Below are 144179 nucleotides of genomic sequence, written 5' to 3'. Positions count from 1 at the left end.
GTTACAGGAGCCTCAAGACCCACAATCGATGCTATAAGAAGTTTCTTCCTCCCCACCATCAGATTTATGGATGGTCCACGAACACTATCTCAACTTTTCACTCTCTTTTCGCACTATTTATTGATTGATTGATTAATTGATTTATTTATTATAAATTCTTATTGCAATTTAGAACAAGTTTCATGTATTGCACTGTACGGTTGCTGCAAAACATCAAATTGCATGACATAGAGTATGTCAGTGATAATAAACCTGATTCTGATTCTCGGAGAACTGGGACATAAGGAGATAATGCCTCATCCATACACTCAGGCGTTTTCTGCTACGTTTTCAGGATTGGGCCTGTTTTGAAGTAACCCCTGGACAGTCCCAAGCATGGCTGCAAAATGAGAAGGTTGGGGACGAGCTAGCAACTCCATCCTGTAAATTCCCAGGGCTGCAGAAACACCAATGGAAGCTTCCTAGAACTCAGCCCCGGCAGAGGAAGGACCTTCGAAGGTGGGCTAATCTGAGGTCACCGTGAGAGACTGGCCCAGGACAGGGGGCTGCTGTCTGCGGTCTATGGCCCAGTAGGGGTGATGGGCTTAAGAAAGAGGAAAGACAAGTGATCCTATGTATGCTGAAAGTTCAGGGTAACGCACAGACAAAATGCACCTTATGATTTGTTAATAAATTTGTGGTAATATCACTTTATGTGTGAGTTATGTGTACTGTGTCATTGGTCATTTGGAAGTACATATGTGTACAGTTGAATGACAATGCACTTGAACTTGCTGGAAGAACTCAGGCAGGACCTGTGCAGTGGAAAATACTTTCAGGCTGAGACACTTCACTGAAGACCAAGGAGCAGACAGTGTGGAATTAGTCTCCAGGGTGTCAGGCACCCACTCTGAGCAGTGTGAGCATCTTTTTAAAATGGTAACGTGGGATACTGCATTTTGAGGTAGAATGGAAATGGTCAATAGCAGGGGTATTGGAGAAACGTATAGGGGGATGTTATAGGTACTGTAGTTGTTTTTACACAGGGAGTGGTGGGCGCATCACACACCCTGCCAAAGGTGGTGCTAGAAGCAGATACATTAGGGACATTTAAGACTCTCTCAGATAGGCACATGGACGATAGAACAATGGGGGTGTATGTGGGAGGGAAAGGTTAGATTGACCTTGGAGTAGGTTGAAATGCCAGCACAACACTGTGGGCCAAAGGGCCTGCCCTGTGCTGTAATGGTCTGTGTTCTGTGTTAACAGCGGAGCCAGAGTGTTTGGGCTGATGTCCAGCAGCACAACCTTTGCAAACTTGAACCATCGCCCCTCCGTCCCCCTCCCCCAAAGGCCAAAGGTCAGAACCACTACAGGGGCTGGAAAGATATATTCACGCTCTCCCACCCTCTTTGCCCCCTATGCCAACCCATTTCTATCTCTCGGGGGCCTGGGACCAGACCTGTAAATTGTTTCTCCTTCCACATTGCTATCTGACCTACTGCGTTTGTCCACCATTTTCTACAGCTCCTGGTCATCTCAGTCCTAAATCTACCCCCCAGAATCTCGAGGCGATGCCCCCCTAGTTCTAGTCTCACCTATCGATGGAATCAACTTTCCTGCCTCTATCTTATCTACCCCTTTCATAATTTTATACGTTTCGATAAGATCTCCTCTCATCCTTCTGAATTCCAGTGACTCGGTCCCAGGCGACTCAGCGGGTCAGGCGGCACCAATGGAGGGCAATGAGTAGTTGACGTTTCGGGCCGAGGCCCTTCATCGGGACCGGAAAGGAAGAGGGAAGATGATAGAGACATTTGTTCTATACATCCCTCACCCAGCTCCTCTCCGTCTGGACGGTAACCGGCACCACTCTCTCTCAATCCACTGGAAGGTCACCCCTCCACAGATGCCGTCCAGCCCGCTGGGACTTTCCCGAACTTTCTGTTTCTTCTTGTGCTTTTTCATCGAGCAGCCTCTCAATCCATTTTACCCCGGGAAGGTGAGCTGCCTCGCCTTCCTCCTGCCGGCCCACCCCGCTGATCTCCGCACGCCGGTCTGCTTTAATGTTTACGGGGAGCCAGCAGAAGTAGCGAGGCGGCGGTCCAGAGGCCCTCTGCCGGCTTCGGCATCTGAAGGTCGCGGCGCTCCGCAGCCACCTCCCCCGAGACGCCAGATTTAGAATCTGTGGCAGATCCAATTTTGCACGGATCCAGAAAGGTGTCACATTTCCCAGGATTTTGTTTTTAACGTAAGCTTCACTCTTGCTTCTCTCTCTCTCTCTTATAATTGCCGTGAGTCATGGGGGCTCGGCTGTGCCCCGGAAAGCCTGCAGTGTAACTGACACGCGCCTAATAAGCTCGCTAGGTATCGATGTGATAATGTGTCAGCTTCACTGGAATGGTCAGCAAGAATGAACATTAGGGATACGTCTTGTTAATTCGGAGGGAGTTGAATCAATGCCAAGTTAAAGTGCACTTACGCTGGAAATCAAATGTCTGCTGTGCTCTCAAAATCAATATATTTATAGGGCATTTTGATAATACACACTGTACAGATGCTGAAGTGAGTTTCTACATTATATCTGAGATGGAGGCAGAGATTTGCTTTTTGATACAGAGTGACACAGAGTCAGGTTTAACATCTCTGACACACGTCGTGAAACTTGCTGTTTTGCAGCAGTACAGAGTAATGTATTACTCTGTAATTAGAGTAATTTGCTGTTTTGCAGCAGTAGAGTAATGTATTACTCCGTAATTAGAGTAATTTGCTGTTTTGCAGCAGTAGAGTAATGTATTACTCTGTAATTAGAGTAATTTGCAGTTTTGCAGCAGTACAGAGTAATGTATTACTCCGTAATTAGAGTAATTTGCTGTTTTGCAGCAGTAGAGTAATGTATTACTCTGTAATTAGAGTAATTTGCAGTTTTGCAGCAGTACAGAGTAATGTATTACTCCGTAATTAGAGTAATTAGCTGTTTTGCTGCAGCATACAGAGTAATGTATTACTCCGTAGAGTAATTTGCTGTTTTGTTGCAGAATACAGAGTAATGTACACCCAGAAGTTGCTTTATTAGTACACCAGCTCGTTAATGCAAATAGCTCATCAGCCAATCATGTGGCAGCAACTCGGTGCATAAAAGCAAGCAGGCATGGTCAAAAGGTTCAGTTATTGTTCAGGCCAAACGTCAGAATGGGGAATAAATGTGATCTAAGTGACTTGGACTGTGGAATGGTTGTTGGTGCCAGATGGGGAGGTTTGAGTATCTTGGAATCTGCTGACCTCTGGGGAATTTTCACGCACAGCGTTACAGGGAATGGAGCAAGAAACAAAAAAAAACATCCAATGAGAGGCAGTTCTGTGGGTAAAAACAACCTGTTAGTGAGAGAGTTCAGAGGAGAATGGCCAGACTGGTTCAATCCGACAGGAGGGCAACAGAAACTGTAGAACCACGTGTTACAATACTGGTGTGAAGAAGAGCATCGCTGAACGCACAACATCTCAAACTGTGAAGTGGATGTGCTACGGCAGCAGGAGATCACACAGGTGCACTGTATTAAAAACCTGCCATGAGTCACAATGAGAAATATATTAAACAAAATAGACAGGTTGTGCAACAAAGAACCACAAGTGAGGCAGAGTTCAGGGGTTCATGGTCTGTTCAGGAATCTGATGGAAGAAGCTGTTCCTAAAACATTGAGTGTGGGTTGTCCCCTCTTGTACCTCCTACCTGATGGTAGAAAAAGACTCTCTCTACTCTATCTATGCCAGACAGAATTTCATATTCTATAATATCACCCCCCCCCAGCTTTCTACATTCCAGTGTGAATACATTGAAATTTAAAGCACATTCCAGGCCCTTCAGCCCATAATGCTGTGCTGACCATGTAACCTACTCTAAAAGTGTCCCAGCGCAGAGCCCTCTATATTTCTAAGCTCCATGTACCCATCTAAGAGGCTCTTAAAAAACCCTAGTGTATCTGCTTCTACCACCGTTGCCGGCAGTGCAGTCCACTCCGTGTGAAAAAATTACCCCTGACACACCCTTGGTACCTATTTCCAAGCACCTTAAAACTGTGCTTTCCAGCTTTTTTTTTTGTCTGTTTCAAACTTGTTTATTTGCTGCACTATGAAGATATTTCAGGAACAGCTTTTGTCCCTGACGATGTGCCTGGGATTGTGTCTGGTGCTGGTAAATCTGTCCAGACACACAGCGTGAACCGTGCAGACTGAAGCGGCATTTAACTCCCCGGACAAGGTGTACCTGCAGGCGCTAACAGTGAAACGCCCCATCTGGGGAATGCTAGACAGGAGGTCATTTCGCTGTCTTTCCTCTTTCTCTATTCCTCTCTCCATCTCTCTCTCTCTCTGACAAAATGTGAAGTACGAGTATTATCTTTGACGCTGAAACTTGAGAGTGTGCTTGTCCTGCCACCTAGTGGCAGCTACACAAATTACACATTTACAGACAGTGGGTTTCAGGCGCCACCCACTGGACACACCGGAGACTGCAGACGCTAGGATCTGGAGCGAGCTTCTGCCATGGTGAAGGAATTGTTGATGTCTCAGATCGATCCCTCATCAGGGGCTCCATCAGGTTATTTGACCACCCGCAGGAGCATAAGACATAGCAGCAGAATTAGGCCATTGGGCCCACTGAGTGTTGTCCGCCATTCAATTATGGTTGATTTTTCGCAACCCTATTCTCTGGCCATCTCCCGATAACCAGTAACCCCAGAACCAAACAAGACCCTACCAATCTCTGCTTTAAATACACCCAGCGGGGAGGTGGATGAAGTAAGGTGATAAGCGGAAGAGGTAAGATGCTGGTAATTTCTTCCCCACTCCCGCTTCTCTCTCTTTCCATTCTGGTTCCCCTCTCATCCCTTCTCTCCTCGCCCTGCCCATAACCTCCCTCTGGTTCCCCTCCTCCTTCCCTTTCTCCCATGGCCCACTATCCACTACCATCAGATTCCTTTTCCCTCAGCCCTTCTTCTCCTCCACCGATCATCTCTCAGCCTCTTACTTCATTCCTTTCCCACCCATCCACCTTCCCCTTCACCTGGCTTCACCTATCACCTTGTGCTCCTTCCCCTCTGGCTTCAGTCCTGCTGAAGGGTCTCAGCCTGAAACATCAACTTACTCCTCTCCATTAATACAGTCTGGCCTACTGAGTTCCCCCGGCATTTTGTGTGTGTTTGACTAATTTCTTTTATACTGTAATTTCTTGAGAGCCTCAGCCGGGCCTGTCTGTGCCTATCCATATTCACGTCTGCATCCTGTTATACGGGTGACAGTGGCCTGGATACCACAGGCTCAAGGTCTTCCTCTGTGAATTTCATCCCTGCAGGTTCCTCAGTCACTCTCTCAGGGGTTCACCTTGGAATCGGTGGACGAACTGTCCCCGCCACCTTCTCACCCTTGCAACAAACATGCAGAATCCTCCAAAGAAGCTGCCTGACCCGTTGAGTTCGGGTGTGCGTTGCTCCAGGTTTCCAGCATCTCTTCAACGATTCGAAGTGCGTTTATTATCAGAGAGCGTATAAATCCATACAACCTTGTAGCCACAAAGCAAGAAACCCGAAAGAATCCAATTAAAAAAAAAATTAGATTGCAAGACCACCACCCAATGTGCAAGAGAAAGAAAGAAAAAAAACAAATTGTGAAAACAATTGAAGTGAACAACAAAATTCCAAACCAGAATTGAGTCCTCAGATCTGAATTGAGACCCCAGAGCAGCCTGGACTAGGCCCAAAGCCTGGCCTTTCAGTTCGTCATATTAGCGGGCACGGAGCACCACAGCCCGGGTCATCTTCACAGCCTCAGTGCCACAGAGAGGGAGGAATGACTATCGTGGAGAATGAGCAAGATCACCTCCCATCCCGGAATTTCAGTCTGTCTGGGCCAGCGTTTAAATTGGCCAAACAACGGAACAGCGAAAGGCTCCGGCGACCTGGAGAGAGGAGTGAGGTCGTGGAGAGTGAATGAAATCGGCTCTTGTAGCGAAGGGCTTGAGGCCTAGATCACACCGCCCAGCCACTTGCTCCGGGCCGCCCAGATTTCGCCGCCCAGCCCGAAGCCGCTCTCAGGCTCTTGAAATCAGCTCGGCACTCAGAGCGATTCAACCTCACACCCGGGCCATTGTACGGACATCGAATCTCCCCTGACTTCTTGTCTTGGCGCTCAGAGCGATTCAACCTCACACCCGGGCCATTGTACAGACATTGAATCTCCCCTGACTTCTTCTCTCGGCGCTCAGAGCGATTCAACCTCACACCCGGGCCATTGTACAGACATCGAATCTCCCCTGACTTCTTCTCTCGGCGCTCAGAGCGATTCAACGTCGCACCTGGGCCATTGTACGGACATCGAATCTCCCCTGACTTCTTCTCTCGGCGCTCAGAGCGATTCAACGTCGCACCTGGGCCATTGTACGGACATCGAATCTCCCCTGACTTCTTCTCTCGGCGCTCAGAGCGATTCAACCTCACACCCGGGCCATTGTACGGACATCGAATCTCCCCTGACTTCTCTCGGCGCTCAGAGCGATTCAACCTCACACCCGGGCCATTGTACAGACATCGAATCTCCCCTGACTTCTTGTCTTGGCGCTCAGAGCGATTCAACCTCACACCCGGGCCATTGTACAGACATTGAATCTCCCCTGACTTCTTCTCTCGGCGCTCAGAGCGATTCAACCTCACACCCGGGCCATTGTACAGACATCGAATCTCCCCTGACTTCTTCTCTCGGCGCTCAGAGCGATTCAACGTCGCACCTGGGCCATTGTACGGACATCGAATCTCCCCTGACTTCTTCTCTCGGCGCTCAGAGCGATTCAACGTCGCACCTGGGCCATTGTACGGACATCGAATCTCCCCTGACTTCTTCTCTCGGCGCTCAGAGCGATTCAACCTCACACCCGGGCCATTGTACGGACATCGAATCTCCCCTGACTTCTCTCGGCGCTCAGAGCGATTCAACCTCACACCCGGGCCATTGTACAGACATCGAATCTCCCCTGACTTCTTCTCTCGGCACTCAGAGCGATTCAACCTCACACCCGGGCCATTGTACAGACATCGAATCTCCCCTGACTTCTTCTCTCGGCGCTCAGAGCGATTCAACGTCGCACCTGGGCCATTGTACGGACATCGAATCTCCCCTGACTTCTTCTCTCGGCACTCAGAGCGATTCAACCTCACACCCGGGCCATTGTACAGACATCGAATCTCCCCTGACTTCTTCTCTCGGCGCTCAGAGCGATTCAACGTCGCACCTGGGCCATTGTACAGACATCGAATCTCCCCTGACTTCTTCTCTCGGCGCTCAGAGCGATTCAACGTCGCACCTGGGCCATTGTACGGACATCGAATCTCCCCTGACTTCTTCTCTCGGCGCTCAGAGCGATTCAACCTCACACCCGGGCCATTGTACGGACATCGAATCTCCCCTGACTTCTCTCGGCGCTCAGAGCGATTCAACCTCACACCCGGGCCATTGTACAGACATCGAATCTCCCCTGACTTCTTCTCTCGGCACTCAGAGCGATTCAACCTCACACCCGGGCCATTGTACAGACATCGAATCTCCCCTGACTTCTTCTCTCGGCGCTCAGAGCGATTCAACGTCGCACCTGGGCCATTGTACGGACATCGAATCTCCCCTGACTTCTCTCGGCACTCAGAGTGATTCAACGTCGCACCCGGGCCATTGTACGGACATCGAATCTCCCCTGACTTCTTGTCTTGGCACTCAGAGCGATTCAACCTCACACCCGGGCCATTGTACGGACATCGAATCTCCCCTGACTTCTTCTCTCGGCACTCAGAGCGATTCAACCTCACACCCGGGCCATTGTACAGACATCGAATCTCCCCTGACTTCTTCTCTCGGCGCTCAGAGCGATTCAACCTCACACCCGGGCCATTGTACGGACATCGAATCTCCCCTGACTTCTCTCGGCACTCAGAGTGATTCAACGTCGCACCCGGGCCATTGTACGGACATCGAATCTCCCCTGACTTCTTGTCTTGGCACTCAGAGCGATTCAACCTCACACCCGGGCCATTGTACGGGCATCGAATCTCCCCTGACTTCTCTCGGCACTCAGAGTGATTCAACGTCGCACCCGGGCCATTGTACGGACATCGAATCTCCCCTGACTTCTTGTCTTGGCACTCAGAGCGATTCAACCTCACACCCGGGCCATTGTACGGACATTGAATCTCCCCTGACTTCTCTCGGCACTCAGAGTGATTCAACGTCGCACCTGGGCCAGCTGTACGGACATCGAATCTCCCCTGACTTCTTCTCTTGGCACTTAGAGCGATTCAACCTCACACCCGGGCCATTGTACGGGCATCGAATCTCCCCTGACTTCTTCTCTCGGCACTCAGAGCGATTCAACCTCACACCCGGGCCATTGTACGGACATCGAATCTCCCCTGACTTCTTCTCTCGGCACTCAGAGCGATTCAACCTCACACCCGGGCCATTGTACGGACATCGAATCTCCCCTGACTTCTCTCGGCGCTCAGAGCGATTCAACCTCACACCCGGGCCATTGTACAGACATCGAATCTCCCCTGACTTCTTGTCTTGGCGCTCAGAGCGATTCAACCTCACACCCGGGCCATTGTACAGACATTGAATCTCCCCTGACTTCTTCTCTCGGCGCTCAGAGCGATTCAACCTCACACCCGGGCCATTGTACAGACATCGAATCTCCCCTGACTTCTTCTCTCGGCGCTCAGAGCGATTCAACGTCGCACCTGGGCCATTGTACGGACATCGAATCTCCCCTGACTTCTTCTCTCGGCGCTCAGAGCGATTCAACGTCGCACCTGGGCCATTGTACGGACATCGAATCTCCCCTGACTTCTTCTCTCGGCGCTCAGAGCGATTCAACCTCACACCCGGGCCATTGTACGGACATCGAATCTCCCCTGACTTCTCTCGGCGCTCAGAGCGATTCAACCTCACACCCGGGCCATTGTACAGACATCGAATCTCCCCTGACTTCTTCTCTCGGCACTCAGAGCGATTCAACCTCACACCCGGGCCATTGTACAGACATCGAATCTCCCCTGACTTCTTCTCTCGGCGCTCAGAGCGATTCAACGTCGCACCTGGGCCATTGTACGGACATCGAATCTCCCCTGACTTCTTCTCTCGGCACTCAGAGCGATTCAACCTCACACCCGGGCCATTGTACAGACATCGAATCTCCCCTGACTTCTTCTCTCGGCGCTCAGAGCGATTCAACGTCGCACCTGGGCCATTGTACAGACATCGAATCTCCCCTGACTTCTTCTCTCGGCGCTCAGAGCGATTCAACGTCGCACCTGGGCCATTGTACGGACATCGAATCTCCCCTGACTTCTTCTCTCGGCGCTCAGAGCGATTCAACCTCACACCCGGGCCATTGTACGGACATCGAATCTCCCCTGACTTCTCTCGGCGCTCAGAGCGATTCAACCTCACACCCGGGCCATTGTACAGACATCGAATCTCCCCTGACTTCTTCTCTCGGCACTCAGAGCGATTCAACCTCACACCCGGGCCATTGTACAGACATCGAATCTCCCCTGACTTCTTCTCTCGGCGCTCAGAGCGATTCAACGTCGCACCTGGGCCATTGTACGGACATCGAATCTCCCCTGACTTCTCTCGGCACTCAGAGTGATTCAACGTCGCACCCGGGCCATTGTACGGACATCGAATCTCCCCTGACTTCTTGTCTTGGCACTCAGAGCGATTCAACCTCACACCCGGGCCATTGTACGGACATCGAATCTCCCCTGACTTCTTCTCTCGGCACTCAGAGCGATTCAACCTCACACCCGGGCCATTGTACAGACATCGAATCTCCCCTGACTTCTTCTCTCGGCGCTCAGAGCGATTCAACCTCACACCCGGGCCATTGTACGGACATCGAATCTCCCCTGACTTCTCTCGGCACTCAGAGTGATTCAACGTCGCACCCGGGCCATTGTACGGACATCGAATCTCCCCTGACTTCTTGTCTTGGCACTCAGAGCGATTCAACCTCACACCCGGGCCATTGTACGGGCATCGAATCTCCCCTGACTTCTCTCGGCACTCAGAGTGATTCAACGTCGCACCCGGGCCATTGTACGGACATCGAATCTCCCCTGACTTCTTGTCTTGGCACTCAGAGCGATTCAACCTCACACCCGGGCCATTGTACGGACATTGAATCTCCCCTGACTTCTCTCGGCACTCAGAGTGATTCAACGTCGCACCTGGGCCAGCTGTACGGACATCGAATCTCCCCTGACTTCTTCTCTTGGCACTTAGAGCGATTCAACCTCACACCCGGGCCATTGTACGGGCATCGAATCTCCCCTGACTTCTTCTCTCGGCACTCAGAGCGATTCAACCTCACACCCGGGCCATTGTACGGACATCGAATCTCCCCTGACTTCTTCTCTCGGCACTCAGAGCGATTCAACCTCACACCCGGGCCATTGTACGGACATCGAATCTCCCCTGACTTCTTCTCTCGGCACTCAGAGCGATTCAACCTCACACCCGGGCCATTGTACGGACATCGAATCTCCCCTGACTTCTTGTCTTGGTGCTCAGAGCGATTCAACCTCACACCCGGGACATTGTACGGGCATCGAATCTCCCCTGACTTCTCTCGGCACTCAGAGTGATTCAACGTCGCACCCGGGACATTGTACGGACATCGAATCTCCCCTGACTTCTTGTCTTGGCACTCAGAGCGATTCAACCTCACACCCGGGCCATTGTACGGGCATCGGAACCCTATCGGTGTTTATGATTTGCTGAGCCTGTGGTATCCAGGCCACTGTCACCCATATAAGAGGATGCAGATAACTCATCTCCCTGTATTATGTGAGTTTACGTTTCTTTTCCCCAAACGGCTGGGTGGCATTTCTAAAGCCTCTGAGACTAATATTTCTTTCTGAGGGCCCCTAAATTGTTAATGCTGGTGGAGTTACTGAAAAGATAATATTTCTCCATTTTCAGGGCCACGATCAGTCCTACTGTGAATAGAATTGAAAAGGTGTTAAAATTGAAGATGTTACTGTTTAATTTCTTATGCTCTGTGTTTGACTTTAAGACTGAGGAGCTACTGAACATTGCAATTTCTACTCTATGTGCCTGGCCAGGGCCTCTACGAACACTAAATTCAGTGAGATGCGAGGGACCAGATTGTACACTATAGCAGAGGTACTGTTCCCACTGGTAGGTGAGACTAGAACTCGGGGACATAGCCTCAAGATTTGGGGGAGTAGAGTTAGGACGGAGATGAGGAAGAACTGCTTTTCCCAGAGAGTGGGGAATCTGTGGAATTCTCTGCCCAATGAAGCAGTGGAGGCTGCCTCAGTGAATATTTTTAAGAGAAGGTTGGATAGATGTTTGCATAGTAGGGGGGATTAAGGGTTATGGGGAATAGGCAGGTAGGTGGAGATGTGTCCATGGCCAGATCTTACTGAATGGTGGGGCAGGGTCGATGGGCCAGATGGCCGACTCCTGCTCCCGTTTCTTATGCTATAGGAAAACAGGAAATGAAGCAACTTTTTATAAGATAAATAAAAGCAGGTACACACTCACAACCCTCTGAGTGAAGAAGCTTCCCCTCACGTTCCCCTCAAACCTTTCACCTATGACCTCTTGTTTTAGTCCCACCCAACCTCAGTGGAAAAAGCCTGTCTGAATTTACCCTATCTACGCCCCTCATAATTTTGTATACCCCTCAAATCTCCCTTCAATCTTCTATGTTCTAATGAATAAAGTCCCAACCGATTCAATATTTCCTCATAAGTCAGATTCTCCAGTCCCGGCAACATCCTTGTAAATCTTCTCTCTACTCTTTCAACCATCTTTCCTGAAACTGCACACAGTACTCCAAATTAGGCCTCAACGATGTCTTATACAACTTCAGCATAGAATTCCATCTCCAGTACTCAGTACTTGGACTTATGAAGGCCAATGTGCCAAAACCTTTCCTTCTCAACTTTATCCATCCATGCTGCCATGCTCAATGAATTATGGACCTGTATGCCGGTTCTACTGCGCTCCTCAGGGCCCTACCGTTCACCGTGCAAGACTTACCGTGCTTGGTCTTACCGAAGTGCTGCTCCTCGCACTTGTCTGCATTAAATTCCATCCGCCATTTTCAGCCCATTAATCGAGCTGGTCTAGATCCCGCTGCAAGCCATGATTGTCATCCTCACCGTCCACTGCACCCCCAATCTTGCTGTCACCCACAAACCTGCTAACATTATCATCCACGTCACTGATATAGATGACAACCAATGACCGACCCCTGCAGAACACCACCAGTCACAGGACTCCTGTTAGAGAGACAGCCCTCGAGTACCACTCTCTGGCTTCTCCCACAAAGCCAATGTCTAATCCAACTGACTACCTCATCCTGAATGCCAAACAACTGAACCTTCTTGACCAACCTCCCACATGGGACCTTGTCCAATGCCTTACTGAAGTCCATGTAGACAACATCCACTGCCTTGCCTTCATCAACTTTCTTGGTAACTTCCTCAAAAACTCTGTAAGATTGGTTAGACTTACCACACATAAGGCCATGCTTACTATTCATAATCAGTCCAAATACTTATATACCTGATCCCTTAGAATACCTTCCAATAATTTTCCCGCTACTGGTGTCAGGCTCCCTGGCCTATAATTTCCTGGTTAACTCAAAATATACTGCAGATGCTGGGGTCAATGCAAGACGTACAAACAAGCTGGAGGAACTCAGCAGGTCGGGCAGCATCCATGGAGACGAGCTGTCAATGTTTCGGGCCGGAACCCTTCGTCAGGACTGAAGAGGGAGGGGGCAGGGGCTCCATAAAGAAGGTGGGAAGGAGAAGGCTGGTTTATTTTTAGTGCCTTTCTTAAACAGTAGAACAACATAAGCTGTCCTCCAATCCTTTGGTACATCACATGTCACTAAGGATGATTTAAATATCTCTGTTGGTGCCCCTACAATGTTTGCACTTGCCTCCTCCAGGGTCCGAGGGAACACCTTGTCAGGCCCTGGGGATTTATCCACCCTAATTTGCCTCAGAACAGCAAACATCTCCTCCTCTGAAATCTATCTAGGGTCCATGACCTTTCTGCTGCTTTGCCTCACTTCTATAGACTCTATGTCCATCTTCTGAGCAAATATAGATGTAAAAAATCCATTTAAGATCTTCACCATCTCTTTTGGCCCCATCTTCCAAAGAACCAATTTTGTCCCTTGCAATCCTTTTGCTCTTAGCATATCTGTAGAATCCCTTCGGATTCTCCTACACCTTGCCTGCTTGGGCGACCTCATGCCTTCTTCTACCTCATGTCTGATTTCTTTCTTAAAGTGATCTCTTGAATTTCTCGTACCTTATAAGAGTAGTGCAGTTGGCCAAATCGCAAGTCAAGTCTCCCGTAGCTGGGGGTGGAGATTTCAAAGACTGGGTTCTCCCGTTTCTGCGGAGCGAGGGGAAGGAGCGGTCTGATTTGGACTATCTAAGGAGTGCATTGGGAGCGGCTTTTTACCTCCCTGGCGAATAAATGGAAAAATGCCCAGGTTCGAAGTCCCAGCTATGGTAGGCTCCACCTGTCCTCAGGAACGAAGCCCACCCTTAGAGGGGAAGAGGAGTATGAGACTTGGGCGGAGCAGAGCTCTCAGTCATTGGATGAGAGGCAGTGCTCTGTTGATAAAGACGACAGCGATTGGTTGAAAGTTTGAGGGGGCGGGCTGCTGATGTAGTGAGGGGCGTAAAGGCACAGAACCCGTTGCCACTTCTGCGGCCTACGTGCAAGCACTAGAAAAGGCCTTTGGTGCAACGGGAAGCCCAATGGAGCTCATGATGGGGTTTCAGAACACGTGTCAGGAGGAGGGGAGAAGCGTTCTGCCTATGTGTTTTGGCTGGAGAGGCAGTTAAATTGCTCGCGGCGTAGAGGGGCCATTCAGATGGCTGAGGTAGATCTAACTGATAACATACCAAATCGTGAAAGGTGCCCAGTCCCAGAACCTGATCGCCTGGGGCCCGACTGCCTCATAAGACACGCCCCCCCACTTGTTTGTTGAGCTGATCAGAGGAGCACGAGAGGAGGAGAATGCGCCGGAGGCGCAGGAGGACTCCGTCAGCACGGTACAGTCCCTGGTAGTGGTCCCCTGCGTGGATAGCCTGCCCCGGAGGATCGTGGCAGAATTGTGAACTGAAATATCCCGGCTGTTATCAGTGGGTGTGCCTCCCCCTCCCCGTACGATGGTGCTGGTAGGGAGGCGTATCCTCTAAAGGTCTGCTAGTGGCCAGTATTATCTGTTCTAACTGTGGTGAAGCGGGACAGTTCAGACAGTTCACTAACCCTGTAGTCAAATTAAGAATTATAAAGCTAAATCGTTTAATTGTATGTGGTGTACTGTCTGTTATTTCATGGTAGTGATTTGTAACAGGGTAACGAATCACGCAGCACCTACACAAACGGGGGGTTTCGGGGTGGTCTCGCATCTCAATCTCACCTGTTTGGCAGGGCCACAGGCGTCTCCCCGTACTTACGCAGCCGACAGAATCCAAGGGTTAAGTAAGTATCTAATTTGTTCCTACCTACCTCTATCTGCTATGCATCTCCTTTTTGTCCTTAACCAGGGTCTCAATATCTCTCGAAAACCCAGCTTCCCTAAACCTATTGTCTTTACCATTTCTTCTGACAGGCACATACAAGCTTTGGCCTCTCACTTTTGAAGGCCTCCCACTTTCCAAGTACCCCTTTGCCAGAAAACAGCCCGTCCCAACCCACACTTGCCGGATCCTTTCTGATACCATCAAACTTGGCCTTTCTCCAGTTTAGAATCTCAACCCGTGGACCAGACCTATCCTTTTCCATATTCACTTTGAAACTAATGGCATTGTGATCACTAGATGCAAAAGTGTTCCCCTACACAAGCTTCTGTCACCTGCCCCGTCTCAATCTCTAATAGCAGATCGATTTTGCACACTCTCTCGTTGGGACTTCTATGCACTGATTAAGAGAACTTCGCTGAACACATTTGACAAACACTATCCCAACTAGTCTACATTATGGGGGTCCCAGTCAATATGTGGCAAGTTAAAATCACCTACTATAACTACCTTATGTTCCTTGTAACATTCTGTGATTTCCCTACAAATATGCTCCTCTAAATCCCTTGGACTGTTGGGAGCTCTATGATATAGCCCTATTAATGTTGTCATCCCTTTCTTATTCCTCAGCTCCACCCATAAAGCCTCACCAGATGAGTTCTCCAGTCTGCCCTGACTGAGCACTGCTGTGACATTTTTCCTGACCAGTAACACCACCTCTCCCCCTTTAATCCCCCCTGCTCTGTCGCATTTAAAACACTGGAATCCAGGAATTCTGAGCTGCCTACCCCTCCTGCAACCAAATCTCGCTAATGGCTACAATATCGGAATTCCATGTGTTGATCCATGCCCTGAGCTTATCTGCCTTTCCTACGATACTTCTTGCATTGAACTATACGCAGCTCAGGACACTAGTCACACCGTGCTCAACCTTTTGATTCCTGATTTTGTCTGAGATCTTACCAACATCTGTCTCCACATCCTCACCACTATCTGTTCTGGCACTTTGGTTCCCATCTTCTTTTAACTCTAGTTTAAACCCACCTGTGCAGCACTAGTTGTAATTGTCAGGGACAGTGGAGGGTCTTCATGCCTTCCCACATCCCGCAAGAGAGCATTCAACTATTCTGCCTGGTATCTCTGCTGTTCTAACTGAGCAAATATAAAGAAGTAGAAACAATAAGTAAATTGGGGGAAAAGGCTCACTGAAGCCTTACTCACTCTCTCTCAGTCAGGCTTCTCACTGAAGCCTCAAAATATCCACTCTAATATTGTCCACTCCAACAATGGCTGCTCTGCTTGCCCCTGCCTTAATTTAATTTGTTCTTGCCAATTAATTCTAATCAATGTTTGGCCGCTGCTCAAAACACCAAACTGCTGTGAATTGATGCTTTATGTACTCAATCAATGTGTTGGAGTTTCTCATGGCCGGCCGTCAGGGTTCACCTTTTACCCCGTGGGAGGATTCAGTGGCTGAAGCATGTGAGCGCAAGAGGCTACGCTATGCAGATCTAGCGGCTGCAGTTCACCGACAAGGCTGGAGAATGAAAGTTTGTCCTGTGGAAAGGGCTGTAGGGGATTTATAGCCACATCCACCATCAAATTGCTGAAGGAACGAGGGATCCACGGTCAAGCTGTACGGCAAACCATCGGAGGCGGCGGAAAGAAGCGGTCACTGGCTTTGGATCAAGTGAAAAAGCCTCTCCTGGGCATCAAGAGAGTGGGGGGGGGGTGACTCTGGGATACTAGAAGTCATCGTCGAGCGCACCGGAAATGTAGTGGGCTAACTGATGAATTGTCCAGGAAGGAGGGTGCCCTCTTGAAAACCCCTGCACCCTGCGTGTCAATCCTGTGTCACTCCCAACATCAAGGCAGTCTCAAGCAAGAGCCCAGACCCATTGGCACTAGGAATATTAACATCTTATCTGCCTCCTGCAAAATATTCTAGACCAGCATTTTGTGTGTGTTGTTTTAACATCTTATCCTGTGTTTGCGGATTATTTTAATATACTCTGATTATGAACTAGGCTTTTCATTTATCAATGCATCTGTGGTGAAAAGCATTGAAATAAAATTCCGATGCAGCCTAACCTTCACTTGAGCTGCAGAATTTTTAACTCAATACGTCTGGGTGTAGATGACGCTTTGTACCACTGCTGGACTTTATTCCCACGAAGCCATGAACCACTACCTCACTATTTTCACACTCTTTTGTCATGGCGTGATTTATTTATATACATTGCATTTCTTATTGTAATTTATAGTTCTTCACTTAAATAACATGGAAGAACAGGTGGGCTTGAAAAGTTCAAAGTATTAACAAAGTATGTATACATTATACAACCTTGAGATTCATCTCCTTACTGGCAGCCAGTCAAGAAAGAAACCCAAAAGAATGCATAAAAAAGACCGTCAAACACCCAATGAGCAGAGAGAGAGAGAGACATGAAGCTCAGGTAGCCGCAACAGGCCACAGCCTCAGGTTCAGTTCAGCACAGCGCCAAGTAAACGTCGTGGAGTGAGCAGAACTGGCCCAACCCTCGTCTCTTGTCCCCACACTCTGCCATTCCAATTTATCTGGTCCAGTGTTTAAATCATCTAAACACCAGATCGTTGCTTGCTCTAGGACCTGGGCCCTGTTGTTTTGATACACTTTGGGCCTGGACCCCACCGCCATGTCGTGGTCCGTACCTAACCTTTCCAAATTGGCCTGGCGGTCAGATCGATCAAACCTCAGTTCAGATGGAAGGGCCTCGATTCTGCTTCACCTTCGCTTGCCTTGACCTCGTCTTGCACATGCTGGTTTCGACCTTCAACTCAGCCTCACCTCTCCATGGTTTGCGGTCATCATTTACCACGGATTTTACCAGAAAAGATGTTATTAATAAAGAATTAGGAGTAGTATTCTTGTTTTGTTGTCAGCCGACAAGTAGTCGCAGGGCATCAGCGGCATTTTAAACTAGATTGAAAAGCGTGACATCTCATCTTAAAGGCCCCACCCCTTGATCAGTATTCATCATCTTACTACTTATAACTACTGCAATAGTTATGGCGAACATGACTGGAAATCAAACCGACAGTAAGTGCTGGAAACACTCAGCAGGTCAGACAGCATCTGCAAAGAGATAAACAATCACAGTAGCATAACAGTTGGTGCAATCACATCACTGTGCCAGCGATCACCAATTGGGTTTCAATTCCTGGCGCTGCCTGTGAGGAGTTTGTACGTTCTCCCCGTGATTACAGGTTTCCTCTGGGTGTTGCAGTTTCCTCCCACAATACAAAGATGTCCAGGTTAGGGTCAGCAAGTTTTGGTCATGTTATATTGACGCCGGAAGCATGGCCCCCGGCACAATCCTTGATCTGACTTGACCAAAGGACACACTTCACTGTATGACTCAATGTATATGTGACAACTAGAGCTCAAGTTTATCTTTAACTTTTCAGGTCCTAGACCTGGGATCTGACCACAGGCCTGAAACGTTGACAGAGCCGTAGCCTCAGGCTCAGTTCAGCACAGCGCCAAGTAAACGTTGCGGAGTGAGCAGAACTGGCCCAACCCTCATCTCTTGTCCCCACACTCCACAGATGCTGCCTGACCTGCTGAGTATTTTCTGTTTTTATTTCTTAGCCAAGTTTGTTATAATTGATCATGCAGTAGGTTTTCAATTCACAAGCTTTTAACTGAAAGCCTCCCCATTGGAACTGAGGCTGATGCATAACCTAACAGAAAAGCATAATCAGCCTTTGATAAAAACACAGAAACAAGATCTGTAAGATCCCAATGAGGACAACACTTAGCTGAGTTTTCACTGTCTGCTGGAGCTGAAGCCTGTGTTGTGTATGTGTGTGGGTGGGAGGAAGGGGGCTTGTTTTTGCTGTTGTTGTGTTCTGTGTTGTTCTGCCAAGCATTACCCCGCATGCTATGCTGGCACTGCTATGCATGTGGATACTTGTCGGCTGCCCCGAGCACACCTTTGTGTGCTAACGCAAACGAGGTATTTCACTGTTTGATATACACATGACAAATAAACTTGAATCTTGAATGTTTAGATCAAGGTTACGGGGCTTGATTTGAGCCTGACCTGCTGAATTTCTGCAGCATCTGTGCGTTGCTCTAGATTCTGGCATCTGCGCGTTGCTCTAGATTCTGGCATCTGCAGTCCCTCTCGTCTCCACCAGTTTACATAACGCCTTTATTTAGAGACAGCAAGTCTCAAAGAAGGTTGGGTGAAAACAGGGTACTTTGACAAACTTGCTCAGACTTTTACTTGCCCATTAGATTGATTGACAAAACAAATTGGTTGAACGATAAACCATTCTTTAATTCTTCACCAGCTACTAGAAAAAAATGAATGCTATAAATAATATTTAAACTACAGATAGGCATCTAGCAGCTCTCACTGTACACTCAGTGACCACTTTATTAGTTACCGTCTGTGGTCTTCTGCTGCTGTAGCCCATCCACTTCAATGTGTTGTGCATTGAGAAATGCTCTTCTACACACCACTGTTGTAGCACGTGGTTGCTCGAATTACTGTTTCCTTCCTGTCAGCTTTAACCATTCTGTCATTCTCCTTTGGCATCTCTCACTAACACACAGAACTCTCTCTCACTGGATGTTTTTTGATTTTTCTCATTCTCTGTAAACACTAAAGGCTGTTGTGTGTAAGTCCCAGGAGATCAGCAGTTTCTGAGATACTCAAACTGGCACTAATAATCACTCCATGGTCAATGTCACTGAGATCACATTTTTCCCCCATTCTGCTGTTCGGTCTGAACAACAACTGAACCTCCTGACTGTGTCTACATGCTTTTATGCACTGAGTTATTGCCACATGACTGGCTGATTAGATATTTGCATTCATGAGCAGATGTACAGATATACCTAATAAAGTGGCTCTGATTGTATTTGAAAAGAAAAAGTTTTATATGCGATTTTTATCAAAATGTAGGACTCCAGTAAACAGGCCCAACTTAAAACCATGTCCTTGCCACAAAGGTAGATGTGTCCACTGTGCATTTGTACAATTAGCCAACATGCTGCCTCTGAATCACTTATTGTGATTGCAATAAGATTGTACTGAGCATAGCCAACCAGCCCTCTGCTGTGAAGTAGCCGAGCAGCTTTGACTGTTAATATCTTCTGTATACGTATGTAGTGGCAACCTGGCCACACACCAGCTGGTGGTCTGTGGTCGTAACTTGGGATAATGGTGAAATAAAGAGCAATAACTCAAATCGATCTGATCGAAACTAATTTGAAAACACAATTACTACATTGTGAAAATAGTAATGAATGGCATGTATTGTACAGAAAAGTGACACGTTCAAAGCGAACACTCAGGGATGGAAGGAAGTCCTAGTTGTCTGCTCTTCATTAGTCTCGTTGGTTCCTGGAAGCATTCAGTATTATGCTGACTGCACGGGCATCGTTATAGTCAGAACCTGCCAAGAATGGTAGAGAAATTAGAATATTTCCACTCTGCTGCTGCACACACTGCCTATGTTGTTAGTAGTCTCTTGAAACAAACCTCTTACATGATAAAGATGAAGTTAATAACGCTGTCTACCTCGTTGTGGCCCCTGCACTTTCTCTGTAACTGTAAAATCATATTCTACATTCCAGTACTGTTTTCATAAGACTATAAAATATAAGAGCAGAATTAGGCCATTCAGCCCATTGAGTCTGCTGATTTATTATCCCAATCAACTCCACTCTTTCCTTTTCCCTGTAACCTTTGATACCCTAATCAAGAAAGTACCATCCATAGCTGTATGTGGCAATGAATTCCACAGATCTACCACCCTCTTGCTAAAGAAATTCCTCCTCATTTCTGTTCCAAAGGGACATCCTTCTGTTCTGAATCTGTGCCCTCTGGTCCTAGACTCCCCCGCTATTGAACACATCCTCGCCGTATCCACTATATTTAGGCCTTTCATTTTGTAATAACCAATGTACTTGGTGCATGGAATGATCTGGATGGTTGGCACATAAAACAAAAGCTTTTCACAAGACAATAATAAACCAATTATCATCACTCCAGAGTGGACCTTTGTGCCTTTCTCTTCTTGTAAATTGTGCCATAAACTGTAAATCAGGAGGAACAGTTCACTTCTGCCCAGTAGTGTTTGCCTCTCTGCTAGCAGCTGTACTTTGGAAGCAGACACCCAGGAAAAGAGAATGAATCTCGCTTAACCATTGCCATCTCTTGCTCATGTCTGTGCTGTTTCTTGCTTCTGTAGTTTAAACCTAGGTTGTATTTTGATGGCTATCTCATGTCCTTTGTGTGTGTTACAATCAATTGACTGCCAGGGTGGCACACTGCCCAAGCAATAGACTTTACTTACCCTGGTATTTCTGTTGAACTGAGAGCAACTTTCCTCTGGGACTATGTTGTAGGGGATGTAAATGTCGAGGTGATAAAGCTCTGGCCTAGCCCACAATACGATCCGGTCCTCCCCCAGGTCAAGCAGCAATGATCCTGCTGAATCCTGTCGCACAGAGAGAGCTTAAAGTTACAGAATTGCACAACACTGAATCATTTTGCTTGTAGGGTCTGTGGTCATGCTTTGGGAAAGCAATCCAATTTGTCCCTATCTGATGAAGAACTGCTGAGAAGTTTACAGAACCAACCTTTCAGCACTGGGAACAGTTTGTGATTAAAACAAAACTTCATCATTACAGAGAAATTGGGGAAGAGAAAGGCCTGTGGGGAAGAGGGCAGAAAGCCCTGTGGGGCATCACAGTAACAGTGGTTAGCTTGGCATTATTACAGCTCAGGGCGTGGGGAACTCAGAGTTCAATTCTGGTGTCCTCTGTAAGCAAGTTTGTATGTTCCTTCCCGTGTGTGTGTGGGTGCTCCGTTTTCTCCCTGCACTCCAAAGATATACCGGATAGTGGGTTAATTGGTCATTGTAAATTGCCTCATGATTAGGCTTGGGTTAAATTGATGGGTTGCTGGGCGGCATGGCTCGAAAGGCCAGAGGGGCTATTCCACACTGTAGCACTAAGTAAACAAGGACAGAGAGACCTATGGGAGGAGGGTAGGGGAGACCCGCGGGGTGGGGGAGGAGGGAGACCCGTGGGGGGGTGATGGCAGGGAGACCCGCGGTATGGGGGTGGAGGGCAGGGAGATCAGCGGGGTGGGGGGGGTAGGGAGACCCGCGGGGTGGGGAACGCAGGGAGATCCAGGGGTGGTACAGACAGATCCTCCCACATTAAAGAAGGATTCAGTTGAGCACTTGAATCAGTGAACCATCCAGAGCCTATGGTCCATGTGATGGTGAATGTGGTTGGTACAGATAGTACTCAACAGTTGGCATGGATATGGTGGGCCTGAGGGCCCGACTCTCTGCTCCATTTATTTATTTTATTTAGAGATAGAGCACTTTAACAGACTCTTTTGGACCAAAAGGCTTACACCTCCCTTTACATCCATGTGACTAATTAAGCTGTATACCTTTGGACTGTGGGAGGAAACCGGAGCACTCAGAGAAAACTCATCCGGTCACGGAAAGAACGTACAAACTCCTTCCAGACAACGGATGGAAATGAACCCCGGTCGCTGGCGCTGTAATGTGTTACGGTAACCACTACGCAAAGTACTCTATAGCTCTGCAGAATGATGTGGAAGGGTGAAGATCAGGAGTCAGAGTCACACAGCACAGAAACAGGTCTTTCACCCACTCACGAACATGTCATCTCTCCGCACCCCACACACTGGAGAAAACCTACAGACTAACCAAACAAACAGCTTGGGAGAAAACCCATTCTTTAAACAGGGAGAACATGAAAACTCCACGGGAAGTCAGGATTGAACCCGGGTCGCAGAGCTGTGAGTCAATGACCCAGGAGAAACTGAATGACAAAATGGATAAAAGAGCGGTTCAGGCTGGATGAGGGGAACAGGCTTGTGGAAAAATAATGAAAGGGTAAATGCAAGCAGGATTTTTCCACTGAGGCTGGGCGAGACTAGAACTACGGGTCCTGAAGAAGGGTCTCGGCCCAAAACGTCAACTGTTTACTCTTTTCCATCGATGCTGCCTGACCTGCTGAGCCCCCCTAACATTTTGCGTGTGTTACTAGGGGTCATCCATTAAGGTTGAAAAGTGAAATATAAAGGAGAACCTAAGGGAGAACTTCTTCCCTCAGAGGATGGTGTGAGTGTGGAACGGGCAGCCAGAGGAACATTTAAGAGAAATCTGGAAACGTACATGGATGGGAGGGGTATGGAGGGCTATGGTTGAGGTGCTAGTTGATGGGATCAGGCAGTGTAGACTGGGCTGAAAAGCCTGTTTTTGTGCTGTAGTGTTCTATGTCTTTGAACCCCAGTATCTCTGATAATACAGCACTCCCTCAACACTGCAGTAGAGCATCTGCCCTGATCAGTTAAACTGTGGTGCAGACCTGAACTACAAGTTTCAGACTCAGAGATGTTCTTGGACTTAATAAAAACACATCATTAAACTAATGAATACACAAGCCGGCGTTTCGGGCCAAGACCCTTCATCAAGGGTCCTGACGAAGGGTTTAAACCCAAAATTTCAACTGTTTATTCCTCTGCATAGATGCTGCCTGACCTGCTGAGTTCCTCCAGCATTTTGTGTGTGTTGCTCTGGATTTCCAGCATCTGCAGAATGTCTTATTTATCACTAATCTGATACAGGAGTTTTATGTAGAGCAGACACGATGGGCCAAATGGCCTAATTCTGCTCCCATGTCTTATGATTTAATATTCTATGCAGAACTGGCCTTTTCACCATTAAATCTGGTTACAAATTGATTTAAATAATTATTATCCTTACTCTTAACTGCTTAATCTTGGCTGTGAAGTGTCAGAGAATTCCTTGCCATCTCAAAAACACAACAATCAGGAAATCTAATACTAACCACTTTTGGCAAGGAAACGTTTGCTACCAGAAAGCTGGGGTGCTGGTTTGCGGGCTCAGCCACTATTGTATATTCCGGTTCCACACAAGTGCTGCCAGAATAGAGAGAATTTAGTTAATAGTCATATAACAACACACATTCCTCACAGGAACATTGATTTTTCTTACTTCTGTAATTTCTCTCCCTCCTTCTCTTTTCCCTTTCCACATTCTGACTCCCCTCTCACACTTTCTCTTCTCCTCACCTGCCCACCTCCTCCCGCTAGTGCCCCTCCTCCTTCCCTCTCTTCTATGGTCCACTCTCCTCTCCTATCAGATTCCTTCTTCAGCAGCCTTTAGCGTTCCCACCTTTCATCTCTCAGCTTTTCACTTCATCACCCTTCCCTATGCATTTATCTCCTCCCCCCCCCCCCCCCCATCTTCTTATTCTGGCTTCTGCCTTCTTCCTTTCCAGTTCCGATGAAGGATCTCAGCTCGAAACACTTATTCCCACTCCACAGATGCTGCCTGACCTGCTGAGTTCCTTCAGCACTTTGTGTGTGTTCCTCACAAACATTCTAACTGCGTGTGCATGAAAGCAAATCCCCAGGCCTGGCTGAATTGAGAATCTGCTACCATGGGGTACTTCACATACACGGTTCTAGTGTAGAGACCCACAGCACCGAAACAGGCCCTTCAGCACCTCCTGTCTGTACTGAACATCAACCACCCTGGGGCATTTTGAGGGAAACTCATGCAGTCAGAGGGAGAACGTGCAAACTCCACACAGGCTTCACATGAGCTCAGGACTGAACCCAGGTTGCTGGAACTGTAGGTGGCTGTTCACCTGACTAGTAATCACCATCTCCTACTCAGAAGAAACATAAAGCACCCTTACCTTTCTACTTCTGATACAAGAGGCTTTGTGTCACTTTCTAGGGACTGGGTGCTGGTGAAGTAAAATAGGATGATTGGTGTTTAGTGATTACACAGTGTTGGATTTGATGCAACATTTTTAAAATAGCTTAATCTTCATATAAAAAACAGAATGTGCAGCAGTTGTACAACCTCACCTCCAGCTATTCCTTTTCTCTGTATGCTATCAGGTCATGGGGAAAGGGGGAGGTAGGAAAGAACCAATGACAAGAGGTTTCTCCTATACTTTTATCATTTGCACAGAATGGTAAAACTCCAATAATCTGCTAAGTGATCGTTTGGAAATCTTGGTAATTTGGCATCTAGTGCTGATTCCCAAATTCCCTTTAAAATAAAAGGCCCCCGTTCACATCTCCACCATCCCCATGACACAGGCTCCTTTCGATACTCCTTGACACGCTGGTCCCTGATCTCACACTCCCTAAAGCACACCAGGCTTGCTGGAAAATTTAAAGATAAAGATTAGCTTTGTTTTTCACATGCACATCAAAACATACAAGAATGTTGCTAGGACTTGACCTGAATTATAGGGAAAGATTAAGTTTGTTAGGACTTTATTCCATAGAGTGTAGAAGAATGAAGGGAGATTTGATAGGGGTATACAAAATTATGAGGGTTATAAATGCAAGCTGAGGCTGGGTGATGACTAGAGGTCATGGGTTAAGGGTGAAAGGTGAAACATTTCAGGGGAACACAAGGGGAAATTTTTCACTCAGAGGGTGGAATGAGCTGCCAGTGGAAGTGGAGGATGAAGGATTCGATTTCAACATTTAAGAGAAATTTGGATAAGTACATGGATAGGAGAGGTATGGAGGACGATGGTCTGGGTGCAGGTCAATGGAACCAGGCAGATCAATAGTTTGGCACAGACTAGATGCTTCTGTGCTGTAGTGTTCTATGACCCTACAATATAGAGTGAAATGCATCATTTGCGTCAATGATACACGGTCTGAGATGCCCTGGGGGCAGCCTGCAAGTGTTGCCATGCCTCTATGTGAACATAGCATGTCCACAACTTGTTAACCCCAACCTGTATATCTTTGGATTGTGGAAGGAAACCAGAGTACCCAGAGGAAACCCACACAGTCTCAGGGAGAAAGTACAAACTCCTTACAGACAGCAGCAGGAATTTATTATACTATTGCATAACTTCTTAAAAAAGGTGAGGTTTATTAATAAATATTGTGTTATATAAATCAGTGGTAATCAACTTGATCCTGAATATGAAAAGGGAATTGAGTCCAGAAAATCTGTCAGTACAGCATCACAAACTTGAAGATTAATGGAGTTTTACTGCATTGCGCTATTTAATAAATCCATACTACCATAAATTTACTAAAGATGTGAAAGATGCTGCTTAAGATGAGTTTTATTTTCTTTGTGCATTACCTGGATTTCAGTTCCTGGATGATAGGTTTTGATTTTGTTCTAATGTTCTGTTCTGCTACAGATCCCAGAAATTTCCTGTTTTTCAACATTCGCCATTCTAGGAAGGAACAAAATTGTTACTGACTGCAATAACATAGAGGGAACACCTTTTATCACTGGAGTTTAGACCCAGATATGGGAACTTGTATTTTTTTAATTTATAAATACAGCACAGTAACAGGCTCTTTAGGCCAATGACCCTGCACCATCCTATTACACGTGACCAATTAATCTACTAGCTCATATATCTTTGGAACGAGGGAGGAAACTCACGTGGTCACGGAGAGAACATACAAATACCTTATGGACAGCGCCGGGAACTGGCACTAATAGTTACACTGCTGTACAACCCAAACTGGAATATTGGAGTTCAGCCAGAAGAAATAAGATAGCCCTGATAATTCCAGTGTTGTGTGCAGCAGTGTGCAATTGTTTCTTTCTTTGACCTGGTGGGGGGGGGGGGGGAGAGAGAGAAAAAAAGAGAGAGAGAGAGAGAGAGAGAGGGGGGGGGGGGAGGGAGAGAGAGAGGGAGTGAGAGAGAGAGAGAGAGAGAGAGAGAGAGAGCTTATGGCATGTCAAAGTGCTGGGTTAGATCATGGTCTCACCAGCATGCAAGCAAGCTTTGTGATTGCTTGCATGCTGGTGGTGAGGGGGGGGCTGATGCTTCCTGCTGGAATAAGTGGGGGGAGGGGGGAGAGAGGAGGGCTGATGCTTTGCTGTTGCTTGTGCGTGGGGGGGGCTTAGGGGCTCTAAAATTTTTCTGTCATTCATTCTCTGGGGTTTTTCTTCTGTCTCGAGGACGTCTGCAAAGAGAAAGAATTTCAGGTTGTATACCATATACATTCTCTGATATTAAATGGAACCATTTCAACCTAGGGTGATTTCAGAAAAGATTTAAGATGACTTGCATCTTCATCTCTAGATAAAGGCGGAGAAGAGATGGTAGAGAAAATTTACCCATTTTGATGGCTGCATGAAGTTGTGTGTAAACCCTGGATATGCAAGCATTTAGGTGTCAATATCTATTGATGTTCTAACCACTACGTGTTACAAAGACTGGGTCTGATCCCCATGCTGCAGGACATTCCAATCAGTTGGGCTGTACCGTAGCCACATGTATCTCATTGAAAAGTTTGTGCAGAACATCTTAGAGCACAAATTGAAAAAATTGCTTATCATTGTCCCATGTACAGTCGGCCCTCCTTATCCGCGGGGGATTGGTTCCAGGACCCCCCGCGGAGACCAAAATTCGCGGATGTTCAGTCCCTTATTTAACATGTATCAGTGCGGTGGTCTTTAGGAACCGGCGGGACCCCGGACTTTATTTAACATGTTCCGTGCAGTGGACATTAGGACTTGGCGGCGCAGCTCTGAATCCACAGTGTTTCTTTTCACAAAAATAATCACGATTGCGATTGAAAAGAAGGTGTAAGTAATAAAGCGATTAGAAAGAGGTGAAACACCATCAGTCATTGGAAAAGTGTTAGGCTACAGTCGGTCAACGATCGGAACAATTTTAATGGAGCATGTGAAAGGCCCTGCCCCGATGAAAACCACAATTATTACTAAGCAACGCAGTGGTTTAATTATTGAAATACGTATGTTTCTTAAGTGTTTTATATGCATAGAAAGGTAAAATATGTACTATATACTAAGAAAAACGTTTGACTAACTGACGCTAAATAATATCGGATGTACTTGGTCTGATTTCAAATCCGACTTAAAGACGGACTCAGGAATGGAATTCATTCATAACCTGGGGACTGCCTGTACTTTTAAATCTTTTCTAGATTACTTATAATACCTAATACAATGTAAATGTTATGTAAATAGTTGTTATACTGTATTGTTTAGGGAATAATGACAAGAAAAAATAGCCTGTACATGCTCAAGCAATGAGTGCTGGAGAGAGAACTTCTGGGTTTTCCCGATCCGCGGTTGGTTGAATCCGCACATACGGAATCCGAGGCTAAGGAGGGCCGACTGTATCAAGGTATGGTGAAAAACTCGCCACACATACTGTTTATATGGATCGGCGTAAGAGTAAACAATAACAGCGTGGAGATTGTTTCAGTTATAGAGAAAGCGCAGTGTAAGTAGACAATAAGGTGCAAGGTCTTAATGAGGAAGATGGTGGGATAAAGATTCCTTGCAAGAGAGTGGGTCATGGAAGAAAGGGAAGGAGGAGAGACATCGGGGGTGGGGGGAAGGGGTAATATATCATGTGCTGTGAATAACAATCATTCAGGCCATGCTCTCTTCTCACTACTACCATTGTGCAGGAGGAACAGGAGCCTTAGGTCACACAGCACCAGATTCAGGAACAGTTATTACCTTACAACTATCAGACTTCTGAACCAGTGTGGATAACTTTACTCACCTAAACTCTGAACACAACCTAAAGACTCATTTTCAAAGACTCTACAATCATGTTCTCAATTTTTTTAAATTTAATTTTTATTATTCACACAATTTGTCTTCTTTTGCACATTGGTTATTTGTCAGTCTTTAAGTAGTTTTTCATAAATTCTATTGTATTTCTTTATATTCCTGTAAATGCCTGCAAGAAAATTAATCTCAAGGTAGTATATGGTGACATGCATGTTCCTTGATAATAGTTTTACCTTGAATGAATGAACGTACCATACATTCATGAATGAAGTTTATTCTTCTGGGAAAAAAAATCATTAAATGCGCTGAGGAATGTCACACTTTGGTTAGGAGGCTCCAAGAAGTGGATCAGCAAGTAATGGTTTATTTAAAAGCTTAGTCCAGCAAGAAATCTTAAAAAACTTGAGGACAATCTAAAAATTCCTACCTCTGGAAAGCTCCAAATTATACTTGTTTTCTAATCCTTCAAACCCAATAGTAATAAAGAATTCCATGAAGAGTTTATTGTTCTGTATGAAAAAATATAAAAAATTAATATTAAATTTCTTGCCCTACATTAAAAGACTTGCATTTATATAATGCTTTTCAAGAACCCAGGACACCTAGTGCACTTTACTATGAAAAGAGAACTTACAACATAGAAACATGACAGCTACTTTGCACACAACAGTTTCTTACAAAGCGCAATGTGATTAAAGCCAGATAATGTGTTGGTTTGGGTTGAGAACACAAGATGAGTTCTGCAGAATTTAAGCTATGTGATCTTTAACCGAGAGAACAGGTCATTTGAAGATCATTTGAAACTACAATGGCATACTTCTGAAGTATTCCAACAGTTATCAAGGATGTTGGAATGTCTTGACATTTATGAAAGATCCATGTGAGCAGGGGGCAAGTGGGTCTAGTGAGTTGGTGAGCCCAGAGTTCGAGGTCCTGTCATTGGCCAGTCTGGGGTTTGATACTGAAGGTCGATTGTAATTCTGGAGGTCAAAGCCCAATGGCAAAAGTCTGGAGATTGGAGGCTTGGAGTTGGAAGACCGTCTTCATGTGTGGGTGGGAGGTTAGGGTCTTTTTTTGCTGTTGTTTTGTTCCCTGTTGTGTTTTGTGTTGTTCTGCCAAGCACAGTGGGCGCGCAGATGAATAATGCCCACTGAGAACAAGGCCCAAACCATTGAATGTGTGACAACACTTGTGGGTTACCCCCCCCCCCCAGCACATCGTTGGGTGTGTTGATTGTTAATGCAAACAACACATTTCATTGACTGTTTCAATGTACATGTGATAAATAAATCTAAATCTAAAACTAGTCAAAGTAAATATGTGCCTTGATAACTCCCATAATTAATAACTTCATAGCGAACTGCATCATCCACATAGGACACTAGGCAAGTACAAAAAACCCTGTCAGAGCCTGCAGTGATAAAGGTTACAACGTGCAACAACGGGATTTACCATGTTATCTGAAAGATACACTGCACTGATGAAACAGACTGGTTAACTACAAAGACTAACATCTAAACTCTTGTGATTGCACCATTTTCAATACTACTGGCTTTGCTGATAGTAAATTGGATCACAATGACAAGGGTACTGCATGTGCAATGTACTGTTTGGCTATAAAGATACATTAGCGTTAATCTGTCAGCGTCATCTCCAGTATTTTGCATTAACTTTTGTATACAATCAGTCTATGAATATAGGCTATTTAAACCTACTGAATAGTTAAAGTCCTTGATAGAGCGGATGTGGAGAGGATGTTTTCTATGGAGTGAGAGTCTAAGACCAGAGGACGTAGCCTCAGAATAGAGGGCTGTCCTTTTAGAACAGAGATGAGGAGGAATCTCTTTATCAGAGAGTGGTGAACCTGTGGAATTTGTTGCCACAGGCAGCTGTAAAGGCTAAGACTTTATGTATATTTAAGGCAGAGGTTGATAGATTCTTCATTAGCCAGGGCAGGAAGGGATAGGGGGGGAAGGCAGATTGGGGATGGGAGAAAAAATGGATCAGCCATGATGAAATAGTGCAGCAGACTCAATGGGCCAAATGGCCAAATTCTGCTCCTATATCTTATGGTCTAAAATAAGCAATTATGAATCTTAATTAAATTACAGCACTCTAGTGCATTCAAACACTGAGCTTTAAGTTAGCCAGCTTAATTGCCGTTTGGTGCAGGAGGTTTTCTTTTAGATGTGTGTAAATTGAGTGTGTGTCTTCAGGCTCCTGTACCTCCTCATTGATGGGAGCAATGAAACAATGGCATGTCCTGGATAATGGTGGTGCTTAATGATGGATGCCACCTTTTTGAAACATCCTCTTTGAAGGCGTCCAGATTCTGGGGAGGCTAGTGCCTATGATGGAGCTGGTTGGGTTTACAACTTCCTGCAGCTTTTTCCAATCCTCTGCAGTGGCCCCTCCATGCCAGAGGGTGATGCAGCCAGTTAGAATGCTCTTCACGGTACATCTGTAGACATTTGCGAGCATCTTTGGTGACATACCAATTCTCCTCAAGCTCCTAATGAAGCAGAGCCCCTGTAATGCCTTCTTTGTAATTACATCAATATGTAGGGCCCAAGATAGATCCTCAGAGATGTTGACATCCAGGAACTTGAAACTGCTCACCCTTTCCATTTCTGACCCCTTTAATGAGGACTGATGTGTGTTCCCTCAAAACTTCCCCTTCAAGTTCACAATTATCTCCTTGCTCTTACTGACGTTAAGCGTAGGGTTGTTGCTGCGACACCAATCAACTCGCTCCTGTACGCCTCCTCATCAGTATTTCAAATTCTGCCAACAATAGTTGTGTCATCGTAACATTTATAGATGGTGTTTGAGCTATGCCTAGGCAGACAAATGTGGGTGTACAGAGAGTAGAGCAGTGGACTAAACACACATCCTTCAAGTGCGCCAGCGTTGATGTCAGCGAGGAGATGTTATTCCTGATCTGCACGGACTGTGGTCTCCTGGGTGAGGAAGTCAAGGAACCAGTTTCAGGGAGAGGTATAGAGGTCCAGGTTTTGGAGTTTGTTGATTAGAACTGAGGGTATGATTGCGTTGAACACTGAACTGTAGTCAATCAACAGCAACCTCGGAGGGGCCGCTGTTCTTGGTGATGTTATCAAAATTCTGAGATTTATGGATTGGACTGTAGTTCACACCAACAGTAGTTCACGTTGGCCTCTTTCAGTTCTATTTTTTTGGAGTTCTCGCCCATTCTTTCTTGTTGCCGATTGGCAGGCTGGGGGGCTTTGGGTTTGATGTTCCTGTTGTTTCTCCATGTGGGTGATCTGATAGTTTTTGTGCAGGGGTGGGGGGTGGTTTGGGGGGATTGCAAGCTTTTGTTTTGTTTTTTATGTGGGGGGGGTGGAATTGATGTCTGTTCTTTCAACAACTTCTAAGGTTTTCTGTATTTTATGGATAGCTGGAGAAGACAAATCTCAGAGCTGTATTCTGCATGCATACTTTAGATCTTTGAAGTTTTGAGTCTTATGTAAGTATTACTATTGTCCAGGTGATCCAAGGCCAAGTGAAGATCCCACAAGGTTGCATCCGCTGTAGACCTATTGTGGAAATTGCCAAATTGCAGTTGAACAACCTCTCAAAGCACTTCATCACTGTAGATGTGAGTGCCACAGGGCAATAGTCGTTGAAGCAGCTCTCCCTGCTCTTCTAGGGTACTGATATGATTGTTGCCCTTTTGAAGCAAGTGGGAAGCTCTGACTGCAGCAGTGAGAGATTGAAGATGTCCTTGAACATTCCCAATGATTGGTTGGCGCATGTTTTCAGAGCCTACCAGGAACATCATCAGAGCCTGGCACTCTTTAAAGGTTCACCCTCTTGAATGATGCTCTGACGTCAGCCTCCAAGCGAGATCACAGGGTCACCAGATTTGTCAGAGGTGTAGCTTTATTCTCCCTTTCAGAACCTGCAAAATAGGATAGGTTTCGCTTTGTGGGAAGTAATGGCCTGCAAACCCTACCAGAGCTGACGCACATCCAATTCCATCACTAACCTCAACTGCAATTGTTTCTTCACCCTTACAATAGAATTAAAATAGTAGGTTTTAATCCTGGACTTTTGTATAGTTCTGGATCACTACAGGTCTATCCATCAGCAAACTATGAATCAGACAGACAGACAGACATACATTATTGATCCTGAGGGAAATTGGGTTTCATTACAGCCACACCAACCAAGAATAGTGAAGAAATATAGCAATACAAAACCATAAATAATTAAATAATAATAAGTTAGTCATGCCAAGTGGAAATAAGAATAAGAATCTCCTGGTTTATTCATGGCTTTTGGTTTGGGTATTCTGGTATGTTCTTGAATGCACACAATAATCTACATAGGTATTGATGAAGTCAGTGACAACTGTGGCATATTCATTCACTCGAAGATGAATTCCTGAATACCGTCCAGTCTAGTGACTCAAAGCAGTCCTGTAAGTGCTCCTTCGCCTTCCTTAACCATACCTTCTTGGTCCTCATCACTGGTGCTGCGGTCATTAGTCTCTACCTATGCGCTGGGAGTAGAAGTACAGACAGGTGAGTGGACTTTCCAAAGTGTGAGCGCAGGATGGCACAGTAAGCATTCTTGATGATGATATAACAGTAGTCCAGAGTGTTGGCTCCTTTTGGTTCCACGGGTGATATGCTGGTGGTAGATGTACAGAGATTTCTTCACGCTGGCCCAGTTGAAATCTCCCACGATAGGAATGGCTTCAGGATGCGCAGTTTCATGCCTGCTGATTACATTGTTGAACTCCTTCAGTGCCTGTCTGACGTGGGCCTGAAGTGGAATGTACACTGCTACCAGGATGATGGCAGAAAACTCCCTCGGCAGATAAATGGACGACATTTGACCACTATATGTTCCAGGTCAGGTGAGCAGGATTGAGACAGATCTGCACCACGATGAGTTATTCATAAAGTATACTCTGCCTCCTCTGCCTTTAAAAGACTGAATTGTCTTGTCTTTGCAAATAGTGAAGCCACTGAGCTGCAGTGCTGTGTCCGAAATTGCTGGTGTGAACCACGTTTCCATAAAGCAAAGTGCACAGCAGTCACTGATGTCCCCATAGTAGAGCAATCTTGCTTTGAGGTCTTCTATCTTAGTTTCCAGAGACTGGACGTTTGCCAGCAGGATAATCATGAGTGGAAGTCTAAAGCCTCTGTGTTTTAATTGTACTTGTAGACCATACCCTTTTCAATTTTCCTAAATGGGAACTGCACTCATGAGCTGAGACTACCATCCAAGGGTTGTCAATTTTGAGCATCGATAGATACTTAAAATGTCTTAAAATAATGTTGCTTACTGAAGTACCTATGGGTGTCAGGGTGGATTTCAGCTGTAGTCCTAAATAGGAATATTTAATGATTCCCATTGGAGCTACGTGCAAATAGTCGCCACTTAATGACGCCATCTTGCCAGAAGACCACAATGTTCAGCAGAACAAGCAGCAACAATAACAGAACAATATCAACATAACAACAGTAAAACAAGCCCCATTCCTCCTTCCCACCCACACACAGACAGTCTTCCCACCCCAAGTCAGTCAATCTCCATCTTCAATATAGAGTATTGACAACACTGAGACAGTCAATGTGTTTGTGGTGGGGACAATAGACAATAGGTGCAGTAGGCCATTCAGTCCTTCGAGCCAGCACTGCCATTCACTGTGATCATGGCTGATCACCACAGTCAGGACCCTGTTCCTGCCTTCTACCCATATCCCTTGACACCACTATCTTTAAGAGCTCTATCTAACTCTTTCTTGAAAGCATCCAGAGAATTGGCCTCCACTGCCTTCTGAGACAGACCATTCCACAGATCCACAACTCTCTGGGTGAAAAAGTTTTTCCTCAACTCTGTTCTAAATGGCCTGCCCTTTATTCTTAAACTGTGGCCTCTGGTTCTGGACTCCCCCAACATTGGGAACATGTTTCCTGCCTCTAGCGTATCCAATCCCTTAATAATCTTACATGTTTCAATCAGATCCCCTCTCATCCTTCTAAATTGCAGTGTATACAAGCCCAATCGCTCCAATCTTTCAACATATGACAGTCCCATCATCCCGGGAATTAACCTCGTGAACCTACGCTGCACTCCTTCAATAGCAAGAATGTCCTTCCTCAAACTTGGAGACCAAAACTGCACACAATACTCCAGGTGTTGTCTCACCAGGGCCCTGTACAACTGCAGAAGGACCTCTTTGCTCCTATACTCAACTCCCCTTGTTATGAAGGCCAACATGCCATTAGCTTTCTTCACTGCCTGCTGTACCTGCATACTTACTTTCAGTGACTGATGAACAAGGACACCTAGATCTCGTTGTTTGTGTTAGAAAACTGTCTACTTAGAGTGGGGAAACAAACAATAGCAGCTTCGCTCAATAAATGCAGAGTTGTTGTTCCAGAAAATTGCAGTAAGTACAGCCCCATATACCCTTCATGGCCACTTTATAAGGTAAATCTGTACACCGGCTCATTAATGCAAATATCTAATTAGCCAATCATGTGGCAGCAGCTTAATTCATAAAAGCATGCTGACATGGTCAAGAGGTTCAGTTGTTGTTCAGCCCAAACTTCAGAATGGGGAAGAAATGTGACTTTGACCATTGAATGATTGTTGGTCCCACACAGGGTGGTTTGAGTATCTCAGAAACTGCTGATCTCCAGGGATTTTCATGTACAACAGTCTCTAGAGTTCACAGTGAATGGTGCAAAAACCAAACAAAAAAAAATCCAGTGAATGGCAGTTCTGTGGGTGAAAACGCCTTGTTAATAGGAGAGGTCAGAGGAGAATGGCCAGACTGATTTAAGCTGACAGTAACTCAGATAACCACATCTTACAACAGTGATGTGCAGAAGAACATCTCTGAATGCACAACACGTTGAACCTTGTAGTGGATGGGCTACAGCAACTGAAGACCATGAACATATATTCAGTGGTCCATTTATTAGGTACAGGTGTACCCTATCAGAGTATAAATTCTGTGCATATTATCAATCACAGACACTCACAGCAGTCAAGACACCAAACCTGATTGACAATGAAATTTCCATTCTGGGAAGTTATACTGTGGAACTGTGTGTGGCCATTCACAAATTGTGATGAACATTGACCTCTGGACTATTGCTTCACTGGCGTAATTATTACTCATGCATCGGTAAAATGAAAAACAAGTGCTTGATACTGGAAATGTGAGTTATATCCTACCTGAATTTTGTTGTAAAATTTAGAATTGATGACAATGTCATATGCAGTACATCCATTATCACCTGCAAAATAAAAACAATTTAAATACCACATAAAAAAACACAAAATGCTGGCAGAACTCAGCAGGCCAGACAGCATCTATGGGAGGAGGTAATAACGACGTTTCGGGCCGAAACCCTTCATCAGGAGTGAAGTAACATGGAATGGTCGAGGGGGGATAAGAAGTGGGGGATAAAGTAGAGAGCTAGGAAGTGATAGGCTGGAGGGAAATGGGCTAGGGGAAGGTGGAGAATTATGGGAAATAAAAGAGAAAGCAAGGTAGGGCTGGGGGGAGAGATTATAGTGAGGGGGGAAAAGAGAGAGAAAGAGAACCAGACTAAAATAATAGATAGGGATGGGGGTAAGAGGGGGGCAGGGGTATCAACGGAGGTCTGTGAGTTGGATGTTCATGCCGGCAGGAAGGAGGCTACCTAGGCGGGAGATAAGGTATTGCTCCATCGACCTGCGTGTGGCCTCATCTTGACGGTAGTGGAGGCTATGGACAGACATGTCGGAGTGGGAGTGGTCTGCGGAATTAAAGTGTGTGGCCACAGGGAGATCCTGCCACTGCTGGAGGACCGAGCGCCGGTGTTCGGCGAAATGGTCTCCCAGTCTGCGGCGGGTCTCCCCAATGTATAAATGGCCACATCGGGAGCACCGGATACAGTATATCACCCCAGTTGACTCGCAGGTGAAGTGGTGCCTCACCTGAAAGGACTGTCTGGGGCCTGGGATGGTGGTGAGGGAAGAAGTGTGGGGGCAGGTGTAGCACTTCTTCCGTTTGCAGGGATGAGTGCCCGGAGGGAGGTCCGTGGGGAGGGATGGGGGGGATGAATGGACAAGGGAGTCGCGTAGGGAGCGATTCCTGCAGAAAGCCGAGAATGGGGGAGAGGGGAAGATGTGGCTGGTGGTGGGAGCCAAGAGTGGGGGGGGGGGAGGGGAAGATGTGGCTGGTGGTGGGAGCCGAGAGTGGGGGGGGAGGGGAAGATGTGGCTGGTGCCGAGAGTGGGGGGGGGAGGGGAAGATGTGGCTGGTGCTGAGAGTGGGGGGGAGGTGTTGCCTTTAAATATCACATAGTTGCTTCTTTCCCAATAATTTGTTTTTGCCCCGATGTTACATGGAAAGATTCAAAAGGTTATGACTTTCGTCTCTGGAGTGTAGGAGAATGAGGGGAGATTTGATAGGGCTCTACAAAATTATGAGGGTTATAGATAGGGTAAATGCAAGCAGCCTTTCTCCACTGAGTTAGGGCGAGACTAGAACTAGAGGCTGTAGGTTTAAGGGTGAATGATGAAATGCTTTAAGTGGAATCTAATGAGAACTTCTTCACTCAGAGGGTGGAATAAGCTGCCAGTAGAAGTGGTGAATGTGGGTTCAACTGCAACATTTAAGTGAAGCCTGGACAAGTCAATGGATGGGAGAGGCACGTAGGGGTATGGTCCAGATGTGGGTCGATGGGACTAGACAGAGTAACAGTTCAACACAGTTTGCGGGGTGCAAATAGCCTACTTCTGTGCTACACACACAAAATGTTAGGGGGACTCAGCAGGTCATGCAGCATCACTGGAGGAGAATAAAGAGCTTTCATCAGGACTAGAAAGGAAGGGGAAGAAGCCAGAATGATTCTGGGCTTTAGTGCTCTATGACTCATGTCACACTGACACACTCCTCCTCTTTAATAGCTGCCACTAGCATGTTGGCTGGGCTTACCATACAGGATTGGCCATGGGGCAGGAAATTAATAATCTCCATGTCCAATGCTGCCCTAGTCTGAAGGAGACACTGAACTCAGCACAAACCTACGACTGACTCTGGGATCTCCTCGAGCTGCAGACTGTGGCCATACTGAAAGGCTGGGAGGAGAGGAGAGTGTTTATTCAATATCAACTTTTTCTGCCTGTCCTGTTGCACCAATACCTACTGTTGTCAACTTCGGCATGAGGTTCACCGAGGCTCATGGGAATCCGGTATCCTGAAGGATCTTCTGATTCCAACAAGGTCACTAAGTCCTCCTCAGACAAATCTGGAGGAGGTGGGATTTCATCGGACTTGCAAACGTTAACGAAAACCTTCTCGCTGCTTCTCGTCTTTGTCTTCACACAGAATCCTGTGAAAAGGTGATTTATTTTGTAAAGTAATTTCCATCAGTACAAGCCATCTGAATCAAAAGACTTCCCTTTACCACTACAACCATACCATAAGACTATAAGACACAAGAGCAGAATCAGGCCATTTGGCCCATTGAGCCTGCTTCACAATTCCATCATGGCTCTTTTATTATCCCTTTCAATCTCTTGCCTTCTTTCCATAACCTTTGATGCTCTTACTAATCAAGAACCTGTCAATATACCCAATGACTTGGTCTCCACAGCCATCTGTTGTAAAGAAGTCCATAGATTCACCACCCTCTGGCTACAAAAATTCCTCCTTATCTCCTTTCTAAAGGGACGAACGTATTCTGCTGTTGAGCCCTCTGGTTCTAGATTCCCTCACTATAGAAAACATCATCTCAATGTCTACTCTATCCAGGCCTTTCAATATTCAGTAGGTTTCAGTGAGATCCACCCTCATTCTTCTAAACTCCAGCAAGCAGCCTAGAGCCATCAGATACTCCTCATATGTTAAACTTTGCATTTCAGGGATCACTTTTATGAGCATCTTCTGGACTCTAAAGTCTACAGCAGACGTAATTCCAAGCTCTAGAATTCCCTCCCAAATCCCTCTACACCTATCCGTCCTTTAAACCTTCCTCATTCATGAGAAAAGTCAGGGAGGGTGGGCGACTTGTAGCTTTTTGTGCATCTCTTGAGTGAGACTGCAATCCACAACCATTTGCCAAAGAGATGTCAGTGATTAATAACAGATTATTTTACCATACCAACAAATAGAAAAGTTAAGGGAAGGTTAAATAACGTGTACATGCCAATTCTATGAATTTGTTGATCATCCTTACCTGGCTGTGGTCTGATCTGCTTAGATTCTTGTGTTGCTGGAAGTTTACTCTGCATCTCTTTTGCAGCCTATCGAGGAGAAAGAAAATCAGAAAGCAAATGCTTTTCTGTAAATAATACTGAACTGCTGAATGCTTTTACACAGTACGCAGGCTTTAATATATACTGTCCGGGCTGGACTTGCATGTCTACGTTTTAAGACTACATTGCCATTCTTACCCTATTTCAAATTCCCAGGCTTGTAGAATCAATGGCAGTTTTTTTACGTGATCTAAAGCTGGCACTCTGCACAAGGAAGCACGTAAGATGGACAACTATGCTTACCTGGAGTAGCAATTGTTCATACAGTGCATCCTCGTCCTGCATCTCAGCTGACAGCAGCTTTTGTCTGTTGTCGCTGTCATGGTCCAACTTGTAAAGCCCAGGAAGAACTGTCAATAATCACCAGATGAGTATCAAAGCCTATCAACATTTTCAGGAAAAAGCACACAAAAACATGAGTTTAATCATGCTTTAGTTTGTATCCATGATGCATAACTCTTCTACTGAGAGTTGTGTCTTTGCTCAATACAATACAATCTCAGAGATCAATCACTGCCTGTAAAGTGCTAGTAGAGCCAGTGCAAGATTAAGGACCAGAGTCTTTGAAGCTCTGCAGATCCAAACAAAACTTTTGGTATATAGAGCAATCATTCTTCCTACATTACAGTATGGAGCCAAAACATGGACCACCTAGATTCAAGATTCAGAGTACATTTATTATCAAAGTATACAACCCTGAGATTCATTTTCCCCACACATGGCCACAAAACAAAGAAGCCATGGAACCCATTCAAAGAAAAAACATCCAACCCACAACACGCAAAATAAAAGGACAAATGGCAAAAAACAGAATATAAAACATCATCCACAAAAGTAATTGAAACAGTCTGGAAATATTCAGTTCAATTTAGCGCTGTTGTTCATTGACTGCAAGCTGCAGAGCCAGTCCGCCTCAATCAAACATGCACAAAATAGCAACAAAAAGGAGCAACCGAAACAAATCACAACATGAACTACAGAGTCCAATCAGCAGGCACCTGAAAGCTCTGGAGCAATACAGTGCCACCAAAGATCATTCCAAAGGAGTCTTAAGATCAGCTGGCAGGACAGACACACTAACACCAGTGTACTGGAGAAGGTCAACATGAACAGCATCTCCACCATGAGAAAGCAATACCAACTCTAATGGATAGGTTGTGTTATCCAGATGCCTAACTCAAATCTCTCTAAGATCTTTTACTCCCAGTTGAAGGAAGGTCAGGAAGTACCTAGTGGGCAAAGGAAAGACTCCAAAGATAACACCAAAATCAGCCTGAAGAAATTCAACAAGACATTGCATGTAATAGTGCAAGTGGAGGAAATCTGTTGCACTACATGAGAATGACTTCCACTGTGCCGTAGAGACAAAGCAGCAGCTGCGAAAGGAGACTGAACAATCAAAATAACCAGCCACCACTTACTCTTGCCCACACTGCACCATAACATGTGGATCCTGTATCAGTCTCCACAGCCACCTATGGACCCATTGGAGAACATCATACTCGACTCGAGTGACTGCACTACTACAATATAATACAAAATTAACAGACAGCACTACTGCCGCAGGTGATAGTAATGTGTAGCCTATAGCTCACTTTGCTGTTTGATTAGTTATTCCAGCCTCATCATTTAATATCTCTCTGTTTTGCTGTGGAATGTACCCCTCACTTGGCAGCAGCTCATAAACTCTTGGGGAGATGAACTCAAAGATCAACTATAGCTCAGCAAACAGTAATGTTTTATTTGAAATCATAGCAATAACTAGAATGGTTCAATGTTGCAGTGACCTGGTTGCTGTCTCACGTTCTCAGTATTATTTATTTACTTTTCTCAAAGGAAATTTATTGTCACCATATACTACCCTGAGATATATTTTCTTGCAGGCATTCACAGGAAAATAAATAAACACAATAAATTCAGCAAAGTGAAAAATGCAAACAATAAAGACAGACAAACAATCAACGTGAAAAAGACAAACTGCAAATATAAAAAGAGAAATAATACTAAATGATAATAATTAATAAGCAATAAATATTGAGACGAGTCCTTGAAAATGAGTCCATAGATTGGAATTAGTTCAGTGTAGGAGTGAGTGAAGTTATCCCCTCTGGTTCAAAAGCCTGATGGTTGAGGGGTAACAACTGCTCCTGAAGCTGGTAGTGTGGGTCCTGAGGTTCCTGTACCTCCTTCCTGATAGCAGCAGAGAGAAGAGAGCATAAACACGAGTTTTTTTAGATGCTGGAAATCCAGAGCAACACACACAAAACGCTGGAGGAACTCAGCAGGTTAGGCAGCATCTATGGAAATGAATTGTCATTTTGGGCCAAAATCTCTCATCAGGACTGGAAAGGAAGGGGGACTATATCAGAACAAAAAGTGGCGGGGGGGGGAAGGGGAAGGAGGACAAGCTAGAAGGGGATAGATGAAGCCAGGTGAATGGGAAAGGTAAAGGGCAGGGGAAGGAGGAATGTGATAGGAGAGGAGACTGGATTATGGGAGGAAGGGAAGAAGCAGTGGCATCAGGGGAGGTGATAGGCAGATGAGGAAAAGGGATAGGAGACCAGAGTGAGGAATAGAAGATGGAAGGGGGAGTGGAAAAGAAAAAAGATACCAGGAGAAAAATCGATATTCATGACTTCAGGCTGGAGGCTACCTAGACGGAATAGAAGGTGTTCCTCCTCCATCCTGAGGGTGGCCTCAACATGGCAGACGAGGAGGCTATGCACCCACATATCAGAACAGAAATGGGAATAGGGATTCAAATGGGAAATTCCATTTTTTGCCGATGGAGCCGAGGTGCCTAACAAAGCGGTATCCCAGTTTATGTCAGGTTTCATCAATGTAGAGGAGGCCGCATTGGCAGCACCAGATATAGTAGACAGCTCCAAAAGATTTGCAGGTGAATTGCAAATTGCAGGAATTGCCTGTCCTGGAAGGATTGTTTGGGGTGCTTGTGGAGGTGAGGGAGAAGGTGAATGGACTACTGCTTGCAGGGATATGTGCCAGGAGGGAGATTTAGTGGGGAAGGACAAATGGACAAGGGAATCACGGAGGGAGTGATCCCTGCAGAAAGAGTTCGGGAGCATTACTAAGGAAAGCTTGGAACACAGGCTGCTCCTTGTAACCAATAAAAAGGAAGGCATAGCTGGGGCCTATACAGGTGCCCATGGCTATCCCTTGAATTTGGAGGAAGTGGGAGGAGCTGAAGGAGAAACTGTTGAGGGCAAGGACCAGTTCTGCCAGACGGAGGAGGACGGGGGTGGAGGGAAACTGGTTGAGTTTTTAGTTGAGAAAGAGTTAAGGGTTTCTTAATGGAGTAGAAATGTACAGGACTGGACATCCATGGTGAAAGTGAGGTCAGGGCCGGGGAATTGGAAGTTGTTGAGAAGATCGAGAGCAAGTGAAGTCATAGAATGGAGTTGAGGTATGCAGACATGAGTTCAGTGGGGCAGGAGTAGGCAGAGACAAGGAGCCTACCTGGGCAGTGAGCAGGTTTGTGGATCTTGAGGAGGTAGAAATGAACAGACTGGGCTTAGGAAACTATGATTTTGGCTTAGAGACATCATGGCTTGGGTGGTGGAGGTCCTTGATATTTATATTTGTTTTTGTTTTGTATTTGCAAAATACAATGTCTTCTCTTGCATTGGTTGCCTGTCAGTCTTTCTTTGGCTGTACTTTTTCACCGATTCTATTGTATTTCTTTGTTAAGCTGTAACTGAGCAGGTTTGGATGATATTCATCTGAAGTAATGCACAGAAGGGTAGAAATTAATGATGACCGGTAGACCACGAGCTTTGTTCTGCATTTCAGATCTTGATCTTTAATACCTATCTCCTCAGAGAGCCAAATGCCCTGCTGCCACACTGAACATAATGTTAATTTCATCACCAACATCTGTACAATGCAAGATGACTTCTGAGAAAGGAATTGTGGTTCATATTTTCAGAGTCTCATAATGAAGATTAAAGATTACTTTTATTTGTTGCATATACATCAATACATCAAAGCAGTGAAATGTATCAGTTGTGTCGACAACTAACATTAATGTGGAAGCAGCCCTCAAATGACACCATGTCAAAATAACATCCTACAACTTACTGTATGTCTTTGGACTGTGTGAGGAAACCCACATGGTCACGGAGAGAACGTACAAACTCCTTACAGACAGCGAAGGGAATTGAACCCCGATTGCTAATCACTGGTGCTGTAATGGACTTCTAATTTCCATTGTTGCATACATGAGCATTAACGGCATATTCCATGACTGAAGCTTTGATTACTATGATTTTGGAGTGGAGGAGATGCATTTCCTGCTTGTCTTGTAGATGAGCTCCCTGCAAAATGAACCTTGCTGGAGGGGAGGTGCAGTATTACAATGAACAGCACTGAGAAAATCGAGTGGTGATGGAGCCTGTCGTAGCACCAGTCCGCACTGGGATTGGGTTTGCTGTGGGTCTGTTAACAACGACGATGTCATCACGTTCTCAATTACTAACGGTGTCAAAAGGAGGAATTTCCTTAGCCAGAGTGGTTTATCTGTGGAATTTGTTGCCACAGGTGGCTATGGAGGCCAAATCTTTATGTATATTTAAGGCAGATATTGACAGATTCTTGATTGGACAAGACATGAAGGGATTCAGGGCCAAGGCAGGAGAATGGCATTGAGAGGGTTAATAAATCAGCCATGATGGAATGGTGGAGCAGAATCAATGGACCAAATGGCCAAATTCTCCTACGTCTTATGGTCTAATGTACAAGTCGCCAGAAAGAGACAAATTTCTGCAGGCAAACTTGAGAAAGTTACTCCACCAGCCAATGGATCCACTGACTCAGGGCCAATGGAGTCAAAATCTTTTGTCAGATGAAACAAAAGGCCACAATGACACTGTTGCATGTGGTTTATCTAGAAGTTGGCAGCATCTGCTTCTCACAGCACTCATTTATGACGACACCCTGTAAGCTATCCACTCATTAACCCAGCCACTTCCGCAGGCAATGGAATGGAACAACTTGTATCCAGTTGTGGCACACAGCAAGCAAGCAACACCTATTCTCCATACCATCCAGTAATTGAGCAATATTCACCCTACACACACCCAGTAAGTAGCCGGCCCCCACCCTAGTCGCCGCCCAGTAAATGGACAACCACCCACCCTAGACGCCGCCCAGTAAATGGACAACCACCTTACACACCACCCAGTAAATGGACAACCACCATGCACGCCACCAGTGAGCAAACAGCATTCGCTTTGAGTCACGTTTTCCCCGTTTTATTTCATGTGAATTATGTGTGCAGCCTGTGACTGAACTGCCAACAGATTGCACCTGCACCCTTGCAATATCTGTTCGCATCGCAACAAACTTGAGTCGGCACCACCCAGTGACTGGACAGCACCCAGCGTGTCACCTGAACCCACCGCGACAGCTGAATGAGTGGGTAGCACCCAGTGGGCAGGCAGAAACCCAGCATTGCCCTGAACCCACATGACAGCTAATATGCGGGTAGTACCTCGTGAGGGAGTAGTACTTTCGACTTTAACCCAGTGGACACACCACTCCCACCTCTCTATCCCTTCCACCCTCCCGTCAAACAGCTCTAGACGGTACCGACATCGCCGAGACTCACCTGCCGCACTACGGTCCTGTTGCTATGAGGATATCTCCTTCCGCTCCCCAAGCAACAAGCACTAAAATTAAAAGGGCCGGTTAACAACAATTCAAATCTAACAAATCAGTCGAGTAAGGTCTGTCACTTCTCTTGCCCGCGAAGTGTAAACCTAAAGTTTAGAGAAGAACTATCAGTCGCTTAAAGTGCTAGATCTCCCACTTACCAAACTGAAGAGGAGTGGAGTTTTGCTCTTCAGCCGGCGGAAGAGTGTTCGATCGGAACGTTGACCTTCTTCCGGTGGGAGATTGCCGGGGGTAGCCCTAATGTGATGGCCGCCAACGCCGCGCCGCACAAGCCGACCGTCAGTGACATTTTCAACGACATGAGTTACGGACCGGCCCGTGAGAATCCCTGCAACGTGCAGGTCAGATTGGGTCGGGTCGGGGCGGGCGGCTGACCGACTGCCTTCGCCCGGGGTACAGAGGGGGCTGTTCCGAGCCCGGCCTCGGACTTCGGGTCGCCCCGGGGGTCTGTTGGAATGGGGTGGTGTGGTGGTGGTGGAGGGGGTTCAGGAGGTTTGTGGAGCGAGGGTGGGAGAAGTGGGGTAGATTGAGAGGGAGAGGAATGGGAGGTTTGGGTGGATGAGAGGTGGGGAGGATGGTTCTTCACCACTATTCCATCATGGCAAGGTGTTTGGGGATGGTAAGGACAGGAAATGGGGATGGTGGGAGATGTAGGGAGCCTGCGGGGGGGGGGGGGGTTGGGGAGGGGACGCAGTCGGACGGGGAGGCGGGTGGTGTGTGAAATGGGGAAGGGTGGGGGGGGGCAAATGGGCAAAGTGGGGATGGCTGATCACTGGAGGGAAAGGGAGGTAGAGCAGGTGTGAAGGTGTCCCTGACCAGGGGATGATGTGGTACAAACAGGAACAGAAATTGCTGTACTAGGGGACTGTGTTGGAATGCCAGTGCATTGGCCTTTCCCAAGAGCTGGTGGTCAGCTTAATATCCTTGTTGTGCTATAAGTACTCATCTTTCCGAGCTTCGGTATCTGGAGTCACTCATTCTCTCTTCCTCCACCTCCCACACCTCCAGCCTGCTCTCCATTCTCTGTACCCTGCCTGGGATGGAGTTTAATGTCTACCATGCTCTGCCCCAAGGATTTCAACTGTTTGAACCACCCATTCTTAAGGATCATTCTGCTCTTGCGCAGACAGTCAGCCATTTGATGTACACTGGCTCACAGTGTAGAATAACCACCAATGATCTTATTTATCCTGATATCTTCTCTCTCTCTCTCTCTCTCTCTCTCTCTCTCTCTCTCTCTCTCTCTCTCTCTCTCTCTCTCTCTCTCTCTCTCTCTCTTTCTCTCTCTCTCTCTCTTTCTCTCTCTCTCTCTCTTTCTCTCTCTCTCTCTCTTTCTCTCTCTCTCTCTTTCTCTCTCTCTCTCTCCTCTCTCTCTCTCTCTCTCTATTGTCCATTCCTCAACTTCTCCCTATATACTTTGAGGCCCATTCTATTCAACACTGAACAGTTCAGCCTAAGCTCTGCTCTGCCATAAGCCAGTCTCCCTCTTGTCTTTCTCAGTCAAAGTGTTGGCCCCCCACTCCAATTTTGCACAAATTTTCTGAATAATACATGAAGCAGTGGACGCTGCCCGTTATTGTAAAATAATATTGTCTTCACTTTAGCAGCGTATGTGAAAGACTTGATTGACGTGGGAAATTGCTCAATCATCCCAGCTCGGGGAATAACCTCATTACCATGACCTTGCTGTTTTAACTGATAATCTCTGATCAATCAGGTCCAACTTCTAAACAAACTGAAACCTTTTAACAGTAAGCATTGTAGAGGAAGAAAGTTATCTGTTCATTTTTTTTTGCCTCTGTTCCTTTGTTAAAGTGAATTTTAGAATTGTAGTTCCTGATTGTGGAGCTCGTATGTTGTATTCCCAATAATTACATTTACTTCCTCTCTTTTTTTAAAATATAAGACATGCCACAATTCAGTGCGTATATAAGGTGTGATCCTATGTAGAATGTTGTATTAAGGATCATTACAATCCAGTCCTTGTCTGGACTTGGTGGACTTCTCAGTGAGGCATAAGGGAGTGGAATCTGACCAAGTCCCCATCTGCTCTGACATTACTTACCAATTCTTTTTGGAAGTGTGCGTGCTTGCTCACCCGTGTTAGTTACTAGCCAGGTGAGGTGCAGTCAATAGCCCTGACTAAATTAGAACGATGTTTGGTATCTAAGTATGGGCGTCTAACATTGGAGGCAAAAGAAATAACATTTCAGTCGTTCTTGTTTCATCCCATCAGGCTTGGCTGGATTACCACAAGCGGTGCTTTGGTCATTACATTGGAGGCAAGTGGGTGAAGCCTGAAAACAGGCAATTGTACGTCGCCAAAAATCCAGCTACTGGTAAGAAGTGCACGCCTTTTCTCTATGTAAGGCACATGGATGACAGGAAAATAGAGGGTTTTGTAGGAAGGAAGGGTTCGATTGATCATAGAGTTAAAGAGAAAAGCTCAGCACAACATCGTGGCCAAAAGTGCCTGTACTGTTGTACACGCAGTATGAAGAATTGCTTTGCTTTCTCTCAATAGCTGTTATACAGATGAGGGCATGAGAGATGGTTAATGGGATTGTTCTGCGAGAGAACTAATGCAAGAGAGGAGATGAGGGGCCCAGCAAGAAGAGTATTGGAGTGGTTGATCCAGCAGGAACACAGAGCTGCTTAAAGTTGGACTATAAAACTCTGATTAGACCACACTTGGAATATTGTACAAGCACAGACAAGAGTAAATCAGCAGATGCTGGTAATCCAAGCAACACACACAAAATGCTGGAGGAATTCAGCAGGTCAAGCAGCATCTATGGAAAAGAGCACAGTTAACGTTTCAGGCCAAAACCCTTCATCAGGACTGGTGAAGGGTCTTCTTGCTGGGCTCTCATCTTCTCTCTTGCATTAAATTGTTAAATTTGGTTCTCATCCTTGGATACTGTCTGATGGATATTTTTAAGGTGAGCTGGGACAAGTTCAAAGGAGATGTGCAGAGCAAGAAATAGTTTGTGAACCCTTTGCAATTACCTGGTTTTCTGCATTAATTACTCAAAATGTGATCTGATCTTCATCTAAGCCACAGTAATAGACAAACAATCTGCCTAATCCAATAACACACAAACAATTGTACTACTTCAGCTTTAAGTTCCTTGGCATACACATCATACACAGTACATACTGGCTGTATGGTGAAAAAAGCACAAGAGCACCTCTTTCACCTCATACGGTTGAAGAAGTTTGGTATGGGCCTCAAATCCTAAGGACTTTCTTCCTACGGGGCACAATTGAGAGCATCCTGACTGGCTGCATCACTGCCTGGTATGGAAACTTTATTTCCCTCAGTCACAGGACTTTGCAGAGAGTGGCCCAGACAGCCCAGCACATCTGTAGATGTGCACTTCCCCCTATTCAGGACATTTACAAAGACAGGTGTGTAAAAAGGGCCTGAAGGATCATTGGGGACCTGAGTCACCCCAACCACAAACTGTTCCAGCTGCTAACATCTGGGAAACAGTACCACAGCATAAAAGCCAGAATCAACAGGCTCCGGGACAGCTTCTTCCACTAGGCCATCAGACTGATTAATTCCCGTTGATACAATTGTATTTCTATGCTATATTGACTGTCCTGTTGTATGTACTATTTCTTACAAATTACTATAAATTGCACATTTACACAGAGATGTAACGTAAAGATTTTTTACTCGTGTATGTGAAGGATGTAAGTAATAAAGTCAATTCAATTCAATACTGAGTACACAATTTAAACAATCACAATCTAGGTTCAAAAATATACGTCAACCACTGGGGTAATGCCTTCTACAAAAGCTATTTGGAGTCAGGTGTTCCAATCAATAACATGAGATTGGAGGTGAGGGTTGTAGAGGTGACCTGCCCTTTAAAAATGACATGCAAAGTCAGGACATTGATAGAGCCTGCTCTCAAGAAAGATCTGTTGATGTGCACCGTGCCTCGATCAAAACAACTTTCAGAGGAATTGTAGAGACACATGAAGCTGGAAAAGGCAACAAAAGCATTTCTAAAGACCTGAGTGTTCATCAGTCCACAGGAAGAAAAATTGTCTACTAATGGAGAAAATCCAGTACTGCTGCTACTCTCCCTGGGAGTGGGCATCCTGCAAAGATCACACCAAGAGCACAATGTGCAATGCTGAAGGAGGTGAAAAAGAACCTAAGGGTAACAGCAAAAGGCCTGCAGAAGTCTCTAGAACGTGCTAAAGTCTCTTCGTGTGTATTCACATGTACAAGTGCTGAACAGGAATAGTGTTCATGGAAGGACACCACAGAGGAAATCACTGCTCTCCAAAAACTAACATTCCTGCATGTTTCAAGTTTTTAAAAGACCACCTGGATGTTCTACAATGTTTCAGGGACAATGTTCTGTGTTGAACTTGCAATCCTATCACCGGGCTCATACACAAAACTGGCTAGTTAGCTTGCACTGCTACAGCCACGTGACTCAGTGGTGAGAAGGCCTCCTTTCATAAGCAATATACATCCAGGATTGGAATGATTTGGGGTTCAACTAAACAGGAACTTCGTGATGTTCCGATTAAAGAAACCTCGATTTGAGTGAATGCTGTGTAAATGCTGCCCGTACGCATTGTCGGTCAGCAAGAAATAACAGATCGTACACTGCATAAAATTATTAAGAAAGTATATTTAAAAATTTCAGCTTTATCAAGCAGTTAATAGGAAAGAGAAAAGAAGAAAAAAAATGGCCTATTACAGTCAACCAGTCCATTGGAGCTCATGCTGGAGTCGTCATTTACTCACGCGCTGGATCCATGGTCTGCGTGAAACTGTGCCACATTCCGAACTTCCCTCCAAGTCGATCTCAAATACTGGCTCTCCCTCAGGAATATTTGCCCTTCTTCCTTGGAGCCATTCATCTGCACAAAGCACTTCATGTAACGGGGACTCTCCTTGCGACGGTATGCTGCGGCATTTTCCCTGCTGCCCCGCTCCACAGCTCCTGCCTGCAGACTGCAAACTGGAATACTGTCCATCACAAAGCTCACTCCGCTCCGCGCTCTCCGACTTTCTCCTTCTCCCATCATCCTGATTGGCTGGCACAATGTTCTTAGTTGAACAACATGGCTTTTTATCTCTAGCATTCTACCAGCAAGACACACTGCTTTTGCAGAAAACTGCTGAAATGGAATACAGCATAGCAGTTTAAATCTTTTTTTTATTTTTTTATGAGTTTCTACAATACAACAGAAAAACCATCGACAAAATGGAGATTTATACAGTGCAAAATCAAAGTGTCTAATATATAATTCATAACAATAGGGAAAAAGCACTCAAAATAAAATCATATAAAGTTAGTGTCCTCCCCACCCTCCCACTACAAAACTCCAGGCCAACCATTTCAGTGTGTAAAAGATAAATTAATCAAAGCATTTGACCCCACAGAGCTGTAAATACGTATATAAAAAAAATATAATGCCTACTACCAAAACTATAATGTAATTCACATAAAAAAGTAAGACTTACAGAAGAAAAAGCTGAAAGGGATTATAGTACAAAAAAAAAGGATAAACTTAATCTAAAGAGGAGTTATGAAAGTATTCAAGAAAAGGTCCCCACATCTTATGAAACTCTATGTCCGAATTGAGAAGTGAATATTGAATCTTCATGATTGATACAGAAAGGGCATTAGGCGCTTTGAAGAGCTTTTCATAGATAATCGTTTTGCAACTTTTCAACAACTGTCTGTAAAGTTTAACCTACCTAATACTCATTTCTTTAGATACCTTCAAATTAGACATTTCATTCACCATTTAATATCAAACTTTCCCGAGATGCCTGAGCAAAGCATTGTGATAGATAGATAGATAGATACTTTATTCATCCCCATGGGGAAATTCAACCTTTTTTCCAATGTCCCATACACTTGTTGTAGCAAAAAACTAATTACATACAATACTTAATTCAGTAAAAATATGATATGCATCTAAATCACTAACTCAAAAAGCATTAATAATAGCTTTAAAAAAAAAGTTCTTAAGTCCTGGCGGTTGAATTGTAAAGCCTAATGGCATTGGGGAGTATTGACCTCTTCATCCTGTCTGAGGAGCATTGCATCGATAGTAACCTGTCGCTGAAACTGCTTCTCTGTCTCTGGATGGTGCTATGTAGAGGATGTTCAGAGTTATCCATAATTGACCGTAGCCTACTCAGCGCCCTTCGCTCAGCTACCGATGTTAAACTCTCCAGTACTTTGCCCACAACAGAGCCCGCCTTCCTTACCAGCTTATTAAGACGTGAGGCGTCCCTCTTCTTAATGCTTCCTCCCCAACACGCCACCACAAAGAAGAGGGCGCTCTCCACAACTGACCTATAGAACATCTTCAGCATCTCACTACAGACTGTGGACCTGTTTCTTTGTATTAATCCATTGGGTAAGGGTTTAATATCTACTATTTGTGATAAGTTAGTGATCTTGAGGCGTGCCCCCTTTGATAAAATTAGAACTGCCTGGGAGCATGATTTAAATATTTCTTTATCTGATGCGGTTTGGGATTCAATTCTTAAGTCAGTTAAGTCAACCTCTTTATGTGCTCGCTACTGCCTTTTGCAGTAGGTTGTACATAGGGCTCATATGTCTAAAACTAAATTACCGTGGTTTTATCCTGACATTAGTCCCATTTGTGACAAGTGTAAAGGGGACGAGGTTTCTCTTATCCATATGTAGGCTTGTCCTGGTCTAGAGAAATTCTGGAGAGAAGTTTTTTTTAACTTTATCCCATATTCTTAATTGCCACTTAGAACCTAATCCTCTGATTGCTCTTTTTGGCACCTTGGGTGAAGTAGACATGCATTTGAGTCCGACTAAACGTCAAACGTTATCTTTTGCCTCTCTTTTGGCTAGAAAATTAGTTCTTAGGTGGAGAGATGTTGCCCCACCCACTCATGCTCAATGGCTCAGAGACATTATGTCCTGCTTAGACCTTGAAAAGATTCATTAGCAGTTTAAATCTTAACCAGGGCATTACAAACTTCATGGCAGATAGGCGCACTGCTATGTTTGGAGGAAAAAGGACACTGCACGCAAACACCAAACCCTTATCACAGCTGTGAAGAAGGATGAAAGCGGCAGCACGGTTTGGGGCTGCCTCAAGGCCTGGACAGCTTGCAATTGTTGAGGGAACGTTGAATTCAAAATTATATTATATACAGGACAGTGTCAGGGTAATGGTCTGTTACCTGAAGTTTAGTAGAAGTTGCTTGATGCAACGAGACAAAGATCCGAAACACGAGTAAATCAGCAACAGAATGGTTTGGAAAGAAAATTTGTGTTTCGGCATGACCAAGACAGAGCCCAGACCTTAACCCGATTGCAATGCTGTGGTATGACCTGAAGAGGGCTGACCATGCAAAGTATGCCAGAAATATTGATGAATTGAAGCAGTTTTGTTTGGAGGAATGGTCTAAAATTCATCTTTGCCATTATGCAAGTCTGATCAGCAGCTACGGGAAACGTTTGGTGGAGGTTATTGCTGCTAAAGGAAGTTCTACCAGTTATTAAATACAAGGGTTCACATACTTCTTCCAGCCTGGACTGTGAATGGTTAAACAATGTGTTCACTCAAGACATGAAGAGTGCAATTGTTAGTGTGTGTAATTAGTTTAGGCAGGTTGTGTTTGTCTATTATTGTGACTTAGATGAAGACCAGACCACATTTTATGAGTAAAAATGCAGAAAACCAAGTAATTGCAAAGGGTTCACAAACTTTTTCTTGCAACTGTATATATAAGGAGTAATGGGTGCCTGAAAAGCACTGTCAGGAGTCATGGAGGAAGCAGATAGAGGTGTTTTTAGACAGACACATCAATGTGTAGAGAATGGAGATAAGCATACATTGTGTCACCAAAAGGGATTAGTTTGGTTAAGCATTTAATTACTAGTTTAATAAGTTTGCCACACCATTGTGGAAGGAAGTGTATGTTGCTCTGTTGTATTTCAGATATCTAACATCTGCAGCTCTTTGCTTTTCATTTACCAGAAGCCTTGTGTTAGCCTGGGGTAATAAGGGATTACAGACTGAGGCGGCCAGAGTGAATTAGGACAGAGGCTGTTAGAATGGGCAGAGGGTGTGTTCTGAGGTGCCTCATGCATCAGTTGTTGTGAAAAGTATTTTATTTCCCTCAGGGGAAACTCTGGCCTCCACCATACAGGGTGAGGAAGCAGATGTGGATCTAGCGGTACAGACAGCGAAGCAAGCTTTTGAGGTTTGGAGTAAGCTTTCTTGTCACGTGAGAGCAAGGCATCTGTACAGGTAATTTAATTTACTCGGTAGATTAACAATTGCTGCAAAGACTCTACCTGTAATGGTTTTGATGAATTTTACACTGCCTTTGGTGCACTATTACTACTCAACCATGTAAATCGTGCAAATCGTTGTCTATTCCAGTCGGTTTATCAAATAACCAGGAGTGTTGATGGACAAGCCAAGGTGCTTTAATTAGCCTTAATCTAAAGAGTTGTTAATGGGGTGTCCATATTGGTTGTTGAAACTCAATAACTGTGCTAAATTGCTGATTGAACTTCTGAATCTATTTCTGCCCATGACCAGACAAAGAATAAACTCAAGAGATTCTGCAGATGCTGGGAATCCAGAGTAACACACACTGTCTACCAGTGGCCGTGCATTTTAATTCCATTCCCCATTCCTGTTCTGACATGTCCTCATCTTCTGCCAGGGTTGGCTACCCTCAGGCTGGAGGAGCAACAGCTCTTGTTCTGTCCGGGTAGCCTCCATCATGGCATGAATGTCGATTTCTCTGACTTCTGGTAATTTCTTCCCCACCCCCATCTCTTTCCATTCTCCATTCTGGCTACTCCTCACCCCTTTTCTTTTTCCTCCCCTGCCCATCACCACCACCTTTTTTCTTTCTCTTGGTCCACTCTCCTATCAGATTCCTCCTTCTTTAGCCCTTTACCGCTTCCAGTTCCCAGCTTCTCACTTGTTCCCCCTCATCTGGCTTCCCCCTCATCTGCTTGTATACTTTCCCCGCCCCCTCCTCATTTGGGCTTCTTTCCCCTTCCTTTGAAGGGTCCTGATGAAGGGTCTCAGCCTGCAACATTGTCTGTTTATTCCCCTTCATAGATGCTGCCTGACCTGCTGAGTTCCTCCAACAGTCACAGTAAATTTGTGAAGTATTGAAGGTTCAGGTGTCCCCCGCTTTTCAAATGTTTGCTTTACGACATCTCGCTGTTATGAAAGACGTACATTAGTACCTGTTTTTGTTAACCAAAGAGGATTTTCGCTTTTACAAAAAAAAAACGCCCATTTTATACGTGTGTTTACCCGAGAAAGACTACAATGACTGTGAAGCCTTGTGTGGGTAGTTGTTAGCGCATGCGTGTACATGTGTACATATGCGTGTACATGCCAATTTTTTTCTCCAAATCGATTTTGGATTGGTGTCTTCCCGAGTTTGATAAGTGAAACTACACCATACATACAATATTTCTACTTTATATAGGGTGTATATTTATCATATCATTCCTGCTTTGACTATATGTTAGTGTTATTTTAGGTTTTATCTGTTATTTGGTATGATTTGGTAGGTTATTTTCTGGGTCTGGGAACACTCAAAAAATTTTTCCCATATAAATTAATGGTAATTCTTCGCTTTACAACATTTCGGTTTACAAACGGCTTCATAGGAACGCTCTACCTTTGGATTGCGGGGGAACCCTATACATATAATGTTCAGTGTACCTGTCCTTGTGTAGTCAGATCCACAGTTCCGGTCGCAGTGCTAAAATGCAATCCCAAACACATTCCAAAGCAGTACAGCACACAAAGTGCTGGAGGAACTTGGCAGGTTGGGCAGCATCTACAGAGGGAAATAAACAGCTGATGTTTTGGGCTGAGGCATTTCATCAGGACTGGAATCTTCTCACGTCCTTTTCAGTCTAGATGGAGGGTCTCAGCTTGAAAAGTTTATTCCACTCCATAGATGCTGCCTGACCTGCTGAACTCCTCCAGCATTTTGTGTGTGTTGTTCTAGATTTCTGGCATCTGCAGAATCGCTATGTACACTGTCATGATTTGATACAAGCAGAAGATGCAAGCTGAAGATATAAAGCACATGCACTGTGAGCAAATGATTTCCGAGGCATAATTTGTTCTTTCCATTCCTTTTCAATTTTAATGCATTATCCACAATAATGTTGCTTTTATATTGCAGCTGTAACTAATTAAAATTCTTACTCATAATTCTGCAGTTCATAGAGAGCAATTCAGTTTACCGTAATTAAGTAATTGAGTTTATTCCATTTATAAACTGTCCTGTATTTCTACTGCACTGGGGGCGACACAGTAGCATCGTGATTAGCATAACACTTTGCAGTGCCAGTGATCCGGTGGGTGCATGTAATTGGGCGGCACTGACTCATTGGGCTGGAAGGGCCTGTTACTGTGCTGCATCTATAAATAAAAAAAATAAAATAACTCTGGCTGTCAAATATGAATGGGAATGTTTGGAATGTGTTTGACAAAGATGGTCTTGCATCTGAGGTACTGGGTTGGAAAGGCCGCTTGTTATTCTGCAGCCGGGCCTTCAGCTCCTAACGCCCCAGTCCCTGGAATTACTTTTGTAAACCTCCCAATTTGCCCATTACACTTCCCTTAAGCATTTCCTAAAACCTATCCCTTTGATCGAGCTTTGATGTATTTAGGGATGCAGCACAGTAACAGGCCCTTCTGGGCTGGCTAATTACAGCTATGTGACCAATTAATATTAACCCTTATGTCCTTGGAAAGTGGGAGGAAACCAGAGCATCTGGAGGAAACCCACATGGTTGTGTGAAGAACATACAAAGTCGTCACAGAAAGCAATGGAATTGAACCCTGAATGGTGATCCCTGGCACTGTAAAGTGTTACACTAACCACTACAGTACCGTACCACCTAAATACCCCTGTGATTTGCTCAAATATCTCTGAGTTGGTTTTAGTTTGCTATGTAAGCAGCTTGGGATGTTTCACTGGATTTAAAAATGCTACGTAAATACAAGTTGTTACTTTTTCATCTTGGCAGCATTGCGAGAAATGTTCAGAAGCATCAGAGGCTGCTGAGCGTGTTGGAGAGCTTGGACAATGGGAAACCGATCCGTGAGTCTCGGGACTGTGATGTTCCACTGGTGGTCCGACACTTCTATCACCATGCCGGCTGGGCACAGCTAATGAATGTTGAAATGAAGAACTGGAAGCCAGTAGGTCAGTAACGAGATCAAAACGCACACGCACAGGCACGCACCACTTCGTGGGTCAGGAAATTGTATCTGCATTAGAGGCCTGTGAACAGAACACAGATGGTATGGCATAGGAACAGACTGTTTGGCCCAGAATGTCTGTGCCTAGCACTAAGCCAAATTAAACTAAATCTCTTTGACTGGGACATGATCCATATTCCCCCCCCCCCCCCCCCACCCACCCATTCACTGCATCTTCCTGTGCCTCAGCAGGTCAAGCAGCATCTATTGAGAGCAATAAACAGTTGACATTTTGGACTGGGATCCTGCTTCAGGAAAGTTTACTGTCCTAGCTACTTCCGTGGCCACTTTCAGGGAACAATGGACTTAGACCCCAAGATCGCTCTGGACATTAGTGTTCTTAAGGGTCATGACATTAACCCTAATTTTGCCTTACATTAGATCTCCCTAAATGCAACACTTCATATGTCCGTGTTAAACTCCACCTGTCATGTATAAGCCCATATCTGTAAGAACTCTGTATCCTGCTGTATCCTTTGGCAATAATGCAGATTTTGTTGAATGGTCCATGGATGTTATGCTTTGCATTATGCCTGTCCCTAATTTCCCTTGGGAAGTCTCTAGTAATTGTTTTCAAACCCCTATTACCCTCTGGTATTGTGCTTTGAATTGGGAGTTTCAGGATTTCAACCCAGTGAAAAGGGTGTAACTGCCAAATATTTCCAATGTCGGGAAATCAGGCAGCATCTATGGAGAGGAATGAACAGTCAATGTTTTGGGCTGAGACCTTTCAACAGGTCTTGGAAGAGGGTCACAGCCCAAAATGTCAACTGTTTATTCCTATCCATAGATGTTGAGCCCTTCCAGCATTTTGAGCATGTTACTCTTGATTGCCTGCAGAATCTCTTATGTTTCCAAGGTCAGGATTGTGTGAGGCGTGGAAGTAAATGCTCAAATGGTCACAATTCTATATGCCGCTGTCCTTCTCTTGATTGCCCTTGAGCGGAAAATCCTACAAAAAATAGTAGATACGGCCCCGTCTATCTCGTGTAAAGGCCTCCCCACCATTGAGCACATCTATCACATCTATACGAAGTGCTGTCGCAGGAAAGCAGCATCCATCATCAGAGACCCCCATCGTCCAGACCGTGCTCTCTTCTCTCTGTTGCCATCAGGGAGAAGGCATAGGAGCCTACAGACCCACGCCACTAGGTTCAGAAACTGCTATTATGCCTCAAACATCAGGCTCTTGAACCAGGGTGGATAACTTCATTCAACTTCACTCGCCCATCACTAAACTGTTCCCACAACCTACGGACTCACTTTCAAGGACTCTTCATCTCATGTTCTGGACTTATTGCTTATTTTTTTCTGTTTTATATTTGCACAGTTTGTTGTCTTTTGCACATTGCTTATACGTCCGTCCTATTGGGTGCAGTCTTTCATTAATTGTAACATGTTTCTTGGAGTTGCTGTGTACGCCAGCGCAAAAATGAATCTCACGGTTGTATATGGTGATACATATGTAATTTGAACTTACGCCTTGGAGGTAAGGATTGCAGATTTGGGAGGTATTTGATTAATCTTGGGGCGCAACTGCAGTGCAAAGAACATAACAGAACAATACAGTCCCTTTGACCCACAATGTTGTGCTGACCTTATTCTGAGATCAATCTAACCTTTCTCTCCCACAAAGCCCTCCATTTGTCTGCCTTTTCCGAGGGGTGATTGAAATGTTCGTAGCCTAATGTAGAAGGAGTCAATTTTAGAAAATCTAGCACATTTATTTTTCAACATAGTCCCCTCCTACATGTACACACTTAGTCCAGCGGTCGTGGAGCATACGGATCTTGGACCTCCAGGAAGTGTCCACAGCAGGGGTGATTGATAAGTTTGTGGCCTAAGGTAGAAGGAGATGAGTTATTAACTTCAAACTTTGTGCATATAACGAGCCTTCTACCTTAGGCCACGAACTTATCAATCACCTATCTGTGGACATTTTCTGGAGGTCCAAGATCCATATGCTCCACGACTGCTGGACTAAGTGTGTAAATGTAGGAGGGACTATGTTGAAAAATAAATGTGCTAGGTTTTCTAAAATTGACTTCTTCTACCTTAGGCCATAAACTTATCAATCACCCCTTGTATGTGCCTATTTAAGTGTTTCTTAAATGCATCTGATGTATCTGCTGCTACCACCCACCCTTGGCAAGTTGTTCCACCACTCTCTGTGTATAAAAAAACTTGCCTCTGACATTCTTCCTCCCACCCCCAATACTTCAATCTCCTTAAAATTATGCCCCCTCATCGTAGCCATTTCCATCCTGGGAAAAAGTCTCTGACTACTCACTTTATCAATGCCTCTTATCATCTTGTACGCTCTTCTCATCTTCCTTCGCTCCAAAGAGAAAAGGCCTAGCTCACTCAATCCATGCTCATAAAACATGCTCTCTAATCCAGACAGCATCTTGTTCAATCTACTCCGCATCCCTTCTAAAGCTTCCACATATAATGAGGCAACCAGAACTGAACACAATAGTCCAAGTGTGGTCTGACCAGGGTTTTATAGAGCTGCAAGAGTATCTCGTCGCACTTGAACTTAATCCCCTGACAAATGAAGGACAAAACTCGATGTGCCTTCTTAACAGCCTTAAGAACTTGTGTGATGACTTTGAGGGATCTTTGAATGTAGATCTTGTGGGTGGTATCTCCTGCAGTTACTCTGGTGGGATTAGGTGTCAACAGGTAGTCTGCCATTTCTGCTTTTTGCTACTCAGACCAGGAACTTCGGTTTAAAAAATTGGGCTGACTTTTCAGTACAGGACTGCATTTGGATCATTTTAGCGGTCAGCTAAATTTGGCAATAAATTTTGCTATGTATTGGAGCTGTGAAAAGAAAGGCTGATGTGGGAATTTAGAACTGACACACGCGTGGTCTGCACACACTGCTCCAGGTACCTTAAGAGCTTGGCTTTAATAAGTATGTTGCTGTTGGCGAGGTTGTCAGGTGAGGCAGGAAAGTAAATTCCATCTCCCTCCTCAAGTCAGAATCAGATTTGTTATCACTGATTTATATGATGTATAATTTACTGCCTTGTGGCAGCAGTTCAGTGCAAAGATATTAAATTACTGTAAATTACAAAAATAAATCGTGCAAAGATCAACGAACAGCAAGCTGGCATTCATGATAGTATGCAGAAATACAGGATCTCATTTCAAAAGCATTGTGGTTCTTTCCTGTGTCTTGGCCAGTATTTATGTCTCTGTATCACAACAGACTCCCTCACCTTTAAATAAAGTTTTTGGGAGCTACAATTCATAAACATGGAATTCTGCAGATGTTGGAAATCCAGAGCAACCACAAACAATGATGGAGGAGCTCAGCATGTTAGGCAGTATCTATGGGGAGGAATAAACTGTCGATGATTTGGGCCAAGACCTTTAATCAGGAATGGAATTCACAGACATTTACCAGGAACTTGTAATAGGGCTCGAAACACTATTACCCATCTGACAATCTCTTTGACCCACCACCATCAGAAAGGAGGTACAGGAGCATCAGGTCTAGGACTACCAATTTAGCAGCTTCTTCCCTCAGGCTGTGAAACAAATGAATACCCTGCCACCCCTGACGTCTTGTCGCTAAGGCAGCAAGCTGCTTATTGTTTAATTCTTAGAGATAGAATCTATGGGCATTTAGAGAATCATGGTCTGATCAGGGGCAGTCAGCGTGGCTTTGTGAAGGGCAGATTGTGCCTAACAAGCCTGATAGAATTCTTTGAGGAGGTGACCAGGCATATAGATGAGGGTAGTGTAGTGGATGTGATCTACATGGATTTTAGTAAGGCATTTGACAAGGTACCACATGGTAGGCTTATTCAGAAAGTCAGAAGGCATGGAATCCAGGGAAGTTTGGCCAGGTGGATTCAGAATTGGCTTGCCTGCAGAAAGCAGAGGGTCATGGTGGAGGGAGTACATTCAGATTGGAGGGTTGTGACTGGTGGTGTCCCACAAGGATCGATTCTGGGACCTCTACTTTTCGTGATTTTTATTAACGACCTGGATGTGTGGGTAGCAGGGTGGTTGGCAAGTTTGCAGATGACACAAAGGTTGGTGGTGTTGTAGATAGTGTAGAGCATTGTCGAAGATTGCAGAGAGACATTGATAGGATGCAGAAGTGGGCTGAGAAGTGGCAGATGGAGTTCAACCTGGAGAAGTGTGAGGTGGTACACTTTGGAAGGACAAACTCCAAGGGAGAGTACAAAGTAAATGGCAGAATACTTGGTAGTGTGGAGGAGCAGAGGGATCTGGGGGTACACATCCACAGATCCCTGAAAGTTACCTCACAGGTAGATAGGGTAGCTAAGAAAGCTTATGGAGTGTTAGCTTTCATAAGTCGAGGGATAGAGTTTAAGAGTCACGAGGTAATTATGCAGCTCTATAAAACTCTGGTTAGGCCACACTTGGAGTACAGGCAGTCCCCGGGTTACGTACGAGTTCCGTTCCTGAGTCCGTCTTTAAGTCGGATTTGTACGGAAGTCAGAACAAGTACATCTGGTATTATTTAGCGTCAGTTAGTCAAACGTTTGTCTTAATATATAGTATATATTTTACCTTTCTATGCATATAAAACACTTAAGAAACATATGTATTCCAATAATTAAACCACTGCGTTGCTTAGTAATAATTGTAGCTTTTGTCGGGGCAGCGCCTTTCACATGCTCCATTATTCTCACTTTATCTGTTATCCTTTAAAATTGTTCTGATTGTTGACCGACTGTAGCCTAATGCTTTTCCAATGACCGATGGTGTTTCACCTCTTTCCAAACGCTTTATTATTTCCACTTTATTTTCAATCGCGATCACTTCCCGTCAATGGAACAGAAACACTGCGGGTGGCAGCTCCTGAGCTTTGCCGGCTCCTGAGGTCCGCTGGGTCCTAAGGACCACCGCGTTGAGACAGGCTAAATGGGACAAGTGGGGGCTGTGCTGGGTTTGGGTATTTGATCACCCACAATATTCCGCGTGGGAATTTAAACTGGAGGTGGCAGTGGTTTTTTTACGAGGTCGAGTTGTGAGCTCGACATCAACCCAGCACGGATGGTATGGGAGTCACTGGATCGACATCAACCTGGCATGGGAGCGGTCTATCACTGGATTGAACTCGGGGAAACTCCATTCTCCAGCCCAGCGCTGATCTCACTGCGCCACCAGCCGACTGGAACGATGGGGGGGGGGGGGGGGGGCGCAGGCGGGGTCAGGGTGAATCTTACTAAGAAAAATTTAAGCCAAATAAAAGGTTAAACACTCAACACAGTGTCAATGGCAACAACTTAAAATGGCAGATGGCGTTCTCCTTCCTCAGTTCGTAAGTACGAATTGTCTGTAAGTTGGACATTCATAACTCGGGGACTACCTGTACTGTGTCCAGTTCTGGTCGCTTCACTATAGGAAGGATGTGGAAGCGTTGGAAAGTGTACAGAGGAGATTTACCAGGATGCTGCCTGGTTTAGCGAGTATGCATTATGATCAGAGATTAAGGGAGCTCTCCTTCTCTTAGGAGAGAAAGAGGATGAGAGGAGACATGATAGAGGTGTACAAGATATTAAGAGGAATAGATAGAGTGGGCAGCCAGCACCTCTTCCCCAGGGCATCACTGCTCAGTACAAGAGGACATGGCTTTAAGGTAAGGGGTGGGAAGTTCAAGGGAGATATTAGAGGAAGGTTCTTTACTCGGAGAGTGGTTGGTGCGTGGAATGCACTGCCTGAGTCAGTGGTGGAGGCAGATACACTAGTGAAATTTAAGAGACTACTAGACAGTATATGGAGGAATTTAAGATGGGGGTTTATATGGGAGGCAGGGTTTAAGGGTCGGCACAACATTGTGGGCTGAATGGCCTGTACTGTGCTGTATTGTCTACATTTGTCTATGTTTAATTATGCTGTGCATTACATGCATTTTGAATGATAGTTTATTAACTTATTTTTGATAATGACACCAGTGAACAGCGCTACCACGGGCAACATTCTGCAGATGACCATGAAACTATTTCTTTCACTTTTTTTTCTTTTAGATATGGTTCTGATACTGTTGACATGTCAACAGTATATACCAGGCAGTTTACCCTCTCAGACAGTGTACACCAGGCAGTTTATCCTCTCAGACAGTGTATACCAGGCAGTTTACCATCTCAGACAGTGTATACCAGACAGTTTACCCACTTAGACAGTGTACACCAGGCAGTTTACCCTCTCAGACAGTGTATACCAGGCAGTTTACTCTCTCAGACAGTGTATACCAGACAGTTTACCCACTTAGACAGTGTACACCAGGCAGTTTACCCTCTCAGATCTCAAATCTATAGTTTGATGGTGTTTTCAGGCCAATTGAGCGATCTGGCACTTTGCTGGCTCTGATAAGGTTCTGGGAGGCGTGCAGCCTCGAGGCCAAGAAGCTTAGAGACGGGGCATGAGTTTTATTTCTTGCTGCTCTCGCTGAAATCTCACTGAGGAAGACTGAGGCAAGTGCAGAAGGCCAGCCAGCCTCTCAGTCACTGCTGCTGGATGAAGGGGTCTGTGTGTGATGGACTTTCCCTTTAAGTCCCATCTCCCTCCTCAAGACGTTGGCTTATTTGACGTGAAAACTATCGCTTTATGGCAGCAGTAAAGTGGAAAGTCACTAAATTACAAATTTATATAGTAAATAAATATAATAAATAGTGCAAAGATAAATGAACAACAAGGTAGTATTCATGATAATATATGGAAAGACCGGTTCACATTTCAAAATGTGGATCTTCCCTGTGCCTTGCCCAATATTTGTGTCTCAGTAACATCGAAACCAGCTGTCTCATCTTTAACATAAGCTTGTGGGAGTTAGCTCAGTGTAAAATTGTCTGCACTGTGTCATGCATTGTAACTGTGACTACAATTAAGCAGTTGCATCACTAGCAATGGATGTGTGGACATTTCAAGGTAACAGTGCTACAGGAAAACAACTTTTTTTTACCTCTTAAACCCACGTGGAACGACACGGTAGCATAGTGGTTCTGGCAGCGATTTATAGTACACAGGAGATGGATTCAATTGCTGCCACTGCCGGTAAGGAGTTTGTATGTTCTCCCCGTGACTGTGCAGGCTTCTTCCCACAGTCCAAAGATACACTGGTTGATAGATTAATTGTTCATTGTAAATGGTGCCGTGATTAGGCTCAGATCAAATTAAAGGATTGCTGGGTGGTATGGCTCAAAGGGCTGGAAAGGCCTATGCCACTCTGTATCTCAATAAATGTATGGATGTATGTATGTTCAACTCCGCATTTAGAGACAGCTATTTCCTTCAGCCATCAGGCTTCTAAACGAGCGTGGATAACTTCATTTACTTCAACACTGAACTGATTCCACAACCTATGGGCTCACTTTCAAAGACTCTACAACTCATATTCTCAAGATTATTTATTTACATATTTTTAATTTTTTTTTGTGCTTGCACCATTTGTCCTTTGCACATTGGTTATTTGTCAGTCTGTACAGCTGTTCGTTAACTATTTCTTTGTTCAAATGTGAATGTCTGCGAGAAAATGAATGTCGGTAGTATGCGGTGACTTGTATGTACTTTGATAATAAATTTACGTTGCCTTTGACATGTCATAAACTGCAGATAACTTTTTTTTATCAGTGGGTTTCTTTGCTTGTTACTGAATTTTGTCACCAGATGGAGCCAGTAGTCTGTAAGTGATGGATGTGGAGAACAACTTTGAAATGTTCAAACTTCAAGAAGTTCAAAGTAACTTTATTATCAAAGTAGATATATGTCACCATATATAATCCAGAGATTTATTTTCATGCAAGCATTCATAGTAGATACAAAGATACACCATAGAATCAATAAAAAAAATACTGTTCACAGCAAAGCAGACTGACAACCCATGTGCAAAAGACAAACTGCAGCTACAAAAATAAAGCTTTGAGGACTTGAGATGAAGAGTCCTTGAAAGTCTGTAGGCTGTGAGAACGGTTCAGTATTGGGGTGAGTGAAGTTATCTCCTCTGGTTCAGGAACCTGATGGTTGAGGGGTTATAACTGTTCCTGTATCTAATGGTGTAAGTCCTGAGGCTCCTGAACCTTCTTCCTGATGCCAGCAGTGAGAAGAGAGCATGGCTCAGATTGTGGGAGTCCTCCATGGATGCTGCTTTCCCGTGAAACCGCTGTGCATGGACGTGCTCAATTATGGGGAGAACTTCGCTCGTGATGGACTGGGCTGCATTTTCTACTTTTTGTAGGATTTTCCATTCAAGGGCATTGGTATTTCCATATCAGGCCGTGATACAACCAGTCAGTATGCCCTTCACCACGCATGTATATATTACATTTTGATGGTGTGTTTTCAGGCTGATTGGGTGATCAGGCGCTTTGCTGTCTCTGACGGAGTTCAGTGAGATTTGGAGTGGTGTGTGTGGCCTGGCGACGGAGTGCAAGGCCAAGATTGACTCCTTTTCTCACTGATTGAAGTGTCGAACAAGATTGAGATGGATGAAGACGAGCGGAAGCTGAGTGGGTTTTCAGAGCCGTCTGCCTACCCGGTCTCTCTCTTACTCCCCCCTCGCTTGATGCTGCCAGGGGCTTGGGTCTTGGGCAAGGTTTAATAAGCACTGTTTGTGGATTGGACTCTACAGTTCATGTTATGTTTCTCTGGCTTCTGGCTGCTCCTTTTTTGTTGCTATTTTATTTTGTGCTATTTTGATTGGAGCAGATGCTCTGTGGCCTGCAGTGAACGGTCGACATAACGCTACTTTGAACTGAACTGAAATAAACTGAACGTTCCTAGACTGTTTCAATGTGGTTTGATGTTTTACATTCTGTGTCTTTTGCTCATTCTTTGCTGTTTGCGCAATTTGTTTTTTTTTTTGTGCGGTGGGTGTTCGATGTCTCCTTGAACTAGAATGGTGTTTCTTTGTTTTGTGGCTGTCTATGGAAAGGCAAATCTCAGGGTCGTATACTGCATGCATACTTCGATAATAAATGTACTTTGAACTTTACAACCTTGTCTAACTTTTAGATGACACACTGAAACTTCACAAGCATCTAAGAAAACAGAGGCGCTGCCATGCTTTCTTTGTAATGGCACTTAGATGCTGGACCCAGAACAGAACCACTGAAATGATAATGCCAATGAATTTAAAATTGCTGACACTCTCTACCCCTCATCCCCCAGTGGACCCACAGTTTCCTCTACCTGTAGTCCCCTCCTTGGTCTTTTTTTTTTGTAATTTATTTTTTATTGAAGTTCATCATCAAACAACCCTTGTTCTTACTGATATTGAGTGAGAGGTGGTTGTTGTGATGCCACTCAGCCAGATTTTCAGTCTCCCTCCTGTATGCTGATGCATCACCTCCTTTAATTTGACCAACAACAGTTGTGTTGTCAGCAAACTTAAATATGGCATTGGAGCTGTGCATGGCCACACAGTTTTCAGTATAAAATTCTGCAGGGTCTAAGCGCACAGCCTTGTGTTACACCTGCGCTGATGATGAGAATCTGCTAAGTTCCAAAAATGAACTCCATTGTGACTGAAAATTGGCAGAAACCTATTCCGAGCCTTCATATGTTGCTTTGTCTTTTGTACATGTACAGGTGTTCCCTCCCTCCCTTTACAAAGGTAGAGCGTTTCTATGAAACCTTCCTTAAGCCAAAATGGCGTAAAGCGAAGAACCATTAATTTATATGGGGAAAAATGTTCTTAAAAGTGAATATCCTCTTTGTAATGCAAAAACAGGTTACTAATGTAGGTCTTTTGTAAAAGCGAAGTGGTGTAAAGTGAACAGTAGTAAAGTAAGGGACACCTGTATGCTTATCTTAATCTATCATCTTCCTTGTAATCCAGACATTAGATAGATAGATAGATACTTTATTCATCCCCATGGGGAAATTCAACATTTTTTCCAATGTCCCATACACTTATTGTAGCAAAACTAATTACATACAATACTTAACTCAGTAAAAATATGATATGCATCTAAAAACACCCTCTCAAAAAGCATTAATAATAGCTTTTAAAAAGTTCTTAAGTAGTTTACTTAAATACATTGAGTCCTAACCCCGGCACTTTAACATATCTTACTCCTGGCGGTTGAATTGTAAAGCCGAATGGCATTGGGGAGTATTGATCTCTTCATCCTGTCTGAGGAGCATTGCATCGATAGCAACCTGTCGCTGAAACTGCTTCTCTGTCTCTGGATGGTGCTATGTAGAGGATGTTCAGGGTTTTCCATAATTGACCGTAGCCTACTCAGCGCCCTTCGCTCTGCTACCGATGTTAAACTCTCCAGTACTTTGCCCACGACAGAGCCCGCCTTCCTTACCAGCTTATTAAGACGTGAGGCATCCCTCTTCTTAATGCTGCCTCCCCAACACGCCACCACAAAGAAGAGGGTGCTCTCCACAACTGACCTATAGAACATCTTCAGCATCTCACTACAAACATTGAATGACGCCAACCTTCTAAGGAAGTACAGTCGACTCTGTGCCTTCCTGCACAAGGCATCTGTGTTGTCAGTCCAGTCTAGCTTCTCGTCTAACTGTACCACCATTTATTGCCCATGTCAAGTTAATATTTAATAAATGCTGCCTAACCTGTTAAGTTTTTTTCTGCATCTTCTCTGTCATTCTAGATTTCAACATCTGTAGTCTCTTGTTTCTCCTTTGTCTGTTCCCGTTTCTGATTCCCAACATCTGTATTTAATTAGATGGTACGGTTGTGAGGCTGTTGGTGTAACACTAACAACACTAATGACCCAGGTCCAAATCCACTGCTGTGCGAAAGGGGTTTGTACGTTCTCCTTGTGACCGCATATGTTTCCTGCAGGTGCTCCGGTTTCCTCCCACACTTCACCGATGGACAGGTTAATAGGTGTAGTTGGGTGGTGCAGGCTTGATGGGCCAGAATGGCCTATTACACGCTCTATCTTTCAGTCAAAAAACACACACTGACATGAGAGCAATAGTGAGCAGCTTCCTGAGCGGCGTCACAAATAGGGATGGGAAAACTTCTGATTTATTTTGGTTCAGGCGTACTTTTGTGCTTATGGACTACAGTTTGTATCTCTGGTTTGATTAACATATACATAATTTGTTGTTTGTGAATTTAGTGCAAGATTATCTGAAATCTGTTGCTTATGTCTTGTGCATGAGCTTGTTTTAAATTGCTTATTATAAATTTTTTTTTGGGACCTGGGTGTTAGTGGCACCTGCCAACATTAACTTCCCATTTCCAAGTTAACTTTGAATAGAATGCATTTAATTTCGGTTAGCACATCTCTTTACAGCACCAGTAATTACTGATAGAGGTTCAGTTCCTGCCACTGCCTTTAAGGAGTTTGTACATTCTTTCTGTAGCCATGTGGGTTCACTCTGGGTGTTTCAGATTTCTCCCAGATTCCAAAGATGTATAGTTAGGGTTAGTGAATTGTGGTTATGCTTTGTTAATGACAGAAGCATGGCAGCAATTGTGGGCTGCACAGCGCAATCCTCACTGATTTGATTTGATGTAATTGTCGCATTTCACTGTATGTTTTGATGTACATGTGACAAATAAAGCTACCCATTCTTTATCTTTAAACGTTTTATGTAGAGATACAGCATGGTAACAGGCCTTTTCCAGCCAAACAAGCCTGCACCGTCCAATTACACCCCTTTGATCAATTAACCTGCTGACCTGTACATAAAGGAATGTGGGGGGAAACTGGAGCACCCGGAAGAAACCCATGCAATCCTGGGGAGAACAAACAGTCTGCTAACAGTCAGCAGTAGGAATTGAACCTGGGTCGCTGGTGCTGTTATAGCATTATGTTAACTGCTTTGCTACTGTGCTGCCCCAACCCATAATTATAAAGAGAGGTTTGGAATCTCGTGGGCCAGACTAGTGAACTTTACAGGTTTTATAAGAGTCTAATGCCTTTGCGGACATCAGTATCAATGACTCACTTTTGCTTTTAAATTGTACTTAACTTGCAATGGTGTGGTTTGAATCAGGGTGTCCAAATTACTACTCTAGGGTATTGGATGACTGGGTTAGTAAACTAATCTGTGCCACTGCTGCAGCCAACTGTTTCTAATACTTGCTTAATGCTGCCTCTCAGAAAATAAGTTGCCAGGCACTGCGCATTGATCAGAATCGCTGGCATATGTCGTGAAATTTGTTAACTTTGCGGCAGCTGTACAATGCAATAGATGATAAATACAGAAGAGAAACTGAATTACAGTAAGTCATTGAAAGCAGTCCTCATAGAGGCATCAGAAGTGGAGAGAGTGAGCAATTCCAGGTTCCTGGGTGTCAGTATCTCTGAGGACCTAACCTGGATGCAACATATTGATGCAGCTAAAAGGAGGCAAACCAGTGACTATGTTTCATTAGGAGTTTGAGGAGATTTGGTTTGTCAACGAAAACACTCAAAAACATCTACAAATGTACCGTGAAGAGCATTCTGACTGGCTGTATCACCATCTGGTATGGTAGGTCTACTGCAGAAGATCGAATTAAGTTGCATGGACTTGTAAAATTAGCTCCATCGTGGTTACTAGCCTCCATAGTATTCAAGACATCTTCAAGGAGCAGTGACTTAGGAAGGCAGCGTCCATCATTAAGGATCCCCACCACCCAGGACGTGCCCTCTTTACACTGTTACCATCGGAAAGGAGGTTCAGAAGTCTGAAAGCACATAGTCGTTGATTCAGGAACAGCTTCTTCCCCTCTGCCATTTGATTTCTAAATGGACATTGAACCCATGATCACTACCTCACTACTTTTTATTTCTGTGTTTTCTTTAGCACTACAAATTTTAACTTAACTATTTAAGAGATATATCCTCGTCTTTTTTCTCTATATTTATCACGTATTTCGTTGTACTGCTGCCATTAAGTTAGCACATTTCATGACATTTGCCGGTATTAATCGGGGTGGGGGGGGGGGGTGTGTAAACACAATAGTTAAAATATGTAGTGCAGAAAAAAGTAGTGAGGTAGTGTTCATGGGTTCAATGTCCATTTCGAAATCAAATGGCAGAGGGGAAGAAGCTGTTCCTGAATTGCTGAGTGTGTTCCTTCAGGCTCCTGTACCTCCTTTCTGATGGTAACAATGAGAAGAGGGTGTGCCCTAGATGGTGAGGGTCCTTAGTGATGGACGCAACCTTTCTGAGGCACTGCTTCTTGAAGATGTCTTGGATACTACGAAAGGTGGTACCCATGATGGAGTTGACTAATTTTACAACTTCTGCAGCTTGCATCATCCTGTACAGTAGCCCCCCTCCCCATACCAGTGATACAGTCAGTCATGATGCTCTCCACTGTATACCTGTAGAAGTCTTCGAGTGTTTAAGATGTTAGACCAAATCTCCTCAAAGTCCTATTGATGTGGGCAACAAGAACAAGGCAAGATGATGATTTGAAGTGCAGTTCAAAGTAAATTTATTATCAAAGTACATGTATGATTTGTTTCCTTGCAGGCATTTACAGGAAAATAAAGAAGTACAGTTGAACTTGTGAAAGATTATAAGTGATTCAGGCTGACAAAACCAATTTGCAAAAGAAAACAAATTGAGTAAATAATTTTAAAAAGTAAACAAATAATGCTGAGTTGTAAAGTGCCTGAAAGTGGGTCTGTAGTTTAGAGCACAGAAGCATCCCGGATTTGGGGTTTGTTATCCACTTGGTTCGGAAGAGGCTGAGGTAAAGACCCTGAGCAGGTGTCTTCATGGGATGAATTTTTGCAAAAATTCTTCTGCTTTGTAGATGCTGTTTTTTTGCTTAGTGTAATCTAATCATTACCAGGCAAATGCCGCATCTCATCAAGGAAATCAACCTTTACACAAGGTCTTGGGCTGTAGGACAGCTGATCAAATCATCACACCTTGGTCAGAAGGACCAGTTGGTCCGAGGAGCCTAGTTCCATGCTGTGCAACTGCCTGACTGTTCAAACATTTGGTTATAACGGCATCAAACTGTTCCCATTGCCTGAAGTTTCATATTCCAACTAATATTGGAACATCGATCATTACAGCCCAGTACAGGGGTACGATTTTGTGTTGACCTTTTAACTTAGTCTAAGATCAATATGATCCCTTCCTTCAACATTGCCCTGCATTTTTCTATCATCCATGATTGGATCTAAGAGTTTCTTAAATGCTACCAATGCGTTTGCCTCTACCACCACCCCGGCAGCGTGTTCCGCGCACCCACCACTCTGCCTCTGACATCCCACCTACACCTTTCTCTAGTCACCTTAAAATTATGCCCCATTGTATTAGTTACTTCCACCCTGGGAAAACATCTCTTAACTGTCTTCTTCTCATCTTCTACACCTCCATCAAAGCACTTCTCGCCCAGCTCACGGAATCCATCCTCATAAGACATGCTCTCTAATCCAGACAGCGTCTTGTTAAATCTACTCCGCATCCCTCCTAAAGCTTCCACATTTCTTATAATGAGGCAACCAGAACTGAACACAATAGTCCAAGTGTGGTCTGACCAGGGATTTAGAGAGCTGCAACAGTACCTTGTTGAGAGAAGAGCCAACCTATTGCCATAAGACATGTTCTCTAGCCTGGCAGCATCCTGGTAAATCTCCTCTGCACCCTCTTTGAAGCTCTGAATCCCTATAATGAGTTGAACACAGTACCTAAGCAGAGTTTTATAAAGTTGCAATATTATCTCGCGGCACTTAGACTCTGTCACCTGACGAATGAAGGCTAACACCACTGTGTTGCCTCCTTAACAATCCTATACAGTTTAACAGCTCTATCAACTTCTGACAACTCTGCCAGCTTGTATTGATAGGTTGATTTGTCATCTAATCAATTTTGGGAAAGATGCTGCCTGGGTTATAGGCTGACTTAAGAAAGGATTTTAAAAATTTTAGCGTAATTTATCTTGTAAAATGTGTCGTTTGAGTCGATAACCTACACAAGCTGAGGATGTGCTTGAGGGCAGCTCGAAGTGCTGCTGTGTTTTTGGCGCCAATGTAGCATACCCACAATTCACTAACCCTAATCTGAATGCCTACCTCACTAATTTTTTATTTCTAATTTTTCACTACTTATATATACTTCAGTTTTTTTTCTATGTTTATCATGTATTGCATTATACCGCTGCCAGGAAGTTAATGAATTTTATGACATATGCGTGCGTGTGCGTGTGTATCTCAATCTCAATCTCAATCTCAGAAACAGGTTGGTTTATTGATTATTGCAGAATGTCCCTGGTGCTTCCTGCTCCCTCCTTTCTCCCTTCCCCTTATTCCACCCATGATTCCCCTCTGAAAGATCAAAATTCAGTGAATTTTATTATCAAAGTACATATATGCAACCATATCCAACCCTGAAATTCATTTTCTTGTGGGCATACTCAGTAAATCCATTAACCATTATAGAATCAATGAAACACAAACAGTGTGCAAAAGACAAGAAACTGCAAGTACAAAATTTTTAAAAATGATAATAATAAATAATGTTGAGAACATGAGATGAAGAGTCTTTGAAAGTGAGTCCAACTATCACTGAATTCAGTGATGGGGCAAATGAAGTTGAGTGAAGTTCTCAACTCTGGTTCATGAGCCTGATGGTTGAGGGGTAGTAACTGTTCCTGAACCTGGTGGTGTGACTCCTGAGGCTCCTGTACCTTCTTCCTGATGGCAGCAGCGGGAAGAGAGCATGACCTGTGTGGCGGGGGTCCCCGATGATGGATGCTGCTTTCCTGCGACGGAGTTTTACGTAGATGTGCTCAATGGTGAGGAGCGCTTTACCCGTGATGGATTGGGCCATATCCACTACTTTTTGTAGGATTTTTTGTTCAAGGGCATTGGTGTTTCAATACCAAGCAGTGATGTAGCCAATCAATGTACTGTCCACCAAACTCCTTATGGACAGTATTGAACCCTGTACTCTGCTGGCACTGTAAAGCATTGCACTACCGTTTAGAAGGATAAGGGCTAAATGTGAGCAAATGGGACTGGTTTAGATGGGATTCGTAGAAAATGTGGACTAGATGGACTGAAGTGGCTGCTTGCTGTGTAACTGCATAAAGGGTTCCTCTGCACTGCCCTCCCGAACTTGTACCTATTGGATTAATTCCCCTTCGTGTCATCTTGACCTTCTGCAATGGTGTACAGTGTGATCTTAAGCATTAATTCATCTTTACACTTGCCCATTGAAGGCAGAGACAGCAGACGTTAGGTATTGTAAAATGCCTGCCATGAAACTCCCATCAAGCCCCTGGCTAGTTCCAATGTACATCCAACCTCATTAATGTACACCTAGCATATTGGTGCCTTTTTCTTGCACTCCCACAGCAACATCCCAGTAGCAGTGCTGCCTGATACTGTTAGTTGAGTGCCAAATTTAGCTAACTATCTACATCTTGTTATGTACTGAGAGCTGGGACGGTCAGCGGCTTTAACAGTCTGAACATTCCTACATGAAAGCATTTTGAGTTTGGGGAGTTCTTAGCCTGTGCAGGATTCAAATCCATTGTGCCATATTCTCTGTTATTGTTCGGTCCTGAAAGGCATCCAAGATTTGAGCTTCTTGTGTCTTTTTGCAATGATAAATCCTGATTGTTAAACATCTTAATGTGTAACTTAATTTCCTTCCTCAGGGGTTGTTGCTGCAATTGTTCCTTGGAATTTCCCTTTAATGTTGCTGACTTGGAAGATTTGTCCAGCTCTGGCTATGGGTAAGACATTAACATTATGTTTTATAAGGCATTGGTCAGACCGCACTTGGAGTATTAAGAGCAGTTTTGGGCCCCTTATGGATGCGAAAGGATGTGCTGCCTGTTACAAGGATTAGTCCTCAAGTATTAACCCTCATCAATAATGAGCATTTAGGGGCAAAAAGGATCTGTATTTACTACTAAGTACCTTTATTGGCTCAGTTACAAAATTACAATGAGTTTACACGACTGTGTACACACCCTGACCCTCCATGAACAGTCAAAGGAGAGAAAAGGTAATATCCAGGAAAAAGGAGTCTGCGCTGGGCTGGTATTCTTCTTAATCCCGATGTAATCTCCATGTCTTCAACATGAGGTCATCCACTTCTGCAGTAGTTGGTCTCCGCAGAGTTATCACTGCCTGTGCTCCCAAAAATCCTCCATTCTTATTTTCTTCATCAGACTAATCTATGATGTTTCAATTTTGTTGGCTCAAGATCATCTCCTGACCTTTGTCAGTTCTCTTTGGATATGGCCCATGGCTACAAGTAGTACTGCTTTATGGTTTTTTTCTTTTAGCCTTGTGATTTCTTTTGGTTTATCCAGCTCAGACTGGTTCAAACCATCCCAACCAGATCAGCAAACACTGAGTCTGCATGACCAGGTCACAGGCTATTCCTACTTCAGGCTTGTATTTTTACATGATAAACAGCTTAAATGAGAATGGTCTCAGATTCCGTAGATTACTAGCAGAAACTCCTTGTGTCCACATTGAATTACTCCAGTTAAGTTATCCCAGCTCACCAAACAGCTCACAAAATGGACGCTTCCATTCCTGCCACCACATGAAAAGAAGAATAGAGGGACATCTATTTAGAACAGAGCTAAGGAGGAATTTCTTTAGCCAGAGGGTGGTGAATATGCAGAATTTGTTGCCATTAGGTGACTGAAGGCCAGGTCATTTGCTGTCTTTAAGACAGAGGTTCTTGATTAGTCAGGGTGTGAAAGGATATGGGGAGAATGGGGTTGAGAGGTTTGGCTGACTTGATGGGCCAAATGGCCTAATTCTGCTCTTATGTCTCATTATAGGAAGGATTTTGAAAATTTATGTGAAAAATAAACAATTCTCTAGAAACCTATAGCTCTCATCAGGAGTTCTGTGTGAAATTCTGGTCACTACATTATTGGGAAGATATGAGTGTGCTGGAGAGGGTGCAGAGGAGGTTCACCAGGAAGTTGCCTGGGATGGAGAACTTTTGTTATCAGGATGGAGCTGAGAGATGATCTCAGATGTCGATAGAGTGAATGCAAGCAGGCTTTTTCCACTGAAGCTAGGGGAGAAAAAAAGCCACAGGACATGGGTTAAAGGTAAAGGGGGAAAAGTTTAAAGGGAACATTGGGGGGGCTTCTTCAAACAGAGAGTGGTGGGAGTGTGGAATGAGCTGCCAGATGAAGTGGTAAATGCAGGCTCACTTTTAACATTTAAGAAAAACTTGGACAGGTACATGGATGAGAGGTGTATGGAGGGATACGGTCCAGGTGCAGGTCAGTGGGACTAGGCAGAAAAATGGTTCGGCACAGCCAAGGAGGGCCAAAAGGCCTGTTTCTGTGCTGTAATGTTCTATGGTTCTATGTCCCTGGATTGAAGAATGTGTAAAGAAACTGAAGGAACGCCACATCACAGGGTGGATGTGTAAACTCCAGACACAGCACAGGAGGACAGGATTGAACCCAGAGCAGTTCGTGTGGGTGTCCTCTGGGTGCTTGTATTCTTCACGTGTTCCAAGAATGTGCAGATCGGTGGGTTAATTAGCCACTGTAGATTGTTCCTTATGTGAAGATAGTAGGAGAGATGTAATTTTTGTTCATTAGTAAGCAGCTTATTGTCACATGTACTGGGACACACTGAAAGACTTTGTTTTGAATGTCATTCATGTTGATCATTGCAAACCTGGGTACATCAAGGCAGTACAAGCAGAGGCAGTAATAGCATGCAGTATGAGATACAAGAAAAGAGCAGTGCAGGCAGACAGTAAGATGCAAGAGTTGTGACGAGATAGATCACGAAATCAAACCTTCATATTTTATCATTCAAGAGTGCAAGTACCTTACAGCAGTGGACAGAAGCATTCTTGAGCTTGGTGGCACATGGTCTCGAGCTTTCTGCCTGTTAAGAAAGAAAGAGGTGGGGGGGGGGGGAGAAAATCACCACGGTGGGAGGGGACTTTGATTATGTTGGCTGCTTTCCTGAGACTGTGGGAAACCTCTGCAAGGTAGATGGAGGAGAGGCTAGTTTTCATGTTAGATTGGACTGTATGCAGAATTCACAATTTCTTGTGGTCTTGGCAGAGCAGTTGTCATACCAAGCCGTGATGCATCTGGATTGATCATCTATAAAGATTGTTGAGAGGACATGCAGGATTTCCTTAGCTGTCTGAGGAAATAGTGGTGGTGGTGTGCTTTCTTGGACATAGTGTCATTGTGGTTTGACCAGGGCAAACTATTGATGTTTAAACCTATGAACTTGAAGCTCTCAACCATCTTCCCTTCAATACCATTGATACACTCAAGGGTGTGCACTCTACCCTGTTTCCTGAAGTCAGTGACCAGCTGACATCTGGGGAAAGGTTGTTGTTTTGACACCATATCACAAGGCTTGCTACCTTCCTGTACCCTGTCTCATTACTGCTTGACATCCAGTCCTCTGTGGTGGTATGGTCATTTGTGAAATTGTAGATGGAGTCCTCCCCTCCATCTACTTTGCAGAGGTTTCCCACATCTCAGGAAAGCAGCCAACATAATCAAAGTCCCCTCCCACCGTGGTGATTTTCTCTTCCCCACCCCCCCCCCCGACCTCTTTCTTTCCTATCAGGCAGAAAACACAAAAAGCTCGAGACCATGTTCCACCAAGCTCAAGAATGCTTCTGTCCACTGCTGTAAGGTACTTGCACTCTTGAATGATAAAATATGAAGGTTTGATTTTGTGATCTATCTCGTCATAACTCTTGCATCTTACTGTCTGCCTGCACTGCACTTTCCTTGTATCTCATTCTGCATGCTATTACTGCCTCTGCTTGTACTGCCTTGATGTACCCAGGTTTGCAATGATCAACATGAATGGCATTCAAAACAAAGTCTTTCAGTGTGTTCCAGTATGTGTGACAATAAGCTGCTTACTAATGAATAAAAATTACATCTCTCCTACTATCTTTACATAAGGAACAATCTACAGTGGCTAATTAACCCACCGATCTGCATATTCTTGGAACACGTGAAGAATACAAGCACCCAGAGGACACCCACACGAACTGCTCTGGGTTCAATCCTGTGCTGTGTCTGGAGTTTACACATTGTCGATGTAAACGGAGCAGAATCTGGCCACACAATCATGTGTATAGTGAGCAAAGTAGTGGGCTGAGGGCACCTTAAGACCATCAGATTTAGGAGCATAATTAGGCTATCTGGCCCATTGGATTAGCTCCGCCATTTCAGACCTAGTCTCCTGCCTTCTCCCTGTTTCCCTTCATGCACTGACCAATCAAGAATTAATCAACCTCTGCCTTAAATATACATAAAGACTTGGTCTCCACAGCTGCCTGTGGTAAAGAATTCCACAAAGTCACCACTCTCTGGCAAAAGAAATTCCTCCTCAACTCCATTCTACAAGAATGGTGTAAGGCAGCATTAATGGGTGGCTGCTGTCAGGATGATGAAGGACTTGTTTCCACACAGTATCCCTCTGTGAGTCTACATAGCACTGTGGTCTGCTTATTCCTGAATGATTGTAACCAAGAGAAGTAAAGCAAACTGCAGCAGCGCACACTGAAGCCATTTTTCTCTGTCAACCTCTGGGTATTTCAAACACTTACTTACTTTATTGTCACCAAACAATTGATACTAGAGTGTACAGTCATCACAGTGATATTTGTTTCTGCGCTCCCTGATGTACAAATTGAAGTAAATATAATAAAAATTTAAATTATGATTAGAAAATAGAAAAGGGAAAGTAAGGTAGTGCAAGTCAGGTCCAGATATTTGGAAGGTACGGCCCAGATCCGGGTCAGGATCTGTTCAGCAGTCTTATCACAGTTGGAAAGAAGCTGTTCCCAAATCTGACTGTACGAATCTTCAAGCTCCTGAACCTTCTCCCAGAGGGAAGTGGGACAAAAAGTGTGTTGCCTGGGTGGGTCCTTTTCCCATGATCCTTTTCTGGTTGGCTGCCAGAGACTAGTGGGGTCGGTGTTGGGACCTCTTCTTTTTATGCTGTATGCCAATGATTTAGATAATGGAATAGATGGCTTTGTTGCAGAAGGGCAGGTAGTATTGAGAAAACAGGAAGGCTGCAGAAGGACTTAGACAGATTAGGAGAATGGGCAAGAAATTGGCAAATGAAATGCCATGTTAGAAAATGAATGGTCATGCACTTGGTGGTAGAAATAAACGTGCAGACTATTTTCTAAACAGGGAGAAAATCCAAAAATCTGAAATGTAAAGGGACTTGGGAGTCCTTATGCAGAACATCCTAAAGGTTAACTTGCAGGTTGAGTCAGTGGTGAGGAAGGCAAATTAAATGTTAGCATTCATTCCAAGAGGTTTAGAATACAAGATCAGGGATGTGATGCTGAGGCTTTATAAGGCATTGGTGAGGACTCATCTTGAGTGTTGTGAACAGTTTTGGGCTCATGTAAGAAAAGATGTGCCGCCATTGGACAGGGTTCAGAGGAGGTTCACAAAGATGATCTGGGAATGAAAGGGTCGTCATTCAAGAAATGTTTGACGGCTCTAGGTCTGTGCTTGCTGAAATCTAGAAGGATGAGGAGTGTTCTCATTGAAACCTTTCAAATATTGAAAGGCCTTGACAGAGTAGATGTGGAAAGGACTACGGGACTACCTGTCTACGTAGTGGGGGACAAGAGGGCACAGCCTCAGGATAGAGGGACGTCCATTTAAAACAGAGATGTGGAGAAATTTCTTTAGCCAGATGGTGAATTTGTGGAATTTGTCAGCACAGGCAGCTGTGGACGCCAGGTCATTGGGTGTATTTAAGGCAGAGATTGATAGGTTCCTGATTGAACTCAGCAGCAAAAGGTTACAGGGAGAAGGCTGAGGATTGGGGCTGAAGGGGGGGGGGGGGGGGAAGGATCAGCTGTGAGCAGACTCGATAGGCCAAATGGTCTACTTCTGCTTGGTCTTGTTGCTCTTATTTATAAAAACATTTGAACAATAAGGAGCAGCTTCCTAAGGAACACTGCAGAGACAGAATTTCTTCCTAGGCTACACTGTTGATTCACTTTGTTTCAGACCTGCAGATGGATGTCCAGGCTGTAGTTTGCATCTGTGTTACCTGGTTAGATAAGGAACTGGTTGATTTGTTTGGTATTTACTGTAATTGTTGTTTATAATTTCAGTGCAAGATTGCTATCTGGAATCTTTGTTCTGTGGGGTCATTAAACTAATCATCTTGCTCATCTAAGCTGATAAACAGTCACTGAATTTAATATTTAGCTAACTATTAGAGAAAAACTTTTTACATATGTTTAGAATCCTGAATTCACACTGATGTCAGGTTCCAGGTCTTCACTAGAAGTTGCATACCCCTCTTGTCTCCTTTGCTAAGCTTCCGCTTTTCACAGCAGCGAGTGAAGTCCCTCAGTGCTCAATAGCAAAGAAGCCTGAAGCTAGCTTGAAGCTAAACAAAGTACAAGATAGAGCTTGCATCTCGGTCTCAGTGCAAATCTTGTAGATGTGGAAAGATACAGCATGGGTCTATAACTGTAGTTCCAAGAGATGGGGAATTGGTGCAGAATGAGCAGCTTTATTTAGGCTGAAAGCAGATAAAACCAAACCGGTGTCTTACAGGATGTCTGGTGGGAAACAGATGGTCGACTATGCAAGACCTTTTTCAGGTCACGGCCTGAAATGTCAACCATCCCTTTGTCTCCCCTGATGGTCTTTGACCTACTGAGTTCTGCCAGCAGTTTGCTTTTTTGTTGCTCCAGATGCCAGCGCCAGTATCTGCAATCTCTTGTGTGTCCAGTTAAGTCCATAAGACATGGGAGCAGAATAAGGCCATTTGGTCCATCGAGTCTGCTCTGCCATTCAATCATGTCTGATCTTATTTTTCCCATCCTCAGCCTCACCCTCTCCCCCCACCGGCCTTTTCCCTGTAACCTTTCATCCTGTGTCCAATCAAGATCCTTTCAATCTCTGCCTTAAATGCACTCAATAACCTGGCCTCCACAGCTGCCTGTGGTAACAAATTCCACAAATTCACCACTGTCTGGCTAAAGAAATTGCTCCGTATCTCTGTTTTAAATGGGTGTCCCTCTGTCCTGAGGCTGTGCCCTCTTGTCCTAGACTCCGCCGCCATTGGAAATATCCTTTCCACATCTACTCTGTTTAGGCCTTTCAACTTTCGAAAGGTTTCAGTGAGATCCTCCCTCATCCTTCTAAATTCCATCAAGATTTCAGTTTGTTCAAGATGACTTTCAACATAATTTTGCTTGCGTGCTTGATAAGATTAATTCTCTGTCCCTGACTTCTCTCTATCTGATCCCCACCTCCTTTTTCCTCTCATGAAGCATAGAGTAAACATTCACACTTTGGCATTACAACCGTAATTGTTAACCGTAACTTAATTTTGGATAGTTATTTTCCCCAACACATGTGGCAGTTACTTTGTTTCTGAATCGTTTTGACTTCTCAAACTTTTTATTCTGGCTACTTCTCCCTTCCTTTCCAGTCCTGATGAAGGATCTTGGCCCAAAACGTTGACTGTTTATTCTCCATTGACCTACTGAGTTCCTCCAGCACTGCCATTAATAAAGCAATTGGTTCCCCAAGGTTGTCATAGCTGGCGGTGGGGGTGTGGAGGAGAGGTGAAGTAAATGCTCTATTAAATGCTCTATAAATGCTACTATTAAATGCTCGCAATGGGCTGCATCTGAAATAGCCTTCACAACCAAGACCAGCTCCTGGCCTTCACGTGTGGCTTAGCTACTAAGCCAGGCACACTATTTCTACTGACAGGAGAAGGGGCAAAGGCAGGTTATTGTCACCTCAAAACCAGCCACTTTGGGCAGATGAGGCTTGTCAGCCGTGATTGGAGGCTCATATAGGAGAAGGAAAACTCTGATCTCAAACCTCTGCTGCCTTGCGGCTATACCCACTCATGGGAAGGTTTTGGGAGTAAACTCTGAGGAAAAATCTGGAGCTGGATTCCCAAAGGCAGTCCTACGTGGGTTCAACGCTGGCTGGTAATTCCTGCAATGCCACTGGTGCTAAACTGTATTAGTCTCTGATGTTTTTTGGATTCATCAGATGCGAGGAGAGGCAGAGCCTGCTACATGGGCAACAGCTTGCTCTGCATATTGTACTGCCCTGGCTTGCATAATGACCAATTATACACAACTAGGATGCAACATCCATGGTCAACTCCAACCAACCGAGGACTCAGAATCACAATGTTACCCTGTCAGCTGTAGTTTCTACGCTGAAAGAGGTGTTTCATCTTCTATCCATCTGCTCCCACACTAATGATTTTAAGAAGTTTTCACTTTTCCTGTTTGATCAAGGCCACCTGAGTTGAAGTATTGCCTGCTGCCATCCCAATTGATGCTTGTTGACCTGCTGAGGACTTTGCAATGTCTCTTTTTGCTTCAGATTTCTAGCGTCTGCAGGATTTTGCTCCAAATAATGTTCTCGTGATGTCCATGAGACAAAACAGATATAGGATCAGAATAAGACCATTCTGCACATTGTCTGCTCTACCATTCAATCATGACTGACCATTTTAACTTCATTTTCCTGCCTTCTGCACGTAATCCTTAACCCCTTTACTAATCAAGAACCTATCAACATCTGCCTTAATACACACTCATCAACCGCTGCCTTCATTATATACTTCGTTAGCATTTACTGTACTGTGCAAAAGTCTTACACGCACATGTGCACATGTGCACACGCGCACACACACACACACACTCACACACTCACACTCTCACACACACACTCACACACAAACACACTCACTCACACACACACACACCACACAAACACACTCACACACACACACACTCACACTCACACACACACACACACACACACACACTCACTCACTCACTCACTCACTCACTCACTCACACACACACACACTCACTCACTCACTCACTCACTCACTCACTCACTCACTCACTCACTCACTCACTCACTCACTCACTCACTCACTCACTCACTCACTCACTCACTCACTCACTCACTCACTCACTCACTCACTCACTCACTCACTCACTCACTCACTCACTCACTCACTCACTCACTCACTCACTCACTCACTCACTCACTCACTCACTCACTCACTCACTCACTCACACACACACAGTTTGGGCAAAACTTCTGTTATAGTTAAGCAAGTAAAAGATGACCTGATTTCCAAAAGTCATAAAGTTAAAGATAACACATTTCTTTAATATTTTAAACAAGATTACTTTTTTCTTTCCATCCTTTCCAGTTTCAAAATAACAAAAAAGGAAAAGGGCCGGAAGCAAAAGTACATGGTCAGTACTTAGTAACACCCCCTTTGGCAAGTATCACAGCTTGTAAACACTTTCTGTAGCCAGCTAAGAGTCTTTAAATTCTTGTTTTGGGGATTTTCGCCCATTCTTTCTTGCAAAATTCTGTGAGATTCTTGGGCAGTCTTGCATGCACTGCTCTTTTGAGATCTATCCACAGATTTTCAATGATGTTTAGGTTGGGAGACTGTGAGGGCCATGGCAAAACCTTCAGCTTGCGCCTCTTGAGGCAGTCCATTGAAAATTTTGAGGTGTGTTTAGGATCATTATCCTGTTGTAGCAGCAATCCTCTTTTCATCTTCAGCTTTTTTATAGACGGTGTGATATTTGCTTCCAGAATTTGCTGGTATTCAATTGAATTCATTCTTTCCTCTACCAGTGAAATGTTCCCCTCGTCACTGGCTGCAACACAAGCCCAAAGCATGATCGACCCACTCCTGTGCTTAACAGTTGGAGAGGTGTTCTTTTCATGAAATTCTGCACCTTTTTTTCTCCAAATATACCTTTGCTCATTGCAGCCAAAAAGTTCTATTTTAACTTCATCAGTCCACAGGACTTGTTTCCAAAATGGCTTGTTTAGATGTTTGCAAACTTCTGACACTGAATTTGGGCTGAGGATGCAGGAAAGATTTTCTTCTGATGACTCTTCCATGAAGGTCATATTTGTGCAGGTGTCACTGCACAGTAGAACAGTGCACCACCACTCCAGAGTCTGTTAAATCTTCCTGAAGGTCTTTTGCAGTCAAACGGGCGTTTTGATTTGCCTTTCTAGCAATCCTATGAGCAGTTCTCTCGGAAAGTTTTCTTGGTCTTCCAGACTTCAACTTGACCTCCACTGTTCCTGTTAACTGCCATTTCTTAGTTACATTACGAACTGAGGAAACGGCTACCTGAAAACGCTTTGCTATCTTCTTATAGCCTTTTCCTTCTTTGTGGGCATCATTTATTTTAATTTTCAGAGTGCTAGGCAGCTGCTTAGAGGAGCCCATGGCTGCTAATTGTTGGGACAAGGTTTGAGGAGTCAGGGTATTTATAAAGCTTTGAAATTTGCATCACCTGGCCTTTCCTGATGATGACTGTGAACAAGCCATAGCCCTAACCAAGACTTTCAGGAAGATTTAGCAGACTCTGGAGTGGTGGTGCACAGTTCTACAGTGCAGTGACACCTGCACAAATATAACCTTTATGGAAGAGTCATCAGAAGAAAACCTTTCCTGTGTCCTCATCACAAAATTCAGCGTCAGAAATTTGCAAAGGAACATCTAAACAAGCTCGATGCATTTTGGAAACAAGTCCTGTGGACTGATGAAGTTAAAATAGAACTTTTTGGCCGCAATGAGCAAAGGTATATTTGGAGAAAAAAGGTGCAGAATCTCATGAAAAGAACATCCCTCCAACTGTTAAACATGGGGGTGGATCGATCATGCTTTGGGCTTGTGTTGCAGCCAGTGGCACAGGGAATATTTCACTGGTAGAGAGAAGAATGAATTCAATTAAATAGCAGAAAATTCTGGAAGCAAACATCATACTGTCTGTAAAAAAAAAAGCTGAAGATGAAAAGAGGATGGCTTCTACAACAGGATAATGATCCTAAACACACCTCAAAATCCACAATGGACTACCTCAAGAGGCGCAAGCTGAAGGTTTTGCCATGGCCCTCACAGTCTCCCAACCTAAACATCATCGAAAGTCTGTGGATAGACCTCAAAAGAGCAGTGCTTGCAAGATGCCCCAATAATCTCACAGAACTAGAAGCCTTTTGTAAGGAAGAATGGGTGAAAATCCCTCAATCGAGAATTGAAAGACACTTAGCTGACTACAGAAAGTGTTTACAAGCTGTGATACTTGCCAAAGGGGGTGTTACTAAGTACTGACCATGCAGGGTCCCCAAACTTTTGCTTTGGGCCCTTTTTCTTTTTTGTTGTTTTGGATAAAAAAAAGTAATCTTGCTTAAAATATTAAAGAAATGTGTCATCTTTAACTTTATGCCTTTTGGAAATCAGGTAATCTTTTACTTGCTTAGCTATTCACAGTAACAGAAATTTTGACTGGGGTGCCCAAACTTTTGCGTGCGTGTGTGTGTGTGTAGATGTATATAGATTTACAAGCTCGCTCTGCACTCCACGTTGACAAATATGGTACTGTGCAAAGAGTCTTAAGCACTCTAGCTACATGCACACTACTGTATCTCTTAACCAAAGTGGGACAGTATAGTGCTTTGCAGTACCAGTGACATGGGTTCAATTCTGCTGCTGTCTGTAAGAAGTTTGTACATTCTTCTTGTGGCTGTGTAGGTTTCCTCCGGGTGCTCTGGTTTCCGCCCATATTCTAAAGTTGTAGGAGATAGTAGTTTAATTAGTCACAAGGCTGTAATTGGGTGGCACGGGCTCATCGGTCTGGAGGATGCTATGCTGTATCTTTGAATATATTAAAAATAAAATAATCTTGTTAATTTTTTTGTAAAGTTGTGCGAACTTTCTCATTGGAATTGGGATTGTATTTTTCAGAACAGTGGCTAATTTAACTAATCAGTTGTAAATGATGCGGAGAGGGGCAAGAAAATGGTGTGTAAGGCAGAAGATCGGTTCTAATTTTGTTGAATGACAGAGCAGGCATGAGGGAACAAATACTTTCATGTTCATATCCAGAATTTGTACATCCTCTACTGTGCCAGCAGATTCGGACGCTTCTATCCCATTCTTATCAGACTCTTGAATGGACGTCTCCTACGCTAATAGATGAACTCTTGATCTCCCTTTCTTGTGACAGTGCTCCTGTCAATGCTCAATGGTTCCGTGACCATGAATGTCAGTACGTGGATGCTTTGGCTGATGCTGGAAGGTAGTGTCGTTTTCTGAAGTTCCCTTGTCTCACCTGATTGGTCCTTGTTCTGCAGGTAACACCGTGATATTGAAGCCAGACAACTACACACGTCTCACTGCCCTGCTGTTCGCAGAGATCTGCACAGAGGCTGGTCTTCCTCCCGGTGTTCTCAATGTGGTGACGGGCAATGGATCATTTGGCAGCATGCTGGCAACTCATCAGGACGTGGACAAGGTCACCTTCACTGGCTCCACTAAGGTACTAGCAGTTAAATTCTCAAACATTTTCCCCTAAATCTGTTCAAAAGTATATATTTTTTATTACTTTGTGTTATAAATCACCCATAGTTAGATCCATATAGGCTCTTCAGTTCAACCAGTCCATTGTTCACCCAGTTAGTCCCAATTTCCCATCACTCTCAAAGTCCCACCCCTCCATGTACCTCAAAGTTCAAAGTAAATTTATTATCAAAGTCTGTATATGTTACTATTTACTATCTTGAGATATATTTTTCTTGCAGGCAATTATCCAATTGCTTCTTTAGTGATACTATTGTACCCGCCTCAACCACTTCCTCTGGCAGTTTGTTCAATATACTCAGTACGTTCTGTGTGAAAAATGTGCCCCTCAGATCCCTTTTAAATATTTTCCCTCTCATCCTAACTCATGCCCCTAGTTTTGGACTCCTTAACCCTGGAAAAATGAGTGTTACTGACTACCTCATCTATGCCTCTCACGATCTGTAACCTGGTCCTCTATGCTTAGTACCACCATATACACAATGATATCTTTAGTCCGATAAGATCTTGTCTCTACTGTGCTTTGTACAACTGGCATGCATCCAAAAATGATGCTCCACGTGGCAATTGGACTTCAATACTGACAGTTGTAAAGGGCTTGATCGTTTACAAAGCCGAGAATTATTGAGCGCTCTCGTACACGTGAACCTGATTCCCATCCCGTGATAACCATCAGAGAGCAGGAGATTTTCATGCCAGAATAAGCCATCCCAAATCACAGATTATAACAGATGGACATGCCCTCTTCTCATTGCTACCGTCAGGGAGGAGGTACAGGAGCCTGAAGACATACACCCAACGATTTAGTAATAGATTCTTCCCCTCTGCCATCAAATTTCTAAATAGACAGTGAATCCGGCACACTACTGCATGACTTTTTATCTCTTTTTGCACTACTTATTTAATTTAACTTTTAAAATATAAATATATGTATTTACTGTAATTTACAGATTTTATTATTATGTATTGCAGTGTGCTGCTGCTGCATAACAGCAAATTTCATGACATATGCCAGTGATATTGACACGATGAAGGGGGACTCCCTCTATTCTGAGGCTGTGCTCTCTAGTCCTGGACTCTCCCACTGTAGGAAACAACTGTTCCGTGTCCGCTCTATTTAGGCCTTTCAAAGTTCGGTATGTCTCAGTGAGATCCCCCTCTCATTCTTCCAAATTCCAGTGAGTACAGTGAGTAATCAATCACTCTTGATTCAATAAGCCTTTCATTCCCTGAATCATTCTTGTGCACCACTGCTGAAGCCTCTCCAATGTCAGCACATCCTTTCTTAAATAAGGGACCCAAAATTGTTCACAATACTCCAAGTGAGCCTCACCATTGCCTCCTTGCATTGAGGCAGCCAGAACTGAACACTGCACTCCAAATGTGGTCTAACCAGAGTTTGAAATGACTGTAAAATTACCTTTAGCTCTTGAACTCAATCCCCTGACTAGTGAAGGCCAACATACGATATCGTACATCTCAACTACCTGTGTGTGGCAACTTTGAGGAATCTGTGGGCATGGACTCCAAGGTCTCTGTCCCTTCACACTGTTAAGAATCCTGTCAATAACTCTGCCTTCAATTTTGAGCTTCCAAAGTGAATTAACTGGACTAAACTCCACCTGCCATTTCTTTGCCCAGCTCTGCTTCCTATCAAAACATCCCATTATAACCTACGACAACCTTCTACTCTGTGCACAGCGCCACCAAACTTCATGTCATCTGAAAACTTACTAACCCACTCTTCCATTTCCTCCCCTAATTCATTTATAAAAATCCCAGAGTAGTGGTCTCAGAGCAGATCCTCGTGGAAAGCCAATAGTCACAGACCGCCAGGAAGAATGCACTTCATCTGCCACCAACCTCTGCCTTCTGGGAGCAAGCCAATTCTGAATTGACACAGCCAAATTCCCCTGGATCTTATGCCTCCTTGATTTTCTGAAAGAGTCTACCACGGGGAACCTTGTCAAGCATCTTAGTAAAATCCATTTAAACCTCATCCACTGTTCTACCTTCGTCAATTTGTCACTCACTCAAAGAAGTCAGTCAGGCTCATGAGGCATGATCCGCCCCTCACACAAATCCATGCTTCTCTAAATGCTTGTAAACCTGTCTCTTAAGAATCCTCTCCAATAGTTTGCCCACCACTGATGTTAGACTTACTCATCTATAATTCCCAGGATTGTCCTGTTAACTGTCTTGAACAAAGGAATAACGTCTGCCACTCTCCAAACCTCTGGCATTACTCCTGTGGCCAATTAGGACTCAAAGATCATTGTCAAAAGCGTAACAATTTCTTCCCTCAGTTCCTGTAGTAACCTAAGCCCCATCCAGGACTTATCTATCCTTATCTATCTTTGTATGATGACCTCACATTTGTCAAGGCCTCCCTCTCTGGTGAATACTAAAATAAAGTGTTCATTAAGGGCCTCCCTACCACCTCTTATATCACTGGTTGATCCTATCCTCACTGTAGTCATTCTCTTGGTTTATACACATGTGTTGGAGCACCTTGGAGTTTTCCTTGATCCTACTCACTAAGGTCTTCTCATGTCTTCTTCCAGCTCTCTTAATTCCCTTTTCAAGCTCCTTCCTGGCTACCTTATAATTCTTATGGACATGCAAAGTTCAAAGTAAACTTATTATCCACTGCTCATTCTTCAAATCTCCCATCAAAGCTCAGAGCCATCAAATGCTCCTCACCTGTTAACCCTTTCATTCCCCAGATCATTAATGCAAACCTCCACTGAACCCTCTTCAACACCAGCACCATTTACTACCCCAGGATCCATTTTCTTGCAGGCATTTACACTAGAACAGAGAACTATAATAGAATTAATGAAAAACTACACACAAAACAACCAATATGCAAAAGAGGAGAATTTGAATGAAGTTACCCCCACCTCAACTCTGAACTGATACCAAAACCTACAGACTCACTTTTGAGGACTCTGCAATTCATGTTGTAAGTATTATTTATTTACATTTTTTTTGTATTTGCACAGACTGTTGTCTTTTGCTGGAATTTGCTGGTTCTCCCTTCATTCATGTGCAAGAGAAAATAATCTGCAAATACAAAAAAGAGATAATAAGAATAAATAATACTGGGAACATGAACTGTAGAGTCCTTGAAAGTGAGTCTGTAGCTTTTGGAATCAGTTCAGAGTTGAGGTCAGGAGACTGATGGCTGAAGGGGCTAATACATATGTGCAATGCACCAGAGAACTCTGTGTTTGTAAAGTTAGAAAGCATTAGCGCCCTTATAAGCCTATAAAAATAGGAGCAGAAGTAGACCATTTGGCCTAATGATTCTGCTCTGCCACTTGATCGTGTCTGATTTATTATCCCTCTGAACTCCATTCTTCTGCCTTCTCCCCATAGCCTTTTACACCCTTACTTATCCATAACACATCAACTGCTATTTTAAGCACACCCAACGACTTGGCCACAGCCACCTGTGGAAATGATTCCACCCTCTGGCTAAAGAAATTCCTCCTCAATGCTGTTGTTTAGAAAGGGAGTAGATATTATCTGAAGTAGTGAGATGCAGGCATTAGAGACTGAAGCATGCAACAAACCACCTGCTGGAGGAACAAAGCTGAATCTGTGGGGAGGGGCAGGGTGGTGGTGGAAGGAATTGTTGACTGAATGGAAACCCTGCATCAGGGCTGAGAATGACAAGGAGAAGTTGCCAGTATGAAGAGTGTAATGGGAATGAAAAGACCTGAGGCGACTCTGGACTGAGATAGACAGATGGAGTTGACAGTTCCTACTGCCCCACCCACCACAGATGCTGCTCAATCCACTGAGTTCCTCCAGCAGTTTCCAGCGTCTGCAGTCTCTGGTGCCTCCGCAGACATGTCAGATATGTGATGTGCTCCCTCTGCAGGTGGGACGGCTTCTCCGCCGAGCAACAGCCGGCACGGGAAAGAAGCTCTCACTGGAACTTAGCGGGAAATCCCCCTTCATCGTGTTCGACACTGCTGATCTGGATAGTGTGGTTGAAGGCCTGGTAGATGCGGTCTGGTTCAACCAGGGACAGGTGAGTAGTGGTGAGACTTCAGACAATTCAGTTTGTGCACCCCGTTTGCTAAGGGTAAGCTCTAGAGCCCAGCCATCAGAAACCACAGAGTGGACCTGCCTTCTGAGCTCTCTTCATACTGTGGAACTATATTGTGCTGTACTGGGACTAAGTACTAACTGTGTGGCCTTGACCCCGTTGATGGCTTTAGGTTCAGTTTTGTGAAGGGGAATATGTTCATAATAACTTACTGTACCTTGTTTACAGGAGCTGACAGTGAGGTTTCTCTGCAGTCACACTAGCAAGGATGGCTGGTATTCTAAAAGGACCCAGCTCAGTAATACAGCCTCTTTCTTCAGGTTGGAAGGGTTAGCTGCACTGGTCAAATCGATCACTGGGCGCTTTGCTTTGCAATGATAGGCCTGCAGGAGGTAACAAGTACTGCCATCATATCCTGAAGAAAATGAGAATGATTTTCATTCAGTCCTCAGCAAGATCATAATTTGTCAAATACACAAGAGATTCTGTACAAATGGGAAACCTGGAGCAACATACACAAAGTGCTGGAGGAACTCAGCAGGTCAGGCAGCATATATAGAGGGGAATAAACAGTCGTTTTGGGCCAAGATCCTCCTTCAGGAAAGGAAGGACACAGAAGACAGAATAAGAAGCTTGGCGAGGAGAAAGAGTACCTTTCTTCTCCTTGCACCTGTCAGCTTGTACTCCTTCCCCTCCCTGCCTTCTTATTCTGACTTCTGTCCCTTCCTTTCCAGTCCTGATGAAGGGTTTCGGCCCAAAACGTTGACTGTTTATGCTGCTCCATAGTAGCTGCCTGGCCTGCTGAGTTCCTCCAGCATGTTTTGCACATTGCTCAAAGACGCCAGAGGTTCGCAGTGTTGATGGTATTGCTTCTGCTGTAGGTGTGCAGTGCTGGCTCCAGGCTGCTGATGCAGGAGTCGATTGCTCAGGAGCTCACTAACCGACTGACGCAGCGCATGCAGTGTCTTCGTGTGGGTGATAGCCTGGATAAGGGCGTTGACATGGGTGCACTGGTAGACGAATCTCAGATGAAGACAATTACAGAGTATGTGGAGGAGGCAAGGAACGAAGGAGCAGAGGTAAGAGCTAAGAGGAAATTCGGTCCTTAACTTCCTTGTTCTTGTTACCCCTAACCAACCTTAATCCTTTAATCAGCATTTAGAGTCAAAGAAACAGATCCTTTGGTCCATCTAATCTGCAGCAAATTGTTACTTTGGCTAGTCCCATTGGCCTGCACCTGCCTCCCATCCATGTATTTATCCAAGTTTGTCTTAAATACTGCAGTGAAACCCACATCCACCATTTCCGCCGGTAGCTTGTCCGCACTTGCACCACTCTGAGTTTAGAAATTCCCCCTCCTTTTCCCTTTAAAAACATTTCACCTTTCACCCTGAACCTACACTATGACCTCTAGTTTTAGTCTTGCCCACCTCAGTGGATAAAAGCTCGTTCGTATTTACCCCATCTATGTCCTTCGTTTTTTTAAATTTTCCACAAGAAACTGCAGAGAGTTGTGGACACAGCTCAGTGCATCACAGAACCCGACCTCCCCTCCGTGGACTCTGCCTACACTTTGTTATGACTGTGCATCTCGGTTACATTTTATTATGATTGTGCATCTTTCTTTCTACTTGGACTGCACTTTATTTATAGCTGTAACGCTATTCTTCCTACTCTTCTTCCTTTGAGCAGAAGAAGCCCTATCTAAGTACATTATCTTATCGATTTTGGCACTTGCTATAGCCATATCGGTTACCTTATTTTCCTGCCTTGACAGGATCTCTCACTGACAAGAATGCATTTTTTTGAGACATCCTCAGTTTCTGAAGGGCACTTTTTTTCTGGTAATTTATTTTTTATTGAAGTTCATCATCAAACAAACATTTCCATAAGATGTATTTCAGACATTGTAGATATATATCATATAATCATATATATCACAAATCTCCACAAAGTATTTATCTGAGGTGTACACTTATAGAAAAGAGCGGAAAGAAAAAACAAGCAAAAGGAAAAAACTATGTACAAGTAGGGAGTGATTTTTTTTTTACAACATATTCATTGATTTGTGAGAATAAAATCAGGCCTATGAGGCATTATGTAGTTAAACCATTTTCCCCAGTATGTATTAAATTGTTCCAGCTTATGATTAACAGATGCTGTTATCTTCTCCATTTTGTAAGTGTCCATTGTAATTTCCATCCATGCATTTAAAGTTCGGCTCTCCTGTGATAACCATTTCCTAGTAAGAGTCTTTTTACCGGCCACCAACAGTATATAGCTTCGTGCTATCCACCGCGCTGCTACTGTGAAATTATCTGTAAAGTTAATTTGTCAATGTTACAGATGATGCGAAGGTTGGTAGTGGTTGTGGATATAGTAGAGGATTGTTGTAAGTTACTACAGAACTTAGAAACGATGCAGAGCTGAAGGGCACTTTAAAGATACATATTTTTCTTTGGACTTTTATGGAATCTTGAAGAGGAGTTTGCATATGCTCTCACATGTTCTCACTGTAGGTGTTTCAGGTGTCTGAAGGAATGCCACAGAAAGGTTTCTTCTACCCGCCCACCCTTATCACCAATGTGAATACTGTTTCTCGTGTGGTTCGTGAAGAGGTAAGTAGACCCTCCGCAAAATTAGAATTTCGTTTTCTTGAGCTGCAAGTAATGGGAGGGAGGAATGGGGCGTGTTTTGCTGTTGTTGTTTTGTTTTTCCTTATGCTCTGCTGAGCGTGATGGCATGCTATGTCGGTGCTGGAATATATGGCGACACTTGCGGTCTGAGTCTCACACATCCTTGGATGTGTTGGTTGTTAACGCCATCAACACCTTTCACTGTAGGTTTTGACGTACGTGCGCCAAATAAACTTGGATCCTGAATCTTCAACTTATTGCAAGCCTTCTCTTTGATACCTTTTAATTTACGTAAATGTGATATGTAAACTGGAATGCACTGCATTTAGTCCAGTTGGTCACTCTTCTCTCTCATGCCTTTTGGAACACGGGCTTTCTGATGTTAATTCAAATACATTTTTGAGTTAAATGTCACATTTTATGCCAACAAGTGACTTCGAGTCCAAAATTGCATTGCATACACAGGCTGTGTTTGGTCAGTGTTGAAGGGCAGCACAGTTATTTTTTAAAATTATCTAGATGCAATGTGGAATAGACCCTTCCGGCCCCTCCAGCCGTGCCACCCAGCAGCCCCCGATTTAACCCTAGCCCAGTCACGGGACAATTTACAATGACCAATTAACCTACCAACCTTTAGACTGTGGGTGGAAATCGGAGTACCCGGAGGAAATCCAGTCGATCATGGAGAGAATGTAGATGCTCCTTACAGGCAGCGGCGGGAATTGAACCTGGGTCGCTGATACTGCAGCGCTTCGTGCTATCCACCGCGCTGCTACTGTGAAGCTATCTGTAAAGCTAATTTGCCAATGTTACAGATGATGCGAAGGTTGTTCGTGGTTGTGGATATAGTAGAAGATTGTCATAAGTTACTACAGAACATAGAAAGGATGCAAAGCTGAGAAGTGACATATGGAGTTAAATCTGTAAAAGTGAAAAGGGATACACTTTAGAAGATCAAATTTGAAGGCAGAGTATAAGGTTAATGGCAGGGTTCTTAGTATGACAAAACAGAGGGATATTTGGCTGTATGTCCATAACTCCCTCAAAGTTACTGCACGTTGATAGGGTGGCTAAGAAAGGTGTATAGTGTGTTGGTCTTCATTAGTCGGGGGGTTGAGGTATGTTACAGCTTTGAAAAACTGGCTAGACCACATTTGGAGTATTGTGTTCAATTCTGATCTCCTCTAGAAATAATACGGAAGCTTTTGAAAGGGTGCAGAGGAGATTTACCAGGATGCTGCCTGTATTAGAGATCATGTCTTATAAGGAAAGCTTGAGTGATCTGGGGCTTTTTTCTTTGGAGAAGATTGGGAGGCAACTTGATAGAGGTGTACAAGATAATGAGAGGCATAAATAGAGTGGACAGGCAGTGCATTTCTCCCAGGGAAATATCAGAGAACATCCATTTGAAGTGAGGGGAGGAATGTTTAAAGGAAATGTTAGATGAAGCATTTTTAACAGAGTGGTGGGTACCTGGAATATACCACCAGGGGATCTGGTAGAGGCTGATAAAATGGAGACATTTAAAAGACTCTTAGATAGGCAGAGGGATGTAAGAAAATTGGAGGGTTAAGGGCTGTGTAGGAGAGAAGGGTTAGATTGATTGTGGTGTAGATTTATATAGGTCAACACTACTTGTGGGCTGAAGAGCCTAAACTGTGCTGTACTCCTCTACGCTATGATAAGGTAGGAAGGAAAATTATATGTTGGTCTTTGATGCAAATGTGAAATGGAGAGAAATATGCCTTTAATTATAAAGTTCCTGGTGAGCACCCACTTGGAAAATTCTCTGCAGATCAAGTCGCCCTTCAGTGGAAAGATAAGCTAATACTAGAGTGATTATAGTGAAGGTTAGCCCAATTTCTGGAACTGGTTAGAAATTGAGCAGAAATAGCCTGTTTTCTGTAGAATTAGAGAAAATGAGAGGCGAGTTAATTGAGAACATTGTGGCTTGTTTAATATCTCATCCAAAGATTGCATGGCCCAGTAGAGCTGCTGCCTCTTAGTTCCAGAGAACCAAATTTGATTTTCCACACAGAGCACATGTGGTTAAATTGTATATTCTTGCTGTGACCGTGTGGGTTTCCCTGGTTCCTCCCACATCCCAAGGGTAACTGGCGATTGTAATTGTCCCCTAGTGTTGCTAGAGTGATAGAAGCTGAGAGGAGGTCGACAGGAAGGTGGCACGACTCAGAATGGGGATTACTGTGAGAGGGTGTTTAACTGTGGACTCAGTGGGTTAAAGACCTTTTCCATGCTCTTTAATTCTGTAAGGTGCCCCGCAGGGCAGGTGTAAAGGTGATGTTCCCCTACCTGAGTGTCCAGAAACAGGGAATAACTCTTAAAATAAGAGTCAGGCAGCAGGACCAAAGCGAAAAATGACTTCACCCAGAGGAGAGTCGATCTTCTGACTGTTCTTGTGGAGCCTCAGTCTCTGTACGGGAATGTTTTGGATAATAACAGAGGTTTTATATTTGCTTGTGCGCAGTTTGTTGTTCACTGATCCTGTTTACAGTTACTGTTCTATACATTTGCTAAATATACCTGCAGGAAAAAGAACCTCAGGGCTGTATGTGGTGACATATATGTAATCTGGTATTAAATTTTACTTTGACTTTTGGCATGAAAGCGGAACTAATGTAAAAGATTCAGAGTGATCTTAATGAACTTAGAACATCACAGCACAGTACAGACCCTTTAGACCACAATGTTGAGCTGACGTTTTAACCTACTCTAAAATCGATCTAACTCTGCCCTCCCCATTTTTTCTATCATCCATGTGACTATCTAAGAGCCTCTTAAATGCCCTGACTGTATCTGTCTCTACCACCATCCCTGGCAATATGTTCTACGTGCTTACCACTCAGTGTTTAAAAAAAAATCCTTCGTCTGATATCCTCCCTCCTACACGTTCCTCTTGTATTAACCATTTCCACCTTGGCGGGGGGGAATGTCCACTCTATGGATGCCTCTTATCATCTTATACTCTAACAAATCACCTGTCATCCTCTTTCATTCCAAAAAGAAAACTCTTAACTCAATCAACCTACGCTTATAAAACATTCTCTCTAACCCAGGCAACACCCCAGTAAACCTCCTTTGGGCCATCTCTAAAACTTCCATATCCTCCTTATAATGAGGCAACCAGCACTGAACACTACACTCCAAGTAATGAGGGGCTGAATGGATAACTCTTTCTATATATGTTTGTATAAAAGACTGCAATATTTTGTACTTCCCTGTCCTTCCCCATATTAATCCCTCCACGGGATAGTAAGCCTACGTTTACAGTGCTCGATGATTATGGTAGGGTGTTTAGAATCAGAGGGAGTTACAGTTCAGAAACATCATAGAGTCCATGCTGACCACCAACCACCTTTTTTCGCTGATCCTACATTCATCCCATTGATTTGCAGTTCTCCCCACATTCCCTTTAACTCCCACTGATTCTTCTATTCACTGACACACTCGGGGCAATTTACAAAAGCCATTTTCCCCCCCATGTCTTTAGGATATGGGGGGAATCAAGCTCCCAGAGAAAACCTAGAGCTACCAGAGGAGGAATTTTTTTCAGTCAGAGGGTGGTGAACTTGTGGAATTCATTGCCACAGACAGCTTTGGAGGCCACGTCGTTGAGTTTTCCCCATGACTGCGGCTGTTTCCCCACATTCCAAAGACGTACGGGTTACTAGGTTCATTGGTTGTGTGAGTGTAATTGAGTGGACGGCTCATTGGGTAAGATGGGTATGTATCATATCGTATCTCAAAGTAATAAAATCAATTACACTGGATTCTGGTTAATTGGGGAAGCTGCTTATTTGGGACAACTCTTGAAGAGCAAAATCTAATTGAAAAAAAGCTGCGATTCCTTTTGTTTATATGAGACACAGTGCCAATTGATTGGGACAGAAAACTTACTGATCCATTTCAAACTACTGACAATCGCATGCACATGTGTGGCTATTAGACAGTACACTGTGCTTAGAGTTTTTAAATAATGTCAGTTGTGTGTTTTTACAGTTTCAAAAAACAGTTTGTGAACCTGTTGAAGTTACCTGGTTTTCTGCTCATAGAATATAGTCTGATATTCATCTAAATCTCATTAATAGACAACACAAAATTAATAATGCACAGACATTTGTACTTTTCAGACCTTTATTGAACACATTGTTTAATCATTCAGAGTCCAGGCTGGAAAAAGTATGTGAACCCCTGTATTTAATAACTAATAGGACCTCCTATCACAGCAATAACTTCAACCAAACGTTTCCTGTAGCTGCTGATCAGACTTGCGCAATGGCGCAGAGGAATTTTAGACCATTCCTCTATACAAAGCTTTTTCAGTTCATCAATATTTCTGAGATACTTTGCATGACCAGCCCTCTTCAAGTCATGCCACAGCATCTCAATTGGGTTAAGGTCTGGATTCTGACTTGGCCGTTCCAAAATACGAATTTTCTTCTTTTTAAACCACTCTGTTGTTGATTTACTCGTGTTTTGGATCATTGACTTGGTGCGTCATCCAACTTCGATTAAGCTTCAGGTGACTCACCGCAACCCTGACATTCTCTTGTAAGTTGTCTTGATGCAATTTTGAATTCATTGTTTCCTGAATGATTGCCAGCTGAACAGGTCCTGTTGCAGCAGAGCAGCTCCAGACCATGATGAAGCACCATTCTCCACAGTTGTGATGAGGTTTTGGTGTTAGTGTGCATTGCCCTTTTCCCTCCAAACACAGGTGTGTGCTTTTCTGCCAAAAAGTTCAGCTTTTGTCTCAACTGTCCATAGTACATTGTCCCAGAAACGTTGTGGAACATCAGGTGGTCTTTTGCAAACTTGAGACATGCAGCAGGGTTTTTTTATGGGGGGGGCAGTGGTTTCTTCCTTGGCATCCTTCCATGAACACCGTTCTTGTTCAGTGTTTCTCTTATAGTGGACAGAGTTCTAGAAATTTCTAGCAAGTTCTAGAAATTTCTGTAGATCTTTTGCTGTAACCCTTGGATTCTTTTTCACCTCTTTCAGCTTTCATTGATTGGGACACCTAGTTCCAAATAGCTTCTGTAGAAGGCATTTACCCCAGAGGTTCACATTTCTTTTAACCTAGACTGTGATTGTTTAAATGGTGTACTCTGTACTGACGAAAAGAAGTACAATTGTTTGTGTGTTATTAGTTTAGGCAGATTGTATTTGTGACTTAGATGACGATCAGACCACATTTTATATGTAATTAATGCAGAAATCCAGGTAATTACAAAGGGTTCACAAAATTTTTCTTGCAACTGTATGTTCAAAAAGCTGTGATTTTTGTCACTGATAGTTGGTGGGAAATAAGCAGGAAGATAGTTAAGAACTGCTTTCTTACTGCGGTTTCGAACATTCAGGTTTGGGGATATCAGTAATTGGCTGGGAATAAAAATGAAACTATTTCACTACGTTAACAATTTAGGAACTACGAGGAATTTGAAGGTATCCACATTCATCTTGAATGTTACAATGAAATTGAAGATTTGGAGGGTGCATTGTATGAAGGCAGTCCATTATCTGCATGAGGTGCTTGCACTGATATTGTTCATTTACAGTGAATCAAAAGAACATGACAGTGTACATTCGATAAGTTCCTCCTATTAGGAACTAAAACACAGTTTTATGGTACTGTAGTAGTATTGGTAATGCTCTAATTTTTCTATGTAATTTAAGTACATAATTTGTTACTCAGTTAAACTGTGGTTTGTCTTTTTTTTAATACCTTTTTTAACTGTTTGGCTAATTGGGGCAGCTGCTTAACTGGACCAATATATATTGGTTTAGGTGTGTTCCAATTAACCAGAATCCACTGTGTATTTGATTAGTAAGGATGTCAAAAGCTATGGGTAGAAGGCAGGAGAATGAGGTTGAGGGGGAAAATAAATGAGCCGTTTCTGAATGGCAGAGCAGACTCAATGGGTGAATGGTCTAATATCCATTCCTAGGTCTTGTGGCTTTAAAACCCATGTAGTCACAGGGAGAACGTGCAAACTCCACTTAGTGCCAGAGGTCAAGACTGAACTCAAACTATGATGAGTTGGCTCTACCAACTGTATCTCTGTGCTCCCCTCTTGACTGTAGGTGATACGCAAGTTAATCTTGTCTACTTCATGTTTTCCTAAAGCATCCCAACTTGTCACAAAGATGATTTGTACTTGGAGTTATTAGTGTGCAGTAGTCAAGCTCCAAACAGGACAATTATTTGGACGTACCCAGTAAAAAGTGAATGCTCATTAGTAAGGATTCAAAGTGCATTTATCAAAGAATGTATAAATTATACCACCTTGAGATACGTCTGCTTACAAAGCACAAAACCCAAAAGAAACAAATTTTTAAAAAGGCCAACAGCCAATGTGCAGAGAAAGAGAAAAAATAAACACAGATCAAGTAAACAATAAAAGCAAGCAACAACGTTCTGAGTCAAACTAGACCATAGACCCGGAGCCTGGAACAGCCAGAGTAGGTCCATGACCTCGGTCTCCGTTCACACAGTGGGACAGGTGCTCTGGTTTCCTCCCACATTCCAAAGGCAGTACAGGTTAGGGGTACTGAGTTGTGATCATACTATGTTGGCGCTGGAAGTGTGGCAACCCTTGCGGGCTGCCCAGCAGTATCCTCGCAGTCGTTGCATTTCACTTTTTTTTTTGTTTTAATGTATGTGTGATAAATAAAGCTAATCTTTAAATCCTTAGATCTTTAAGCTAGTGAGTGTGTCAGTGTTATAGATCACAGCTGTTTCTGAACTTAAGGAGCTTTTACCCCTTAATTCTTTAGATATTTGGACCAGTTCTGGTAGCCATGACTTTCCGCACTGCAAAGGAGGCTATTGCTCTGGCAAACAACTCCTCATATGGACTTGCAGGCAGCATCTGGACTGAAAACCTGCCCTTGGCACTGGAGGTAGCGATGAGGTGATACAGCATGCTTTTGCTTATAATCTCCCCAATAGTGTCCTTTGCTTCACTCTCACTCTGTCACCCCCACCTTCCTCAACCCTTGCTCCCACCCCCCCCCCCCCCCCCCGGCCTCCCTCACCCCCCCCCCCACTTCCTATTCCTCGTCCTTCCTTACTCTTGCCTTCACTAGCTTGCTTTCCCTCTCTCGCCATTCCTTTGTGGGTAACTCTGGCCCTGCTTGTTTCTGGTGTTCCTGATTTATTGACAGACACTGTCTTTAGTTTGAAGGCTGGAGCAGTCTGGGTGAACGGGCACAACATGTTTGATGCTGCAGCTGGTTTTGGTGGCTGTAAAGAGAGCGGCTTTGGACGAGACGGTGGGAAAGAGGTCAGTACTGGAATTACAAAGAAGCTAATGTGGAGCTTAAAGGCCACGGTTCCATTCATGAATGAATTATTTGATTGACTGCATTTGGACTAGAATACAATAAATGTTTTCAATGGAAGTCAGATTTTTCTTGCTGCAACACAGAAGTTGGAAGTTTGATACTTGATGGGAGAGAAATGAGGAAAAAGTGGGTGAGGGGAGTCCGAAAACATGTCTAGTCTGTGAATTCCAAGAGAAAATGAGGAGGAACACAAAATTCAAGAAGAGACATGTTGCCATCCTACATTGTAAACATTACTGCCCATAGTGCTTTCCCCTTAGATTCCTTCTTCAACTCTCCTGCCTATCCCCTCCCTGCTTCCCCTCCCCCACTCCCTGATCTTTCCTCTGATTGGTTTTCTACCTCCCCCACCTTCTTTATGGGCCCCTGCCCCCTCCTCCTTCAGTCCTGACGTAGGGTCTCGGCTCGAAACGTCGACTGCTCATTTCAACGGATGCTGCCCGACCTGCTGAGTTCATCCAGCTTGTTTGTACATGTTGATTTGACCACAGCATCTGCAGTGTACTTTGTGTTCTGTGGGTAAGAGATTGCATTAATGCCAATCCCAAGAGTCTGCCTCTGAAGATTTAGCAAACTCAGTAGTAGCAATTATCCCAGATCCTCAAACTTTTAGTTCTTGCAGCATTTGAGTGATATCTGTGGTGTTCAGAGCATTGAGTTCATGAAGCAAGTCAAGAAAGTTGAAGTTGGATTTATTGTCACATGCACAAGTGCAATGAAAAACTTACTTGCAGGCACAGAGCATCAGATACACAAGTTCCACAAGAAAAACATGAACAGGCTCGATGGGCCAAATGACCGATTTCTGCTCCTATGTCTTATGTCCTTCATAAATTACACACAATTTCCTCAAGAAAGAACACAATTAGAACAAAAATAAACAAGGTCCATTTTAGTACAAAGTAGTAGTCGTGTTTTACCAATCAATTGTGTTAGCTGGTGTGCAGCTCCATGAGTTCTTACCTGGACGTTCATAGATGCCTTTCCATCCTCCCACACCCATCTAGGGCTTGTATGAGTACGTGCGGCCTGTTTGGGAGGAACGTCCCGACCCAAAGCCAGTAGAGGTCAAGTACAAAACATTTGCATCAGTGCACGGAGCAGACCTTCCACCGATCCCAGGGCAGGTGATGCAGCCTGTGTTACTCCAGACCGATGCTATTCCAAGGTGGGAAAATGTGGAATTTGTGCCAATAAATCCAGCCGTCTTCATATACTCGTTTGACTTATGGCAGTTGTGTTTGTCTACAGTGTTGACCGTACGTATAAAGTGTACTATGGAGGTGCTCAGAAGAGGCCTATTGGCATGTACTCACGGCCCATTTTTGACCACAAGGGTAAGGTGGTGGCTTATGTTGGTGACTGCACCAAGAAGGACGTTCGAAATGCAGTGGAGGCAGCTCATGCTGCAGCTCCAGGGTAAGTAGTGGTGACAGTTTAACCGTGGAATAGATCCGCACTTTGCTGCTAATCCCCATTATCTTTATGGTTGTGATAGAGGCACTTTTGTATTTGCACATTTGCAGGTGGAGTATACCCTCCAATTCAATTCAATTAATTTCTAATTTAATTGTCATTAAACCATACATGAGTACTCGTAAATGCTGTCAAAGGAAACAGCGTTACATAGAACATAGAACAGTACAGGCCCTTCGGCCCACAGTGCTGTGCTGATCCTTAAACCCTGCCTCCCATATAACCCCCCACCTTGAATTCCTCCATATACCTGTCTAGTAGTCTCTTACTCTGGATTCAAGATGCAGAACACAGGTACCAGCAGTCACAAGCAGCACAAAGTATCGCAATCACGCAATAAAAGAGTCCAAAACTACTCGTGCTAGCAAACACTGGTGGGGGGAGGCAGCACCAATTTCAGCCTGGATGTCGCATCACCCCCCCCCCCCCCCCCCCAGTAGAGCTCACCAGCTCCAAGCCCCCCAGGTGACACTGGAGCTTGAGGCCCACTCCTCATATACGCAAGATGAGCAAACACATTAGAGCATTAGCAAGATGCAACCGCAAAAAAAAAAATATGTATTGTCCAGACCCTTCAGTCCATTGAAATCCCCACTAGGGCTTGTCTTGTGCTGAGCGAACACTGGTAGGGGGAGAGGGTGGGTGGTGGAGCTCAGACTCCAGGCCAGATGCTGCAACACACTGCTCCTGGTGGAGTGCACCGGCTCAGATGCCACTCTACCAGCGGCTGTAAAACAGGCAACCCCGCGGCTTGAGGCCTCTCAGTCCAGAAGCTGCAGTCGACCACAACAGAACGTGTCTTCTGCCGAGAGAAGCACTGGGAGGGCAGCGCAGACTCCATCCTGGATGCCGCACCACACCGACCCCGGCTTTGGCACCCCTCTCTTGGCAGCTGCAGACAGGCGATACCATTGCTCGAGGCCCAGTCCTCACTCCAGCCGGGGCCACACAGCTACTCCACCTTCCGCCCTTCTTCTCAGCTAATAAATGGACGAATCAGACCTGCGGCATACCGGATTAACAGTGCCCGAAAGGGTCTCCCGATCAGAAGAAAAGCGACCAAGACAGCCACGTGCTATTAAACTGTAAGCCTCCGTTGATTCAGGCAGCAGCACGTTGCGCAACGCCTTCATTATCTCTGCCAGCGAGCAACTCGCTGATTGTGTAGACTTGCAGCACTTTAAGTTCTTAATGTTTAGCAGAATCATGCCATCCAGCTGAGTACTCTCCAATCTCCAAGGCAAGGATCGGTAAGGGTAAGGCTGTTTTCAGAGTACAATAGGCATTGGAAAAATGACCTTGAGCCCTGAGGTCTGTCCTACACCTTTATGAGAATTCACTAAAGACTTCAAGTTCAAGTTTATTGTCATTCAGCTGTACATGTTGATACAGCTAAAGGAAACTTTGTTCTTCTGGGGCTGAGGTGCAAAACCCAGTACCCGTGGTCATACAGCAGGTATAATTACGATACAATACATATAGTTAAATGAAGCGCAATAAGGTCACAAAATAATTTTAGCACAAGTGGCATAGCCTGAAGATTGATCGTGCATTGATGTTGGCCTGGAGCCACTTTTCTTTAAGAACCAATATTCAGCAGTTCCTCATCTTGCTCTGGGTCGGTTGCAGATGAAGGTAGTCCAGTTTCTTTTCCAGGGACCGAACACTAAAGAGCAGTATTGATGAAAGAGCTGGCCTGCAGGGGTTCACCTAGCACGGATTCCTGCGCGCTACCACACTGTTTTCGGTGCTTCCAACCCTGGGTGCCCGGAAGAGGCAATGCTGCAGTGTGAGGGCTTGGAGGGTCTGGTCCATGCAATAAGCCAAGGCTACACAGCTCCTCTACTGTCGGTCTCGCTAATGAGCCGGACTTGCTGTAATTTGCATTATTAAATGGTGCTTTGAGTACAGAGTGGGCTTCCCCAGATGAAAGGACTGGAGCCTCGCTGAAATGCAAGGAAATAGTGTAAGATTCAAGATTAAAGTTTATTTGACAAGCATACAGTGAACTGCATCATTTGCACTAACAAGCAACAAGGATGTGCTGGGGGCAGCCCACTATGTTGGCCACACATTCTATCATTGACAAAGCACGTCCACAATGCTTGGCAGAACAGCACAGACCTCCACAAGCCATAGAAAAATAGCAGCAAAACAAGCCCCATTCCTCCCTCCCCAACTCACACGCATGCACCCAGGACAGGCCTCCAACTGAATCTCACTTGCAGACATCGGGCTTTGTCTTCCCCAGCGCACCTGCAGAGACTTGCAGACTAAATTTTCAAATTGACTCTTGGACCTTGACCCTTGGTGTTGATCCCAGAAAACACTGATCACCAAACGCTAGGCCTCAAACTCCGGACTTGTCAATAACAGTACCCCAATCACTAGGCCTTGAACTTTGGACATGCTGATGATGGGGCCCTGAAAACCAGGCCTCAAACTTTGAACTCTGGCAAGTTTGGAGCTGGTGGGAGTTGATGCCAATGTTAGAAGCGGGATAAATGCAGAATTAGTGTAAGTAGGTGGTTGGTGCTAACCTGGTTTCTCAATAATTCTCTATGGCAATTGCTTCTAGATCTGTTGTTAATTAGAAATCTAAAAGAGAAATAAAGAAAAATGGATGAAGATGAAAATTGACAATTTAATAATCAGATTCCTCCTTTGTCAACCCTTTACCTCTTCCTCCTATCACCTCCCAGCATTTCACTCCATTCCCCCCCCCCCACCCTCCGCCTTCCTCCTCATCAGATCTTACCTATCACCTGCCAGTTAGTACTCTTTCCCCTTCCCCACCCTTCTTTTCCAGTCCTGACCCAAAGCATTGGCTGTTTATTCCCCTCTATCGATGCTGCCTGACTTGCAGAGTTCCTTCAGCATTTCGTGTTTATTGCTTTGGTCGTTTGCTAATTGGTTTATTATTCAAAGTTCAAAGTTAAACTTATTATTAGAGTACATATGTGTCACCACATACAACCCTGACATTCCTTGTCCTGCGGGCATACTTAGCAAATCTGTAGTATAGTAACTAAACAGGATCAATGAGCAATGAACTGTGTAATTGCAATTATAAATAAATAGCAATAAATAACGAGCATGAAATAACAAGATAGAGTCCTTAAAGTGAGATCGTCGGTTGTGGGAACACCAGAAATAGAATGAATGTAGTTTTTCCCTTTTGTTGAAGTATCTGATGGTTGAGGGGTAGTAACTATTCTTGAACGTGGTGGTGTGAGTCCTGAGGCTCTTGTACCTTCTACCTGATGGCAGCAGTGAGAAAAGAGTATGGCCTGGCGGTGAGGGATCTTTGATGATGGATGCTGCTTTTCTACAGCAATGTTTCATGTGGATATGCTCAGTGGTTGGGAAGGCATTACCTGTGATGTACCGGGCCAAATCCGCTACCTTTTGTAGGATTTTCTGCTCAAGGACATTTGTGTCCCGTACCAGGAAGTAATGCAGCCAGTCAGCACAATTTTCACCACATTTCTGTAGAAGTTTGCCAAGGTTTTTGATGACGTGTTGAAATTCCGCATGTAAACAAGTTTGCTTGTCATCCAGACAGATCATTCCAAGCACAAGTACGCAGAGGGGAATACAAGATGAAAACAATAAAATAAAGCAGAATATAGTGTTAAAGTTACAGAGAATGAGCAAGGGCCATAACAACGTAAGTTGAGAGAACAAGGGTTCATTTTTATCATACAAGAGATCTGTCCCGGAGTTTTGTAACAGCAGGGTAGAGATTGTACTTGACCCTGGTGGTACATATTCTGAATGGCTGGTACCTTCTTTGGTGATGGGAAGGGGGAGGAGAGAATGACCAAGGTGGGGAGGGGTCTTTGATTATATTGGCGAAGTTCACGTCGGTCAGAATCACGCTAAATAATAGAACAACAGTGATCTTCTCACATGATCTACCCCAATAATTTGGATTAATTGGAATCAGGTTGTTGCTGAAAGTGATCAGTAACAAATTGGATGATAATCTAAAGAAGAAACGATAAAGATATAAAGGTGAGCTTTATTTGTCACACGTGCATTGAAACATACATTTGAAATGCGCCATTCGTATCAAAGTCCAACATAGGCCAAGGATGTGTCGGGGGCAGCCTGCAAGAGTTGCAATGCTTCTCGCGCAAGCAGCATGCCCACATTTTATTAACCCTAACCTGTACGCCTAAGGGGGAACTGGAGCACTCTGTGGTCACGGGGAGGAGCACATCCAGACAGTGGCAGGAATTGAATCCCGACCTTACAGCTGATGCTGTAAAGCGGTCCGCTAGCCACCACGCTACAGTGCAGATAGCTGAAGGCATGACAGTGAAAGATTTTGTTTCATCTTTGCAGCTGGGGGAAGCGAGCTGCCCACAACCGGGCTCAGATCATCTACTATTTGGCTGAGAACCTGGAGTTGCGTCGGGACGAGGTGTCTCAAGGACTGAGTTCTCTGACTGGCGTCGGTATCGAGGAAGCTGGATGGGAAGTAGATGCCTGTATCGAGAGACTATTCTATTGGGCCGCCTATTGTGACAAGTACGGGGGCACTGTCCAGGTGAGAATGCTAAAGTGTATGTCGTCCATGCAGGGACGAATGAAATAGTTTTCATGTTTCATTATGACGTAGGAGATTATTTGGTCCATTGAGTCTGTGTTGACTCTAAGCAATCCCATTCCTTAATTAATGTTCCTTTTAACATACTCTCCCACATTCCCATCAACTATCCCCTGGGTTTGACAACTTAGCTCCACATTAGGGTCTATTTATCATGGCCAATGTGACTTTGGGGTGTGTGACCAGAGCTCCATTGGGAAGCCCATATGGTCACAAAGAGAACATGCAGATGGTGCACAAACGTGGGGATTATGTTCCAAAGACACGAGGCAATGTTGCCACTCTATAAAACTCCGGTAAGACCACGCTTGGTATATTGTGTTCAGTTCTGGCTCCCCCATTGGATGTTGGCGCTTTAGGGGGTGTGCAAAGAGGATTTACCAGGATGCTGTGTGGATTAGAGAGCATGTCGTATGAGGGTACATTTAGTGAGCGAAGGAGCATGAAAGGTGACTTGATAGAGGTGTACAAGATGATAAGAGGCATAGATTGAGTGGATAGCCAGAGGCGTTTTCCCAGGGCGTAATAGCAAGAGGGCATAACTTTAAGATGATTGGGGTAAGTATAGGGGGAATGTCAGAGGTAAGTTTTTTTTTACACAGGGATTCGTGAGTGCATTGAATGTGCTGCAGGGGTGGTGGTAGGGGCATTTAAGAAACTCAGAAAAGCACATGGGTGAAAGAAAATGGATGGTTATTTAAAAGGGAAGCGTTAGATTGATCTTGGAGTAGCTCATAATGTCAACGCAACATTGTGAGCTGAAGGGTTTGTAATTTGGTATTGTGTTCTATATCACTGAAGGATGGTCAGGTCGGAACCTGGGTTGCCGGAGCTGTGAAACTCCTGTGCTACCCACAGAGGCCTAGTCACCCCTCCAATCGAGATTATATTCCCAAATCAGGATAACGTGCATTTTTGAGGAACGTCCATGCTGTGGTCTTGGATGGCTGGTGCCTCTCGGATGGTAAACGCTGCCCAGTTAGGAGGTGCTGGCAGTGCAGCTGCAGCAAGTGACTGCAGCGCATTTTATTGAATTTGCACACTGCAGCTACTGCACTGGTGCAGTGCGTAAATGCTTATAGTGGTGGCTGCTGTCACTAATCACGGTGGTTATTTGTTCACAGTAATGTGCAGCATAAAACATTACACCTTAGAGGGTGGTTACATGTATAGGAAAGGTTTAAAGGAATATGAGACTGGCTTGGGCGACATGAACAAGTAGGGTCTTTTCCATGCCAGATGACTCTTAACGAAGACCACAGCACAATGAGGTGTTTATAAGTTATTACTTGACCCTTGCCAGGGTAGATGTATCCAATTTCACATATCATGCTTTGTAAACTATGTCAAGGCCTCAGCATGACTGAGGTTCTACCAGCGATAATTACTTCAATTAGAGAGAAGCTGTGGCTTTACTTTGTGTAGATAATGCCTTGACTGTGTTGAATAAAGGAACTGACTGGATAATCTACTCCAAAATGGCAAACTCCATTTGGGGCAGACAGTCACTTCTTGTACTGTAGCAGTTCACCAATTCCATTGATTTTTATCTTAAAATAAAATATTAAAGAAAGGTTTAATAAGTGTCCAAATGCACGGGAGGTAAAAACTTCCCAGGAAGGGCAGGAGCAATGTATGAGCTGGGAAAAATATGTTTTAGTCTTGAATTTGGGTATAGTCTAGTAATGGTTGACAATTTCGACAATTCCTAATCCCAACCTCCACAGCACCCCACATCCCCACAGATGGCGCTTGACCCACTAAGTTTTCCAGCAGATTGTTTGTTGCTCCTGGTTCCAGCATCCGTAGTTTCAACTATACCACTGAAATTGTGAACTTTGACAATAATGTTTGAGAGGTGACTCCAGACATATCGAGTTTCCTACATCTGGTCAGGGTGAGGTCAGTGGCTAGTGACAAAGCTTGTATAGATGCAGAGTGGAGATTATCCAGACTGGTATTGCACTTTGGAAGGACAAACCAAGGTAGAACATACAAGGTAAATGGTAGAGCACTGAGGAGTGCAGTAGAACAGAGGGATCTAGGAGTACTGATACAAAATTCCCTAAAAGTGGCATCACAGGTAGATAGGGTAGTAAAGAGAGCTTTTGGTACATTGGCCTTGATAAATCAAAGTATTGAGCATAAGAGTTGGAATGTTATGGTGAGGTTGTATAAGGCATTGGTTAGGCCGAATTTGGAGTATTGTGTGCAGTTTTGGTCACCAAATTACAGGAAGGATATTAATAAGGTTGAAAGAGTGCAGAGAAGATTTACAAGGCTGTTGTCAGGACTTGAGAAACTGAGTTACAGAGAAAGGTTGAATAGGTGGACTTTATTCCCTGGATTGTAGAAGAATGAGGGGAGACTTGATAGAGGTGTATACAGTGATGATAGGCATAGATAGAGTGAATGCAAGCAGGCTTTTCCCACTGAGGCCAGGGGAGAAAAAAAAGAGGACATGGGTTAAGGGTGAAGGGGGAAAAGTTTAAAGGGAGCAGTGGGGGGGGGGCTTCTTCACACAGAGAGTGGTGGGAGTGTGGAATGAGCTGCCATTTGAAGTGGTGAATGCAGGTTCACTTTTAACACTTAAGAAAAACTTGGACAGGTACATGGATGAGAGGGTTATGGAGGGATATGGGCCAGGTGCAGGTCAGTGGGACTAGGCAGAAAAATGGTTTGGCACAGCCAAGAAGGGCCAAAAGGCCTGTTTCTGTGCTGTAATGTTCTATGGCTGCATCATGGCCTGGTATGGAAACACCAATGCTCAAGACAGAAAAGCCTGCAACAAAATGCTGACAATGGCCAGTCCATCACAGGAAAAGCCCTTCCCACCATTGAGCACATCTACAAGGGGCACTGCCACAAGAAAGCAGTATCCATCATCAAGATCTACCATCTGCCAGACAATGCTCTCTTCTCACTACTACTGCTGGAAGAAGTACAGATGCCTTATGTCCCACAACACTTGGGTTAGGAATGCAAACACGAGGAAATCTGCAGATGCTGGAAATTCAAGCAACACACACAAAATGCTGGTGGAACACAGCAGGCCAGGCAGCATCTATAGGAAGAAGCACTGTCGATGTTTCGGGCTGAGACCCTTCGTCAGGACTAACTGAAAGTAAAGATAGTAAGAGATTGAAAGTAGGAGGGGGTGGGGTGAAGCTGAGAGCCGGAAAGGTGATTGGCAAAAGGGTACAGAACTGGAGAAGGGAAAGGATCATGGGACGGGAGGCCTAGGAAGAAAGAAAGGGGGAGGGGAGCACCAGAGGGAGATGGAGAACAGGCAAAGAGTGATGGGCAGAGAGAGAAAGGGAAAAAAAGGAGGGGGGAAATAAATAAATCAGGGATGGTGTAAGAAGGGGAGGAGGGGCATTAACGGAAGTTAGAGAAATCAATGTTCATGCCATCAGGTTGGAGGCTACCCAGACAGAATATAAGGTGTTGTTCCTCCAACCTGAGTGTGGCTTCATCTTGACGGTAGAGGAGGCCATGGATAGACATATCAGAATGGGAATGGGACGTGGAATTAAAATGTGTGGCCACTGGGAGATCCTGCTGGCTCTGGCGGACAGAGCGTAGGTGTTCAGCGAAATGGTCTCCCAGTCTGCGTCGGGTCTCACCAATATATAAAAGGCTGCACCAGGAGTACTCGACACAGTATACCACACCAGCCGACTCACCTGGAAGGACTGTCTGGGGCCCTGAATGGTGGTGAGGGAGGAAGTGTAAGGGCAGGTGTAGCACTTGTTACACTTACAAGGATAAGAGCCAGGAGGGAGATCGGTGGGATGGGATGGGGGGGGACAAGTGGACAAGGGAGTCGCGTAGGGAGCGATCCCTGCGGAAAGCAGAAAGAGGGGTTACCAGGTTTAGGAGCAGCTATTATGTTCAACTATCAGGCTCCTAAATCAGCGTGGATAACTTAACTCACCTCAACACTGAACTGATTTTCACAACCTATTGACTCACTTTTAAGTACTCTACAGCATGTCCGTAGTATTATTTATTTATATTTGTTCTTTTGTATCTGCAGTTTGTCGACATTTGCACATTGTTTGCTTGCCAGTCTTTGTGTGTAGTATTTATTTCTTTTGTATTTCTTTGTTCTACTGTGATTGTTTGCAAGAAGATGAGTCTCAGGATAGTAGACAGTGAAATTTATGTATGGGTAGCAAATTCACTTTAAACTTTGAAGTTTAGTTGATAGAGAGCCTTTGGCTGATGTGTGCTTACTGCAGGGTCACTATATTGGACTCGTCAGTGAACAAGGTGAAAGCAACTCAAAGTGGGAAAACCTGGAGGTGAATGCTTCAAGTGGGCTGAAGTATATATTTAGCTCTTGGGATGAATTAGCACTGACAAAATCATCTTTAGAGCTGCACCATTCCGTGGCTGATATATCTAGATTAGATTGCTTAGTATTTCAGGTGATACGCCTTTGTATGAAAGTTTATGAACTTTCCAGGGTATTCAGGAGCGCTGAGTCATTTTTACATTACAAACTTACTGTTTACTGGAGATAATAATTTGCTTGTTCAATTCTCTTTATTGTGTAAAGCCTATTGAAGGATTTTGGCCCGAAATGTTGCCCATTTATTCCTCTCCATCGATGCTGCCTGACCTGCTGAGTTCCTCCAGCATTTTGAGTCTTTCAGTGGATTTCCAGCATCTGTAGAATCTCTTGTGTTGTATTGCCTCAATCCTTTCAATGCGGTAGAGTTTTCTCAAGTATTTAAGGTTCAGTGTTAGAAGGGCTAAGAGGTGTCAGCAATAAAACAAGTTTGTTTCTCTTTCAGGAAACGCAGCTTTATGGGGCGACAATCATGATTCGAGAGTCCGTTGGGGTGATAGGCATTGCGTGCCCAGATGAGACCCCTCTGCTCAGCTTTGTCAGTCTCTTCGCCCCGGCGATTGTTCGAGGGAATGTGGTTGTCATTGTCCCCAGTGAGAGGTATCCTCTGCCAGCTTTGGAACTCTATCAGGTACAGATAATTAGAACCTAATTTGGTTTGTGCTACGATAATTGAACCGCTGTATAGCCTCTATTTAGAATTTCTCACAGTCACACTTCACTTACTGCAGTAAAACGGATAGTTATAGAACGCTACCATAAATGTTAAATGTTGCAGTCAAATCCATATCAACTACTACTGCTGTACCCACGCCCCCCTCTGAGTGAAGAAGTTCCCCTCATGTTCTCCTTAAATATTTCTCTTTTCACCCTAAACCTGTGACCTCTAGTTATAGTCTCACCTAACCTCAGGGGAAAAAGCCTGCATGTATTTATACTTTCTATATCCCTCAATTTTGTAAACCTCTCATTTTCCTGGTGCTCCATATGAAGTCCTAGCCTATTTAACCTTTTCCTATAACTCAGGTTCTCAAGTCCCAGCATTTTTGTAAATTTTCTCTGCACTCTCTCAATCTTTTTGATATCTTCTTAAAGGCAGGTGACAACAATTGCTCAAAATTTGCCTTCACCAACATTTTACAAAACTTCAACATGACATCCCAACTCTTGCACTCAATACTCTGATTAATGAAGGCCAATTTGTCAAAAGCTCTGTTTACGGCCCTATCTATCTCTGATGCCACTTTAAAGGAATTATTGATCTGTATTCCCAAATACTTCTGTTCTACCGTTATTCTTCAGTGCCCTTCCATTCACTGTGTATGTCCTACCCTGGTTTTTTTCTCCCAATTTGCAACACCTCACACTTGTCTGCATTAAGTTCCATTTTTCAGCCTAATTTTCTGACTGGTCGAGATCATGCTGCAGGCTTTGATAGCCTTCCTTTCTGTCCACTACATCCCCAGTGTTGGTGTCATCCACAAATTTGCTGATCCAGTTTACCACATTATCATCCAGATCATTAATATGGATGACTAACAACAGTGGACCCAGCACCGATCCCTGTGGCACACCACTGATCACAGGCCTCCAGTCAGAGACTGTCATCTACTACCACTCTCTGGCTTCTCCCACTCCAATGCTGAATCCAGTTTACTAGCTCATCTTGAATGCCAAGCGACTGAACTTTCTGGCCTCCCATGTGGGACCTTGTCAAATGATGAAGTCCATATAGGCAATGTCCACCCCATTTTCTTCATCAACATTCCTTGTAACCTCAAAAAACTCTTAAGATTGGTTAGACATGACCTAGCACGCACTAAGCGATTTGACTATCCCAGTTTATCCAAATACTTCTATGCCCTGTATTTGTATAATACTTTCCAATAATTTATCCACAACTGATCTCAGGCTCACTGCCCTTTTGTTTCTTGGTTTGTTCTTAAAACCTTTCTGGAGCAATGGAACAACATTTACTATCTTCCCGTCCTCCAGTGCTCACCTGTGGCCCCTGGAATTTCAGTACTAACCTTCCAAAATGTCTGAGGGAACACCTCATCAGGCCCTGGATATTTCTCCACCCTTTGCCCCCTCCCCACCCCCCACAAAACACTCTACTTTTGTTTCATCTATGTGCTTATCTTAGAGTTTCTTAAATGGCTCTAATGTATCTGCCTCTACCACCACCTCTGGCAGAGTGTGGTGGGTGCATGGGACATCCTGCCAGAGGTGATAGTAGACACAGATACAATAGGGGTGTTTAAAGAACTATTAGGCACATGGATGAAAGAAAAATGGAGGGCTATGTGGAAGGGAAGGGTGAAATTGATATTTAAGTAGATTAAAAGTTCAGCACAACATTGTGGGCTGAAGGGCTTGCACTGTGCTGTCCTTTTCTGTGTTCTATATTCTTTTTATGTAATGGGCTCTTATTTCTTAAGGGCTGTGATAATTCTTCCGTCTGGGTCGCCGTAGATATTCCTGCACTGGATTTGGTCGAACAGTTGTTTCTGCCTCTATCTGAAAGCCCATGTTGGAAAGCTGAGGTAGCAATTAGTTGTGAGGACAAGAGTGAGATTAACTCAAGCAGCTTCAAATTCAGAATCAGAATCAGGATTATTATTGATGTTTGTCGTGAAATTTGTTATTTTGCAGCAGCTCTGGAGTGCAGTACATAAAATGGCTATAATTTACAAAATTTCATAAATAAATTCTAAAGCCTAATAATGAGGTAGTCTTCATGGTTACATGGACCATCAGAAATCTGATGGTGGAGGGGAAGAAGCTATTCTTAAAACATGGAGTGTGGGTCTTAAGACTCAACACAAGGAGGACATATCCTGACCCTCAGTGGCGTCTTGCAGTCCTGTGCATTGCAGGCCCCGCACCAGTCAGAATGTACAGAATACATGTACTTTAGAAATTACCTTGGGTTACCCATAGCCCTCTATTTTTCTAAGCACCATGTACCTATCCAGGAGTCTCTTAAAAGATCCCATCGTATCCACCTCCACCACCATCACTGGCAGCCCATTCCATGCTCTCACCACTCTCTGTGTTTTTAAAAAAAAACAACAACTTACCCCTGACATCTATTCTGTACCTATTTCAAAGCACCTTAAAACTGTGTTCTCTTGTGTTAGCCATTTCAGTCTTGGGAAAAAGCCCCTGACTATCCACATGATCAATGCCTCTCATAAAAAAAAAAAGTTTTCAAAGCAACACACACAAAATGCTGGAGTAACTCAGCAGATTATGAGGCATCAACCAAGAAGCAGCCAAATGGATTGTCCTTCCATACATTCAAAATATCTCGAAAATGACGGTCCAACTCTTCCAAGAACATAGAATTTTGGTCTCGCATAAGCCAACAGCAGAGTAGAGTATTTTGCAGACCAACAAAACGAACAAAGCTATTGGAAAAGACCAAAATCTTGGGGACTGCAGCAAATATTATGTTGGTCAAACTAGGAGAAAGCTATCATCAAGGATCTGTGAACGTCAACTGGTGGTAAAGCGGCATGTCTTTATCCCTAGTCTTTATCCTTGAAGATCGAGAGAGGCAGAAATTTGACTCGGCATCTGTGAATGTCATGGCGCAAGCAAACATGTGGCGCGCTTCTAGGAATGAGAATTCCTAGAACCTGGTTTCCTGCAAACAATTCCGTAAACAGACATGTAGACCTTGAACCTGTTTATGAGCCAATGCAGGCAAAATTCCAAACCACATTGCAGGAAGTTTGCCATGCAACCAATTCGCAATGATCTCTCCTCCCTACCTCGCAATGGAGTTTCTGCAATGATGATCAATCAGCTGATTGATAAATATATAAAGGCATAGCAATCGGAGGACACACCACAATTAATGACGCACTGATGATGTCTCCTTGAACGGTGATGAAAAGTTTGCAAGTGACTTGCCAAGATTGGAGAACAATTCCACCCAACTGTCAACCACCCGAGCTGCACATTTTCCGAATTATTTGCACCCCCTGACATTGATGTGCTATCTGATAACTTGCATTTTTGGTCATCAGTGCACGTGGAGAAGAGCTGCCACTGTTTCGCTCTGCCTGCAAGAGGTTAAATAAGCTACATGCGTTTTATGTGTCTTCAGCTTACAGTGTCTGATCTATAGACTTCATGGATACCAGTTATTCAGATAGATTTCTGTTCTCTTAATATATAGAAACTTTGTATTAAATGCATTGTTTATACCATGAGTGACACTTATGATTTGTCTGACACTTATGTTTGTCTGATTGAATGTATGCATGGGAGAAGTGCTATATTTTAAAACCTGCATTAAATAGTCATGACTTGTTATGGTTCATGTAGAACCATCTACAGAATGAGATTTAAGCTCATAATCTGCTTGGGCTGCCTCCACATGCCCGCTCGGTGCTGCCAATTAATTTATGGTTTCCCTTGCCAATAACAATAGCATCTATTTCCATAATCCCGTAAATCATTAGTTATTTTCCAGAGAACATGTCTGTGCCAGTAGAAACAATAACCGCCCAGCTTTATTCCATTTTAAAAACCATGACCGCAGTCTGTCGGTGACGGCATCTTAAGTCCTATTCACACGCTGATTAAATGTGCTAAGGATTTCCACCTGTGCCATTTCTTCTTTCTCAGTTCCAGAACCCCAACATTCTTTGAGGGAGATAAACTTGTTTGCTCATTTCGTTGTTATCTAGTTGCTTTAATTAACCCTGGGTTTTGACTTTTTTTAAAACGAGAAATTGATCCTCGCTGTTTACTTTATCAAGGCTTCTCGTTAATGTTGGGCACCTTGGTCAAGTCTCCCAGCAGCTGCCTCTATTGCAAATTAAACAACCCTTACAAATCCAATAAATCTTCCTGGCTATAGTTTAACACTCCTGACAACACCTTCCTAAATCTCCTTTGTATTTCTCCAGTATAAACTCATCTTTTCTACAGTGTAGTGACTAGAAGGGTGGAAGTGGAGAGGATGTTTCCTATGGTGGGGGTATCCAGAACTAGAGGGCACAGCCTTAAAATTGAGGGGCGACCCTTTAGAACAGAGGTAAGGAGGAATTTGTTTTTAGCCAGAGAGTAGTAAATCTGTGGAATGCTCTGCCACAGAGGCCAAGCCAATGCATGAACGGGTTTCCCCCGCTATCTGAAGGTAGAGCGTTCCTATGAAACTGTGTGTAAGCTGAAATGTCGTAAAGCAAAGAAGCAATTACCATTAATTTATATGGGAAAATTTTTTGAGCGTTCCCAGACCCAAAAAATAACCCACCAAATCATACCAAATAACACATAAAATCTAAAATAACACGAACATATAGTAAAAGCAGGAATGGTATGATAAATACACAGCCTATATAAAGTAGAAATATTGTATGCACAGTGTATTTTCACTTATCAAAATCGGAAAGACAGCGAGCCAAAATCGATCTGGAGAAAAAAAATTGGCATGTACACGCCTACGCACGTGCACACCTACGTACGTTCATGCGTACGCACGTACACACATATGCACGTTCACACATGCGCACACAACTGCCCGCACAAGGCTTCACGGTCATGGTAGTCTTTCGCGGGGTAAACACACGTATAAAGCGGGCGTCTTTTTTTCGTAAAAGCCGAAACCCTCATTGGTTAGCGAAAAGAGGTACTAATGTAGGCCTTTCGTAACAGTGAGCTATCGTAAAGCGAACATTTGGAAAACTGGGGCCACCTGTATTTAAGGTGGAAGTTGATACTTTCTTGATTGGTCAAGGCATCAAAGGATATGTCCAGAAGGCTGGTGTATGGGATTGAGTGGGATCTGGGATCAGCCATGATTGAAGGTCGGAGCAGATTTGATGGGCTGAATAGCCTAATGATGCTCCTGTGCCTATGGCCTTAGAACAATGGCCTAAGAAATGTTAAATCTGATTTTAGCATACCCTCCCTTCTCTTATATTCTAGTCTTCTGTTTTATTGAGCATTTATTGACCTGTTGCGCATTCAGGTTTCACTGGAAGCTTTAGTCACCATTCACCATTTATCCTTTATATCCATTCACCCGAAGGCTGAACTGAAATCCAGAGGTGGAAGCTGGATGACTGAAACCTGGATATTGGAGGCTGTCCGTTTGTGTATGTGGGTGGGAGGGAGTAAAAGGGCTTGTTTTGCTGTTGTTGACTTGTTGCTTGTTGCATTCCCACTTGCTGTGTTCTGCCAAGCATCGTGGACATGGCATGTTGGCATTGGAATATGTGGTGACACTTGCGGGCTGCCCGGGCACAGCTTTAGGTTGTGTTGGTTGTTAATGCAAATGACGCATTTTACTGTGCGTTTTGATGTGCACGTGATAAATACATCACTCCCCCAAATGTATTACCGGGACTAAATTGCACTTGCCATTTGTCTATCTAATTGACCAGACCACTGCTATCTTCCTGAAGTCTAGCTTTCCTCCTCACTATTTATTGAATGGTTGATTCAATGTGCAGAGGAAATGTATTGCCCAATGAAGCTGTAGCCCGGCTGGAGTTAATCTAATAATTAGCAGTTAAACACTGACATAATGTTGTTCTATGATAATTTTGGGTAAGTTTTAAAATCATGTTGGTGTATGCCACTTACAGAGTTGTATGGCAGAGAAACAGGTCTTTCAACTTTTTTGGGTCCATGCTGTGCATTGTACTTAACTGTACTCATTTCATTTAAAGCTTTAAAAAAAGATTAGCTTCATTTGTCCCATGTACATTGAAACATAAGAGTAAAAATGCATTTTGAATCAATGAGCAGCACAGGAGCACCCTGGGGGAAACCCATGCGGTCTTGGGGAGAATGCAGAAATGCATCCCACACGGTGGTGGAATTGAACCCGGGTCGCTGGTGCTGTGAGAGCGTAGCCCCCATCGCCATGGTACCGCACTACTGCGGTAGAGGAACGTGGTCCAAATGCAGGCTAATGGTGTTAGCTCAGATAGACATCATAGTCAGCTTGGACAAGTTGGGCCTGTTTCACTGCTTTATAATCCTGACTCTACAACTCAATGATCTTTGTAGGGAAAGACGTGCTGTGTCAGGCCAACTGGTGAGCTTTCATTTTCTTCACATAGGTCTTTGAAACCTCCGATCTTCCAGCTGGCGTTGTGAACATTCTGACTGGATCACGAGATCATCTGACCAAATTCCTGGTTGAGCATCAGGATGTCCAAGCCATGTGGTACTTTGGATCTGCAAAGGTAATTGCTTCTTTTCACTGGAAACTGACTTGCCCCATGCTCTGGGAACGGCCAAGCTACTGCTCACACAGAGTAGAGAGACTGAGAGAAGAAACCAAAATACACTGCTGTTGTGGCTTTTGTTTCATTGGAAAAATCCAACAAGACAAAACAAAAAATTGATTTTGAAGCTAGAATCTAATGTTTGTGATCTTTGTAGAACCTGCTACCATCACCCACATTTCCTTGTGCAGACACTTCCTTGAAACAAGATATGGAGTCAGCAGGTGCAAGGAAGCTAGGGCTTGGGGAAAAAAATTCGTACAAGTTACGGTACTAGTGCTAGAGGTGAAGAGGGCAAAGTTATGGAATGTGAATAGGGAGGTATAGAATCATGAGGGGCATAGATGGAGTAAATTCAGTGCTTTGCCCAAGGAAAGATAATCAAAAAGAAGTTGAGATTTTGAGATAAAGAAGGAGAGAGATTTAAAAGGGACCTGAGAGACAACTTCTTTACTGTATGTGGAATGACCTGCCAAGGAAGTTGTTGAAGTGAGTGTAATAGACATTTGGACAGGTCAGTGGACAAGAAAATTTTAGGGATCAAATACAGGCATATTGAACCAACTTAGTCTGGCATCTTTGTCAGCATAGACAATTTGAGCCAAAAGGCCTGTTTCTGTACCGTGTTCCTCTTTGTGAAGGTACCTTACCTGGTGGGCATTGGACTGGTGATCTGTAACAAGGGTGTGGATAGGGGTTTCAGGAGAAGTCAAACTGTGTGATGGGAGGACTCTGCCATTTAATAGAAGGTCTCAGTGTGGATAACTGACTAGGAAATCTTACAGGAATCAAATGCATCACCAAGGGTTGCCATCACCTAGTTTCAGCCATGAGATTAGAAGACAAGTGATCGAAAGGCATGATCCTAATGAAATCTCTTATTGTTTCTTTATGGTATGAAGACTAGTGGAGTTGTGAAGGTTATCGGAGTTTACAACAGGACATTGATAGGATACAGAGCTGGGCTGAGAAGTGGCAGATAAGAATTAAATCTGGATAAGTGTGCATTGGTACACTTTGGAAGGTCAAAGTTGAAAGCAGAGCACAAGGTTAATGGCAGAATTCTTAACAGTATGGAAGAACAGTGGGACCTTGGGGGTCTACGTCCATAAATCCCTTAAAGTTTCCACACAAGTTGATAGGGTGATTAAAAGGTGTATGGTGTGTTGGCCTTCATTAGTTAGGGGATTGAGTTCAAGAGCTGTAAGCTAATTGTGCAATTCTACATCAAGGACAAGAGGATAACTGAGGATAGGGTAGGACCACTCAAGGATAAAGGAGGGAACATGTGCTTGGAGATCAAGGATGTGGGTGAGGTCCTAAATGAGTACTTGGCATCAGTATTTACCAAGAGGAAGGAGATTGAAGACTGGGAGATTAGTGTGGAACTTAGTAATTAGCTAAGACACTTTGAGATAAAGAAGGAGGTAGTGTGGAGTATCGTAAAGAACATTAAGGTGAACAGGACCTGATGGGCTATAGCCAGGTTATTGAGAGAGGCAAGAGATGAGATTGCAGGGGCCTAAACGAATATCTTCGTATCCTCTCTAGCCGCATGTGAGGTCCTGGAGGACTGGTGAATAGTAGTTCCATAATTCAAGAAAAGAAATAGGGATAATCCCGGAAACTATAGACCGGTGAGTCTCGTATCTGTGGTTGTAAAGTAATCTTTAGGGGTAGAATTTGCATGGCTTTGTGTGGGGCATGTTGTATCTTACTAACTTGTTTGAGATTTTTGAGGAGGTGACAAAGATAAAGCTGTGGATGTTACCTGCATACATTTTTAAGATGGCATTTGACAAAGTCCTTCATTGAAGGCTCGTCCACAAAATGAAGATTGCACGGGATCCATGGTGAATTGGCTTGCCCATAGAAAACAGAGTTGTGGCTGATGGGACTAATTCTGGCTGGAAGACTGTGACTAGTGGTGTTCTGCAAGGATCTGTACTAGGACATCTGCTGTTGGTGAATGACCTGGATGAAAACATAGGTGGGCGGGTTATTAAGTTTGCAGATAATATGAAGATTGGTGGTATTGTGTAGAAGACTGGCAAAGAATACAGCAAGGTTGTAGATTAGTTGCAGAAATGGGTAGAGAAATGACAAATGGAGTTTAACCCATCCAGATATGAAGTGTTTTTCATTTTGGGAGATCAAATGTCAGGAGACAATACACAGTTAATGGTAGACCCTTAGTGTTGAGCAGAGGGATCTGTAAGTCCAAATTCATCGCTCCCCGAAAATGGCTACACAGATTGAGAGTGAACAAAACCTATGGCATGCTTGCATTTATTAATCGAGGAACTGAGTTCAAGAGTCAGGAATTTATGTTGTAGCTTTATAAAACTCTAGTTTGGCTGCATTCAGCTCTATTCTCCTCATTATAGGAAGGATGTGGAGGCTTTAGAGAGGGTGCAGAGGTTGTTTACAAGGATGCTGTCCTGATTAGAAGGTGTGTGCTGTAAGGAGAGGTTGTACAAATTTGTTTTTTTTTTATTTTCTGGAGTACCAGAGGCTGAGAGAAGACCTGATAGAAGTGTATAAGATTATGAGAGGTATAGATAGAGTAGACAGCTAGTATCTTTACCAGAGGGCATACATTTAAGATGAGATGGGGCGAGGCCTAGGGAGAGGTGTGGGGCAAAGTTCTTTTACACTATAATGGGTGCCTGGAATATGCTGCCTAGGGCAAATACAAAAGGCCCAAAGAACACAAGATGTTGTGCCATTGGGCAAAGGGCCTGACCCTGTGCTGTACTGTTCCATGCCTTACGTTCTAATTGTACCTACAGTTTGAACATGTCTACACAGAAACTGTCATTTGCAAATGTGAAGAGAAAAAGCAATTTACCCTCTGAAACCTACTGATTGGTTTGTATTTGCTGCAGTGCCAAGCTGGTACTGAAGCAGCACAGACTTCACTGCGGGGAGTTGGAGCTGAGTTGTGAGGGTGAATGAAGAGTCAATATCAAGTCAAGTCAAGTCACTTTTATTGTCATTTCAACCATAACTGCTAGTACAATACATATGAGGCAATGTTTTTCAGGACCGTGGTGTTACATGACACAGTACAAAAACTAGACTGAACTACCTAAAAAAACAACACAGAAAAAAAACTACACTAGACTACAGACCTACCCAGGACTGCATAAAGTGCACAAAACAGTGCAGGCATTACAATAAATAATAAACAAGACAATAGGGCAGTAAGGTGTCAGTCCAGGTTCTGGGTATTGAGGAGTCTGATAGCTTGGGGGAAGAAACTGTTGCACAGTCTGATCGTGAGAGCCCGAATGTTTCGGTGCCTTTTCCCAGGCGGCAGGAGGGAGAAGAGTTTGTATGAGGGGTGCGGTCGTGTCATCGGCGAACTTGATGATATGGTTCGAGCTGTGTGTTGCAGCACAGTCGTGGGTCAGCAGAGTGAACAGCAGTGGACTGAGCATACAGTCCTGGGGGGCCCCCGTGCTCAGTGTGATGGTGTTGGAGATGTTGCTTCCGATCCGGACTGACTGAGGTCTCCCAGTCAGGAAGTCTAGGATCCAGTTGCAGAGGGAGGTGTTCAGGCCCAGTAGGCTCAGCTTTCCAATCAGTTTCTGAGGGAAGATTGTGTTGAATGCTGAACTGAAGTCTTATGAACAGCATTCGAACGTACGTGTCTTTTTTGTCCAGGTGGGTTAGGGCCAGGTGGAGGGTGATGGCAATGGCGTAGTCTGTTGAGTGGTTGGGACGGTACGCAAACTGCAGGGGGTCCAGTGAGGGGGCAGCAGGGTCTTGATATGCCTCATGACGAGCCTCTGGAAACACTTCATGATGATGGATGTGAGTGCAATATGCAGAATTAACAATTACAATGCAGCATATCAAATTGGACCAGTGTTCCTTTCACTGCTTGCTAAAATACAGGTCTCTTTCAAAGCTATGGCTGCACGTAACTGCAGGTCTAGTCTAGATCTTTCAAGGTGGGTGTGATATCCTCCTTTGGTGGTTATTGAAGACAGGGCTCCTGCTGGGAGCTTAGCCCATTGGAGACTTTGTGATTTTAGTAAAGGGATTTCATTTTAAAAAGTGTACTTGACTGTATGAGCAAGTGCTCTGAATTTGTCATTTGAACAGATCACTGAGTAAAGTCCTGATCAGAATCACTTCAGCATACAGACCGCTCATCAGGCACTCCAGACCAGTTCAGAAGCAGGTGAAAACCTGGCCAGCAGGAGCCAGTCTCTTCAAGACTGCTTTGAGCACACTGACTGGCACATGTTCAGGGAGGCTGCAACCGATGGCGACTCTACCAACTCAGAGGAGTACACAGTATCAGTGACCAGCTACATCAGCAAGTGCATTGATGATGTTACTCTGTCCAAGACCATCACTATATGTGCTAACCAGAAGCCATGGATGACCGCAGAGGTGCGTGCGCTGCTGAAGTCCCGTGACTCCGCCTTCAGAGCAGGCGACAAGGCAGCTCTAACAACAGCAAGGGCCAAACTGTCCCGAGCCATCACAGGGGCAAAGCGTGCACGCGCCCGGCTAATCCACAGCCACTTCCAGAACAGCGGCGACACACGGCGCATGTGGAAGGGCATCCGGGACATCACCAATTACAGGACAACATCACCTGACTGTGCAGGTGGTGCCTCCCTCCCAGATGCGCTGAATAACTTCTACACCCGGTTTGAGGCGGAAAATGACATGGCAGCGAGGAAGTCCACCCCTCCTACAAATGACCAGGTGCTGTGTCTCACCATGGCCGACGTGAGAAGAACCCTGTGCAGGGTCAACCCACGGAAGGCTGCTGGACCAGACAACATCCCTGGTAGAGTGCTCAGAGGATGTGCAGACCAGCTAGCAGATATTCTCACTGACATCTTCAACATCTCCCTGAGCAGCGCCACCATTCCAACGTGCTTCAAGGCCACCACCATCGTCCCCGTGCCGAAGAAGTCTTCAGTGTCCTGCCTAAATGACTACCGTCCCGTTGCACTTACATCCATCATCATGAAGTGTTTCGAGAGGCTCATCATGAGGCATATCATGCGTACCTCCCAACTGCTCAACAGATGACGCCATTGCCACCACCCTCCACCTGGCCCTAACCCACCTGGACAAAAAAGACACATATGTTCGGATGCTGTTCATAGACTTCAGTTCAGCATTCAACACAATCATCCCTCAGAAACTGATTGGAAAGCTGAGCCTACTGGGCCTGAACACCTCCCTTGGCAACTGGATCCTAGACTTCCTGACTGGGAGACCTCAGAAGGATCAGTGCGAGTCAGCATGGATTTACGAAGGGAAAATCATGCTTGACTAATCTTCTGGAGTTTTTTGAGGATGTAACTATGAAAATGGACAAGGGAGAGCCAGTGGATGTAGTGTACCTGGACTTCCAGAAAGCTTTTGATAAAGTCCCACATAGGAGATTAGTGGGCAAAATTAGGGCACATGGTATTGGGGGCAGAGTACTGACATGGATTGAAAATTGGCTGGCTGACAGGAAACAAAGAGTAGCGATTAACGGGTCCCTTTCGGAATGGCAGGCTGTGACCAGTGGGGTACCGCAAGGTTCGGTGCTGGGACCGCAGCTGTTTACAATATACATTAATGATTTAGATGAAGGGATTAAAAGTAACATTAGCAAATTTGCTGATGACACAAAGCTGGGTGGCAGTGTGAAATGTCAGGAGGATGTTATGAGAATGCAGGATGACTTGGACAGGTTGGCTGAGTGGGCAAATGTATGACAGATGCAGTTTAATGTGGATAAATGTGAGGTTATCCACTTTGGTGGCAAGAACAGGAAGGCAGATTACTGTCTAAATGGAGTCAAGTTAGGAAACGGGGAAGTACAACGAGATCTAGATGTTCTTGTACATCAATCAATGAAAGCAAACATGCAGGTACAGCAGGCAGTGAAGAAAGCTAATGGCATGCTGGCCTTTATAACAAGAGGAATTGAGTATAGGAGTAAAGAGGTCCTTCTGCAGCTGTACAGGGCCCTGGTGAGACCCCACCTGGAGTATTGTGTGCAGTTTTGTCTCCAAATTTGAGGAAGGACATTCTTGCTATTGAGGGAGTGCAGCGTAGGTTCACAAGGTTAATTCCTGGAATGGCGGGACTGTCATATGTTGAAAGATTGGAGCGACTGGGCTTGTATACACTGGAATTTAGAAGGATGAGAGGGGATCTGATTGAGACATATAAGATTATTAAGGGATTGGACACGCTGGAGGCAGGAAGCATGTTCCCGCTGATGGGTGAGTGCAGAACTAGGGGCCACAGTTTAAGAATAAGGGGTAGGCCATTTAGAACAGAGATGCGGAAAAACTTTTTCACCCAGAGAGTGGTGGATATGTGGAATGCTCTGCCCCAGAAGGCAGTGGAGGCCAAGTCTTTGGATGCATTCAAGAGAGAGTTAGGTAGAGCTCTTATAGATAGTGGGGTCAAGGGACATGGGGAGAGGGCAGGAACGGGGTACTGATTGTGTATGATCAGCCATGATCACAGTGAATGGCGGTGCTGGCTAGAAGGGCCGAATGGCCTACTCCTGCACCTACTATCTATTGTCTATTGTCAGTCCGGATCGGGAGCAGCATCTCCAACACCATCACACTGAGCACAGGGTCTCCCCAGGGTTGCGTGCTCAGTCCACTGCTGTTCACTCTGCTGACCCACGACTGTGCTGCGACACACAGCTCGAACCACATCATCAAGTTCGCCGGTGACACAACCGTGGTGGGTCTCATCAGCAAGGACGACGAGTCAGCTTATAGAGAGGAGGTGCAGCGGCTAATGGACTGGTGCAGAGCCAACAACCTGTCTCTGAATGTGAACAAAACGAAAGAGATGGTTGTTGACTTCAGGAGGGCATGGAGCAACCACTCCCCGCTGAACATCGACGGCTCCTCGGTAGAGATCGTAAAGAGCACCAAATTTCTTGGTGTTCACTTGACGGAGAATCTCACCTGGTCCCTCAACACCAGCTCCATAGCAAAGAAAGCCCAGCAGCGTGTCTACTTTTTGCGAAGGCTGAGGAAAGTCCATCTCCCACCCCCCGTCCTCATCACATTCTACAGGGGTTATATTGAGAGCATCCTGGGCAGCTGCATCACTGCCTGGTTCGGAAATTGCACCATCTCGGATCGCAAGACCCTGCAGCGGATAGTGAGGTCAGCTGAGAAGATCATCAGGGTCTCTCTTCCAGCCATCATGGACATTTACACTACACGCTGCATCCGCAAAGGAAGCAGCATTATGAAGGACCCCATGCACCCCTCATACAAACTCTTCTCCCTCCTGCTGTCTGGGAAAAGGCTCCGAAGCATTCGGGCTCTCATGACCAGACTATGTAACAGTTTCTTCCCCCAAGGTATCAGACTCCTCAATACCCAAAGCCTGGACTGACAACTTACCCTACTGTCCTGTTTATTATCTATTGTAAATGCCTGCACTTTTTTTGTGCACTTTATGCAGTCCTGTGTAGGTCTGTAGTCTAGTGTAGCTTTCTCTGTTGTTTTTTTTTTTATTATTACGTAGTTCAGTCTAGTTTTTTGTACTGTGTCATGTAACACCATGGTCCTGAAAAACGTCGTCTCATTTTTACTGTGTACTGTACCAGCAGTTATGGTCGAAATGACAATAAAAGTGACTTGACTTCTAGAGTATAGAACATAGATAAGTTTACAACAGTACAGGCCCTTTGCCTATGATGTGCCAACCTTTTAACCTACTCTAAGATCAATCTACGCCTTCCTTCCCAAATAACCTTCCATTTCTCTACCATCCATGTGCCTATTTAAGAGTCTCTTAAATGTCCCTAGTGTAGCTGAGCTCACCACTACCCTGACGGCATTCTATGCACTCACCACTCTGTTTGTAAAAAGAGAAGAACTTAACTTTGGCATGCCCCTTATACTTATAGAACATAGAACAGTACAGCACAGTACAGGCCCTTCGGCCCACAATGTTGTGCCAACCCTTAAACCCTGCCTCCCATATAACCCCCTCACCTTAAATTGCTCCATATATCTGTCTAGTAGTCTCTTAATTTTCACTAGTGTACCTGCCTCCACCACTGACTCGGGCAGTGCATTCCACGCACCAACCACTCTCTGAGTAAAAAACCTTCCTCTAATATCCCCCTTGAACTTTCCACCCCTTACCTTTAAGCCGCGTCCTCTTGTATTGAGCAGTGGTACCCTGGGGAAGAGGCGCTAGCTGTCCACCTTATCTATTATTTCCAATCACCTTAGTATTAGCCATTTATTTTCAACCTGGGGGGAAAAGTCTCTGGCTGTCCCCTTGATCTATGCCTCATCATCTTTTATACCCCTGTCAAGTCTCAATTTTTGTTCAATTGTTCAAAATATTTTTTAAAAACCTTTTCAAGTTGGCTGCGATCTACTTGGATTTTTTAAATCATTTATTACCCTGCAATTTAAGATCCTTTATTTTTTTCACTATCAATAGATTATTGCTAATGATGGGAACCTCTGTGTTAAAGTCTGAACATTTCCTAGTGCAGGAGTTGGATACCGTTTGTTCATATTAGATGTGGACTTGGGGGTTCACCGACTCATTGACTCATTAACCTACCTGAGAGCTGCAGTTCGAATTCTAGCCTAATCTAGGAGTTCGTACTGTTTGGTAGATTGTACTCAGGCCTTTGATTTTTCAATTAATCTCTTTGATGGTTTCTCACTAAAGTAGCTGCTGACCTCAATTTTATTTCAGTCTACTCATTTTGCAGTGGGATTAATTAAATATAATTTTGGAAGTGCTAGGTACTTTCCCCAAGATAGAGGCTGACCAGTTGTTACAGTCACTGTTTCCACCCAGAGGAGACCGTGGGATAAAGTATTTCAATTTTGTTTCAGTCCCATGGTTGTGTAGTGGGATTGATAAAACGCTACGCAAATGCTACACCTGTCCCCACACCTCTCCCCTTAGCACCATTCCGGGCCCCAGACAGTCCTTCCAGGTGAGGCAACACTTCACCTGCAAGTCTGCTGGAGTCGTCTATTGTATTCGGTGCTCCCGGTGTGGCCTCCTCTACATCGGCAAGACCCGACGCAGATTGGGGGACCGCTTCGTCGAGCACCTACACTCCATCCGTCACAATAGACAGGACCTCCCAGTTGCCACCCACTTCAACTCTACCTCTCATTCTCATCTAGATATGTCCATACATGGCCTCCTCTACTGCCATGATGAGGCCAAACTCAGGTTGGAGGAGCAACACCTCATCTACTGTCTGGGTAGCCTCCAGCCTGGTGGTATGAACATTGAATTCTCCAATTTCCAGTAATTCCCTCCCCCTCCCCCTTCCCCTATCCCAGGTCCCTCTCTGCCTCTCTCCCCTTTCAACTTTCTGCTTTATCTCTACAGTTCTTTCATGCTTATCCCCTCCCCCTCCCCTTTATCTTTCCTCTGATTGGTGTTCCACCTGGCACCTCTAGGCCCTACCCCCTCCCCTATCTCTATTACTGGGCTTTGGCCCTCTCTTTCCCCCCCCATTCCTGATGAAGGGTCTCGGCCCGAAACGTTGGCTACTCTTTTCTCACAGATGCTGCCTGACCTGCTGAGTTCTTCCAGCGTTGTGTACGTATTCTTTGATCCACAGCATCTGCAGTTGTATTTTTGTGTTTTGCTAAAACCAGTGGTGGATGTGAGTTTAATTTTAACATTTAAGAGAAATTTGGATAGGTACATGGATAAGAGGGGTATGTAGGGCTATGGTCCAGGTGCAGGTTGATGGAACTAAGCAGATTAATAGTTCGGCACAGATTAGATGGGGGGAAGGGCCTGTTTCAGTACTTTTAGCATTCTATGATTCTGCTGAGATGTAAAGCTATGTTAGAATGCTTTCATGATTTGTTTACGCAGTTAACTATAGCAAGCTAAACTTAGACAAGTGGAAGAATGCACCAAATCTTTATCAGATTTATCATTTGTGTCAAGCCTTGACAAGGAGTGGTGGGCGGAAATGTTTGTTTTGAAAATCTAACTGCGATAACTGCAGGAAGGAGCGGGATTAACCTTGAGAGCTGCTGATGTTAGCTCTTCTGAAACTGTACACAGGACAAGAAAACACTGTGCCTCTTTCATTTCTTTTTAATCACCTAGCATGGTAGAATGTTAATGGATTGACCACTAGGTTCAGATTACATTGGAGCAGGAAGAGAAGTTAGAGGAGCTGGAATTAGATCAGCACACAGAAGGTACTGGAGGAACTCAGCAGGTCAGACAGGATCCATGGAAAGGAGTAAGTAGTCGACATTTCAAAACGAGACCCTCCATCAGGATTGGAAAGGAAGTGGGAAGAGGCTAAAGGGTCTCGGCCCTATACGTTGACTACTCTTTTCCATGGATGCTGCCTGGCCTGCTGAGTTCCTCCAGCATTTTGAGTGCTGTTGGGAAGAGGCCAGAGTAAGGAGATGGGGTAAGGAGTACAAAACTGGCAGGTGATAGGTGAGGGGGAAGGTAGGTCGGTGGGGGAGAGGAGATGTAGTGAGAAGCTGAGGGGTGATAAGTGGAAGAGATAAAGGGGTGCAGAAGAAGGAAAGTGATCGGAGAAGAGAGTAGATCATTGGAAACAGTGAAGAGGGTGCTGATGGCAGCTGAGGAGAAGAGAAGGGTGAAAGGGTGAAGGATAGTAAAAAAAAGAGAAGGGGTTGAAGAAATTATCCGAAGTTGGAAAAATCAATGTTCATGCTATTAAGTTGGAGGCTACGCAGTAAAATAGGAGGTATTGCGCCTGCAACTTGAGAGAGTGGCCTCATTGTGACGGTAGAGAAGGCCATGGACCAACATGTCAAATTGGAAGTGGGGAGTGAAACTAAAATGGTTTGGGCAACAGGAAGTCCTGCCTGTTGTGGAAAGAGTGAAGTTGCTCAACAAAGCGATCCCCCAATCTATGTTGTGTCTTACCACGATTAGATCGAGTTATTGAAACTCATCAAAAGCTTTCTTACTTACTCCCACCACCCCCCCCCCCCACTGTGCAGGGTGCAGGGTTCACTAGAATCAAGGGGCTAAGTTCCAGAGGTGAGCTACAAGTAACTGCCTCTGATGGAGAGTAGCATCAAAGAGTCCTGATATAACTGAGTGTTGTAGAAAACACTAGTGATAGGAATGTAGTCAGAGGTCAACCCTCTCTGCACCAGGACACCAGTGGGGTAAAAGCAAACAGGGTTTCCCCCTTAAGTGTGGACGAGACTAGAACTCAAGAGCATAGGTTAAGGGTGAAGATGAAATGTTTAAAGGGAACATGAGGGGGAATTTCTTAACTCAGACGGTGGTGAGAGTGTGGAACAAGTTGCCAGTGGAAGTGGTAGATGTGGGTTTGATTGTAACATTTAAGAGAAGCTAAATGGATGAGTGTGGTATGGAGGGCTATGGGCTAGGTGGAGGTCAATGGGACCAAGCAGAGTAATAGTTCGTCAAGGCAGGCGGTGCTGTAGTACACTATGACTCTAATGGAGGAGCATCCTGGACAGTGATGTGGGCCTGACCATCTTCAGCTGGTTCATCAGTGACATTCCCCTTTCTGACCGCCTTAAGGTTGGATATTAATGACTGCCTAGCATCCATCCTTGCATATCAGAGTATAAGAAGACTGTATCAGTATCCACTTGTGGGTTGAGGTGGCAAAGAAAATTTGTATCTCAGAAATGTTGGCCAGCAGCTAACATGAGAGAGTCTAGCCACTTCCCCTTGACGTTCTATAGCATTGCCATCATTTGTTCACCCACCATCAATAATCCTGGCTGTCAGCTGATCACCAACTCAGCTGGACTAACTAAATACTTGGTTACAAGTGCAGATCAGGGGCTGGGTACCCTATAGGTTTTGATGTTCTTCTTGAGATCCCAAAATATTTCCATCAAAAAGGCAGAAGTTAAAAGTGCAATGGAATACTTGCCTGGATGAGCAACCAGTGAAGAAATTTGGACAGATCTATGGAGGGTCATGGCCTGGCTTCAGGTGAATGCTACTAAGCAGAATAAGAGTTTGACATGGACTAGATGGACCGGAGGGCCTGTTTCTGTCCTGTAATGCTCTATGACTGACTCTAAAAGCCCAACACATCCCAGAGCATTGCATATACTTGATTCAAACCTGTGACCTCATCCACCAAGAAGGGCAGCATGTTCATGGGGGCAACATCGGCTGCAGTTTCCCCTCCAGATCACACACCATCCTGCCTTGGAAGTATATTGCTGATCCTTTGTTGTCTCTGGGTCTGAGACCTGGATCTTCTCCACCAACACGCCACTTTGGTAGTGCCTTCAAAGACCAGAAGATCTACAGCAATTTCAGCAGGAACGTCGCCTCCAGCATCTCAAGGGTGATCAAGGATGGGCAGTTAAGTGCCAGCCATTTCAGATTAAGGTTAAGTGGACACATGGCTCAAGGGCCAGAGTCATCAGATTAAGTCAAGTGTATGTGTGACTCAGCCATACACGAACTAAATGAGACAGCGTTCCTCCGGGGCCCTGGTGCGAAACACAGCACGTACAGTTGCACACAGCACAGTCACAAAATAATATCGCAAGTCCTGAGTGGCATGGCCTGAACATTAATGGTGCATGGGATGTTGTCCTGGAGCTAAGTTCCAGCAAAAACAATCATGCACAAGTTCCTCATCTCCCACAGCCGAAGGTAGTCCAGCCTGCCTTCTAGGGAGTGAACACTAGAGAGCAGCACCAACAGGAGGATTGGCCTTCAGGGTCAGCCTCCAACACACGTGGATTCCAGCGTGCCTGCTGTGCCTCTGCTCTCCCCCACAACGCCCCTGGGTGGCTGTAACAGGCGATGTCACGGCATGACGTCCTCGCCTGTGCAACAGCGAGTCCACACAGGTCTTCCGCCGTCAGTCTTCCCAATGAATGAGTAAACCGGACTTGCAATTCTTTGTATTACCAATGTCCATCAGGTTCTTGTGATCACAAGAAAAACATTTAAGACAAATATTTGCACCTTTTGATAGGCCCGGAGAGACAGTCAAGCCCGCCACCATCTGAATGTTTGGAAGCCAATATGAGAGAGATGCACAAGAGCTAAGAGCAGGAGTTGACCATTCAGTAAGATCATGGCTGATCTGGCCGTGGACTCAGCACCTGCCTTTTCCCCGTAACCTTCAATTCCACTGATATGCAAAGAACTATCTAATGCTTCCCTGATCAGAGAATTCCACAGATTCTCTACTCTCTGGGAAAAGCAGTTTCTCCTTACTTCAATCCTAAATCTATTCCCCTGAATCTTAAATCTATCTCCAATAGTTCTTGTCTCACTTATCAGTAGAAACAAATTTCCTGCATCTATTGTATCTATCCCTTTTATTATCTTATATGTTTCTATAAGATCCCCTCTGAATTCCAGTCAGTTTTGTCCTAGGCTACTCAATCTCTCCTATATGGAAAAAAAACTTTCCTCTCAGAGTAGTTGTGATCTGGAGGTTACTACGTAAAAGCATGTTGAAAATGGACTTCGCCAGTGCCTTCACAAGAGGTTTGGATGGACATTAAGCACATAAAAGGCAGTGGAAGAAGTTGCCAGTGAATGGGACGGATAGAGAGGATCTACGAGCAAGTGTCACGGGGTGTGAAGTTGTCTCTTGTGCTATAACAGTCCTAGACTGAATGAGTTATGTAAGGGTATCTGACCCTGCATGAACTACAGCAAACTATTGGCTCACAACACGTGCAGCCTACTTCCCATTGAGAACTGCTTATTCATTGACCATGGTGAGTAGTCAATCATCTCTGTCAGGGTGAGAGTGTTCCCATTTCTTCTATTTGCCCCCACTGTAAAGGTAATTGAAGGCTGACATCTTTGAAGAAATGTTTGAAGACTAGACTTGTGCTGGGTTCATTTTACTTCTAAACTTGATATTACCTCAGTTCTCCTGTGGTATTTTTGTGCTTGCACGAGGTGACATCTGATCTTGCATGCTTAATGCAAGTAGCTTGTGTAGTTCCCCTATTGAATGTTGACTCGGTGCCCAGATTCATTTTTCTTGCTACAATGTAGGTCAGGTCCTGACACTTGCAGCATTTAATCTCTGTGCAAGGCGCTGGCTTGCGGCTGTTTCCCCACAATGCTTGGCTGCCATCGCCGAAGAGATTTCACTTGTCCTTTACCAGGATGTGGGTGCAGCTAGCTTCTTGAGTCCTGATGAAGGATCTCAGCCTGAAATATCTGCTCTTTATTCCTTTCCACAGGTGCTGTCTGACCCTCTGAATTCCTCTAGCATTTTGTGTGTAATGTTCTGGATTTCCAGCATCTGCAAAATCTCCTGTTCTTATAAGATTGCTTAGGTTGCGGTTGCTCTCTTTAGAATCAAGATGGCCTGTGGTGGGATTTAATCAAAAGTGTACAAACTGCTAGAGGCCGAGAGAAAGTAAATAAGAAGGACATTATTGCCCACAAAAGCCTACACTGAATACAATGCAAAATTAAACTAAATCTCTTCCCTCTGCACATGATCCATATTCGTCCATTCCTTGTATATCAGTGTGTCTAACAGCCTCTTAAACACCACTATCGTATCTGCTTCCACCACGACCAATTGCAGCCTGTTCCAGTTGCCTGCCCCTCTCTCTGTAAAATGAAAGCATGTGTTACCCATCTCCTTTAAGCTCTCCTCCTGTTGCCTTAAATGCACGTCATTTTTAATATCAGAGAATGTGTACAATATACAACTTGAGATTCTTACTCTCTGCAGACCTCCTCGAAACAGAAGGAAAAAAACCCAAAGAATGAAGAACCCCAAGGACCCCTCCCACACACAAGCAGCATCCAATCCTTCCCCCTCATTTATCCTAATATAAAGCATCATCATTCCCACCACCCACCATGCAAGCAAAAGCAATGCCCCCAAAGAGAGCCCGTGGTCTACAGTCTATCAAAAACTAACTGTTCACAGGCACTCTCTCTCACTAACAAGCGAGAGACAGCAGTCGCTATTTTGATGTTAGTCAATCTGAAGAGATGCTTTTATTTATTTAGAATTCCCCGACTCGAGAATCAGCAAATCGATTACTCAAATGCAGAGCCTTCCGACAGCCACTCTCGCTGCCTACAACGTTCTGGCTCCTGCTACATTTCAGCATGTGACACCAGCGAAAATTCATGTCCACGGGGTCTCCTTGAAGTCGCCTGACTTTCAGGCCAAACCTTGACGTGGCAAAACGCAGCCAATCGGCCATTTCCAAGAATGGCAACGTGCTGCCGCACAGAACTGCGGTCTTTGAGTGATGCTGTAGACAAAAGATCCCACTGGGACTTCAGCCTCAGTCTCAAGGAAAGTAGAGACATTAGAATAGGAAGAATTTGACTGCTTCGTTGGTGAGCTGGGAGAAGCCGCCAACTTTAGCTCCGCTTCAGTGATTGTCCTTGAATCAGTTTGACTTTTTTTTCATTGTTTGAGATTTGTACTGTGGGTAAAAGATCCTATCTACCCTGTCTCTGCCTCTCATAATCTAATAAACTTCTATCAAGTTTCCCTCAGACTCTGACACCGAAAATGCATCCAACCTCTTTTTATAGTTTATACTCTAATCCGGGCAGCATCCTGGTGAGAGTCTGCAACCTTTAAAGATAATTAGTTGAAGGATTATAGGCCTTAAGACACTGGAGCAGGATTAGGCCATTCAGCCCATCTAGTCTGCTACACCATTCCATCACAGTTGATTTATTTTTCCTTTCAATCCCATTCTCCTGTCTTCTCCCCATAACCTTTGACATCCTTACTAATCAAGAACCTATCAACCACCACTTTAAATATGCCCAATGACTTGGCCTCCATAACCATCTAAGGCAATAAATTCCACAGATACACCACCTTCTGGCTAAAGAAATTCCTCCTCATCTCTTTCTAAAGGAATGTTCTTCTATTCTGAGGCTGGGTCCACTGCTCCTATACTCTCCCACTATTGGAAACGTCCTCTCCACATCAACTCTGTCCAGGCGTTTCAATATGTGATAGCGTTCAAGGAGACTCGCCCTCATTCTTCTAAACTCTAGCGAGTACAAGCCCACAACCAGCAAATGCTCCTCATACATTAACTGTTTTAATTCTGTGATCATTCATGGGAACATCCTTTGGACCTTCTCAATGCCAGCACATCCTTTCTTTAAAGTGGAAGTTGAGGAAATCGCCTTTTGACATCGCCAAAAGGTTACTGTAGGTCTAGAACTTGCTGTCTGGTGGGTCTATTAGAAGCAGAACTTCCATGACATTTAAAGGGCATTTGTTCTTCCTGGTATCCATCTATCCTTCAACCCAAAGGCTCATAACTCTTTGCTGGGGCATGAATTCTAATTGGCAGTGGCATTTCATATATTTTAAAAACTTGACTTCTAAAGCACTGACTTTCTCAGTGTTATCAAAGATAAAGATTTGCTTTATTTGTCACATTGAAACATACAGTGTATCAACAACCAACCCAGTTTGAGGATGTGCTGGGGGTAGCCTGTAAGTACTGCCATGCTTTCGGTGCCAACACCGCATCCCCACTAACCTTAAATATTGTGTCTTTAGAATGTGGAAGGAAACTGGAGCACCCAGAGAAAACACACAATGTCACGGGGGCAGGAGAACATAAAAAATTCCCTGCTGACAATGGCGGGGTTGATCCCCGATCATGATTGCTGTAAAGCATTGCGCTGAACGTATGCCCCTTCACTGTGACCAAATAATATGAAAATAACGCAGAACTGTTCCTCTTTGTCACTCTGGCTTAATCTGTATCACCAAACCGGTCGTGGCAAGCGGTCGTGTTGCCCATCACTACTTTCACTTATATCTGCAAAACAAAATAATTCGTGTGTTTTATCACCTCCTCTGGTGGCTGTCCTTCACTTTCTCCCATGGTCCTCTCCTCCCTTATCAGACACTTTCTTCTTCAGCCCTTTACCCTTTCCACCTCCCAGCTTCTAACTTCATCCCCCACTCCCCCCACTCACTTGGCTTCACCCATCACCTTCTAGTTTGCACTCCTACCCCTCCCACCCCACCACCTTCTTATTCTGGCTTCTATCTCCGGTCCTGATGAAGGGTCTCAGCCAGAATCATCAACTGTCTATTCCTGTCCTTAGAAGCTGCCTGTCCTGCTGAGTTCCTCCAGTATTTTGTACGTGTTGCTTTGGATTTCCAGCATCTGCAGAGCATCTTAAAATTCATGCCTGCTTTGTTTTCTCTAGGGGTCAAAGTTTGTTGAATGGTCATCAGCAGAAAACCTGAAGCAGACTTGGGTGAACTACGGGGTCCAACGTGACTGGCGCAATTCCCAACAGGGGACAGGGGAAGAGTTCCTCTACCATGCCACGCAGTGCAAAAACATCTGGATCCCAATGGGGGAAGTCTTTGCCAACTAGAGCCTGCTTATCTAGGGCCAGCAGATCATCAGCCCAAACCTGTCCAGAGCTTAACTGTCGTTTCACATGCTTATCGATGAATGATTTTCAACACTTGAGCTAATTATATCTACTCTCCAATTGTAATGTGAATGCTTTGTTTAGACAATGTACACAGATATGGCCTGGACTTGGACACAGTGGCACGGTGTTTTATGCCTAGAAAACAGTACAAGTGCCCTACCAACAGCTGTTGGTCAAAGCAAGAGCAAGATTTTATTTTATCTTTATAATACCACAAATTGAGTTTCAGCAGTGCCACAATGTAAATAGTTTATCGGTTTGGAATGCCTTGATCTGACTTTGAAGATTGGACTGTTTCTATTTTAGTTCCTTGTACAACTCACTGGGATTCTGTAAAGCAGTGGTCCCCAATCACCGGGCCACTGCTGTAAAGAACTGAACACTTAAGCGTGCCTGCTAGGCTTTTGCCCCCTTTTGCATTCCACCTCCTCAGTGTCCCATCCCTAACTGTAAATGGAGTTGGTTCCCTCACCTGCCAATTCACACATTTGTCGAGCACCTGTTTCGATTTCCCGATAACCAGAGACGGGTAAGCTGGAGAGTGGGGTGAACATTGTCATGGGGTGAACTCATTCTCCCAGTATTACCTTTCTCATGTGGAAGCCTTCCTGTTATTCATGTTTCAGTGGCCGTTATGGAGTAAAAACCTTTTCACGCTAACAAAATTAAGTTCAAGTTCAAGATTATTGTCATTTAACCGCATACATGTTAACAGCAGGGAGACATCTGAGTGAGTGGCCGAAGAAATCTGTTAATTTAACTTTCCTGTAGAACCGAGTTCCTTATGGAGCTTTGCAGTCAATACAAAAGTGAAGCCCCTGTTCAGAAGCCTTTCCTGGGTTTCTTTGGCGATAAACATACAGGAGAGGTTCACCGCGGTTTCTCCCAGTTGTTGACCTTGATTCCCTTGACTTTATCTCCACTCTAGTTTAAGGACTGTATCCCCACCCTATTATAATAAAACTAACAGTCATATGAATATGTGTAACAGCAGCAATAAAAGATAAAAAGTGACGAGTGCAGGATAAGAGTGTGCGAGTGGGGGTGGGGGCGTCAGGGCATTCAGACGGGGTGTTAAGGCTGGGAGAAGAAGCTGTGCCTGCCTCTATTATTTCCTCAGTTGGTTTATTCCGTATATCCACCACCCTCAGTGTGGCGTAAAAACTTGACCCTGGGTCTCTAAATTATTTCTCTGCCTCCTTAAATCCACACCGTCTAGGTTTAGACTTCTCAGTCCTGGGGAGAAAGACTAACCATCCACCTTATCTGAGCTTCTCAGCCTCCTCTGACACAGGGAAAGCTATCCCAGTCTATCCCATCTCTTTATAATTGAGGCTCCAATCCCAGAAAAATCTTTTGTGTCCTCTTAAGCTTATTCACACCATTCCTATAATATTGCAGCCAAAGCTATAAATAATGTGGCAAATGTGGTCGCAAAAATGTGCAGCTCCACAGCATGACATCCTAACTGTTGCACTCAAAACCCTGACTGATAAGGCAATTGGCACCATTTTCAGGGATTATGTTCTTGTGTCCTAAGTGTTTGTTTTACAATGTTGCCCTGCCATTCATTTTGTAAGTCCTTCTCTGGTTTAACTTCCTAAAATGCAGCACTCTGTACTTAGAGTCATGGATCACTCTGGTGCAGACAGGCCCTTCAGCCCATCTAGACAATGCTGAACAGTTATTGTGCCTAGTCCAATCGACATGTACCTGGACCATTACCCTTCATCACCCTTCCATCCATCTACTTCTCCAAATTCCTCTTGAATGTTGCAGTTGAAATCACTTGCACCACCCTGTGAGTGAAGAAGCTCTCCCTCAGATACTTCTGCACCTATTGTCTATTCCCTTTAAATATTTCACCTTTTGACCTGAACCTACAACCTCAGTGGAAAAAGCCTGCTTGCATTGAACCTATCTGTACCCATCATAATTTGCTATAGCTCTATCAAATCTCTCACTCTCCTATGGAATGAGCTCTTAACCTTTTCCACCTTTCCCTATAACTCAGGCCCTCAATTCCCAGTAACATCCTCGTAACTTTTCTCTGCACTCTTTCACTCTTTCCTGGAGGCAGACGACCAGAACTGCACACAATACTTACTTGTCTGAGTTAAATTCCATTGGCCATTTCTTGGTCCTCTTTCCCAGTTGATCCAGATCAGGCGTTCCCAACCACTTTTATACCTTGGACCCCTACCATTAACGAGAGGTCCACGGACCCCAGGTTCTAGATCCTGATGTAACCTTACATCGCCTTCTTACTGTTCACTATGCTAACTATGGTGTTAAACCTACCACTTGCCTTCTCATTCAAATCATCAATGCAGATACAGTCGACCCAGCACTGACCTCTGTATTACACCACTGGCCAGAGTCCTCTAATTTGAACAGCCCTCCACTACCACCCTCTTTGTTCTTCCTCCTCCCTCCAAGCCAATTTTATATCTTGGGTCTCGTGTTTATACTGTCAGTAATATATTAAATAATTAAAGTATTTCCACTAGGTTATAAAGTGTACTTAAAGTGTCTATGCTCTTGAACGTTTTTTTTAAAAATAAATAAATAGTGCCTTGTTCAGTGTTCCAATAAACATGTGGAATTTCCCTTGTGGGAGTTCACAATTCTTTGGCAGCGGCACAAGGCTCTTGTCTGTTTGTTATATGTGAGCTAGTGGGAAAGAGATATTTCTCCATATCCTGAACTGACATTTAGATATGTAATCTGAATTTTGGACCAGGGTCCTACTGCTGGTGGTGATCACCGGTTTAACACCACTTGTGAGAAGCTTTGTTATATTTTATTTCTCATTGTCGCCTTCTCATTGACTCCTTGAACTCATCCACACAGAGCAGATGGAACCCACAATACTTAGTTCAAAGTAAATATACTATCAAAGTACATCTATGTCACTATAAAACCCTGGGACTCGTTTTCTTGTGTACATTCAGTACTCAATAAATTGTGTTGGCGCGCGGCCTAGTGGATAAGGCATCGGTCTAGTGATCTGAAAGTCAGTGGTTCAAGCCTCAGCTGAGGCAGCGCGTTGTGTCCTTGAGCAAGGCACTTAACAACACATTGCTGTTCCTGAGAGAACATGTCCTGGATAGTTGGGGGTCCCTGATCATGGAAGCTGCTTTCCTACAACAGTATTTCACATAGATGCGCCCATCTTTATCCATGATGGACTGAGCCATATCCACTACTTTTTGTAGGTTTTTATGTTCAAAAGCATTGGTGTTTCCATACCAGGCTGTGATGCAGCCAGTTAATATACCCTCCACTACACATCTATAGAAGTTTGTCAAAGTTTTATATGTTATTCCAAATCTCTGCTTACTCCTAAGTAAGTGGAGGTGATGCTGTGCTTTCTTCGTAATTGGACTTGCGTGCTGTGCCCAGGACAGGTCCTCTGAAGTAAAACACCGAGGAACTTAAATCTACTAACCCTCTTCACCTCTAATTCTCCAATGTGAACTGGCTCATGGACCTCTGGTTTTCTTTTCCTGAAGTCAATATTCAGGTTATTGGTCTTGCTGACATTGACTAAGAAGCTGTTGTTAATGGCACAACTCAGCCAGCTTTTCAATCTCACTCCTATAAGGCGATTTATCACCACCTTTGATTTGTCCAATGACTGTGGTTTTTGTCAGCAAACTTAAATATGGAATTGGAGTTGTGCTTTGCCACACAGTCATAAGTGTAAAGCGAGGAGAGCAGAGAGCACCCAGCCTTGTGGTGGAGATCGCGGAAGGTTCAGAGGATCATTTATTATCAAAGCATGTATCCCAGTACAACTCTGAAATCTGTCTTCTCCAGATAGCCACAAAGCAAAGAACATGAAAGTTGTTCAGGCAGAAACATCAAACCCACACCCCTAGCCCCTGTACAATAAAGAACGGTATCCTGATCCTCAACTCCCTCCCCCAAATTGCCCCTTCCCTTGCACAAAATATAACAGGCGGGAACATCAGACCCCCAAAAAAAGCCCCTCCTCTGGACAAAAAACTAACCCCAAACACCCTCATCTCCAGAACAAAACGCAAAAAGAACAGGTGATTTTTTTTAAAAGTGCAGAATATAAAAACCGTAAGTCTGAAAGAGTCCACAGTCCATAAATGTAGAACCACGATACCATCCTCCGATATCACCGACATTCATCGAAAGGGAGGGACACCACACAAGGCAAAGAGGCCTACCCGCCTGCCACAGCGAGCCTCACCATGATACGCTGCTCATGGACTCCGCCAGCAGTGATCAAAAGGCAGGCAGTCGGTGCTGAAATTCTTAATCACCTTCTGCATTTGAAGTCTCAAATTGCCCCAACACTTTAATCAGCGATTCATGAACACTTTAAACAGAGAAATGGAGTTGAACATCTGCTCACGCCCCACCTCAAAGTTCCTGCACATCGAGGCCGTCCAAGTACACACTTGCTTCCTGGAATCTTCTCGGCGATAGTAAAGTGCTGGATCACTCAAACAATTTCCAAACTGTAATAGTTCCAGAAACACATTTAAGGAGAAAAACAGGCATAAAAGATGTAAAGAGGATACTTTCGTTTGCTATCTGGAAGATGTCGAGGGAGCATTGCATGCTGGCACCATCTTGACTGGAAGATCAAGAAGAGATGTTGCCAATCTGAACTGACTGAGGTCTGCAAGAGAGGAAACTGAGGATCCGACTGCACAAGGAGGTATTGAGGCCACGGTCTTGGAACTTACTGAATAGTCTTGCAGATGCTGAGCTGTAGTCCATAAAGAACATCCTGATGTATGCATCTTTGCTGTTCAGATGTTGCAGGGTTGAGTGAAGAGCCAATGAGATGGCATCTGCTGTTGACCTGTTGCTCCTGTCGGCAAAATGGAGCGGATCCAAGTTGCTTCTCGGGCAGGAGTTGATGTGTTTTATCAGCGACCTCTCAAAACACTTCATCACTGTGGATGTACGTGCTACTGGCTGATACTCAGTGGGGCAGGCCACCATGCTCTTCTTGGGCAATGGTATAATTGAGACCTGCTTGATGCAGGTGGGTACCACACACTGCCGAAGTGACAGGTTAGAGATCTCAGTGAATGCTCCGGCCAATTGATCAGTACAGGTCTTTAGTACTTAGCCAGTATCCCTAGTTCTGTTCCTATATCTCATGATTTAGACCATAAGAATTAGGCCATTCAGCCCATCAAGTCTGTTCTGCCATTTCATCATGGTGATCCATTTTTCCTCTCAGCCCCAAACTCCTGCTTTCTCCCTGTATCCCTTCGTGCCCTGACCAATCATGAATCTATCAGCTTCTGCCTTAAATATATGTAAACATTTGGTCTCCTCAGCTGCCTGTGGCAACAAATTCCACAGATTCACCACTCGCTGGCTAAGGAAATACCTCCTCATCTCCGTTCTAAAAGGACACCCCTCTATCCTGAGGCTGTGTCCTTTGGTCCTAGATTCACCTTCCACAAGAAACATCCACACTATCAAGGCCTTTCAAACTTAGATAAATTTCAATTAGGTCACCACCCCTTGTTCTTTTGAATTCTGGTGAATGCCGGACAGAACCATCAAACACTTCATATGACAAGCCATTCAATCCTGGAATCATTTTTGTGACCTCATTTGAACCCTCTCCACCATCAGCATATCCCTTCTGAGATAAGGAGCCCAAAGCTGCTCACAATACTCCATGTGAGGCCTTGCCAGTGCAAACATTAATGCAAACATTATACCCTTGTTTGCATATTCGTGTCCTCTTGAAATGAATGCTAACATCGCATTAGCCTTCCTCAACTCAATCTGCAAATTAACCTTCTGGGAACCCTGCACAAGGTCTCCCAAGACTCTTTGTACCTCAGGTTTTTGACTTTTCTCTCCATTTAGAAAATAGTCTACCCTTTTATTTCTTCTACCAAAGTGCATAACCATACACTTCCCGACACTGTATTGCATCTGCCATTCTTTTGCCTATTCTCCTAATCTGTCTAAGTCCTCTGTAGCCTCCCTACTTCCTCAAAACTACCTGCCCCTCCACCTATTTTGTATCGTCCGCAAACTTTGTAACAAAGTCAACAATTATATCATCAAAATCATTGTCATTAAAAAGAAGTGGTCCCAACCCAGACCCTTGTGGAACACCACTAGTCACTGGCAGCCAAACAGAAAAGGCTCCCTTTATTCCCACTCTTTGCCCCCTGCCAATCACCCAGTGATCTATCCATGATAGTATCTTCCCTGTAATACTATTGACTAGTAGCTGGTTAAGCAGCCTCACGTGTGGCATCTTATCAAAGGCCTTCTGAATATCCAAACACACAACATCAGCTGATTCTCCTTTGTCTATCCTGCTTGTAATCTCTTCAAAGAAGTCCGACAGATTTGTTGGGCAAGATTTTCCCTTGAGGAAACCATGCTGACTACAGCCTCCTTATCACGTGCCTCCGAGTACCCTGAAACCTCATCCTTAACAATCAACTCTAACAGCTTCCCAACCACTGAGGTCAGATTAACTGGCTTATAATTTCCTTTCTTCTGCCTCACTCCCTTCTTAAAGAGTGGAGTGATGTTTATAGTTTTCAAGTCTTCTGGAGCCATTCCAGAATCTAGTGATTCTTGAAAGGTCATTACTAATGCCTCTGCAATCTTTTCAGCCACCTATATCAGAACCCTGGGTTGTACACCATCTAGTCCAGGTGACTTACCTGCCTTCAGACCTTTCAGTTTCAGAAGAACCTCCTCCCTAGTAATGGCAACTTCACACACTTCTGACCCCTGACAAATCTCGAACTTCCACCATACTGCTAGTGTCTTCCACAGTGAAGACTGGCGCAAAATATTTACTTGGTTCGTTTGCCATTTCCTTGACCCCCATTAATACCTCTCCTGCATCATTTTCTAGTGGTCCGATATCCACTCTTGCCTCTCTTTGGCACTTCATGTATCTGAAGAAACTTTTGGTTTCCTCTTTAATATTATTGGCTAGCTTACCATTGTACTCCATCTTTTCCTTCTTACTGACTTTGAATAGTTTGAAATGCGTCGGGATGGTCTGTAACTCCACAAACTTTCTACCCACTCATCTAACCTGTAGGTATGTACTTTGTGCTCCATTGCTGGGTGTGTCTGCATTTCATTCTCGTTACTTTCTGCCCACTTGTCTGTCTGCTCTAATTTATGAGGTGGCCATTTGTTTTGAGATATTTGAACTGATTTTTCCTCCATTAGATTTCGTGACTTTTATAGACTCCATTGCAACCCCCACCATTTTAGAAGTTCCCTTTCCTATTGTGATTCCAGAACTGCCAATTCTTTGCTTTAAGACCATAAGCCATAGAAACAGAATTAGACCATCCAGCCCATTGAGTCTGCTCTGCCATTCACTCATGACTAATTTAGTATCCCTCACAACCCCATTCTCCTCCCTTCTCCCCGTAACCTTAGACGCCTCGACTAATCAAGAACCTATCAATCTTTGCATTAAATATACACTATGACTTGGCTTCTACAGCGTATGTGGCAAGAAATTTCATAGGCTCATCACCCTCTGGCTGAAGAAATTCCTCCTCACCTCTCTTCTAAAAACTCTGCCACGGGCAGTCCCAAGCCTGACTTCAAAAGGACGAGGGGTGGGCAAGGTGCTAGCGACCCCATCCCATAAAAATCCAGAGCTACAGAGACGCCAGCAGAAGTTCCAAGGTAATAAGTCTTTCTATAGGGACTTCTCTCAGTTCCGAAACTGCGATCCTAGACTCCTCCACTATTGTAAACATCCTTTCTACATCCACCCTATCTAGTTCTTTTAATATTCGATAAACTTCAATGAGACCCCCGCTCATTTCTTCTAAACCCCAGTGAGTAGAAGCCAATACACTGAAGTGTAAGCACCTGCTCAGTTGTTACTTGCTCTTATTTTATATTTTATTTAGAGATGTAGCATAACAACATACCCTTCCAGCCCAATGAGCCCACCCCACTCAATTGCACCCTCTAACCTACTAACCCATATTTCTTTGGACTGTGGGTGGAAATCGGAGCTCCCAGAGGATACCCACGTGGTCATGAGCAGAACAGGAATAGGCCCTTTCGCCCATAGTGTTGTACTGAACCAGCTCAAACCCCCCCCCCAAAAAAAAACTAATCCCTCCTACCTACACAATGTCTAAATCCCTCCATCTTTCTCAAATTCATGTCCCTATATAAATGTCTCTCAAAAGCCCCTACCACCATACTAGACAGTCCATTCCAGGCATCCACCACTCTCTGAGTAAAAAACTTACCCCTCACATCACCTTAAACCTACCCACTCACTTTTAATGCATGCCCTCCGGTATTAGATATTTCTATCCTGGGAAATAGATACTCTTTGTCTGCTCAGTCTATGCCTCTCATAATCTTATAAACCTCTATCAGATCTCCCCTCAGCCTCTGCTGCTCCAGAGAAAACAACCCAAGTTTGTGCAGCCTCTCATGATACCCCATGGCTTCTAAACCTGACAGCATCCTGGTAAACCTCTTCTGCACCCTTTCCAAAGCCTCGACATCCTTCCTATAGTGGGGCAACCAGAAGTGTATGCAATAGTCCAGATGTGACCTAACCAGACTTTTAAAAGTTGCAACATAGCCTCCTGACTTTTGAACTCAATGCCTCGACTAATAAAAACAAGCATTCTATTAGCCTCTTAACCACCTTATAAACCTGTGTTGCCACTTTCAAGGAGCTATGAACGTGGACCACAAGATCTCTCTGCTCAGCAACACTGTTAAGAGTCCTGTCCTTGCATTTGGCCTACCAAGGTAAAACTCCTCACATTTATCTGGGTTCAAGTCCATTTCTCTGCCCATATCTGCAACTGATCTATATCTTGCTGTATTCTTTGCCAGTCTTCTACACTACCTACAACTCCACCAATCTTGGTATCACCTGCAAGCTTACTAATCCACATTTACATTTACATCTGCATTTTCACCCAGATCATTTATATTCATCGCAAACAGCAGATGTCCCAGCACAGATCCCTGTAGAACACCAGTAATTACAGACCTCCAGCTCAAATAAATCCCTTCAACCACTATTCTCTGTCTTCTATGTGTAAGCCGGTTCTGAGTCCAAACAGCCAATTCGCCGCAAACCCCATGCATCCTAATCTTCTGGATCAGCTCCAATGAGGAACTTTTCAAGTGCCTTACTAAGATCCATGTAGGTAACAGCCATTGCTCTCCCTTCATCAATCTCTCGTCACCTTGTTAAAAAACTCAATCAAGTTGGTAAGACATGTCCTGGCCCACTAGCTCTCCTTAATAAGGCAGTAAGTTTCCAAATGCTCATATATCCTATCCCGAAGAATTTCCCTACAGCTGACGTGAGACTCACTGGTCTATAGTTTCTAGGACTTTCCCTTGTTCCCTTCTTAAATAGAATACATTAGCCACTCACCAGTCCTCTGGGACCTCGCCTACACCTGGAGAGGATATGAGATAATCCAGCAATCTCATCTCTTGGCTCCCTCAATAATCTGGGGTAAATCCCATCAAATCCTGGGGATTTATCCACCTTAATACTCATTAGGAGACCCAGCATCTCCTCCTTCTGGACCTCTAAATGCCCTAACATATTTACACACTCAGCACTGATCTCTCGGTTCTCCATGTCCTTTTCCTTGATAAATGCTGAAGTAAAATACTCACTCACATTCGCCACGGCCAAGCAAATGTTCCCCTCTTTATCCTTGAGTGGTCCTACCCGTTCCCTAGTTATCCTTGGAGCGCATTGCCGGGTGGCGTGTTCCAGGCCGCGAGCCTTTCGCGGTAGTGGTGCCTGGGTCCTAGTGCAAGGTATGATACACTGTTTGTACAATTTAAGTACCGTAGATTCCGGACTACAGAGCGCACCTGATTAAAAGCCGCTGGCTCTAATTTTAGAAATAAAATCAATTTTTTACTTGTAAAGGCCGCACCGGATTTTAGGCCGCACCGGATTTTCGGCCGCAGGTGTCCCACGTTGTAATATGAGATATTTACACAGAAAGATATTACACGTGAGGATTTTTTAACTTTTAATTAAATCCATATGGTAACAAAAACAAATACATATTGCAAATGCTTTTTTTCGAACCGTGCCCGTAACGCGGCTACTTTTAAATATACGTTGCGTATACTTCTTTACTGAACAACATTCCAATATCTCCTAACGACTGGTAAAAAATATATATACTGCAGCCTACCAGGAAAAGTTATTGATCGCCTTTAACTTAAAAGCAGCGTTTTCGCTCCGCCGCTCCCCCCCCGCCGTCCCGTTTTATCGCAAACGGCATTTAAAAGCAGCGTTTTGCTCGGGTCTAATGCCCCCTCCTTCCCGTTTATCGCAAACGGCATTTTTCCCACAAGACGCGGCGAAACCGGGTGTGACGTCATAGCATCCCGCGATGTAGTACAGAAAACAAATATAGTTAAAACTCTTCTAACTTTAACTAGAAAATGAATTACTAAGCGAAAATATTATAAACTAAATAACTGCCATAAAGGCAGCACAATGCTTTTCTTCGAGTGTTTTCCATGTTGATGAGGGTGAGTACAAATGACTGATTTACAATAATTTAATTGTGAAAGTGCGCTTGATTTATCATACAATTTCATTGGACCTCTGTGAACTACTCATCAATTTTATTGGTCTACTGTTACGAGGCAAAATGTTTTCGGCGGCATGAAAAAAAATCATGTATTAGCCGCTCCGTTTTAAAGGCCACAAAGTTCAAAGCTGTTCAAAATGTGGGAAAAAAGTAGCGGCTTAAAATCCGGAATCTACGGTAATATATTGGCAAGACGGCGTTGGGATTGGAGGCCAGAGTGGACTCTGCTCACTCTTCCACAACGTTCACTCCTCTCTCCATGGGCACTGAGGCTATGACTGCTGCGCTCCATGCTGGGAAACTGATGGACCGATACTGAGGCTTGGCCCTAGCCCGGGGCTGCTCCAGGTTTCGGATCTAAGGACTCACTTCAGTTAGGAATATTGTTGCTCACTTCTGCTGTTTGTGTGATTTATATCTTTTTTCCCTCTTTCTCTGCACATTGGGTGTTGGTCTTTATTTTTCTTAATTGGGCTCTTTTGTGTTCCTTGCTTTGTGGCTGCCCGTAAGCCA

The 144179-nt window shown here is 44.4% G+C and overlaps 2 protein-coding genes across 2 annotated transcripts; one reads left to right on the top strand and one right to left on the bottom strand.

Annotated features, from left to right (window-relative positions):
* Positions 1–18907: 18907 nt before the first annotated feature.
* Positions 18908–38844, bottom strand: pih1d1 (PIH1 domain containing 1). The gene is given in 11 exon segments (XM_073033604.1): positions 18908–20051; positions 20955–21098; positions 23497–23587; positions 24373–24423; positions 25800–25896; positions 28657–28738; positions 35451–35512; positions 37411–37596; positions 38443–38509; positions 38765–38826; positions 38829–38844. Coding segments are annotated over 11 exon segments (894 nt in total). The 3' UTR covers positions 18908–20015.
* A 5542-nt stretch (positions 38845–44386) lies between these two features.
* Positions 44387–135687, top strand: aldh16a1 (aldehyde dehydrogenase 16 family, member A1). The gene is made up of 17 exons (XM_073033603.1): positions 44387–44553; positions 46449–46551; positions 52372–52498; positions 55270–55448; positions 72089–72166; positions 83612–83796; positions 87727–87879; positions 88779–88976; positions 90417–90515; positions 97332–97468; positions 97735–97840; positions 98909–99069; positions 99153–99320; positions 103728–103932; positions 108795–108980; positions 115438–115563; positions 132811–135687. Exons 1-17 carry the CDS (start codon positions 44458–44460, stop codon positions 132982–132984), a joined length of 2481 nt encoding a protein of 826 aa, XP_072889704.1. The 5' UTR covers positions 44387–44457; the 3' UTR covers positions 132985–135687.
* The last annotated feature ends 8492 nt before the right edge of the window (positions 135688–144179 follow it).

The sequence above is a fragment of the Hemitrygon akajei genome, chromosome 31, assembly GCF_048418815.1.
Source record: "Hemitrygon akajei chromosome 31, sHemAka1.3, whole genome shotgun sequence".
Taxonomy (NCBI): Eukaryota; Metazoa; Chordata; class Chondrichthyes; order Myliobatiformes; family Dasyatidae; genus Hemitrygon; species Hemitrygon akajei.
The sequence above is the reverse complement of the archived record's forward strand: the minus strand, read 5'-3'. Positions and strand labels throughout refer to the sequence as shown.

Coding starts and splice junctions, on each gene's coding strand:
- aldh16a1 (XM_073033603.1), top strand. CDS start 44,458: ATGGCCGCCAACGCCGCGCCGCACAAGCCGACCGTCAGTGACATTTTC. Junction 72,167..83,611: donor TTGTCCAGCTCTGGCTATGG/GTAAGACATTAA, acceptor CTTGTTCTGCAG/GTAACACCGTGATATTGAAG. Junction 97,841..98,908: donor GACGAGACGGTGGGAAAGAG/GTCAGTACTGGA, acceptor ACACCCATCTAG/GGCTTGTATGAGTACGTGCG.